Genomic DNA, 113,092 nt, shown 5'->3' with positions numbered 1-113,092 from the left:
AAAAAAAACCAGCTTGTGGGAAAGAAAGATTTAGTAATACAGTTTCTGACCTGCCCAGGGATAAGACTGACCCTGCCAGGGATCACTTCACGTACCCCGCACCTGTGGGGGGGGTTCGCGCGTGTCTGCCTTGGGGGGACGGCGCTTGGTTATCTTAATGGCTTCAGGGGCAAAAGGCACCGCAGCGCTGGCACCGGCACGCAGCCGGGACGGGCACCCGGGCCCCTCTGGGTGCGTGTGCATGAGAAGAGGGGGCTTCTCCGGCTCGGCGAGGCGGGCAGGGCCGGGCAAATGCCGCCCACGACCCGGCAGGAGCCCGGGATGGCGGGGGAGCACCTGCGGGTCGCCGGGGTGGGCGGTGGGCGTCCCGGCTGAGGGGAACGACTCGCACCTCCCGCGGCGGGGAGAGGGAGGAGGAGAAAAGGACGCCGAGGCGAGGGGCTGAGGAGCAGCGGGAGGGAAGGGAGCCGGGGTCTAGAGGAGGAGCTGAGCGCAGAGTGGCGGCGGCGGGCAGGCACTCAGTCCGGCCGGGAGCTGACGGCGGCCGGAGCGGCGGGCGGGGGGCGGCCGGGGGCAGGTGCGGGAGCCGCCTACAGCCGCAGGGCGGCGGCCGCCCGCGGGGCGGGAGGCTCGGCTGGGCGCCCCGGCAGCGCGGCGGCGGCGGCCCCCGGGCCCTATGGTGCCGCGGCGGGACCCGGCTCCTGCTCGCCGCCTTCGAAAGGGGCCCGCGGAGCGGCGCGGGGCAGCGCAGCCCGCCGGCCCCAGCGCTTGGCTGGCATGAGGAACCTGCCGATCCTCCTCCTCTCCCTCTGCTGGAGCCTGGGGCGGGTAAGTCACCCCGCGCTCACCCCCGGCCCCGGGGGTGACTCGCCCCTCCACACCGCGGACGGGGTGACCCCTCCGGCTCTTCCCGCCGCCCTCGTCCCTGAAGTGTCTGCGCGGACACCCCCCTCCCCGCTCCCGGGCTGGTGGTTCCCTCAAAGCTTCCCCCGTTCCCCAGAGCGGGGGCTCAGCTGTAGCCGTAGCAGGTGCGGAGACTCCGGCACCCCCGCGCTCACCTCGGGAGACAAGTGACTCCCGCCGCTCGCCCTTACCGGGTGTCCCCGGGCGGGCATCTGGCAGGGGAAGGGGGCTCCTGCTCCCGCCGGGACCCCAGCCCGTCTCCGCTCCGCCGCTCCTGGGGGCAGGCTCCCCGGCTGCACAGGCGGCGGCGAGCCGGGCTGGCGGTGGGGGGCGCCGCCCCGCACCCCCGGACGCTTCTCGGGGTCCGGGGCGGCTCCGCCCCGGCGGGGCAGCGCGGGACGGGCACGGTCCCCGTTCCCGTCGGAGCGGAGCTGAGAGCGGTCGGCGCCGGGCGGGTCACTCGCTCCCCGCGGTTTCGGCTTTCCCCGGCAGCCGGTGGCCACCGCGAGTGCGCGGAGAGGTGTCGCGGAGCGGTGCCCTGGAACGATCTGGAGGGTGGTCAGCGATCGTAACGTGGGGGGAAAACCTGCGTGACTGGTTTCTTTTTGATACGCATAACCGGATAACAAGGCACAAGGCGTTCAGAATATTAAAGTCTTCGAATTTACAGCGCCTGCTTTTAACATCTTTATATTTTTAAGCGGTTCTTCAGTTGTTTGTAAAATTATAATGCCGCTGAAAGTGTGACTTGTGAAAAATAAAAAACCCTGCCCTCTAAATCTTTCCATTTTTTTTTGTTACTGTAAATTTAAAATAACAGGTAAGTTCACCAAAAGTCGGGCACCCAGGCCGAAGGTAAATGTAAGCTGCTTGTCAGAAGTTTCCAGTCCAACTGCTGTTCTGGATGCCTTAAAAATTCTTGAGCCACCAAAACTGCGGAGAGACTCCTCAGCTGGGTTTCCAGCTAACTGTGTGCCTTTGCAATGTGCAACACAGGGCACAGGGTTGTGTATTCAGTGGTTACAAAGGGTGACCTACCCTTGGTAAAGCAGAGGGAAAGATGGATGAGCACCGGCCCCAAAAGGTTTTTTGGGGTTCTTGGTGTGTTTTTGGATGTTGTCACTGCCACACAGTCTTGAACCCGAAGTCTCTTTAGCTTGGTGAAGTACATCTAGATTAAGCTGGGGTATGTATTAGAACAAAGTATATTACAGTTTGGCATGTATCCGGGGTTTGAAAAGTAATGTTGTGTTACCTTTGGGTACTAACAAATTCACGTTCTCAAAGTAACCTCCGCTATTAGATCACCAATACTGAGAAATTTGCAGTTCTTTCATAAGTATGAGAGGGAGAAGTCACTTATTTAGCCCGTTTCTTAATTGTAGTAGCTGCTTTCATTTACCCCTCATTTAGTTAACATTTCCGTTTATTGGAACCTACCTTTCCAAGACCCAGTAATTATAGTACTTTTTGATGAGTAGGAGATCTACTCTCAGTTACTGAATGTTTGCAATTGGAAAAAAGAATAATATTAAAAATCTGTTACATGCAAAGAAAATGCAATTAAAAACATTAGGTATATATGAGACTTTATTTTACATGGGAGCTATCTGGAAAGTAGATAATACGTAACAAAATGCAGATATTTTCAACGTAACACTGAACTGTTTATTATAAGTGCTAGAAATCCTAATTTATGTTAAGGATCTGTACAAACCACTTTAAAAGGAAAAAAAAATGTGCCCTGGAAACATATAATTTCAATAGTCAATATAGAGAAAACATGGGGAAAAGGACTTAAGGTTCTGATGTTGTAGATGGTGAAATGAGACATTTGGAGAAGAGACAGATTTTCATGAGTTTTCATAACAGCTCCTGCTGTTATGCTTATGGCTGTTATGCTGTATTTTTAAAAGCCGAGCAAGTGGCTTGCCCCTAAGGAGGCTGCAGAATAACCAGGTTCTCAGTCCTAACTCTGGGTGCTAGGGTCTGGGTCCATGATCACAGCTTAATTAAGGATAGCCATTTAAAAAGAATAGTGTCTCACAAATCAGATACTATTACCAGATTCTGTTATTAAATGTCTCCTAGAAAAAGTGAGAGAAAAGGAGAAGCTTGGAGAGAGACCACACTTTTCTTGGTAGTAGAAGTGTGAGGATGACTGAAATACAGCATAGTCATATTTTATTTCATTATGATGTTATTTTATTTGAGTTAATCTTACTGTCCCTTCAGCTCCAGTGGCGTTCCTATTTTCCGTTTCTCACCTACTACAGTCGTTTTTCCCATGCAGTCTCTTACGGACTGTGTGTTTCTCTGTTTGGCTCTGTCTGCCTCTGTGAATCCAACTGACCAGTACAACTTCCAGGTTTCTTGTTTCTCTCCCCAATATTGCTACATCCTTGTCTCTTCCCATGGACATAAATAATCCTTTCTGTAAACCAAGAGACTGGGGGCAGGGCTATAAACAGGTAAAGGCAATAGTGCTTTCATTTTTAAAGGAGTGGGGTTTTCTTCCTCTGTAACACTTGCTTGAATAAAATAATCATGCTTTGGGGCATTCAGGAGGTAAAATATACATGGTGGAAAAGGGAAGAAAAGCAAAATTTACCATGTCAAAGAGAATGCAGTTTGATCGGTTTTCATGTTCTGTGATTCATATTAAACTTTCAGCTTCCTAACTTACTACAAAAGCTGAAAAAGCGAATGTGTCTACTTTCCTGATTCAGTTTAACTCTCAGTTTTTCTGCAGGAAAAAGTCTCATGAAACGATGTTGGTGAATGCACTAGAAAGTTAAATATTTTCTTGTAAATGACAATTGGCCTTGAAATGCTACAAGAAGGAGCCGGTGACTGCTCTAGTAGATTATTTTAACTTTTTGTTTTGAAAAGTCAGTGTGTGAGAAGCTAAAATGGGCAATGACTGGTTCTGTAAAATGCTTAGCTCATACTTAGGCAAAACCAGTGCCAGTTAAAATTGTGAATTTCATTAATGGTAGTTGCATCCTTTTTCAAGCATTTTAATTCCTGTTTCAAGCCCCTGGCCTGTTTGTTAATTTGACACAGGTGAATGGTGTCCATCCAGAATGCAGATTTCAGCTGGAGATTCACAAGGAGGAAACAAGGTGCATGGAACTTCTAAAGAATGCAAAACCAGTGGACTACAGAGGTAAGAAAAGATAAGCTGTTGCATAGAGATGAGTATTCGAGATTTTTCTCCCTTTACCTTCTTTGCTGTTGCAGTTGCTGTATTTTTCTGTACTGTGCTTATAATTTTTATGTATTTTAGGATTTATGCATATTTTGCATTAAAGGTACAGCTGCAGCAAGCATGTTAAGAGGTGTGCCAGGCACTAGGCATGCATTGGATGGGACACTAGATGGGAGCAAATGCATTCTTGTGTTTTAAGCTGTTGCTGCTAGTATTTTCTGACTGGCAGAGAAGCTGCAGGCTGGTGATGATATGACCAGCAGAAAGAACAAGTCTGAAGAAAAGCTGAAAGCCTTGGATTCAAGCACCTCTCTTTAGTTATGGCTGAAAGTAAAGTACTAGCAGCAGGAATGATCTCTGGGTTTCCCAGGCAGAAGATGTTTCGGGTGTTCTGCATTCGGTTTCGGAAGACCAAATTCACCCCCAGAGTACCAGGGTAATGCAAAGCAAAAACTGGACAGTATTGTTACATTCAAGAAACAAATTATCACTGTTACCTTATTGTTTTTATTTTCTCTCTACATAGATAAATATAGAGATAGAGATATGGCCAATTGTAATTTAATAGGAGAAAGAGGGAAGAGCAGATGTAGATTATTATTTTTTATTTTAGATTTTACTAGATTTCCTTGCTACATTTTCATGAAAATTATGAATAAGATTAAGAAAAAATGACATTTTTCTTGTAAGTTGGAGCTGCTGATAAAGCCACTTGTTTAGTAAGCAAAATATGAAGGCACCAGATAAATCCACGCAGCCAAATGAAAAGCAAATCTGTAACATTAAAGTAGCTAGGGCAGAACTTGGTTAAAAGGTTTTGGCTTTTTAGGAAAGTTGGAAGTGTGTATTTATTAATTTAATACCTTTGACTTGAAATAAATAAAACTAATGTTTTATGATTAATACTTTTTGTAAACCGTATGCCAGAACTTGTGAGCAGAAAGCAGTCTCTACTCACCTGCTGGTGAAAAGGTAAAAATGCTTCTTAGTGTGCTTTTTTTGCATTTGTTACCTGCCCAGCACTCCTCTGGTAACATATAAAAAGTTGAAGGGAAGGATGGGCTTTCACTGAGACTTAGAAAAAAGGCAAGGAAATTTTAGATGTAAAGGCAACTGAATATTTTTCAGTTCAAAATACAACTTTGATTTTTACAAAGTCACATCTAGAACTAATCATGACATTTCTGTTGTCAAATGATCTTTAAGTGGCTGGAAGTATTTCATTGCGAATTAGTTCTACAAAGCCCTAAGCCTCATTGGTGTCCTGCCTTTTGATGTGGTAGTCCAGGTATGTATCGTATCAGAATAACTGGACTCCTTGGAATACTAGAGCTCTTTCAGTGCAGTTGTTTTTCCTTTGGCTGAACGAGGTGATACACAGTGTATTTGTTTTTTCATATTCAGTCTGTTTTGAATGCAGTCTGAAGATGATTATGGTACCTCAGGGACCTACGTCTGCAGTGCCCTTTGAGCATAAACACGAGTCCTAACTCATGATGCTTTCTCTACCTCTCTTCTTGATTTAAAAGTTTAACTCCCTCAGTGCATACTTTAATATCAATTTGTATACAATAAAATAATTAAAAGGTTCATCAACAGTTTGTGTTTTACTATAATTTCTCCTTTTGATTAATCCAGATCAGTAATTAGAAGAATTATAATAACAGTGAATAATTTACATGGATATCTCCCCAAGCAAAATCGTGCTGAAATAATTAATCTACATTTAGATTTTTTTATTTATATGAGTGGTGAAGAGAAACGGCTGTTACATAAATAATACTAGTGTGAAGCCAGATGGAGAAATAATTACTAGCCTGGCTTAATGAATTAAATCTTGAATTAATTAATTCATTATTAGCTATTATACAGCTTTGAAAGTCAAGCTTTCTTGAAGATCCACTTTTGTGATCCAGATGCTGGGCTGCTCCAAGGGTATCCTTGTGATGCACACCAGTTTTATTTTCGGTTCCCTAGGGGAAGAAAGAAGTTTCTGTCAATATTTTCTTCACAGCCTCTTTTCACTGGAGGAGGGGTGCCTCCTGAAGGCAAACTGCTGTGGAAGAACTTCATGTCTTGGAAAGAGACAGCATGTCTGATGGTGTTGATTCAGCCCTGCAGGCAGTGATAAAACAGCAGTGGAAGGATTTATAAATTTAATTGAATGCCTGGCTGAAACTAAGGGAATATTCCGTTTTGCAGGAGACTAGAATAAAGCCCCTGTGGTAATGAACCTGAAAAACTGTATGTTTAATCTCATAGTAGAATTTATCCTGTGCTTCATGTTATAGATACTTTTACCAAAAACCTGTTCGGAAGAGCCTACATTAAGTATATGCATTTGCGTTTCCAAAAATATCCATTCCCTATGCATCCTTATTTTCCTAATAAACTCTCTGTATTCATGCAAAGATGTAAGGAGTATTTTGAACAGACACTTGCTGATTGTCACAGTGGTACTCTGACTGCTGATGAAGAAGAATTACTAATGAAAATTGGCAAGCTGGAACTAGTTCAAGTCCTAGCTCCGCACCTAAAACTTGTAGTACACTTGAAACATAATTAATTACAATAAATTAACAAAACCTATTTCACTTCTTGAATGGGAAAGATGGTTACACAGCCCTTGTTACGCTTTTCTAACTTTAGTATATGCTACCTGCCTCACAAAAGCTATAATGAAATCTAGCAAAGGTCAAGTCTAGAATTTGGAAATAAGGGTTCACTGAGATTTTCCACTGGAGGATTGGGCCTCTATTATCAAAATCAGTGGGAGTATTTTCATTAACTTCTTGGGCGCCTGAGAAACCTTCACACCTCTGTGTTACATGCTCCAGAATTTGACTGCTACTGGATTTGGAGAAACCAAATTTTATGGGACGAGGAGTTTCTCCTTTGGCCTAGATGACAATTATGTATGGAGTACCTTATCTAATACTTCTCAGCTCCCATTTAGGGAGACATAAAGGAAAGATTTAAAGACAATAGAGGTTTGGGGTTTTTTTACATAATAAAGTGATGTTATAGTCGTCTTACCAGAGCTGCCTCATAACATGGGCTAAAGAATTTCACTGAGCAATTTTTGTACTGCACCTAAAATAATTGACTATGAAGTCTACAAAGGATTGGCTTACTTCATGGTGTAATAAGGCAATAGTGTGTTTTGCAAGGAAACACTATAAATACTGTGTAAATATCCTTTGAATAGTGCTAAGGATATATTAAAACCACAGGACCCAGTTTGTCTAAATTCTACTCATTTGGCAATGTCAAACTGTTAGACAGCAATCTGGACCTCCTGCTTTGCACCCTTTGGGGGATTTTCAGGCATTAGTACATACTCTTCCATTAGTTGAGAGCATTACACTCCATTTAGGGAATAAAGTCACTCTCCAAATATCTGTGGCAGTGTCTTCCTCTCTGTAGTGCTCTTTAGCAAATCTGTTTATTTTATGAAGGCTGCATTAGCTTCCATCCGTGTTTGGTTTTGTCTTTCCTCCTATAATTTGACACCTGAGGTATGCATGCACCTTAGCTGGAAGCTGAGGAGATGTTTTTTTTTTCACTCTCATTTTTGGAGGGCAGATTAATGCCGTTCTAAATAGCTTATAATAAATATAGGTTTTGAGGCCAACATGGGAAAACACTGAAAATGAATCTTTTACCTACTACCCATGACTTGTGTTCTTAAAAAAAAAAAATAGAAAGCTCCCAATAGAAGCGATTGAAAATACAAAAAAAAATGGCGAACTGCAAATTTCTGTGTTTATTCAGTATTTAGAATTTTACCTTATAAAGTAATTGATTCATTTCCTTTAAATGAAAAGTGAGATCTTATGGTAAAAAATGTTAAAACTGTCAGTAGACTTTATAACAGGGTTCTACAATAAAAAGTTCTAAAAATAGGTCATTATGAAAAAATGAAGTCTGGGGTTTGGTTTTTTTCATTTTGGACTGAGTGGCTGCACAGTTAAATGAGTCTTTTTGGTTTTTGCTTTCCGAAATGTGTTTTTGTGAGACCCATATGCCAGAAAACATTTTTAATTTTAGATATGGCATCTTAAGTTTGAGGAAGGGATGTAGATGGAAAGAGAAATGGCTTTGGAAAGAATTTCATAAACCTCTCAAAGAGAGGCTTCATAATGCAGCTAGTAATGGGAAATTAAAACAGACAGGACTACCAAAATTATACTCTCATTCATAAATTGAAAGCAAGAAGGACCAATGTCACTATGTAATCTAATTTCCCAAATTACACTGTCAGTAGAATTTCACTTAGTGACTTCAGCACTGAGCTCATAATGTTATGGATGAAACAGTGCAGATCTTTCTGAAAGCTCTTCAGAACAGTGGGATGAATGTTCAAATGTTGGACCTATAGCAAGTTGTCGAAAAGTTAGTTCACCCAACTAACCTCTGCTGTTAAGGTTATTTCTCCAGTAAGAAAGGTGCCTGTTTTGCATTCCAAACCCACACATACATATCTCGGTATGGTGCAAAAGAAGGACTGACTGTGAGTATAACTAAGCCAACCTGACTATCACTCTCCTCTACATCAGTAAATATGAGACACAAAGCCAGATGACGCCTTTCTTTTGCTATCTGAAAAGGAATCTCCTCAAGGTTTCCCCTTTTTTAATCTTCCCAATCTCATCAAGGTCTTAAATTAGTTTTTGTTTGGTTTTGCAGCTATTTTCTCTCTAAAATGAGCCAGTAGTTCAGACTGCAATTTTGCTTAGAGTTATCTGAGGTAGCATTAAAGGTAGAATTAAATGAAATAGTGGGATGAAGGAACTTCCTTTCATGCAGCACCTGTAGCTTTTGGCAGGACAACTTTAGCTTTCTTGACTCTCTGTGCTGCTGCTTTTCTAGCTGTAGTACAGACATGCTGCTACTTTTTAGTTCACACATTTTTTTTATGAGGGGAGCTGAAGGGGCTGCTTTGAATGTTTGTCTATTTTGGCTTCCATTAATTGAAGTGTCATTGTTAATGACACCACATAAAACTGATCATCCTTATGGTGTTGACAGTGTCTGGGCTTTGTGAAAGCTATACTTAATTAATTCAGAGCAGAAGAGAGTCAAAGCTGACTTGTCTTTTGAGGAGGCTGGGCGATAGGTGAGAAAGAACCTTGAATGAAAGGAGCTGCCTACTGAAAAATAATCAACAGGAAATAAATGGTGAAGACCAAGAAAATGTCCTGATCAGCCTCATTGAAAAATCTCACATAATGAAGGTTACTAAGAGTGACTATAACAAGCTTTTTTTTTGGAAAGAAGAGAAGCAACATGTTGCCACACATTCTATAATTTTGAAGGACTGAAATTTCTACCCCCTCAAAAACATAAATAGAAATTTATCAGTAGGCATTAATAAATGGCATTTGGAGCCCTGAAAAAGGAAAGTGCACAGCCATAAGGGAATGTATTATGTTTTTCAGAAGATTCTGAAAGAAATACTGCCCCGCATAGTTTTGCGCTTGAGTCCTGGTAAAGACAGCTGTGGCCATGGCAGTCTACTCTCCATGAGATCCAAAGTTCAAATACCACAAGGAAGAAATCTTGAATACCAAAGCACTAAAAAAACTCCAACTAATACCACAAATAGCACGTGGGCTAGACATAATCCAAACTAATAGAAATATATGATCTCACTACTTTACAGAGACTTTTAATATTTTGTGGCGGGGTTTATATGAACAGGAGATTGATATTTAATGGTGTTTTATGAATAATGTACAGCACATCTAAATTGGGGCAACACAAAGATGGAGAGCTTAGAGCTTTGAATATACATCCATGAATATCTTTCCAATATAATAGAAAATGGTCTTCTTATGGTAAGATTAGAGTGCTGCCCAGTTATACAAAAATAAAGGTTGTTGTCTCCAAATAACATTTTGAGTAATTAGAAAGCAGGATTTACTTGGCAGAAAACTTGGTTGGAAATGTGTTTTCTTTTTCAGAAGGTGTTTTTTTTCCAAAGTTTTTTGGTTGGCAACTTCCATATTTCCTTAAAGTACTCTCAAATTTGTAAATTACATTAATAAACAAAATTGGCTTGTAGTATATTTGATTCTGTAATGGGAAACTGTTCTTCAGAAAGGAAATAAGTAATTTCTTCTGAAAAGCTAGTAATCTCCTAAAAATGCCATGCCTGGTAATAGGACTGGCTTTTGAAAACCTATACTGCAAACCTTTGAAAACCTAAACTGCAAACATTTAAGGTGAACATGAGATAAACTGTACTGGTTTTGTCATTCTGTTTAACTAGTTAAATCTGATGTATAGTGTAGCCTTCACAAATTCTACTTGCTCTGTATGAGTAGTTTTTGTGAAGTGTAATTTAAAAAGTTTACATTCGCGTTTCTTCAGTATTTCTGAATCATCAGAGCTTGTATACACTCTGTACAATTTGACAACAGTGCTTTAGTGCAGCATAGGCATGCTGGAGCTGCTCCTTCACCGTTCTGCAGCCAGTGTTCTCCTTTCTGCAGGATCACAGGCTGCGGCTCCTTGCGGAGGGGCGCTGGGGGCCCCTGGGCAGGCAGGGCCTGGCAGGGCCTGTCCCACCCCCACCAGGGAAGCTGGGGGGACAGCCCCAGCCCCAGGCACCTCTCTGGGGACGGGGACATTAGCCTGCAGGTGGGGGTTCAGGATCCGCCCTGGCGTGGGGAACCAGGGCCCAATACAGCCCTGGGATGGCGGGCAGGGCCACAGCTGCGGGTCGGGGCCCAGGCAGAGGCAGGCACAGGCACCGCTGGGGTGAAGCTGAACTCAGGTGCAGCCACAGCATCGCTCAAGGCCAAGACCTGAGCTCGGAGGGGACCCTGGGCCAGGGCATGAGGCTGGGCAGGGCCATTAAGGTCCATTAGTGCACTTGGCGCCCTGACAAAAGTATACGGCAAGTAATTTTAGCAAAGTAGCTTGGAGCAATGGCATTTTTGCTACTGTCTTACTCGTCTTGCTGCTTTAAGCGGTTCTGGTGCATGTGATTTGCTTCCAGTTTGCTAGCGTGCTATTCTGTAGCACCTCCTTTTCCTTTCTTTCTTACTACTTGTGTGAAAGTGCAGAAAGAATTTCAGCCCATGTATGTTCATAAATTCTCATGTGGCCTAAATTACATGCTGCAGTGTTCAGACCTACAGTCTAGAAAACATTGCCCATAAGAGGTGAGATTGCTTCTGCTTTGTCAAGTAAAGTACAAAAATCAAAACGTTTCCCTGTTCAAAAAATAAACCCTGGCCTAGCTGACAACTTTCTGGCTGATTTTCAAAGCACTCTCTTTGTTTCACATATCATGCACGCCTAGACAGTTTAAAAAATGCTAAACCTCTCTTTGAATTGGCAATTTTTGAAATCCCAATGCAAAGTGCCACCTAGTGGTTAATATGTGGATAAAATGCATATATAAACAACACTTGCCAGTACAAACTCAGTGTAACACATTTTTATAGATGAAGAAGCACATGTAGGTAAACAAACTTGTTGCTCAAAAACTGGATCTCAGATAGCAGGATAAAGAAAGTGGTGGCAATACTTATGTAAGCTGAAAAAAGTGAGAAACAAACCATAGTTTATAGTATATTGTGTTTCCTTTCACTATGAAGTGTTTGCAAATGCATCACAAGCATTAAAGACCAAACATTCAAATGAAGTAAGTGATCTCATTGAAACTAAGAATAGCATCTGCAATATCCTCTAGGGGAACAAGAGAGAAGAGCAGTAGAGGAGTGACACTGTGGCCACACTTTTGAGCAAGTCATTGAGCAAAGGTTTTCTGGGAAGACTGATTGTTTCTTTGGATATGCTGCGAATGACACAGCAGAGAAATAAGTGATGCAAATGAAGAGGTCTAAAAGAGATTTTTATATGTAGGGTGCAGGGGAGTTCTAGACACCACAGAAATAGAGATGGAGAACCTATTTTTTTTTATTTGCTAGCTTTATTAATAGGTAAAGAAGTAGGTAAAGAGTATAGTAGTAGAGATGCACAGGAAAATTGGGGAGCTGTGACAGATCAAGAGCTGGACTGGTTTTATATGTGTACATATCAGGGTGAAAAAACATTCAAGGCTTGAGAATTTATTGAAGCTGGATGCAAACAGAAACTAAATCAAGGAATGAACATAAAAGGATATAAATGTACTTTAAAATACTTTTGGGTACTTAGAATATTTTTTTTTTAATAAGACAAAGAAGATTGCAGACATGAAAATAAACATTGGAGCAATTTAAGTTATATTTAAAATGTGAGATATTTTCTGTAGAATTACTGGTAGAATTGTTACTAGAACTAAAAACCTTATTTAAAGCTACAAATATGTTCTGTATCTTAATTGATTAATATCCTTGGAGATAGCAGGAAACGGGCTTAAATATGCAGGAGATGGGTAAAACTTCCAGAGAATAATAGCATACATAATGGTTTTATGAAATGCAGCGGCGATGGATGACAGTCCAGAAATCCTAACACTGAATGAATTAATGGCTGGACAGAGAGTAGTAGAACGTGAGTGAATAGAGAGTAGAATATCAAGCTTGATCAAGCTAGATCAAGCAGAAAGAGACACATTTAAGAAAGCATTTATTGCACCTTCATTTTCCAATGGTGTGTATATTACTGTAGTGCTATAGTACCGTAGGCTGCTCTGTAGTCACTGGGGAGAAACAGGCAATTGTTGACTTGGGTCACAACCCCATGCAGCGCTACAGGCTTGGGGAAGAGCAGCTGGAAAGCTGCCCAGCAGAAAAGGACCTGGGAATGTTGGCTGACAGCTGGCTGAATGTGAGCCAGCAATGTGCCCAGGTGGCCAAGAAGGTCAGGGGCATCCTGGCCCGTAGGAGGAACAGTGTGGCCAGCAAGACTAGGGAAGTGATTGTCCCCCTCTACTCAGCACTGGTGAGGCCCAACCTCGAATACTGTATTCAGTTTTGGGCCCCTCACTACAAGAAGGACACAGGTGCTGGAGCATGTCCAGAGAAGGGCAACGAAGCTGGTGAGGGGTCTGGAGCACAAGTCTTCTGAGGAGTGGCTGAGGGAAGTGGGGTTGTTTAGCCTGGAGCAAAGGAGGCTGAGGGGAGACCTTATTGCTCTCTACATCTACCTGAAAGGAGGGTGTAGAGAGGTGGGGGTCAGTCTCTTCTCCCAAGTAACAAGCGATAGGACAAGAGGAAATGGCCTCAAATTGGACCAGGGAAGCTTTAGGATGAATATTAGGAAAAATTTCTTCCCCGAAAGGGTTATCAAGCATTGGAACAGGCTGCCCAGGGAAGAGGTGGAATGACCATCCCTGGAGGTGTTTAAAAGACAGGTAGATCTGGTGTTTAGGTACATGGTTTAGTGGTGGTTTTGGCAGTGTTAGGTTGATGATTGGACTCCATGATCTTCAAGGTCCCTTCAAACTTAGATGATTCTATGAGTCTATTCTATGATTCTGTAAATGCCTCTAGGATATTTCAGCAGTTTTCTCATATTTCCTGTACCATAATAAATAAGCTTGTATATATCCATAAATTGAAGCTTAATGTTTTTCTTGGAATTCTGATGACAGTCATTGAAGTTTCATTCTCATGATTGTTGATGCACATGAATATAGTGTAGATGTAGGAAATACATCTTTTGTGTTATTTCATCTGTATGATTTAAGAGTCGGAAAAGGTACCATTCTCTCCTGTGCTGTAGACGCCCTAAAGTTCTAAACTACTGAGGAAAAACTGAGGTAAAAAATACATTCCCCAGGAAACATAGTGACCTGTAATGTTTTGAATGTCAAAAACTTGTATATTGATTTTCCTTCTGCAAGCTAGTTTTGAGATCTGATACAAATTGTGTTGACTAATTTTGGTGGGAATAGGAATTGGACCTCTGTCTTTCTGTACAATATTTCATGTAAGTAAAGCTTGAATAACAGTTTTATGGGGGGGGTTTGTGGAAAAGTTACTAATGAAGCTCTGAAGTCCAATTTGTTCAGCTGCCTTTTTAGCAAAACCTTAGCCCAGTCCATATAGCAGTGTAGCAAAAATTTATAAAGGTCTCTGAACTGTTTGCAGATTACTGTAGCGAATGCACCATTCTACAGAGAGTATACTGAACAAAAGGAAAAATTTGTGAAAGTCGTCAGCTTTTATGGGTGTGCACGAACACTTTCATGACTCATCTGAGCTCTCACTTGTTAGTGGAAATGGGGATGAACTAAAAAGGTCTGAAGTCGCACAAGATGCTAATTATTCTTGTGTACTCCAGGGCTTGTTTATGCTGGCTGAGGCAGTACATCCATCAAAGCCAAAAGAGTTGCATTTTGTCACTATAGTTCTGAGTGCTGGCAGATGAAGAAAATAGTTTCTTTGTCTTTCTTGTATGTCACGTTGTTGATGTTGTTTCTGGCTTAAAATCAATTGGGAAGGAAGCATGACCTCAATTGGCTGAAGTAAATATGCTTTTACTTTGCATAAGCCCTGATGTTGCATCATAGAGACGTAGGACTTGATTTTCATCTCGTATATATATATAAATTATATATGCATGGCCAAGTCAACATCACCTCAGAGATATCATTACTAATGATAAAAGAAAAGCCACAAGTGCTGGAGGGAGTAGAAGGTAGTCAGGTAAAACAGAGTGTAGATAAAACTCATTAGTTAATTCTTAAAGAAATGTATGAACCAGTTGTAGGGGCACTAGAAAGGACAACCTCTGCATGATCATCAGGAAAAAATGAATGATTATGGAGTTCAAAGAGTATTACATTCTGAGTCAGTTGCTAAAAACACTCATTCAAGAGGTAAGGACCAGAAACCTGAAAAGAGTGAAATGTCAATGGGAAGAGTTATAGGCTAGATGAGGTGACAGTGAGGTGGATTGAGAGTCGGCTGCGGGACAGAACTCAGAGGGTTGTGATCAGCAGCACAGAATCTAGTTGGAGGCCTGTAACCAGTGGTGTCCCCCAGGGGTCAATACTTAGTCCAATTTTGTTTAATATACTCATTAATGACCTGGATGAGGGGACAGAGTGTATCCTCAGCAAGTTTGCTGATGATACCAAACTGGGTGGGGTGGCTGACACCCCAGAGGGCCGTGCTGCCATCCAGCGTGACCTGGACAGGCTGGAGAGCTGGGCAGAGAAGAACCTAATGAGGTTCAGCAAAAGCAAGTGCAAGGTCCTGCACCTGGGGAGGAAGAACATAAAGCACCGGTATAGGTTAGGGGCGGACCTGCTGGGAAGTAGCTCTGCGGAGAAGGATCTGGGGGTTGTGGTAGACAGTAAATTATCCATGGCCCAGCAATGTGCCCTTGTTGCCAAAAAGGCCAATGGAATCCTGGGCTGCATAGGGAAGAGTGTGGCCAGTAGGTCGAGGGAGGTCATTCTCCCCTTCTACTCTGCACTGGTGAGGCCACAACTGGAATACTGTGTCCAGTTTTGGGCTCCCCAGTTCAAGAGGGACAGGGAACTGTTGGAGCGAGTCCAGCGAAGAGCAACTAAGATGATTAAGGGCTTGGAGCATCTCCCTTATGAGGAAAGGCTGCGAGAGCTGGGACTCTTTAGCCTGGAGAAGAGAAGGCTGAGGGGAGACCTTACTATGGCATACAAGTATCTAAAGGGTGGGTTGAAGGAGGATGGAGCCAGGCTCTTTTCATTGGTTCCCAGTGACAGGACGAGGGGCAATGGGCACAAGTTAGAACACAGGAAGTTCCGTTCAAATACGCGGAAAAACTTCTTTACAGTGAGGGTGACAGAGCACTGGCACAGGCTGCCCGGGGAGGTGGTGGAGTCCCCTTCTCTGGAGATTTTCAAGACCCGCCTGGATGCAGTCCTGAGTAATGTGCTCTAGGCAATCCTGCTTTGGCAGGGGAGTTGGACTAGATGATCTCTAGAGGTCCCTTCCAACTCTGAAACTCCGTGATTCCGTGAAGAGGAACTTCTCAGCTAACTGTGGAATACAGATAAAAAGAATGCCACTCTTACAGTTCCTTGTCCTACATAAATCTCCCTTACCCTAAGGTAGGGCTAAAAGAAGGAATTTGGCATATTAGTCTAGGAGTCAAAGTTACTAAAGGAACCAAAACAGTTAGTCCTCTTCAGGTAACTGGAGAATTCGACTAGCTGAGGTTAGTCACACACTATTAAGCAAATAAGGGTGGGATTGATTAGAGCAAAGACAGCTACCTACAGTCTAAATTCTGCAACTGAATTAACAACTTCAGACTCTCTTGAGAAGAAATAAGTATTTTTTAGGATGAAATTCTTCTGACTCATTTTAGGTGTTTGCTTTAGAAATATATTAATTTTAACATGAGTCAGCAGTTCACCCTTACGGAGATGAGATTTAACCATATACTGTGCTACCTTAGCAAATTGGTAGATCTATTTGGCTCTTTTGAGAATGCACCTCAGCAGAGTACTGTGCCCAGTTTTGGGCTCCTGCATACAGGAAAGCCATTAATTGGCTCATCAGAGGGTATGGAGATGACACTAGAATATGCAGCATATAACAATTGACTGAAAGCTATGTTTGTTCAGCTTGGAGAATAGTGATCTGATCGCTGTCTTCATCTACCTCCATGAGCTTATAAAGATGAAGCCAGACTCTTCTCAGATATGAACAGAAAAACAAAACAAAACAAAACAAACAAAAACCACAACAAGAAGCAATGGAAGCAACCTGCAGCAAGAGAAATCCTAATTAGATGCACGGCAAAATTCTTCATGGAGGAAGTTGTGTGTGTGCAGGTTGCCCAGAGAGGTTGTGATAGATTGGATATTTGGAATCTCCAAATGTCTTTGGAGATTTTTGGTGCATGACTGGAAAAGGCATTGAAGTGAGTATGGGTGAGCGTGTGAGGTAAGGAACAATAATACATTTGTTGCGTACCTCTTTGAAGGTTGATACAGCATACAAGGCAGTGGAGAATAAGGCATTATATTTTATCTGCCCACACAGATAAACTTTGTGAAGTGTTTCCATTAGGAATCCCTTATTTTTGACATCATCTTTCTGAAAATAGGACAGATGCTACATTCAGAGCTGTATAATCCTAGGAGGAGTGAAGAAAGACCTAGTGCCCATGAACAAGTGACTCCTCTGGAGAATAGCATTTCCTTGGGAAACTGTACAAAGATGACTCTGCACAATTGGTGACCAAATGCAGAATTTAGCCCATAATCCTCCTCTCATCTGCTTTTTTCATCTCCAAACCCTATTCTTGGTACAGCACAGAGGCTGCCTCCTGACAATCACACTTAGTTGTCTTCCAAAGGAAAGCAGGACCGTGGGAATGCTATGCCTCTGGCTCTCCTTCAAGCTGCAGCTAGGACATACCCCCAGAGGCGAATCCAGCTGTCGGTTCTCTAACACACTCTTGGGTTCCCTAATTTACGTATACTTTGAAAGTAACTTAAACTTTGAAAGTAGGATGCTAATATAGAACTTATAAATGTTCCTTTTCCAGCTTCATTTAACTCAGATGGCTTGATATTCGGCATGACCCCACAAGCACAGAGTAAACGAGTAGTGAATTTCTAATACTGTAAATATTCTGAATAATAGTATTATACATGGATGCGAGTAGTTCCTGCTTCAAGTTTCATGTTTTCAATTGAAGGGAACAAACCGTCCCTTATACTATCTAATAATACTGATAGGGTGAATTTTTTTTTTTTCTCTCTTTACAATTACAAATTTAAATTGTCAATTGTCAGTTGCCTTATTGGATTTTGTTAGTCCATGCCCTTAGTTCCAAAAATGGGAGCGCACCAAAGTCATGGTGCACTCCTGTTGTATTTGTGATGCTGAGCCCAATAATCTACTTTAATATTTTTTAACATTTTCTTTGCTTTTCTTAGCATGATCCCATCAAAATGACATCGTTTTAATGAGACATTTTGCAAACAATGTATTAACTGACATAAAAATAAGCTGATTACTTAACAGACTCTTACGATTCCCTTAACATTTTCATACAAAATACCATCTTTGCAACTTTCTTGAAAGAGTTTAATCTTTATTGAACTACTTACCCAAAGCTTCCGCCAAGTCTTTATAGGCTAAATACAGAAGGGTGATTTGGACCAGACTGAGCTTTCAAGTCTGTTACTGCTGGTTTTGTTTCAGGATGTGTTGGAGTTTGGGATAACATCACCTGTTGGCGCCCTGCAAAGATTGGAGAGACTGTCACTGTCCCTTGTCCAAAAGTATTTAGCCTTTTTTCTGGCAAACCAGGTATTTAATTTTAAGGTGTCTTTTGCTATATTTTATAACATAATATGTTAAAAATGGGAGGGGGGAGGTGCAGTTTAAAGTTTTTATTTTCTTTTTAAAGAGTTAACATAATAGATTCTTAACAGAGCTGTTCATGATACATCGTGAAAAGACCAAATAATTGTCTTTGTTGTCCATATGGTGGTCTTTGAGTCAAATACTAAATATGTATTCTGATATAGTGACACTCATCAAGGCTGAAGACACTGCTTGCTCTTTTTGACCTATTTATGTTCATTTTTAAGGCAGCTGGGCCTGACTGACATATTTAATAGTTGCCAGCAGGTTCACATGCAGGTTGTTCCTTCTGTGCTTAGGAGGAGATCTCTACCTTGCCTTCATGAGAATAATGAGCCAACATTAATACATAATGCGTAAAAATTATCACTATTGCAATTTAAGGTAGTTATTATGAAACCTTTTATTCTGCTTTTTAATGGAACTTGAAAAGAGCTCATCAGTGTCTCAGACTGCTGAAACATTTAACTGTTTCAAGTCTACTGTCTTCTGCACCATCTTGTCAATATATCATAGTGTGGTTCAATTTTGCAATTTGGTTTGATAGTGGGGTTTTAAAAACAGAGGATGCACACACAATATTTCACATATGTATCTCAAAATGAAGCAGGAAAACTCTTAACCCCATTGCTCAGGTGAGAAACCTTTGTCGTGAAGAGCTGGTGAAATATGTGAAACATCACAATGATTTAATTCTGCTTTTGGGGTCTCTGTGGGGAGCTTTTTAACAGTATTACTTTTAACACAGACTAACTTGGGGTATGACTAAAATACCTTTATTCTCAAAACTGATGTTCCAATCTTGTTCCAGTAAAAAACAGATAACTAAAACAATCTACGGATGAGCAAAGGTTTTCATTCCTGGAGCTGATGGATCTTGGATCATGGATAGTCTAAACAGTTTATAAAGAGGAAAGTGTGTAATCTTCACTAAATCTTGTGAAATCTATAAAAGTATTCAAATGACTCAAACGAAGATATTAAGGTGTTGTCATGAGACAAGGCAAACTAATAAATATCAAAAATTCAAAATCTGAATTAAATCACACTGCTTCTGTTTATTTGTCAAAAGCTAGAGCATGCACGCTCTCTCTGGAGTTTGAATGTTTGATATTTAACAACCGTTATATTACAATAACATTTTAATTTTCCTATAAAACAACTGCAATAAATACTTAAGTCTGAAAACTTCACAATGCATTACAAGTCAATCTCACTTGGGCATGGGATCACCAAGACTGAAAAAATCACTTCCTTTTTATAGTTTGCTATAATTTCCCTGTATACAGCTTTTTTCATAGCTACCTGTTTACTTCTTGCTCGTGGAACTTACAGGGTGGATTTTTAGAGGTACCTGTTCAATTAAGAAGATGTTTTAAACCTTGTCTTTCTATAATTTCTTCCTTCAGATGTAAGACAGCAAATATCTTGCATGGTTGATTCTATTAAGATCTAACTAAGTATTTCAGCACCTTTAAAATTTGAATATGTCATTTATTTAATTCATACACAGCACATTTCAAATTCACTTGATTCTTAAGGCAGGAATTTATAAAAATATTTTTAAACAAGAAATCAAATGCTCTTTATTTAGCCAGATTTGTGACACGTATGTTTTAGTTTTTTCAGGGTTTAAGTGGAATTAAAATTCTACTTCAAAGTGATTTAGACTACCTTATTTTTTATGGAAGTATTCCAAATAATAAGTAGGCTTTTAAATACAATAATTCTTTAAAGGATTTCTTAATTTAAATTGTGAATTAAGAAAAAGTCGTTGTCTTCTCATCTTTCCAACTTTTGGAGAACTGGCTCTTAATTTCTTCTGTGATGGTCAGCGTTATAGTTTAAGCATACCACATAATTATTTCTCTATTGAATATTAGTAACTTTATATTAAATGTCTTTTTACTGTAAAAGCAATCATATTTATCCTGTAATTTTTTTTCTGTATCGTACATGATGATTTAAGTATATGACTACCAGAAAGTTATTCTGTGAATTTTTTGTTCAAATGTATGTGTCAAATTACAGGTTTTAAATGAGGTTGCAGTCTGAAATATTTAATTGCATGGAACAACGGTGTAGAAATAAACAATGTCTTCTGTAGAACATTGCCTGTCTTTAAGTTAGAAGGTCTTACAGTGCTCATAGTAGAGACTACTTCAGCATCTTGAGTACATGGAGTCTTTTTCTTGCAAAACTGGCTTTGACGTAATTTGTGGTTCTGTTAACACATTCCTCTGTTCTGCCTAGAAGACTCTTCAGAGTGTATAAATAGGTTACGTTTGCTTTAAAAAATGTCATGTCTATGCCAAATGGCAGAAGTGGTCCTGTTGTTTGAGGAGACACTGTGGTTTGAGGTCAAGTCCTTGTTATAAGCTAGAAAGATTTGGTTGTTGGTTGGTCAACCATTTGTAGGATATTTACAACTTTCTGCTGAAGACTTTATACATAGCAGAAATTCCAGTAACCAATCAGCAAGGTAAAAATCACAAAAGCTTTAGTTTGTAGTGTATATAAACACATTTGGTTATTCTTGGCCAAAGTTGGTCTGTGACACATAAATTTGTTCTTGTGTGGTGAAAACCAGGCATTTTTAAATCAGTTAAAGACCAGTGCTAAACTCCAAACCAAAGCAATATTGTATTATAGATTTCAAGTACCACATATATAAAAGTTGCTGTAAAAAAGGTGAGAGGAAGTTGCTTATGATTTAACATTTTCAGAGTAATAATAAATTTCATGACTATTCTTTATTCTGACATCAGACTCTTCAGTTTTCTCCTATTGAAGCAGTTCCATATTGCATGAACATTAGTTCATATTGATTAGAATAAGGAGTAGAATCATGGGTTGCCTCCATCTCCATGACACCTGATTGAATATTAGGAAACACTTTTTCACTGAAAGGGTTATTAAACATTGGAACAGGCTTCGAAAGGAGGTGGTGGATTCACCACCCCTGGAGGTGTTTAAAAAAAGGGTAGATGTGGTACTTAGGAACACGGTTTAGAAGTGGTTTTTGTCAGGGTAGGTTAATGGTTGGACTTGATGATCTTAAAGGTCCCTTCCAACCTCAGCAATTCCATGATTCTATGATTTCGTCTGGGAAAAATGTCAACTTCTTTGCTCACTTCCAACCAAAAAATCCTCTCTGAAATTAATAGATGTTCAAAATTCCTTTCCAACTACACTTACGCATGTTCTGTACATTCCTCGGACTACCTTGTTTCAGTGATTGGTTCAAAGAATGAGATTCAGTATGCATATTTATTTCCTTGTTCTTCAACCGATCACATAATTTGGCCTTTAAAGTGCATTACCAGCTCTACCAACATTTGGTGTAGCAGTAATTCATCACCATAATATCTAAGAGCTTTTATAACTCTTCAGTAGATCATTTGCTATTAAGTTCTCAGAAAAGCTTAAATAGGAGGTTAGAACCGTTTTCACTTAAATTACTTTTCTGTCATATTGCATTACCTACAAATTATCCCCTTTATGGAATGAGCTGATAGACTCCCTCCAGAATACTTTAGATAAAACAGCAAAATATTTCAGGCTTTTGCAGATATAACAGAAATAGCTGTTATACCAAAGCAGAAGCCTGCCATCGCAGCTTGGAATTGCTACATTCTTTAGTGCAAAGGCAACTCAGAGCAAGAGCAAAAGCCAAAGTAGTATGAATGAAGAGGACATGAAAAGAAATGGCTGGGTTGATTTAATAGGAGTACTAAGAAATACAGCATGTTAACAGAGAATGACAAAGTTAGGTTGTGTAAAGATTCATTGGTGAGGAGACTTGGATCTTTCTGATTTAAACTCTCAAATTTTGCTTTACAGGAAATATTAGCAAAAATTGTACGAGTAACGGATGGTCAGATATTTTTCCTGACATCTTAAGTACTTGTGGATATAATGAGTATGAGGATGATTATAAGGTAAGAAAAATACTTTTTCTATTCATTTACGTGCTGGTGTTCAGTACAGCTATCAGACACGTTCTGCTTCTAAATAATTCCCATTTTACTCTATCAGAATTAATGGAAATCTGTAGTAATTTTTGGTAGCATTGATTGCCATATGCTTGGATTGCAAATGTCATATAAAATCACAAATGTAGAATTCAGTGACTTTGGAACACAAGGCTATAAACAGTTGGTAATTGCAGTAATACATCTGTATTTCTAATATTGCAGTGTTACTGGGCTTACGCACAGTATGTTTCTCATTGTGTTATTTCTAGAAGTTTCTATTATAACAAATCCTAATACTGTAATAATCTGTTAATAATACATGCACCACTTGATTGCTGATATGTGTTTAAGTGAATAGAATGAATTTAGGTCATTGGAATTATTGCAAGTTTATATCAGACTTTAAGTTGTGTTAGCAATTAGAAGTGGTTGAAAAAGCTATCGAGATATCTTACAGTATAAATGAAAAAAACAAATTTGTTCACTTTGCAGATCCTGTTTCTTGTTCTTTTTGTTAAGGGAAGTACTTTTTCCATCACATTTTATCTGTTTTCCATCTATTTTTCTGCTGAGGCTAACAGAGCAAGATTTTGTTTACAGGGATGAGCTCATAGTGTCAGTAAAACTCTTGTTATCATGAACAGATGAAGTCCTCTCATGAATAAAGATACTTGGCTGGTTGGTTTTTTCTGGATTTTAGCATGTGTGGAATAGCTCTGTAAGAGCAGAGCTGTGCTGGCATTCTAGCTGAGACATGCATGTCTTGCCATCTTTCTGTATTTAAAAGCCCAGCCATTACTGTTGTTGAAAATAGTCATAGAATCATTATGGTTGGAAGAGACCTTTAGTCTCTTTAGATCATCAAGTCCAACTGTTAACCTAACACTGCCAAGTTACTACTAAACCATGTCTCTGAGCACTACATCTATGCATCTTTTAAATATCTCCAAAGAAAATGGATGGAGCATGTTTTTTCCTAACTTTTCTGAAGACACATTATAAAACGTTGGTATCATCTGACAGCTTGGGACCGCACGTGCATTACTGCTAAAACAGCCATTTTAAAACACTGTGATTCAACCCAGACATTGTCATGTGGAGTGAAAATGGGTCAAGACTTAAAAATTCAATTTAACAAAAGGTAACATTTCAAGTAGTGAGAAGTACTTAATTAGCAGATGAACAAGTATAATAGAAAAACTGTTCTTGTTTGACATATTCATTAGTAATTTGAAGGAGAAGAATGAAATGCAATTTGACTATTCTTGCAGGAATGAACCTAGAGAAGATGTAAATAGGAAGTAATAGCAACATTTACAAAAGCCTGCAAAAAAGAAAATAATAAACCAGTGAGGATAAAAATCAGAAGAGAGATGTGGAAAGTAGGTACTGAAAAAATGATTAACAAAAGTACAATAGATAGAATATCATAGGTATCTAATATAGATGGTATACAGAATAAATGCATAGCATCTTACGGGGAGGGGAATGCAAGCACCGATTGCATTTCAAGCACCATGGCTTGAGGGCCCTCTCTGTTTTTCTTAAGTACCAGTGTCAGTGCTCAGGCAATATTATTTGCCTGATTATTTCAGTGGGTGAAGACAATAATTCTTTTCTAAACTTAAAGTTGACAAGTCAAAAAGTGGATACAATAGTGCTGGCTTGTCAGAAAATAAGCTGTTCCCATGCAAATATTATATATTTTGTAGTTAAAGAAAGGACAAAAATTATCAGAATAAAATCTGAAAAGGAAAACGGGAAAGCATGTGTTTAAATCCATCTCTTCATGGGAGACAGTATAAAAAATGTAAGTATCATTCTGTTGTGAGATATCAGGAGGCATTTAAGGTTCTGCATCAGCCAACTGTTACACAGAAAGATATTTTCTTGATTAGGATCTTAGTGCTCAGTGCTAGCACCTCAAAACAAAGTCTTTGCTCAACATAAATCAGTGTAGTTCATTTTTATTTGACCTAGAATTTCAAGAAAAAGAACTAAAAATGAAACCCTACGTATTTGGATACAAAATATTTTGGACACAAAAATATCATGCAACAATATGCTTTGTGGGTGATGTGTGAAGTTGCCCTCAAAGTTACAGTAGCTAAGGACATCATGTTTTAGGGAAGGTGACAAAATATTTTTCATATGATAAGTTTTAAATTTTCTTCTGTATGCTTTCTCTGAAGACAATGTTAAAGGATTAGGTAGAAACTGTCTCTGCTGTCAGTTTGGTGCCTGCATCTTCACTGCTGAATGAATTTCCATTACAGATCAAATTAAATATTTATTCCTTTTTTTGCTGTCTTTTAGGATATGGACTTGTATTGTTACTTCAAAGGGGACTTATTTCTATACATTCTATACATTTTTTTTCCTTGTATATATGCATGCACACAGACATATATATATCTCCAGTTTTGCATCTATTTTGGGCAGTTTTGAATAGTCTAGAGAAGGTTTAAATGATAAGAGATTGGTAAGCAAATATTGAACAGGCAATTTGTTAATAGGCACCAAATTTTTATGCTGAAAATACACTGAAATGAGAAAGCTTATGTAAAAATACCATAAACATGTCATTTATTATTTCTCTGCCGAGTTCACTGATATTGTTTGAACTTGTCTCCTTCTACAGTTTGCATTGGTTTTAGTCAGGTAAAAATGTTCAATTTTTATACCATGTCAAATGGTATATTAGCAGGTTCTATAAAAAGAAATTATTTGCTTAACATTTTGAAATTAACTCTAAGTTCCAGATGCCGCACTCTTAAATAGAATGTTTTATTTAATGTTAGATCTTCTGTTAGTATTCTTCAGTGCTCCTGTCCGTATTTACAGGCAACCAATTTGACAAGTATGACTGCCTGAACAAACTATGTGAATGTTGTTATCACATCAAATTGTATATCTAAACCTTTATTATATACTTCCAATCTCTTTCCTGTAAGTAAACTAGTTACTGCTAACCTTCAAATTTTAGATTCATCAAACGTGTCTTTTTTTCCCCTTTTCTATTTCTGTTGAGATCATGACAGCACAATGGGAAAATGAATAGCTTGATTTGACCACACTGGAAACACACATCAAGGTGTGTTAACCCAATCCAAGCCCCACCACAATCTTTCCTTTCACATGGTCATATTTTGACATCTTCTATCTAGGCTGAACAAGCTAGAGATGTGTCCTAGCTGTCCTCAGAGGGTACTAAACTCTGTCAACATTATTAATATATGGCAAGATGCCTGGTGAATGTAAAGGAGTGAAATGTGTCCACTTTACTTAAAATGATGACTGGGTCAGATAATACAGTGTTGTCTGATCTTAGTGTGAATTGGCCTGAGGTTTATTAGATCACACAAAAAACAATGCACAGAAGTTACAGGCTATGTAATTTGAATGCACAGGGTCATACAAAGACAAATTCATTGAAAGATCCTCAGTGCTGTTAAATGTAGTGATACTGTTGCAGCTTGTGCATGAGTAGAAGCATTATCTATGGAAGAGTTATTCCCCTATTTGTCCAGTTCCCTGAAGCGTTCACTCTTAGATTGCTGTCAGAGATAACATCCTGGGTGTACTACCCACTGCCTGATACAGATACACTACCCAAGCCACATGGAGTGAAGGTAGTGAGGTCAGGACTGACACTAACAAAAAACTGTCTTGAACGTCTGTAGCTAGCTTTAGGAAACAGATGTATTACTACTCACTGTGAAGTGGATCATTGCACTGGACTAATGGATTATTTGTATTGACTCTAAATTAAATCCTTCCCTCTCAAAGAAACGTGATGCAGCATCTATCAATGTTTTTTCCGTGTACCTATAAGTCATGTTATATCATTACATTCTGCATTTTCCATTACTTATTGATGCTACTATTATTAGAAGATGCTTAAGGCAATGCTGGTCTCATCTTTTTTGGGTGATATTTAGGCTTAAGGTGAATTGAAGGAGAAACATATCAGAAAAGGGTTGTCATTAATTAATTGCATAAAGATTATTAAATACCATAAGGAATACCAAGTTTATTACATAGCTTTTTAGTAAATTCTGTTTTGCTCTGCACCTTTTAGAGAGGTGTAGAAGTGCCTGATAAGAAAAAAGTAAATTGTCCACAACATGTAATCCAGCTCTTTCTCTCAGTTTATATTTATTCTCTTATAAGTACTACAAGATTTTAGAAATGGCTACTGTGTTGTTGAAGTTCATTTTCCAAAAGGAAAGAACTGGGGTCCTTTATTCGAATTCTATTTGCATTTGCTCGTTTCAGTGTTTTTAAAGCACTGAGCTCATTTGCTAGGCCCAGTTCTGACTCTACAGTGTTTGTACAGTTTAAGGTTTTCTGATACGTTCTTCTAGTATGAATATTTGGATATCACGGAATGTACTCTGACACGTGTATCATGAAAAATGTAAGACCACAAGTTTTAATACACTTGTAAGTAATCATATCTGTGAATACCAGGCTCTCTTACATACAGTATTACAGGAATATACTAGCCCACAGAATAAAAAATGAAGAGTCATCTGGGATGATAATGGTCGTAAATACTTTAGTATTTTGGATTTTTGGCTAAATGAATAAAGGGGTGTGCATTTTTCTTTTACATTAAGGATGACATCTGGTCAATAGTAAAACTCCTTTGGACAAAGAGTTTAAAAGTTGTACTTTCTTCAGAGCGTTTTGTCCTTCAGCACTGAGTTACCCTCTCACCCCTAGAGGTCCTTCCAAACCAAGGCTGAGGTTGAAAGATCCACTGGGCAACTGTCAACTTTGCTTAAGAAGCTTGTGTGCTATGTCTATTCTGTAAATAAACAGAAGACTTCTGTCTCCTGAACTTAGTAAAAATAACATAAAACTAACTTTAAACAAAACATTAGCAGAAAGGTGTCTGTTCTCAGAAAACAAAATACAAGCGGCCTAAGAATAAAATTTACAAAAAAGTGTATTGAAGATAACGCTGATTACACAAACTTGTACTAATCCAATTTATTTTTATATGTGTGCTTTTTCAAACTTTTTTAAAACCTCTTAACATTCAGTAACCACAAAAAAAGAGGAAATATTTTAGGATTAGGTCTTTATAGTCTAGAAAGCAGTTACAGATTCTGTAAACTTTTCATAAAATTTTTCTGAAAATCCTAAGGCACTGATTTTTGCTGTTCCTAACTACCTATTGAGTTTAGTGACTGTAATTTAAATATTTTCCTCAAAACTTTAAAAGTAGATTGTTGGGTTTCAGTTTTGGAATCAGCATTGCTCAGATAATCATGTGACTATTTTGCAGAGGCCAGCTGTTCTTACTACTGTTGCAAAAGTACTATTTTTGTTAGACATGCAGAAAATTTAATGTCATTTCAATTTCTGTTTCATAATGGCATTTCAGTTTGATATGCATGAATCGAATCAGTTTATGCTTTGAATACAGTTCAAAATCTAAATGGGTTTTGATATATATGCTGTGTTAAAATCTTTTAAAATTTTAATTTAGTTTTAAATTCTGGTTTGGTCAATCCATGCCTTCTTTGCACTCATTTTACTGTCAATCTTGCAAATTCTTTTATTAAGTTCAGAGGTTAAAGCTAAAGTTTAATTGAGAACTGGTAATTGTGGTTCACACAGAATAGTAAATAAGAAATGAGATTCGCCCATCTTGCATGAAAGACATTGTTTTTTATGTGCCATCAGATTTGGTATTGCTTTGCCTGTTTCTTTTGCAGCAATACAATATGAAGTTTGTTTCTAAATGGTACTATGTAAAATACAGAGTAGTGAAAAATATTTAATAGCTATAACTAAATCAATATTAATCTAAAGTAATTTCCTGGTGTTCAACTACCACAATACAATGCATAATTTAATTCTTTGTCTTTATGGGGGTCATATGTGTATTTAATAAATATATAATTTCAGAACACCATTTGCCTTTTTTTTGTTGAGTCATTAGGAGTTATAGAGGTCTTACAGGCAAATTAAGACACTTCTACTTACGCTTATGCAGGAAATTTAAGTAGCAATATGATCGCACCTCTGATGCTGAGTCTGATAAAGTGCTTCATGCTAATCATCTAAAATTTGTGCTTGTTTTTGAAAATCATAACACCCGAATTTACATATTTATAATTTTTGATGTAATGGATTCAAAATGCAGTCGTGTTTACTTAGCTTTGCAACAGTTTGAGAAGCAGGGTTAATTTTTGATCATTGAAGATTTCTGACCATTATAATACTAGACCAGTAAAATGGCCTGAAAGAAGGAAACGTACTCATTAGCCACAATTTCAAGTGCAGAATAGAGAATAATTAAAAATGTGTGTCATATGATAAAATAATTTCAATTGTGTAATTATTTCTTATTTGCTTATACTTAGTTTGAACAAAATTACCATGGTCATTATTAAGGTACTGATCAGCTTCAATCCTGAGTTATACCTCCATGTAGCTATTTCGCGTTCATCTGTTTGGCAGATGAATGGCCAGCAGATAGATTCAGTCCTGCTGACACTGACAGCTATTGTGCTGGACTAAAAGTACACAGGATTCTTGTTTTGGTTTTAGTGTTGTAGGGGTCATGTGCGTGTACAGAATGCCAGAAACATTATTTTAAATAATTTGTTTTTTTCTGGAGGAAGACAACCTCTTCTATTCTCCCTAGTGCGTAAAATTGAGGGTAGTCGTTTTACATCCAGGCTGCCTGACAGCTCCTGTGAAGCTGAGTACATAGCTAGAGGCTAAATTAAAGGCTCAGTTACATCAGTGTGGCTGGACAACTGATCTTGTGTTAGAAAGTTTATGCGGGGTTTCACCTTTTTTTCCTTCATTTAAGAACTGAAATCAGATACAAGTAAGATGGGTCCAATTTCAAAAGATTCAGTCAATGGAGTTTTTCTGAAATCAAATAAATCTAGACAGATTTTTCAAGATGGTATGGAATGATAAAAAAATTAAATAAATCCAACTTTTTTGTTGGGCTTGTTTCAATCAACCCAATGCTCTTTGAACCCCACAGCTACTTTCTTTATGCCGAAGTGCAAAACAGTCTCTGTTTTTCAGTGGCTGAAAAACATTTAAAGTCATATTTTCGATTCTGTGATATCAACACCTGCCATGCAAGTTTTTTGATAGTCGGTAATAATTTTGGTAAGCGTATGCAGTTGAATGCAATTTATGTATCTACGTCCACAGTTGGAGCTATCGGACAATAGTCCAGCTCCCAACTTGAATAATGGGGTTTTATGATGCCTTCAAAAATTGACAAGGTGAAGGATCTGTCAACTTTCAATTCTGTGAACTTAGTGAATATATCTAGTATAGTTCCATCTACTTCAAGAGGTGACCCGTGGCTTATATAGAAAGGGCGTGACTCTTGGGAGAATGTAAATATAATGGCTCCTGTATTTCTTGCCAGTGCTATAGAATCGGCCATTAGATGCTTTCTAAGCATTGAGATCATCTCAGTTGCAAGTTGATAATAGCTGAAGCGTGAGAGAAGTGAAGTAAAGGATGTCTCTAGTGGGAATCCTTTATTGCCTTCAGGGAATTTCTGAACCATTCACCATTCCCTTTAGCAGGAGCTTTTACTACTGACTTTGGAAATTTAGTTGTTACACATAAAAATTATCTCAGAAATGCTGTTAGATAAACTTGTGTTGAATTCTGAGACTGCCTGCAAATCCATTTAAGCTACTTTCCTTCTCTCTGTATGTTTATGAACAATTTTAAAAATAACATCATTCTTTTTTCTTTCTTTGCATGTTATTCCTTTTTTCTGTTTATTTGATGCCTTTGAAAACCGATAGCCTCCAAAGTTGGTTAACTTGGCAGCATGGTGGCAGATCATAGTCTAGCCAGGCCAGTCAAGAGCAGACCCGAAAGGAACAATTTGTCCGCTTAACCATGAAGCACCGAGGGGTTATGAATTAGATATAACCTCTCTGGGATGTTGTGGAGGCATTATTACAGACAGGTCACAGAATCACAGAATAGTCAGGGTTGGAAGGGACCTCTGGAGATCATCCAGTCCAACCCCCCTGCCAGAGCAGGGTCACCTACAACAGGTTGCACAGGACAGCATCCAGGTGGGTTTTGAACGTCTCCAGAGTGGGAGACTCCACAACTTCTCTGGGCAGCCTGTTCCAGTGCTCCACTACCCTCAAAGTAAAGAAGTTCCTCCTCATGTTAAGATGGAACTTCCTATGTTCAAGCTTGTGCCCATTACCCCTCGTCCTATCAATGGGCACCACTGAAAAAAGACTCCTCCCATCCCTCTGGCATCCTCCCTTTAAGTATTTGAAAGCATTAATAAGATCCCCTCTCATTCTTCTTTTCTCTAGACTAAAGAGACCCAAGTCCCTCAGCCTTTCCTCATATGAAAGATGTTCTAATCTTCGTAGCCCTTTGCTGGACCCTCTCCAGCAGATCCCTGTCTTTCTTGAACTGGGGAGCCCAGAACTGGACGCGGTACTCCGGATGCGGCCTCACCAGGGCAGAGTAGAGGGGGAGGATGACCTCCCTCGACCTGCTGGCCACACTCTTTTTGATGCACCCCAGTTATGAACTTCATGCAGTATACTTTCTTGGTAAAAATAGCAGACTATTTTATTCATAAGGGAAGGAGTCCATCAGGCAGAGAATAGCTTTCGATGATATTGTTCTCTCTCCTTCTACTTCTGTGAGTTTAGATTCACATCTCAGGAAACAGAGGGTACAAATAAAAAATGCAAGTTATTTGGTGAGTTATGAAGAGGAGACATAGCTCTAAGACATTGATTGTAAGATAAAAAGCGTGTTAGAGAAAGGCTTTTGACTCTTAATGCTTTTATTGAAATTTTTCCTCAAACAAATGCAACATAGGGATGCTATTACAACCAAACAAATGTAAAATCAACATCTCGGTTTTCTTTTACGTACAATAAAATCATTCTGCACCGCTGTCTTCTGCAAGATATCATTTAAGCATAGGATATTTTGGACAAAAATAACATCTTCAGTTTACAGCAGCTAGAATTGGAGCTGTGCTCACTACATACTCTATGCTCACTTTAGATCTGGTAAGAATGACATCTGCTTTTGACCAGTGTCTTGCTTTGAACGAATGTAAATTACAACAGAAGAAGTAAATTAAAAAGGCTAAGGCTCAAACTTCAGCTACCCAAAAACTTTAATCAGTTAAACTATGTGGGTTTGAAATAAGCTGAATTGAACATTGTATTTAATTTTATTTAAATTAGGTTTACTTGAATTACCTTAATTTCTAACTGACTGGCAAAGTATACATCATCTGCGTGCTGTATGTACATATAAAAGCCCCTTATCTATTGTGAGAATGGTGCAACACAAAATTAAAATCCACAATTGTTGTGGATTTCCATGGGGAAACAGTATTTATAGCATAGCTTAATCAGTAGCTTCAGACACCTGACCTTTTATTAAATCACCCTTCAAAGACGCCTCCTCCCTCGTTTCCATGTTATTTCTCTGTACCAAGCACTACTGGTTTCTTTTTCATTAGCCTTTAGCAACTTTGAGATACATGCTCGTTGTGTTACGCGCTAGCATCACTAGGATTATGTGCAGTTACCAAGTAATAGTATGATAGCTGCTAATGTAAGGATACATCACAAAACAGATTTTTGAACAGTAAGCAAAAAATATGTACTTTTGCATGACTAGAATTACAAGTGAGATGAACTTCATCTGACAAGATTGTACAATGTACTCGTCTACAAAAGGAGATCCAGTCTTTGGAGCCTAATTTCTTTGAATTGCCCCAATGAAGCACGTGAATCATAGTGTAGAAGAATCTGTTCTTCTCCGTTGACTCCCCCCATCTTGGGAGACAATGAGTAATTCTGCTGAGTTGCCTACCTTTTAGAAAGATTATATCCCACTGTTAAATGTGTTCAGCTAAATGAGTCTTACCTTATTCATTTCACCTAGTCACTAGTACATATTTGAAAGGTTTTAAAAGAATATGTTATATTTTTTCTTCATGATATTATTACTGAGAAAACGGACTTTTGGTATGAGAAATCCCATAAGAGTTAGACCTCAGCTGGAAAAATTCCAAATAAAAGTAAAAACAAATGCCAGACTTCATATGTTGGCCTTTAAAACAAGATGGAAAAAAAGAACAAAGGAGAAAATCTAAATGGAAATAAAACCGAAAGTTCTGTAATGCTTTTACTGCCTGATGGAAAGCTGACTAAATGAGTGGAGAAACTCCTGGGACAGAGTCACGTTGTCTGACTTTAGACATCTGTCATCTGCGTCTGCAGTAGTCTCTCTAGGTTCCATTCGTATTTAATGAAGAAAAAGTAGGTGTTTTTACTTCACTATCCTTCTAAATTATTTTAGATGCCTGTCTTAGGTTGACATGAATAGCACTCTGCTGCTTCTATTCATTGGTTATAAAGAGAATCTTGATACCTAGGTCAGATGACCTCATCCCTGCAAAAATCAGTGGCTATTAATGCATCTGTTTCTTTACTGTACTGTTCTGCACTTTATTCTAACTTATTTTGAGAAAGTAAACAGGAGCTGTGCATTCCTGGACAAGGAAAATATTCACAGGAAGGAAAAATTGCTTATCCTAAAAGCAACTTTATAGAGATCTCAAAAAAAAAAAATCCACAAAAATGGAAAAAATACTTGAATTACATAAACCAGATAAATTTCAGTGTTGTTACTCAGTGTCATGGATTCCAAGAAAAGGGGAAGTAAAAGATATATTGAGTTCAAATTGTTCTTGACATGAAGCAATGCAGAACATAGAAGCAGAATCGAGGCTTTCCCATGGGGACTTTGGTCTGACTGCAATTTCCCAATGATGACTTCCGGTCCAGAATCATCCCTATAAATATGAATGCCATCTAAAGACTATAGTGACCACGGATCGTTAGAGTCTGTAAATTGGTTGATCCTGTGCTCTTAATTGATGAAAGTATACTGGGTGCTGTGTCTAGGACACAGTGCAATTCATTCTGAAATGAAGACGGGCAAAAATATGGAAAAAGTGAGCAAAGGCAACGCAGACTAAGCATAGATATAACTTTGATATACTTGTCACCAAACAGTTTACGTATTTCCTAAACAAAAACTTCCAAGGCAAGACAAAAGGACAAAAATTAAGGAGAATGTACAAACTCTGTGTGGATCTGGTATACTTGGGCCTTTTAAGCATTATTAACATCATAAAAATACAGTACATAGATGAGAGAATTATATGATAACACAAGCAGTGATTGCTTTATAAGCAGTGAACTTGTTGAGTTGCAAATAATTGCATCAGAAGAAGTGATCAGAACACAAGAGATTTGTTCTTACCCATTCAGAGTAGAAGCCGAATGTGAAACCTTTCACCTCATGTGTCAGGTTTCCTTATCTGGTGGGCACTGACTTAGCTTTGTTCAGAACATCAGAGCAGGTGCTGGAAAAAATTTCTTGGGTCTCTCGTCATGTCTGTGCCAACACAGTCAGCCACATCAAATTCTTCCCAGTTTTTTACATTCACATATTCACCACATGTTTTAAAACCTGGAAGGCTGAAATTGACTTGCAAATCAAATTCCTGGAGTTAGATATTTACTTGAGATGTAGGTGTCTAATCATTAGTGTGTGGAAACAGGGCTTGATGTGATAGCCTAAGTATCTAGTACCATTTGACTCGCCAATGCCATTCCAGCAAAGAGGTCCTTTGTCAGATCTGCCATGTAGGTGTCTTGGATACTAAGGTTATCTTAGGAAGTTGGGTTAGATGAGTGAACAGTGAGGTGGATTGAGAACTGGCTAAATGGCAGAGCTCAGGGGGTTGTGACCAGCAGCAAAGTCTAGTTGGAGGCCTGTAACTAGCGGTGTTCCCCAGGGGTCAGTACTGGGTCCAATCCTGTTCAACATATTCATCAACAACCTGGACAATGGGACAGAGTGTACCCTCAGCAAGTTTGCTGATGACACAAGACTGGGAGGAGTGGCTGACACACCAGAAGGCTGTGCCGCCATACAGTGAGACCTGGACAGGCTGGACAGTTGGGTGGAGAGGAGCCTAATGAAGTTCAACAAGGGCAAGTGTAAGGTCCTGCACCTGGGGAGGAATAACCCCAAGCACCAGGTTAGGGGTTGACCTGCTGGAAAGCAGCTCTGCAGAGAGGGACCTGAGAGTCCTGCTGGTGTCATGGTTTGGGCTGAGCTGGCCACTAAAATGAACAACAGTTGTTCTCTTTTATTTTTCTCCCATTTAGAGAAGGGAGAGCATCTCCCTTCAGGGAGAGAAGAATGAGAGAGAAAAGAGTCTTATGAGATTAAAAAGAAACTAAACTACTTTCATGAAAATATTAATAAAATAATAAAAAATAATGAAATATATAGAATATATACAAAACCGTACCGAGCTCCCAGGGTGACGATCACGTCATCGGCAGGCACAGGGAAAATCCCAGACTGGACTCAGTGGTGGACGGGAACTGGATTCCAGGTCTGAATTCAGGAACACACTGATTGAGGTCAAGGGCTGACAAAAAGACAGTCCTCCTTGGACACCAGCCACTGAAGAAAGAGCACTGATCCTTTGATCCCTCAACTTTTATACTGAGCGTGATGCAGATGGGATGGAATACCCTGTTGGTCAGTTTTGGGTCACCTGTCCTGTCCGCTTTGCCCTGCAGTTGGAACTCCTCTACGCTTTTGCACTTCTGACCCTCCAATGGGGCCAATAACAAAGTCAGCTGCCCTTGGGGGTTACAGCAATAAGTATAAGCAGGAGCCTCTCTGTATACCATTCCTTGGTATAAATTATGAACAACCATGTCAGGGCAGGTTTAGATTGAATATTAGGAAGCATTTTTTCACTGAAAGGGTTATTAAACATTGGAATAAGCTGCCCAGAGAGGTGGTGGATTCACCATCCCTGGAGGTGTTTAAGAAAAGGGTAGATGAGGTGCTTAGGGACATGGTTTAGAAGTGGTGGTGTTTTTATCAGGGTAGGTTAATGGTTGGACTTGATGATCTTAAAGGTCCCTTCCAACCTCACTGATTCTATGATTCTATGTGGTGTGCCTCAGGGCTCAGTGTTGGGACCATTTCTGTTCAACGTCTTTATTGATGATCTCGATAAGGACATAGGGTGTATCATCAGCAAGTTTGCAGATGACACCAAGTTAAGCAGGAGTGTTGATTCCCAGGAGTACAGGGAAGCTCTACAGAGGGACTTGGATAGATTGGATCATTGGGCCAACACCAATGGTATGAGTTTCAACAAGGGCAAGTGCCAGGTTCTGCACTTGGGTCACAATAACCCCATGCTGCACTACAGGCTTGGGGAGGTGTGGCTGGAAAGCTGCCTGGCAGAAAGAGACCTGGGGGTTCTAATTGACAAGTGGCTGAATATGAGCTGGCAGTGTGCCCAGGTGGCCAAGAAAGCCAACAGCATCCTGGCTTGTATTAGAAATAGCGTGGCCAGCAGAAGTAGAGAGGTGATTGTGCCCCTGTACTCAGCTCTGGTGAGGCCACACCTCGAGTATTGTGTCCAGTTTTGGGCACCTCAATACAAGAGAGATATTCAGGTGCTGGAGCAAGTGCAGAGGAGGGCAACAAAGCTGGTGAAGGGCCTAGAAAACAAATCATATGAAGAGCGGTTGAAGGAGCTGGGACTGTTTAGTTTGAGGAGGAGGAGACTGAGAGGAGACATCATCTACAACTATTTGAAAGGACACTGTAGAGAGGTTGGTGCAGGTCTCTTCTCACAGGTAATTAATGACAGAACAAGAATGAATGGCCTCAAGCTCCAACAGGGTAGGTTTAGACTGAACATTAGGAAAGAATTTTCCACAGAAAGGGTGGTCAGGCATTGGAATAGACTGCCCAGGGAGGTGGTTGAGTCACCATCCCTGGATGTGTTTAAGAGACATTTAGATGTGGTATTGGGGGATATGGTGTAGGGGAGAACTTTGTAGAGTAGGGTAGACGGTTGGACTTGATGATCCCAAGGGTCTCTTCCAACCTAGACAATTCTATGATTCTATGATTCTATGTCTTATCACTCTGGAAGCAGATCCTGGCTGCAAAATATGCCATTAATTTCAGAGGGTTCAGTTAGTTAGAAGAGGCTTAACTGAAAAGTAAAATTACAAAACAGAAAATTGGTCAGTTTTACCTCAAACCAGGACAGGTAGATAACAACTTGACCACAAACCAGCAATGTGCACTTGTGGCCAAGAAGGTCAATGGTCTCCTGGGGTGCATTAAAAAGAGCATGGCCAGCAGGTCAAGGGAGCTTGTCCTCCCTCTCTACTCTGACCTGGTGAGGCCACATCTGGGCTCCTCAGTTCAAGACAGACAGGGAACTACTGGAGAGGTGCAGCTACAAAGATGATCAAGGGACTGGAGCATCTCTCTTATGAGGAAAGGCTGATAGACCTGGGTCTGTTTAGCCTGGAGAAGAGAGGACTGAGAGGGGATCTCATCAATGCTCGTAAATATCTGAAGGGCAGGTGTCAAGAGGTTGGGGCCAGACTCTTTTCAGTGGTGCCCAGTGACAGAACAAGAGGCAACAGGCACAAACTGGAACACAGAAAATTCCATCTGAAGACAGAAAAAACTTCTTTACTTTGAGGGTGCCAGAGCACTGGCACAGGCTGCCCAGAGAGGTGGTGGAGTCTCCTTAAAACCTGCCTGGATGTGATCCTGGGCAGCCTGCTGTAGGTGAACCTGCTTTTGCAGGGGGGTTGGACTAGATGATCTCCAGAGGTCCCTTCCAACCCCGACCATTCTGTGATTCTCTGATACCCTAAGTAGTACTGGATGACTACATTTAGGCAAGTAGATATGGTTTGTTCATTATGTCAGTGGAATTTCTGTTGACCAAACGGTGATGTCTGCTTAAGGATGAACTGAATGTCTCTCTTGACTGCATTTTTGAGGTCTTGATTCTGTAATCAATATCTCTGGCTGAGGAAGGAGGGGAGCTAGTATGTTGATATGAAAGTCAGAAAAGTTGGGCAAACCTTTTGGTAATGCAAAACGTTGCAAGTGGGATCTTGGCAGATGAGAACAGATCTCTGTTCTCGCTGACTTGGTAATAAATTATCATCCATGATAGCCAGCAAAGCTGTTCTTATCTTATGTACTGAGCTGAAATCAGCTTGTGCTAAATCTGACATGTTCATTTCAGTGGAGTGAGTTTGTAGCTTCACTTTATTTAGTCTGGCCAGCACAAAAAAGCAATTTGATAATGGGGTTTTATTGTTTAGATATTTTACAGCTAGAATGATGTTATTCTCTATTTGGTTTTCCTTTATGTATTTGAAAGGAGAGAATGAATATCAATGAGTTGAGGTATTCTATACTGATGAGCAGAATGTACACTTTTAACTGTGATTTAAGACATTTAAGACATTAAATGTAAAGGTGCTGATACATCTTAACTGAATCATTATATGTAATAGTAAGACATGTAATATCTTTGCATTTGTGTATATTGTACAGCCTGGATTAGTCACGCAGCACAATAAAGACATATTGCCATAGTACAGTCTTTGAAATCCACTCCCTGTAGTAGAGACGGAAACCTTTTGGATGAATTAATAGTAAAGGATATTATGACTCATTTTTGAGAAATTAATGTTAAATTTAGTGTCAGGTACAAGCCAATGACTTGAGTAATGAGTTCTCAGAAATGTCAAACGTTCAAGAGTAGCTACTTTCTATTGTCTAAATTACTTCTTAGAGTCACTGGACTCTGATCTCTAATGTTAATATGGGATAAGTAGTCACTAGCAACAGAAATATATAATCAAAATCGCTAATATCTTCATTGTAAACTAAATGTATTTTATTAATTGAAATATTTTTAAGGATCCCTGCATCAAAATAACAATGTTTCTAGTACTGTCAGATTCTAATAGTTCCTGTGTTTCGTATGTGTGCAGAGTTCTTTAAATAATCTGCAGAAAAAGGGATTCAAGGCTGTTGTGGGTTAACCCCAACAGGCAGCTCAGCCCCACGCAGCCACTCGCTCACTCCCCCACAGTGGGATGGGGGACAGAATCAGAAGGGTAAAAGTGAGAAAACTCCTGAATTCAGATAAAGACAGTTTAATAAGTAAAGCCAAAGCTGCGTGTGCAGGCAGAGCAAAACAAGTAATTAATTCATGGCTTCCCACCATGGCTTCCCACTTGGGAAGACAAATGCCGTAACTCTGAACATCCTCCCTTCCTCCTCCTTCCCCCAGCTTTTATCGCCGAGCACGGTGTCACATGGTATGGGGTATCCCTTTGGCCAGCTGGGGTCAGCTGTCCCGGCTGTGTCCGCTCCCAACCCCTTGTGCCCCCCGGCCTCCTCGCTGGCGAGGCAGCGTGAGAAGCAGAGAAGACCTTCACACTGTGTAAGCACTGCTCAGCAATAGCTAAAATGTCCCTGTGTTATCAACACTGTTTTCATCACAAATCCTACAAGCTTCTTTGAAGAAAATCAACTCTATCCCAGCCAAAGCCAGTACAAAGGCCTAACCCAAATGTCAGCAGTGAGAAAGTCAGCGCAAGAGTTTTTGAAGGAAGCAAGGAGGTAATGGGAGGAGGTTTAATGCCTAACCAGAGGGAACTAAATAATAAAATGTCAGGACTGTTATCAAAAAGGCTATCGCAGCTTACTTCTCTAATTAAAGAAAGAGATTTCTGTTTCCAGTGACACCTCAGATACCATTTTTAGCTCCTAACAAGCATGACCATTTCTATGAATACTCTTAAGGTCTATGGCAGTAATGTTTCCCTTATTTTCCCCCTTTAACCGTATCTACAATAGCACAGTTTCAGGATTTTTCATTTCATTTGACATTTCATTTAGTCTTTTCCATATCTGTGTATGTGCTAAGTGAATGTCCAACTAATTTCATCATGAATTGGGATTGCTAGTTACCTCTTTATTTGGCCTTTTAAATGCTATAAAAATAAATATTTAAGTGATTTGCTTTTCCTTTTGCTATCTTAGTTTATTTAAAAGTATTGCTTGCTTGCTACTTTTTACAAACATTGTTCAAGAAGGTGAGTGATATAACCACGTGCACTAAATATTGAAATTCTGTCTGTTATACATAGCACATTCTACACTGCTATTAAAACTTTCTGTTTCGTGACATTTTAAAAATCTTACCATTTTAATATTTTATCTAGCTTCAGTGGAAAATAATGTCAGTGTAAAGACTATTACAGGCATAAATGAAGAAGCAGCTTAATTCTGAGAGTATTTAGCATTATTTTTTTTTTGATGTTGTCATTCAGAATAGGGTTTAATGTAATATGTAGCTGGTAAATTTACAGATAACTGCAATTAATCAGGGAACTGTGCACTTCAGTCTGGTTTTCCTCTATTGAAAAATTTCTCTTCCAAGTTTTAGCAAATAACTTTACTAAAGGGAGAAAGGGTTGTTTGGGTCACAATTTAATAAAGTATTTGAGCATTTAGATTAGGAAATCAATGAGACTTAAACATGTCTTTAAAATTAAACTCGTATAAATGCATTACGAAGTACACTGGAGCAGAAGGACTGAGAGATTGTCTCTTTCAGACATAATCCATTCTTTCAAACTGTGGCTCATTTTTCCCAGTTTGATTGTGTTTATGGAAGCTGATGAATCTGATATTTTCTTTGACTTCATTGATGTGGAATAATCAGCTGAAATTATACCAGCTAAGTCTTGTCTAAGTTTTGAGTTCCTGAGGCTGAATTTTCTACTGAGGTCAATTGACTTGAGATGTTGCATTGCAAAAATATGTTGGAATAAATATACAACATTCTCATCATGTACTCTAGAGCAAAGAGTGAAAATAACACTATTTATTTAGCCTTCAGAGCTATTTAATGGAAAATTATATTATTTCACGGTCAATTTTAAATATAAGTAAGTGGTTTCTGCATATATATTTTTCTGTGCAGGTCGACTTCTATGTAAGGGTGAAGGCAATTTATACTCTTGGACACAGTGTATCTCTGATTGCTCTTACAACAGGAAGTATAATTCTTTGCCTTTTCAGGTATGTATTTTTCATGAGTAAATATGAACAATGATAAGACAGTTTTAACTGTTGTCTGATTGCTCAGATATTTATAAAATGCGTCGGTTCTACACTTTTCTCAATTAAACAGCTGCCAATAATGTAACGCTAACTTGATTTTTGCTAGCACCAGTCGTACTAAAAAATTTCAAAGCACTTTACAAATTTACAGACGTTACAGCCCGTGTAAGAAAGAATAGTCATTTAGGAATGGATTATATAAAGCATTTTCTATTTGGTTATTAAAATCAACAGCTTGAATTGCTCTTGAAAATTAGTAGGATGCCGGTCTTAACATTGGACAAGTGGGCAGCCATATTTTGCAGAAGCTTCTGAGTGGTCTTCAGGGGTACTAGTATCAAAGCTAATCATTAATTTGTCCAAGTGGGGCTGTAAAGGTATGGATAATTGTGCTGAAGGATAGCACTGGGTGTGCAATGTTTTTGTTAGGCAATGTTAGGAAAGGCGCTACTGTCGGTTTGGCATAATTTCTGGAAGTTTTCTGATACTGAAAGGATTCTCCAACTGGTAAAAGAAATTACAAAATGGTTTTATCAGCATCATAGCTTTTCTCAGTCTTTCCACCTTCATGCCTTTATGTATCACTTCTACCTGTCTAATAGAATAGCCTTTATATTCTCCATCATAAACTTCACACGACTCTTCCATTCCACTCTACACCAAGAAAAACAAGAAAATGCATCTCTCGGATTTGGTAGAAAAGAAGTACATATAATGTGTAGAGGCCAGCATGGGGTTTGTCAGAGCCTCATTCCTCCAATGAACTATTCCTATGGCCAGTTCTGTAAGCCTTTCAGTCTGCCATCAAATTTTCTCAATATTTAAATATTCAGAGACTATTCAGACCAGATACATAGCCCATAATTATATTTTGGAATATCTTTGAAAAAAATTGAGTCATTCGTGGTTATCTTCTTTCTACCAGCAAATGCTACAGGCAGATCATGCATTTTCAAAATTGTTAAAACCTAATAATGCATTTAAGACAGTGTGTTGTAGACATCTGAATGTTGTCCATCACCAGAAGTCAGTTATAACAAACGTATCAAGAATTTCAGAGGTGTACTCAAAACCTTCAACTTCAGTTTAAATATCCAAGTTGAGAACTCCTCAACCTCTCTGTTGAAGTCAGTGGAAAGACCCAAGCTTTTTTTTTAGAGGGGAACACAGGGTATTCTAGGTCTCCCCCTAAAGAACCCTGTTTCTCTGTTATCTACAGGGAGTGTAGGGGCCTCCTAACGTAGTGAGTTGAATTAGGAACCCAAATAAGCTGTAAAAATGCCCTGTTCAGTCTATAGTTTCCCAAGCACATAGCAAGCAGACAGTTATTATGGAAGGCTGCAGCTGAAGCAATTGTAAACTATCAATACCAGAAGTGAATGCAAATACCTTTGCGTGTAAGTCTGTTTGTCTCAGACATGTTGTAGGGCATCCCGTATGTTATGGTCATTTTTAGGGAAAATAAGAATGTTTCTGTAAGTTTTAACTTTTCACTACTCAGCTGGTAACACCTCCTATCCAAGAAACGTACTTCACCCTGGAAAGTCCCAGGATTCTTTCTAGAGAATGTCAATATACTATTTATAAAGGTCAGTCACTCACCCCTGAAACATATTCACCTTTGAATGTAACTGGCAAACTTTCACCTTGCTGTGTTTAAAAAGGAGGACAAAGAAAAACTATTCTAAGTGAAACTATCTAAAGGAGATTTGGTAGTTAATAGTGAGTTAAAAATTAGAAGTTCCTAATGCAGTAGGGTTGTCAAAATCCTGACTTCATCCAGCAGGATTAGTATTTTAACTCTGGATATTAGTAACACAAAAGATTATTAAAATTGTGCATTGCTGGATTTGTATATTTATGCTTCAAATTATACTGCATTTAATCCTGAACATGTGCAGTATTTTTAATGAAGGAAAACATGGAATAATGTGGAGTTTAATTTAATTGTAGGTAATGTGTTCCTGAGAAGGAAGTGGAAATTCTTTTTTAAATATTACAACTTGACTTCTGCAGTCCGTCATATATTGTTATGTATTGTCTGGCAGAACAGATACAGCCTCAGGGCTTTGCAGTTGTTCATAAGATCAACTATAAGCACATGAAAAGCAGAACTGCTGGGTGGGGAAAGGAGAGCTGTTTCTGAAAGTTTCCATACAGTTGCAATATTCTTTTTGGCATTTCTTCCAAGGAACTGGACTTGATTTTAATCTATACATAAACATTATATGGGTTCCCATTATTAATATTTGTAAAGGACACATTTAGAAGCATTGTAAAAGGAAAGGATTTTATATCTGGCAGATCTTTTAGTCTCAAAACAAAGACATAAAAAGTGAATATCTGTAAATACCTTGCCAGACTAAGCTGACAGCATTTTTAAAGTTACTGTGGTGCAACTCCCCATGTAATACACTATGTACATATTACAATTAAAGCTAATTGGTGGCTTTCCGACACGATATTTTCCTGTTGCGGGTTGCCGATTTGTCAGGCACGTTCTTGCTTCTGCAAACTTAATTTATATTAGCAAAGCTAATAATTTTGATTTAGTCAAAAGAAGTTTCTTTACCCTTCTTAAAATGCAAGTTTCTATTTCTTCATTTTGAATGTCTAACTTTTAATGTATCATAAAGTTTTAGAAAAGTGGAAATCAAATGATTGAAAATACATAGTATTTTTGAAATATTTTTTAAAAGGTCGGTTTGTTCCAACTCAGAGTGAAAATAAATTGTAGAACAGCATATTTCTACGTAACTGCCATTCTAGATCTTACTATAGATCTTAGTATACTTCCTTCAGGGATACCCTTGTATGACAAAACCTTCCAAAAAAATGTCGGTTTCCTTGATATGTGTTTCTTACCAAGGAGAAAAACATAAGTCTCCATCATTTCTGTAAGATGTGCTCTCATGTGCATCAACTGTCTGTAAATGTTCCTCACATGGTATTTTTGTATCGGGAGGTATTTATATCAAAGGAATAAGCATGATAGCTTTTGTTGCATTGTTAAAGAACAGCATTTCCTTGTTGTTCCGAATCATCTTACATATCCCAAATAAAAATACTTTCTTGCCAACTACCTCCAAAATGTCGGTTTGGCAGCCTTGTGTATATCCAACATTAATTATTTCAGCTACTGACTGGGATGAAGAAGTAATAATCTGAATTAGTTACTCAAGAAAAATATTTTCCCCCATTTGCAGCTTGCAGGTATCTCTGAATTCTGTAAGAACATATGATGCAGTCCAAAGTAATAGTGGTATTTCAGTTTTTCTCAGAACCTGTTTCAGCAAAGGACATGCATAGCCACAGAAATCACTGGATTTTTAAGAACTGCTTTGAGTTCAGCCTGATATTCTGTCCTTTGCCAAACTGGGGGATAGCAGGATGGATCTGTTATTTATTTCCCTACACTCGCTGTAACTATCCTTGCTTTAGTAGTTTCAGAATGGTTTATTTTGTGTTGTTTGGTGAAAATCAAAACATGAAGACTACTTCGAAGCTGCCACTGCAGGTGCCACTGCCACCATAACATTCTATTGTATCTTCATTCTTTCATTGCTCTTACTTGCTAAAATGCCCTGGCTTCTGGCTAGTTTCCAGGTGCAATTCAAGGTGCTGGTTTTGACAAAAAAAAAACTCCTCTTAGCAGTTTGGTTTCTGGGGATTTGCTATTAAAAAAAAAGTTCTGTTAAATGGGAAGATCTTGAAGGGAATGTCTTTTCGGTGAAAAACCCTCAATTTATAACTTGGTTCCCCTGGGCACTCATTCACTTACTTGGAATATTTAAATTTTCATTTGTTTGTCGGGCTTTCACATGGCTGCTGGACTAAAGAAGAGTTTTACATCTCACTGGATAGAAAGGATAGGCAATCTAATGTTTCAAATGCATTTTTTAATTGTTCTTGCATACAGTCACATTATAGGATGAAAAGCCATTATTTAGCAAAATGCAGGAGTTAAATAAAAAATGAAACCAGAAAATAATAGGTGAGCATGTCTGAAATATCTCCAGGATAATCACATTTTTATTTGCAAGAAAAACACTGGGCTGAGTGGACACACAGAAGGATAAAATAAACTATCTTTATTGTCAGGTTTTGTTAAAGTGTGGGATCTTTTGGTCTGTGATACTTATTGAAAAGGAAAAGGAGTAAGAGGTACTTTATTTGTATATTTTGGACAGCCTATAATAATGATGAGGATGATGATAAAACAAAACAGCAAGGCAGCACTGACAGTATGACAGAGGAGGAAGGGGTAGGCTCTTACTCAAGGTTCATATTACTAAGAAATGACTGGAGAGTAATAAAAGTCTCTTCAAGAGCTTTCTATCTCAAAATCAAAAATAACTGTTTTTAAATCTCTTTTCAGAAAACTTCATTGTACTCGGAACTACATCCATCTGAACCTGTTCCTCTCCTTCATTCTAAGAGCAATCTCTGTTTTAGTCAAGGATGATATTCTCTATTCCAGCTCCAACACAGCTCACTGTCCAGAGGATCAAACCTCATGGGTAATAAACCTCATTTGCTACATGGTATAATACTATTGTGTCACTAAATTTTCCTCCCTGATCCTTTTAAATATTTAGGAATACCAAACTGTCAGTGTAGACAATTCTATAGGAATATAATGACTAGCAAAATGATCTATTAGAATTAGCCAGAGAAAGAAGATTGTAGCACAAGCAAGAGAAGTCAATGTTGTTTTGCACGTCCATGAAGGGACAACATGTCCTCTGCCAAAACAAATCATGACCAGCTATACCTCTGAATACCTATGGCCACTGCATTAATCATTTGGGATAGTTTAAGACAAACAGCACCATTAGATGGGAACGGTTAAAGGCAGCTGATCTGGAAATGTTTCAGCAGCTTTATCAGGAGTCTCGGAATTGGACAGATAACAATGGAGGGAGAGAAATGAGTCAGGGAATTAAATATTTGCAGGAGTTGTCTTTATTAACTCCTCTGTGCTTTCTGGCTGTGACAGAAGTGTTGTCATCTGCATTGTTGGCAAGCTAATGTGTTTACTGCATTTTCATGCACAGGGGTTAAAAAAATCTCAAGTCTTGCAGTTAAAAGACAGACCTCTATATGATGTTCACCATTCTCTGCCTCCGTTGTTTCAGCAAAAGTGTTGCAAAGGAGCCCTTCAAATATTGCTGAATACCTTCTGAATTGAATTTACTGCAGTTTCAGCTTGTGAGAAAAAAAATGGAAGATATTTTTTTGTTGATGGAGCCATCTTGTCCCAAAGCATAAAGTTCTTAGCAGTGACTACCAATCTGTATGTATGAATTTGCAATCTGGGATATTTCTAATGAAGACAAATTGGCTCTGAGTTAACTAGTCCCAGAGTAGGCAAAGTGGTTAGTAGGCAAACTGCCAGGGATAATCAAAAGTTCTTAGATCCTTGAAAGATTAGTCAATGGACTCTCAAAATACTACTTGATTTCTGCAATTTCTTTATTCTCCAGTTATTCTTGGCTGCATAGCCTCATACTTTTCTATTTGAATATGTCCAATTTTGTGGGCTGTTGAGTAATTTCTGTTGCATTATATGTGGGATGATCTGATGCCAGCTTGGCAAGGCTGTTTTGTCTTGCATTGGCTGGATCTTACCTTTCTCATGTAACAGCACGCAGGGTTTGCCCCTCTGTCACGCGTGTGTGATCTTCCACAGTTCTGCTGCACTCACAGATCTCTAAAGGCACACAATTCAAAATGCAATGTAACTAGGTCCTGGATATGAATGATGCAAAGCCATAATTTTGGCTCTTTACTGACAGATACCTTCGCTGTTTAGCATCTGGAAATAAACCTGATACAAGGATTAGCTGCAGGGGGAAGGAAAAATATTTTGATGCAAGGTTCTGGTTTGTAAATAGATAATATAATACAGGGGAGTGTTGGAATTTAAAAGATTATGAAAACTTTAGACTTTGAATGCTAATCTGGTTTTAAGTAGTCATAAGCATAAAAGAAAATTTCAGCTTGCATTTTGAAATATTTAATTTTCTCCATGTTAAATTTTCTGGCCCATTACTGGTCTGCAATGGATAACCCTTCAGTGCGTACTAAGTCCGGAGGTAGGATTAGTCTTACCAAATGAGATGACTGAACTAAGCTGTTTCTCTGGGTTTCTGTCTTTCTCACTGGACAGTTTATCTCATCTGCTTTAAGACTTTCTCGGGACATGCCTGTCTCTCTTCGTGAGCTGTATAAGGAGCTAGTTGGCTAGCAGGTGGCTAGCTTTCACCAGAAACCTTGCTTGTAGGCAGCTAAAATTAGGTGAAATGGATTCAACCCTTTTGGGCTTTTACTTAGTTGTCCTTATAGGCATGTACACAGGCATAAATATAGGCATGTGTGTTACTTGGGATGCACTGAGATATCTGAGACACCACAACGGGCTGATGGATACAAGAAGTATCTCTAGGAGGTCTGTGCCCTTCTGGCTTAGCAGCTGGTAACTGGGGCCCCTGATGGCATCTCACTTCATAAAAGACACCTACGTTTAGACAGAGGGATCAGTCACTAAATGAGTAAGTTACCTACTCAGGTATTTGGTGTACTTGGAATTTAAGAGAAACAGTGGAGAATACGGAGGGGATTTAAAACGGGGAAAAGAGTAAAGCAGGCAGAAACTGGAAGTTTAGTCCATTTTGTTTAGTCCGTTACATTCACCATATCATCACATTTCTCAGCTCAGTCTCAGCAGAAACATTTTCATGTTCAATTCTCACATCCCAGATTCCTGCTGGGAAGTACCAAAGTAGCAGCGGCCAGCACTGTGGAACATCAGCAGCACAGACATCTGAAAATTAATTCTGAAGAGCAGCACACAGACTATAAATATATTGGGACTTCATTTTATGATACCTGCTTATGTGGTTTGTTAATTAAGAAACACTAAAGCATTTTCTAAAGGGAAAACATAATTTTTAAAAGTCCAGTTAACTCTTTCTTCTGTTTAAATTATTCATCATGTATAGTTACATTTTTCACTCAGTTTCCCATTTAGGCTTGAAAAATACATAAGTAGTTTCTTTGCTAATTTTTACTATATTAGGAAGCCAGCTGGGATTTTAATATATTTATTAGCCACCTAGTAGATGATCATTTCATCTAATAGCCGTTCATTAACTAACTATTGCAAATGTGTGCATTTATTGATAATCACTACCTTTTACAATATTATGCTATGAAGTTTTCAAAATTTCTGGACAAATTGACTATGAGAGCCATCTAAATATTTTTTTTTATAATTCATTTTCGTTTTATATATACAGTAATATTTACAATGTCTCAATTTGCTTGAATGAAGGAAAAAAATTCTACTGGACCTGGCTTACTAGTATAACATGGAGAGTTAAGACCTATAGGATATGTTAATAGAATAACACGGCATCTTTCCTGCAACGACTTTGATCTCTATTCTCATATTTCAGGTGGGCTGCAAGGCTATTTTGGTGTTTTTCCAGTATGGTGTTATGGCAAACTTTTACTGGCTCTTAGTTGAAGGACTTTACCTCCACATCCTCCTTGTGCTAATATTCTCCCCCAACAGACACTTCACAATCTACCTGCTGATTGGATGGGGTAAGAACTTAAACATCTTCCAGTAATATTCTTCTGTCTGTCTGTATTAGGCTCAATATTTCATACCAAGGTAGTCATGCCGTTTCTGCCGGATGACTCCTCAGACTTACTAGTTCCGCAGTTCAGCTCCAGCATAGGGTACAGCCGCTGTACCGCGGGAGAGAGCAGGCACAAAACTGCTGAAGCATAACTAGCTTGCTGCTTGGCATGGCTCTCACCTGTGCCACTCTGCACAATGCCCAGGGGTTCTTCAGGATATAGGCCTGCCACCGCAAAACTTAGGATTCAGGCTGTCCTAATTTGGGAGGAAAAAGAAAGTTTAGCTGCGCAGCTACAGGCTATGCTATGCTGTTTGCCTTTTTGAAAAGCCCAATAATAATTGTCCCTCTGGTTTAAATACATGTATTCCTTTCATTTCCAGAAAGTGCAATGATATTTATACAGAGCACTTTAAAGCTTCCAGTAATAGGTGGTCATAAAACACTTAGGTATTTCTGGGAAATGGGAATAAACCAGTGTGTGGGAATGGTTCCTTATGAAATGATTTACACTTTGGTTTTATATTGAAGTCCTTGGAAGTGAGTTGGGTACGCATAACTTGTATCTATCTCCCTGTAGGTCACTCTGACAGTTTCAAAGAAACCGAAGAAAGGCATGTTCTTTGAGTATTAGTCATTACGGCTGCATTTTTGTAAGAAATAAACCCACTTCCCTGCAGTCTTTGTTTGTAATACATTGCTTAATATCGCATAGCTCAGCAGATGGGCCTCTCCCTCCATTGACTAAACTGTTTGCTATATGCTGTATATTGGGGGAATAATTGGTTACTTGCAGGGTGAACTTGGGGTTTTTTTGGTGGACTTATATTTTTGTGATCATCCTCTAAACCTCTTTGGGATTTTTCAGGAATTCCTACCATATTCATTATTACCTGGACGGTGACACGGATCATTTTAGAGGACACTGGGTAAGCGTGAGGGGGAGAGAAAGCTTAAAGCCTCCAACTATGCCAATAGGATCTTTGCCTTGGATACGGTGGTGTTCACATAAAGGTAGTTTGCTGTTCAGAAGGGGACGAGCGCAGAACTGACATTTCAGATGCAGAAATAACGGGACGGGTGTTTAGGAGGCCTTCAGCATGCTGTTTGTGCTTGCTGTTTGTTTGCTTTCTCCTCCTCTAAAGGCAGGAGAGCAGAGATAGGTTATGACTAACGTTACCCCTTGTGACCCACTGACCCACATATAGAGCTATCTGCTTTGGAAGTCAAAATAATACTTAAAATAGCAGTTGGGTTCAGGGCTGTAATACAGTGCAGTAACTAAGAATGCACTGGGCACAAGATTGAAATCTAGACAACTTTGGGTATATCTAAATTACATTCCCAGAAGTGAAGCAATGTGATGTAAACGTATGGAAGTTGGGTAAAACTATGACTAACAAGAGCTAGGCCTAGCTCCTGGCCTGGGAAGGGGAACCAAGAGAAGAATTTTGTAGGAAGATCAGACTTGCTGCTACCGCCGGTCCCAAGGAATGGCAGAGCATTCCTTGCTAGTGGGATAAACAGTTTTCACACTCCTTTTTTTCAACCTGACTAATATTTTTCAATTGATTCTGTAATTAAACTGAATAATCACGTCCTATATAATTTCTAAGTTTTCTTTGCAAGACCTCTAACATAATCTGAAGGCTAACTGCTTTTTCCTTTGTCTTTATGATCGCAGTTAGAGGAACTCTAAAGGGTATTGCCCTTGCTTCAGATTAATCTTTCAGAGCACTTATTCGCAGAGGATTTGGACTAAAAGTGCTAAGCCTACAGTGAAAATTAAATCTTCATTTTTTCAGACGGAGTTTCAGGTTCAGTCTCACATTTTCTTAAACCAGTTCCAGCCGTTTGTAACCTAAATATCCCACAAGGAAATGATGTCATTTCAATTGTAGCTGTCAGTTGCATTAGATCTTCCTGCTACCCAGAGGCTGGTGTTAAGTGCTTATTGGAAAAGTGTCCTTACACGAAGTGAAACTAAGCTTGGTTTCCCTAAAGGTCAATGTCCTCTGTGATTTCTAATGGTAGTCTCGTGTGCCTGATGTTTTAGCTGATTTGAACATGCATATTAAAACCAGAGAAATAAAATTAAAAGCAGAAAAAGATTGAATGCCAAATTCTAGGCTAGAATAGGCATTATTTTAGTGTGCTTTGACTTGTATATAAGAAATACTTGTCCTCATAGGTCTTGCTTGCCAGATGATATTAATGTCAACATCATTTTCCTCTTTTTTTTTTTATAGTTGCTGGGATACAAATGAGCATGGTGGTCCCTGGTGGGTTATACGAATACCAATTTTAATTTCGATTATAGTAAGTAAACTTTGAAGCATGAATTTTAGATCAGTTCAGCATTGTGAAGTGCATATAGCCATTATTCTTTACTGGTAGTTACAGATAGGCAAGAATTCTGTTTTAATGAAAAGAAATTGCGCTGCAGGAGAAATGTTAAACAGATGCCAAGGCCATTAAAATTTGTTGCCTTCAAAATTTATCTGCCTCCTATTAAATGAGCAGTTGCTTTTATTTGTATGTTGTTCTTTCTTTAACGTCTCTCCTGTTTATGAGCCTGGGGGAAGCAAAAATCTAATTATACTTTTCAATGAATTGCAGATTTGATTTTGCTTGTAAATAGCTAGCCGTGCAATTGAGAATCTGATATTATTGCAGCCATAAAAAAATATGGCTGCGTATATCTTTATTTAATTGGTAGCCTACTGAAATAGATACTGAACATGAAGTATTTGCAAAAGAATACCATTTGAGAATTTCATGGGGCTTTTCCTGTATGGAGCTCATTAGAATTACTGGAGTAGCATAATAAAATTCCTGTTCATTGTGATGTTTGTGTAATTCATTTGGACATAGTATGGTTATATGTCCGTTTCCGAAAGCAGTCACAGTGCAAATTTATACATTTTGGATACACTTGCTTTAATATTTTAGTCAGAAAAATTAGAGCATTATTAGATCACACAATATTTCGAGAGTCCAGTTTAGCCCAGCTCTTACACTTGGGCTTGCCATTCAATCCATGTCTGCTGAAAATAATTTTGAGAGAACTTCCTATCATCTTCATCAGAGTGAATTCTACAGTGTTTAAAGAGAAAGCAGAGTAGGCATATGTGTGAAATGACATAAGGTAAGGACTCACAGAGAAGATGTTTTATGATAGGAAGAAATGAGCATGCAACAGAACTGCAGCATGAAGAGAATACCTGTACCTCAGAGGAGCTGGAGAATGAAGGATGGTCCAGAGTAAAGAAAATAAGCTGAAAGATTAAAGCAAAAAAAACCACCTAGTGTTTACAGAAAGATGAAAATTTATTCTCTGGATATTCAATTTAAACAGCTATCTGGTAGACAGCTGAGACTTCACGTGCCAGAAAGCAGTGCTTCTCCAAAGAAGTCCTAGACTTGGAAACGGAAGTTATCCAAGTGCTCAAGACTTGAATTGCATCTGGATCTTAGCAAAGGCTGGAAAATGAGTTGTAGGTTAAGAAAATGGAGTCATGGTCAGTCAGCAGAAGTCCAGAATATCATAAAACGCAGACCAGAATCACTGTTTGACACAAAGGAACAGTCATTCTCATTTTTTAATGATTCTATTACTGATTTGATACAAAGGGGTTATAAGACATAGGGAAACATTTTGCAAATGACCTTTTTTGGCTTGTTGAGTGCACGTTTAGGATCTGCTGTCTCCTTCCAGATATGTTTCTTTTCTTAAACAGCATGTTTTAGGGATGAGAGCAACTAAAGATGGCCACGTGATTCTGCAGCGTGCACTGTGTGAAGCCACTTACTTCTCCAGTTAGATGATTCTCCAGCTGTTTGATCAACTACATTTTGCATTTGGGAAGTTAAGCTGTGAAAGGAGAATTCAGAAGTACAGGTAGTTATAAAAGCAGTGACATACACCCTTTCCCGCCAGATCAGTAACATAGCTTGTTGGAGCATCGAACTATAACCAGCATAATCTTTGTGGCAGCTAGGATGCTATGCAAAATTGCTGCTGTGCAAAGTAGAGTGTGCATTCATGGAGCAAGAGTTAATGAAGTGTCATGTAAAATTGGCCTTTGATGACTGAACAATACTACATTCACGAGAAAATAATTTTTGATATGCACACGCTGTGATAAGCTCAGTGTTTCCTGTTACCTTCTACAAACTAAAATTTGAAGATTCAAATCTTTGAATACTGAGGTCAGTGCTGCCTGCCATTCAATAACGAAAACGGATAACTGCAAGTTCTTTGGATAGGTGTTGTGAGAGTCGTGATGTTTCTCAAAGAAGTGTGGTGTACTGACATCATACTGACACAGTGCCTTTAGTCTGTTCTCAAGAATGTAGGAAGACTGGAAAACTTACAGAGAATGGTGGCAAGGATGATCAGCAGTAACAAATGGCTTCAGTAGTAGGAGGGAAATCTGTCTAAGCAGTCAATGAGGTGAACACAGGAAATCTCTGAAAGAAGCTGAATTTCAGGAAAATAAAGGAGAGCAGAACACCTGAGCTGAGAACTCTCATCAACTGTCTTATGTACCAGCATGAAAGAAAGCCCAGAGTATGGCTGATGTTGAAAATCTTTAAGAGGAGAGTGTAGAGCGAAGAAAAGAAGAGTAGACTAGAGCCTGATTGTGAGGATGATGCCATGAATATATTTTTGAAAGAAAGAGGAAATCAAGCAAAGGTTTTAAGGAACAATGGTTTAACTGCTTTAGATTTAACAGGAAGTCTGCTCAGTCTTCATGCCATATAAATCATCTTCCATTGATTTCTGTGTTAAACATTTTCACTGCTTAGAAGATTATATTTTCTATAAGTTTATTATCCAACAGTAAATAATATTGTGAGAGAGCAACTTCTGAAGTCACTTCTCAAAGTGGGAATGGCTTCAGTTAATCCAGTGTGTCAGAAGCCTTCCCTGACGTCTACTCCTGACAATTTTGGCTTGAGAAAAGTTATTTGGCAGGCTTCCACACTTGATGCTGTACACATTTCAGAGTTGTTTAATTGGGGGTGACTATTCCAAACCGTTAATTTGGTGTACCACCATATTCTCCATTTGGCAAATGCCTCCACAGCTGTGTTCTCCGTGCTTCCACTTGCATAAACTGCTCTGATTTGGGAAGGAGTGATGTTCAGGTGGAGACAGTACTTTGGTCACATCAAAGTAACTGAGAAATTTTTATCTAGTTGTCTCACATTGCAGGTAGCGTGAGGGACTAAATAGCAAGAAAGAAGCAACATGAAGACATTTTAAATGATACACACTCAGGCAATGTGTTTAGACTCAAAAGCTTACTTTCAGAAGTCATCAACCAGCAGAAAGGGTATCAGCAGTGTCTTCTTGTTACTCCACTGAAGAGGCATCATTTGTCATCATCTCTTGCCATTTCTCTGCATTCACATTATTTTCTCATTTTACTGTTATTAGATATTCATTCAACAATATACATATTCTAGTCTATTTAAAGACATTATGCTCAAATGATTTTATGGGACTGAAAAGCTACAGCACTAAAAGTAAAATTCCAGGGCACTGCTTGTTTCACATTTTATTGAAACATACTCTTCTAAACCAGATATGTACTGTAAAGGATTTTTTAAAATGATCAATTCAATAATAATCTTGCAGAAATTAATTTGCTCCACTGTAGTAAGTCAATGGCAGTTGCCACCTTTAGATTTTAATATCCAGTTTCCACTGGCTGAATTTAAAAGCTCACTAGTGCCAAGAACTGTTACAAACTCCAAAGAATGTATGTTTTTTGTTAATCCAAGAGTGTGTTTACAGAGAGAGAGTTGTGTTTGAAAACAGACTTAAAAGTAATACATGAATATCATTCAAGAACAGGAGTCACCTGACTTTTTTTGCAGCAGTTTTGTAGATGATTTGGTGCCTCAGAAACCAAATGGACAACAGTTTATTCTGTTACAGTAGAAACTAGGGATGCCTATGAAGAACAAAAAGTTATTCTGCCAATCCCTTTGCAAATACAGAATAGAGATTTTTCCTTCTCCTATTTTGTGACTAACAAATATGCAATAAAATGGAATCTCTCTCCTTGTCCATTATTACTAGCTCCAGTGCATATGACACACTAAATGAATATCCCTTGGTCTGTACACTCTGATGTGGTAAGTCTGTAGATACAATCAGCAAGAATACCTGCTTCTGCCTGTTACTTTTATAGGAGACTTGCATCAAAAAAACCTTCAAATTCATCGTCATCTTGAAAAATTTATATTTACTTCAGTGAAGGCCTATCTTTTATAACATTTCTTTTTTTCTTATTTATTCAAAAATATTAGATTTAATTTTCCTGATTTTTTATTTAATCACTGTCAGTTCCTGTCACTTCCCTTCACTTGTCATTTCAAACAAAATATGAAATACAGAGGGATATATAGTTGATAGTTTATTATTAACATCACTGATTGAACTAGGTTATTTCAGAGAAGACACAGAAAGCCGTTGAGCTTGAAAAGCTTACAGCCAAATTGTTAAGACTAGAAAAAGAAGAGTTCCAGCTATACGTCAAGGCAGAGAGAGACTGAAGGTTTGTAGCAGTGAGGCAGGCACTGTCTGATTGGGTACCCAACCTCCCGATTTGGGGCTTTGGGGTGGGGTTAGTTAAAAACAATAAAATGTTCATTTTCACAGTGATAGAAATTTTTCTCTAGGTTGATTTCTTCTAAAATGTGTGCATTTGATGCAGCTCTTTATGTAGCTGTAGATGCAGCTTTTAGCTCCCATTGTTGCTGTGATGGTGTGGATTCAAAGTGTTCCCTCACTTTAGTACAGCCATACCATATTTAAAGTGCAGTTTCCTTGGCCACACCAAACAATCCAGCACCATAACAGCTGGTGAACACAAGATGCCAAAAGCAAGGATGAAGAAATAATGGGTGTGAGATTTAGGATCTACTGAGGTTTATACTTCAATTTTCTAGATTGATCGGGGTCTGAACATAACTTTTTTTACGCAAGTGCCTCCATTCCCTTTCTATGAAACAAGATAATACTACTGTTCTGTCTCACAGGACTTTTTCAAGAATAAAATGTTAGGCTGCAAGGATTCAGTCGCTTTAGTGATTATGTCTGCCTCAATACCCGAGACTGTCAGAGAGATACTTGTGAGAGGCCCTTTCCCTGCTTGATGGGAGTGGACAGACCACCTGTGCAACAATCTTCTCTTTCCCCCAATTCAGACAGAGGTAACAAAGGGTCAAAACTGTGTGTGGGACTCACATTTTCCTTTGGGCTTCCAGTCATGAATCCACACAACGATTTAGGACAATGCTGGATTGCACCAAATCACATCCAGTGTGCCATACTGCTAGGAAACCTGTCTTCAGCTGAGATTTTGGAAGGAGGGCATTGCTGACAACTGGAGCTTTCAAAGACTTCGCCAACCAGACTAGAACTGGTGGCCATGCAGAGGTGCACTGGACATAACAATCCTAGAGAGGCAGAAAACAGACAATAGGTTTGCCAGTGTAGAACCTGATGTGTTCGGGCAGGAGGTACACAGCACCCACTGCTGAGTTGATTTGTCTGGCTTGATAAGCGTTTCTTTGTGCTGCATATTGAGTGGAGAAGTCAGAAATCACCATTAGATTTGTTTTCTTTGCAGGTGAATTTTATACTTTTCATTAGTATTATAAGAATCTTACTGCAGAAGTTAAGATCTCCAGATGTTGGAGGAAATGACCAGTCACAGTACAAGTGAGTCATATTTTTAGATATTATATACAGAAACAAAATAATCTCTGTAAGATTTCCTCTGCTGAAACCTGCTACCAACAATTGCTGTGATACTATAATTACATTTAATTCAGAAGTATTTTCAAATGTGGTTTAATAAAGGTCTTACCACTACGCTGAAATAGAGTTGAACGTAATTTTTTTTGTCAAACTCTAAATTCAATAAAAAAAATGCAGTTTCACAAAGACCAACAACTATTCTTGAATTTGAGTTTAATCCGTGAATGTATATGCTGATACAAAAAATATGGAGAGTAGTATCTTTCTTTTAATGTATAAACATTTCATTTCGACATGAAAGTTTCAAGATCAAAACCTTTTGCTTCAACCTTCTTAAAAACATTTTTTTTTAATTTTTCATTTCTAAAATACTTTTTGTTGTAATATTTACATATATTTTAAGTGCTGGAACGTTATGTTCTTTCTAAAAAGCAAAAAATGAAGCACAATGTTTTATGTTGATTTAAAATAGCATATTTATTTTTTTAGAGGAAAACAAGTATTTCTGATTTAGATCAACTTCATTTCTGTTTAGACTTTCTTCTTCTGTGTTTTGATTTGAACATCAAATCCTAACATCCATTGTTTCCACAGCTTTAGAGTCAAGGAATGTTCGGGGACAATTCAAACACTGCTGAAATTGGATTTGTTCTTTATTATATTGCTGTATCAGTTATTGTTGTTTATTATCATAGCTGCTGGATACTGTAATCCAGAATCAAGAGTCTATTGTAGTAGGTCTTACTTTAAAGCCCAGATACAGACACTGAGTTTGACGCTTCAGGATGTTAATGTGATATTTCAATGACAAAACCCAACATGAACACTGAAAATTCAAAACCATGCAAGTGGCCTTAGAAACGTGCTCCTGGTTAACACCTTTTCTTCATTTAAAAAATACTGAATTCCTGTCCTAAAAGCAGATAAAACATGGTGTGCTAAAGTAAAGCATATCTTTAAAGCCAAGAGAACTAGGACCTTATGTGTTTTTTAAATGACATGGCATGCTTGATGCAAAAAGTGAAGAATTCTGGTGCACCACGGAAAAGGCGACACACCTAGATTGGCATAAGGCTTTGCTTCATAGAACGAAAAGGGTATTTTTTTTGTGTTTGCTGCTTGAATTAACTAAACGTGGGAGAGCCGAATCAACCTAGATGAAATTACGTAGTTGCCACATTATTATTTAGCACAATGACCAACCTATGGGCAGGAAACTCCCTCAAGTTTACTTCTTGTGACAGGAACTTTTCTTTGTGTCCGTGTGGTATTTAAATATTTTATGAAAACAAGACATTCCCTTCCTATAAGTCCCATAATCTTCCACAGTTTACTGTAGCGCTTCATAGTATAAAATGTTCATTAATAGCAACCTTGTCCTTCATTAGTCAGCCTGTGAATTCTTTGCTTTTAGCATTTGATTGCGTGATTAAGTTTGGATTGGATGGTCTTTAGCTGATGCCCATTGGAACAGGAGATTAACCTCCTCAAGAAGTACTGCGTCTACAGAGCAAATTAAAGGTCTGGAAGGCTCATTTTTCAAAATGCAAATGCATTTTCTAAAATGCAGAGAAGAATAAGGCTATTTTGTCTGTCCCTTTCCTTCACTAAGATGTAAGCGCAGTATTAAGAAAGTAACATCAGCTAAACAAAAATTATCAAAATGTGACTGGAGTGAAAGTGAAGTATGAATCGAAAATGAATCCTGCTCATGCAAGTCATCATTTTTCTTCCCTTCCTCTGTCCCACTTGCTTGTACCTGGTTCTGTCCTTTTTGTTGTTCATTTTACTTTTGCAGTGGGTAAGGTTAGGCTGAAATAAAATCAGTTTTCCATTTCACTTGGGAAACCAGGAAATTTGCTGCCATCATCATCTCCTCCAGTTGTAACTGAATTTCTTCTGCCAAGGAAATCCTATTTGTCCCACTTACTGGTATGAACCTTTAGATGTGAATGTTTTACTATTCTTGAGAAGCTTTTCTGCCAGAGCTGATTATTTCCACATAAACAGATGCAGCCTCTGGGACATTGCGAACAAAGGAAGGCCATGAAGACTGACACAGGAAAAATAAAACTGCTTGAAATACCTTGACTTTTCTGTTAAAATAGGTGAATTCACAACAGCATACTTTCATTGTTGAATCAAGTTATATTCATCAAGACAGTGATGAATTATGGGACTCAACATTATAACATCTTGAATTTTATCTGATACCAGACCTCCATAATCATGCATGACCGGTCCCATATAATATATAAAACTTATGTTATTAGAGTGAAATAAGTGAAAGATAAGGGATAATTAGCAATTCATCATTTCAGTGGATTCACAGGACGTTTTTCAGAGCTGCTCTGCTTCATAAAGTTCTCCTTCCTTAACTTCAGTAGTATCTTATGCTAAAATATATTATGTAATTGACAATATTAAAAATTAATTAATGGTATATGCCTAATGCCAGCAGTACAGTTAGGAGATTTTAGTATTTGGGGATAAATCTGAAATCGCTCATGAAAATCTCACAGTTGAGATTATTCTGGATTGCGTTCCCTAGGTACTGTTTGCACACTGCGTACGTGCAATGTACAGCTTAACCATGCAGTTGCACACATAAAGAAAATTAACATCAATTAATTTCAAGAGAGAGATTTTACCTTCCATGCAAGACGATCTGTCTGTATGACTTTGCAGGAAGGCATTATTCTTGTCCACTCTGAACCCTCTCTGCCAGGTAAAAAATGCCTTGAGAGATCTGATGGCAGCTTGGGACGCTTTACGGAATGTGGTCCTGTGGAATAATGCAGTAAACCCCCACCCCCAAAAACCAGGCCGTGAAACCAGGCTGGGAACTGGATTTGTGTCAAAGACACACAGCAGAGGGTAGGTCCTATGCCCTGCTGCTGTACAGAGGGCAACTGAAAAAGGGTCTTAATTTATGATGTTAATTTATGACGTTAATTTATGATGTTGCTGTGTGACTAATCTCATAGCAAGCCTGAAAGGAAAACAGTTTGCAATGAATGACTCTTATTAAGACTGTTTATAAATCTGAAGTCATACAAGGGTTTTGTAAACAACATTACATCAGGTTCTTACCTTAGTAAAAGAAGAGCTTATCATTAAACTCCAGTTTTTTCTCTTTTATTTACACAGGAGACTTGCAAAATCCACATTGTTGCTTATTCCGTTATTTGGAGTTCACTACACAGTGTTTGCTCTATTTCCTGACCGCAGTTCCAATAATTATAAAATAATCTTCGAGTTGTGTTTGGGGTCTTTTCAGGTAAATTTAAAAATTTTTATTCCGAAGAAGTTTTCTTGACATAGGTTGGTGCTGCCTACTAACTAAGGAATATTGTCTCTTTCCAGGGGTTGATTGTTGCAGTCCTGTATTGTTTTTTGAACAGTGAAGTAAGTCTCACCTTTGCTGCTGAGGATGTTAAATATTGTTTTCAGTAAATGTATAAATGCCCCTGTAATTCCACTCTGATACATGAAGCTGTTTTAGAAGTTGTTTGCATTCCTATTTATAGAATATATATGCAGCAGTTTCTATGCAACAGGAGAAATTAGCGTATTTGGGTGAAGAGTTAAGTGCTGTTTGAAATCTAATTCCTTGCGAACTGAGGTGTTAGTTCAGTGTGTCTTTCGTTATTTAACATGATCTAATTCTAGCTCTGTTACAAGCAATGTAGCTTGTGCAAGTGAGGTGCAACGAGTCCAAAAATTTATCCAAAACTTGAAACGCCATTTAGTGAGTATTTAGGGTTAATCTTCTGACAGAATCTAACCCCCAGAACAGCAGCAGATTTTCAGAAGTGCTCAGCATGTAGCAGCTTCCTGATCTCAATTGAGGAAGAGGCAAGGAATTCCTTTTGTTGTCAGCCACTTTTAAAGGTAGAATATACATTAATATACTTAGAATATACCGCATGCAGTGTCTGACAGGAGGAATCTGAAGAAGACACCTGCTTGCACAGGGAATTGACATTCAGGTCTCCTGAGTGCTATTCTGGTCTTTGATATTCATGAGATGCCTGATTTTGGGCTAATCATTTGATTCTATGCTTTAAGTATATGTGATTTAATAGCAAGATACCGAAAGCTAATGTTGCAGCACAAGTGATTGATAGAAAACTGATTTTGAAAGTGGCCTTGGGGCATCTCCTCACAGTCTTGTAATCTTTGTAAAAACTAATTTGATACTCTAGAGGGAAGGGATGCCGTCCAGAGGGACCGTGACAGGCTTGTGGAGTGGGCCCATGCGGACCTCGTGAAGTTCAACAAGGCCAAGTGCGACGTCCTGCATGTGGGTCAAGGCACTCCCCAATGTCAGTACAAACTGGGGGATGAATGGATTGAGAACAGTCCTGCAGAGAAGGGCTTGGGGATACTGGGGGATGAAAAATTGGACATGAGCCAGCAATGTGTGCTTGCAGCTGAGAAAGCCAATCGTATCCTGCATCAAAAGAAGCATGGCCAGCAGGTTGAGAGGGGTGATTGTCCGCAGTACAAGAATGACATACACCTGTTAGAGTGAGTCCAAAGGAAGGCCACAAAAATTATTAGAAGGCTGGAACACCCCTCCTATGAAGAGAAGCTGAGAAAGTTGGGGTTGTTCAGCCTGAAGAAGAGAAGGCTTTAAGGAGACCTTATTGTGGCCTTTCAGTATGAAAAGGGGGAATTATGAGAAAGATGGAGAAAGACTTTTTAGCAGGGCCTGTAGTGACAGGACAATGGGTAACGGTTTTAAAGTGAAAGGGGGTAGATTTAGATTGCATATATGGAAGAAATTCTTTCTCTGAGACACTGGAGCAGGTTGCCCAGGGAAGTTGTGGATGCTCCATCCCTGAAAGTGTTCAAGATCAGATCGGATGAAGCTTTGAGCAACCTGATCTAGTGAAAGATGTCCCTGCCCACCGCCGAGGGGTTGGGCTAGATGATCTTTAAATGTCCCTACCAGCCCAAACCATTCTATGATTCTATTCCTAGAGGTCTCCATTTGACAGCCAATAAAAGCCGAAAAGTTCCTCACGTAAAAGAACGTTTTCAGCTCATCTTGTGCATTCTCTTTTTAACACAGGTGCAAGGGGAGCTGAAAAGAAAATGGCGGAGTTTGTGCTGGAAGCAGACAGCAGGCAGAGATTACAGACTCCACAGCTCTTCGATTTCTCGAAATGGATCGGAAAGCGTTTCTCAGCTCCATCGTAATTCAAGGGCTCAGTCATTTATGCAGACAGAGACCACCATGATATAAATCAGATACGTCCCCCAAAACATGAAAAACTGTGGGATATATAATTCATTATGCAGCTTGATGTAATATTTTATAAAATGTACAGTTTAGTGCTTTGCTTTTCTACATGTTGGTATTTGGGAAATTGGTTTGTGCAGCCAACCAGTTAATAACAGACACCTGCCCCATGGATGCTTTCTGGTTTTGTTAAATGGTATTCATATTAATTCTGATGTTCTTTTGCCATTTACTAGCCGTAACTATTCAAAAACTCATTTACTATAACAGTCCCTTTACCCTCCAACATGTCTACAAGATAGATGTGTGGTATCCTGTTCAATCCAGACTGCTTTGCTACATGTTGAAAAGGTTAACGTGGGAAGCAAGAAAATTTCTCACTTTTTATTTATACTTGAGGAAACATTTCTTTCCGTAAGGATTAGGAAAGTCTTTCCTAATTATGGAAAACAAAATAAAAATAAAGAAATGTGAGACTATAATTAACCACACTGGGAGTTAAGTGTGCTCATCCAGGAAATCATTAACATTATTTATACAGAGCAAAAAAAGGTAGTACTACTCGGCTAATTGTATACATTTCAGAGATTTCTTTCTACAGGGCTTAATTCTAATCCTGTTGTTCTTTTCAAAAGTGCCTGGATTTATGTTTAGGTGCAGAAATTGGGGCTACCTTTGCAGTCCATACAGAAAAAGTTACTGTAATAGTTTTGATGAAAACATCATCATTTTCCAGTAGTACTATTGCAATCACCAGTTGTTTTCTTCTGTTTAAAATCAAAAAGAGATTTGTTTTGATCTTTTATTAAACAACTTTCTGAAGAGGTGCGTTATTGCTAGAGCAGGCTGGCATAGGACAAACAGCCTTGGATAGCATATTACCCATTGAAAATATCATTTTTATATAATACTTCCATTGAAATGTGTCTCTAGAACTACATACTTGGCAGCTAAAACAAGGAATATTGCAATAAAGTTACAACTCCCATTTAAGGAATAATACAAATTCTTTTAGCTTAATTCTATTCTGTATCTATCTACCTGAGCTGATTTAAATTTTAGTCCTGACCTGATTTAGTCCAGAATCCCTAAAAATTACCATAAAAGGCATAAATAGAAGGAATTCTAAACAACACCAAGCCACTTTGTAAAAAAAAAAAAGGCATGGAACTGACAGATTCTTATAAACATACACAGAACATTTGCACTCTTTAAAAGAAATAAACCCAGTGATGTTTACTTCTCATGTCACGTTTAACCATGTCCACTCTAAATAGCAAGTGGGAATAATATATATTTGTATGACTACCTCCGAACCATGAAAATAATTGCCCTGATATTTCAGATCACGGATTTTATGGAGCTAGCAGAATCCAATGTCCATAATATTGCCAGGTAAAGGGAAGAACAGCCACAAGGCGTGTCTTGGCAGGCATATATGTATACTCTTGGCAATGTTACCAGTACTGGGAGTATTGTTGGCAGTTATCAGAGTGTCCATACACCTCTTGATCTGATTTAATTTATCAGTCAAACACAATTTGTTTTAATAGAATTACCCTGGAGTGAGACAAAGTTATGTCAGTTAAAAGACAGAAAAGGCCCCATGGTTCATGTGAGTACTGCAGAACAGGTAACTCTGTGAATCTTACATGACACCAACCTTTACATAGTAGGTATCATTTGAGTTAAACACTAATCACTTGATGATTTTTTACTTTGCCAAATTTGACTTGAAAGAAGCTATTGATCGCCTCCAGTCATTCAGAGTGTTTTCTGCTGTCACTTGGTGAAGTAACTATGATAATCTGGAGTGAAGTAGGCTGCCCAATGACAGTCCCATGGGGTCTAAAGATATGCCCCTACACAAGTATTTCAACTAAATTCCCAAAGACTTCCCAAAGACTTTTGGCTCAGAAACCACTGCTAAACTTCAGTATTTTTCCTGTATCTCTGAACAACCTTATCAACAAACTCTTGAATGCAAATATCTGAAGATACATTGGAGCTTTGGGGGCTGCTCCTATACCTAAATTAAATAGGCCTGTGCACTTTAGGCTTCTTTCTTTGTCTGAAGTGGCATTGGGACTGCTCAGCTCCCTGAGATGTGACATGCAGGATGTACTTTTTTCCCCAAATTTCTAGGGTGGAAAGGCATACTTGACAAGCATTCAAGCCTCCTCATCTTTATGTTCAAAGGAGGTTTGTTGAGTGAGTTGACACATAGACAGAGTGATGGTATAGAAACAGAGATTTCAAGCAATCAGTTCCATCAGGCTGTTCTGCATGATGCATCACCAGTTATACATGTTGATAATTCATTGTATCCTAGAGAAAACTATCTTGTTCTAATTAGGTGGACATGGAGAAAATCTGCATTTTAATTTTCTGGGTTATAAGACAGAAAAGCTTAAATAAGAAAATACATTGTAAGTTGGAATGAAACAGCATAGTTTCCTTTAACAGTGCACAGATGCATTTGGACTTGATTCTGCCTTTCATGTAGTGAGCAATGCCATCTGAGACAATGAAGTTGCACCAGTGGTACAGCATAGATGGTATCACTAAGTTTGTAAAGGACTATGTGGGCATGCAAAGAATGGCAACAAGGGAGAGAGGTGCTGCATGTATTTGTCTTTCAAACCAGTGAAAAGTGCAGTGCTTTGCAGAACTTGACCCCTCTATTAAAAAGCATAGAATCTAAATACAGAAAATGTGTTTTCTGTGAGGCAGTTTAACTTCATAATGCTTTTTGCAAGTATTTTCATGTCATTAAAGGCCCCTCTGAAAAGCTAGTAGCACATCATATAAAGTTACTGAACAATGGTAATACAATTCATTCTCATACTGCGGTTAATTGTTGTACATTACTTTCCGTGGAGCTGCCAGGGAAGCACCTTTCATTCTGAGTGATTTTCATCAGCATTACCTGCTGCTGCTGCCTGAGGGACACAGTGACAGATCACTCGCCAGTTGCTAACCATCACCAAAATCTAAATATACAGTGAGCATTGACTTAAATTTTCCTCTGCAGAGTGGATTTCAGCTAGATGCTCGATAGACTCGGGTGAAATTAATCTGCCCTGGTTTCGGTATCTAAAAGCTGGATGTCTGTCTCTGAGCTAAAGGCTCTTTTTAATAGTCTTAATTTAAGGGCTCTTCCATAGTCCTCATAGAGAAATAGGCACTAGTTGAAGATGATTCATCCCATGTTCAGATGGGCATTTAAGGTAGGTAAGCTGCATCACCTTGTTCTCTATGCTTACTATAAAATGAGCCTGGGGTAGCTGGCTGGCACTTCGCTTTCTCACTCTACATCCAAAATTAGGTAAGATGAATCTCTCCAGAAAGGGCCATTCAGTCATCTGGCTAATACTACCCATATACTCCTTTTTAAGCCAAGTAACTTGGTTTGGTCAAAGTGATCATCCAAATAGCGTGATGGATGTTTCAAAAGTTCCTGTGGATGATCCCTCCGTTCATTTGGTAGGGTGTCCCTGTGGCTGACTGCCTTCTGCAATAAAGCCAATCGCCTCATGTCCCATTTTGATTTCCCTGGCTTTGGCTTTCAACAATTGTTTCTTGGTTTGGGTCAGGTGTTTGGCTTTTTGTCATTTGTAGAGGGGTCATACGCTAAAACAAAGTGCTTTAGACTACCAGAAATTTTCTTTATGTGAATTCTTTTGAAAATCTCTCTAAATCATGTCGTGATTTCCTCTCTGAGAAACTGAACTTGTCAAACATTTCAAATTCTGACAGCAAGGCATTTTCTCAACTATTCTTTCTGATTCTCTTTGTGCCCCGTTCCATTCATGATAGCTTCGGCCAAGAGAAGCAAAGGAAGTGTTTCAGTATCTCCTCTTTCAGGAGCACACACACCACTGACCATATTTCTCACTCCCACTCGCAGCTCACCGGGTCATACTTTTGAAATCTTTGACTTTACGTAGTCATTTTAGCTGATCCGGAACTGGCTAGTGACGTGCCATGAGATTATTGCTGGCATGGCTTTTGCCATATAAACTAGTACCTTTTTTAAATATGTTGGCCTTGGTGTCTGGGTCGGGTGCGCTAATGCGCTTTGCAAAGTAACCTTAGGAATATGGAGCATCCTTTTAGCCGTTGAAAGCAGCGCTGGCTGTCACGACATTTTAAGGATTTGGCATCTATTTAAGTAAGTAGTCCATGCTGGAGGGCACAAGAGCCCAACAGGTTGCACCTGAACGGCATGGTGATGGGTGCTGCAGGCAGCCAGCTGAGGAGCTACCCAGTTTAAGCGTACATTGGAGCTGTGCTGTATGGCAGTAACTAATTGGTGGCAAAAAGCATTACAAAAAACCTTCTGCAGTCAAGTTGGAGGCAGCCTGCTGCACTCTGTAGCATCTACTTCATGTCCTGATGCAGCCCAGACAGGTTTCCCTCTGCCTTTAACGTGGTGAAGGGGAAAGCAACAGGTAGAGACCCTCAGCAAACCAGAGAATCTGTCTGGGACAGCTTTATGAAATAAGGCATTACCAAGTGCACGTCTCAGGCTCCATGTGTAAGGACTAAGATGAGTCATTTGCATTATTTGTCTTCTATTTTTGTGAGTTCTAAAAAACATCTACTGTAGACTGTGAATTTGTCCATTTCAGCAAAGCTATTGTGAATAAAGTCCAAATTTCTCTTTATACAGAATTTTTTCAGACATCTCTAATGAGAAATCAAGCATTAAATATGTCTGACAAAAAGGAAGAACCGGCAAGTAACCTGCAGAGGAAGCTGCTATTTGTATAAAGGTTATTGTCGGAGCAATTACTGTCTGTGCACAGGGATACAGGAAACGCTTTTACTAACAGCAGAAGTACCTTCACATTGCCATGAGTGCCTAAGCAAGCTGTGGGCTGTCGGTACTCCCCTGACATAGCCAAATAGCAGACGTTAGTATGCAGTGCTATTCTGTTGATGAAAAAAACAATATTAAAATAATAATAATTTGTTCTAACATGTATGTTATGGGAGTACATCAGGATAACGTTTAAAAGGAACACTCTGTGGTATGGTTTAACCGCTCTGTGTTGAACCTGGTTCTGCCCAGTGATAAGAGTATGTAGTTAAATCTGTCTGTAACATTTCTGCTGTCAGCTAAACCAGTGGCTGAAAAGCCCCAATCCCATTTATTTCCCAAAGCACTGTAGTAAGTTTATGATAACCTGCAGCTTTTTTTTTTCCTGGCACATTAGTATGAGTATTGTTTTGAAATTCTCTTTTGTCATCTTTATCAGTAACTTTTTATCTGTCAAGTACGGTAAAAATTAAAGATTATGTAAATGAATGTGATTATTTTTTACAAAATGTACAGATTATGATGTTGTATAGATTAATGGGTGTAAATAGATTTCCTTTTCATACTGTAATTCACTATGTGTTTCTTCTGGTTTTGCTCTTTTGTTCTTTTCTGTTTTCAGTTTTTAATGTCACGTACCTATCAGCCTTCTCTGAGATACGTTATATATAAAGCTGTGAACAAATAAGTGTTTACATCTTTATGCTATTAGAGATGACATTAGTTAATAACACCATAATGGACTGAAGAGGAATCAGAGAATAAAAATTTTAAAGGTTTTCCACAGAACGTCTTTTATTTATGTGGTTTATGAGATGCACTCACAAACCGTATTTTCAAAACCGAAAATGGTCCTCCTTCCTTAGCAGCCCAGGGCTCCTCACCAGCCTGATTAAAATGGAATTGCATTGCCTGGAAAAGGAAAGGCCGAGGCTGCTCCTGCCATGGGAATGGGCACAGGGAAGAGACGCACCAGGGCGAGACTGGCAGTGGTGCGCTGCTGGTGGGGCTGGCAAGGGAGGTGAGCACCTGGAGGAGGAGGTGACACCTCATGGGGCAGCGCACTGCCCCTGGCAGCAGCGCCCAGCGGGGAGAAAGGATGGAGTGTGGTTTTGCTGTCCCTCACCGGTGAGGGAATCTGTCCCCTTCTGTGTGTATCTATAGTTATCACAGAAGCTGCGTCACCAGGAGGGGCTTCTGACCCTTGGAGAGACCTGAGCTCTCATCCTCTCCCACCTCATGTGTGTGCCCGTATGAGCTGTACATCAGTCTGAACCCTTTTGCCTTCAATTACCCGACTGCGAAGCGCTCCAGCGTCCATGCCTTCACGCATGTCCTGTCTCCCCCATTGCTAATTGGGTGGCTCCACAACCAGATCCCCTTCACACCTGCAAGTGAGCCTGAAGGTGGCAGAGAGGCAGGGTGCGGGTGGCCGGGGGGACCGGCAGCCGGACCGACTCCCCTCCGTGCTGGCAACAGCACCTGCAGCTTTCCACGGCAAGGCTGAGTCCCGCCAAATGCAAAAAGTGGACCCCTTTAAAAAATTCTGGATCATTTTAATACTGTCAATGCTGACGGACTCCTGCAGCTAGAGAAATGGATGTCTGAGCAAAAGGCAGTGTATTGGGGAGGGGAGAAAGAAAGGGAGCAGCTTAAAGAAGCAAACACACATGTGGATTAGAACCTCTGCGTGGTTGCGGTTGGCAGCATCGGCTGCGGGAGTCTCCTCTTAGCTCTGTACCCGTCACCACCGGCCCCTGGGTGGGCTGGAACAGGGCACAAAGCTCCCCGTTTTCTCCAATGGCACCGAGGAGCTTCTGACTGGGACATTTTAAAAGGTAAAGGAGATCAGTGCCCGGGACAGTGAAGCGGTCAGAAAGGCCGGCTGCCTTCCCCCGCTCCGCTCCCTGAGACCTGAACCAGAGAGCTACAGAAGACCGCAAAAGAAAAGGTACCGCAAACCCCGTGAGTGTTTGGGTGTGGACTGTAGAACGAGGTTGCTTTTATTCGACATCTCCTTTGCCCTCGGCAGCGCGTTAACCCAGTCCCAATCTTGCTCCCAGTTCCAGTTCTGTTTGCTGCGGTCGGCCCTTAGGTGACAGAGTGACGCTCTGAAAGGAGATTCACGCAGACCACGAGGAGGACCCGGGCGCTCGGTGAGAGGCCTGTGAGCCGGCGTTCAGCGACAGCAGCCATCTACACGGCGAGCCGCAGCGCGGGGCGACGGCAGAGCCCGCGCGCAGTGTGCCCCCAGCACGGCGCTGCCACCGGCCGTGGGGTGACTCGTGCTGCGGGGGCGCCCGGGCAGGACGGAGGTCGTTCCAGCCTGCAAAGGGCGTTCCTTGGGCTGCACAGTGCTATTGAGTTAGCACAAAGTTCTAAATAATCAGATCATATGTGTCCAACTGAATAAAATAAAATGCTTTCTATTAATTAAGTTTTATTATTTATAATTGACTGTATTTTAATACCCTCATCCTTCTTTAACAACCTAGGCTGGGTTATATTGTGAGCCGGCTGACACACAATTTAGGTTGAACCATTGTATCAAACCATTTAATAATGAAGTATATCTCGTATCAAACTAGTTATAGATTTTTCACATAGGAAAAATAAATATTTTTCTAGTAATACCCTACAGACCGTAGTCAGTGCCCGAGGATATTCAATTAAATCTGAATATTGGATTTGGGAGACGAAATCGAAATGAAGAGCTGTGCTTTACGTTGAAGCCCTTCTGCATTTCTGAGCCGGTGCCTTTGTAATTGAGACTGCTTCTCGACACAATCCTGTTAAGCTGTGAAATTCTCTGCTCAGAACGGCTTTATTTAGCCGTAGCCCTCAGCCACTGCTTATCCCTGGTTTCCTGCTTACATTCTTCACCTGCTCTTAATTAGTGCCTTGGGCTTCGGCTGCCTGTCTCTGCAGGATGTGAAAAAATACTCTGCAAATAATGAGGGAATCGGTAAGCAAGTTTGTAACAATATAATTAATAATGGATCCTGACTACTAGGGGACATTTTGTTATACAGAGCTGTATTCATGAGAAGCAATTTGAAAATTAAAATATAATCTGAGTAATACAGAAAATTGTGCTGCAGAGGATGACTGTGTCTTAGCCAGGTGATGAATTGGACAATTTAATCATTCCTGCAGATTCTAGCTTCTGTTATTCACATAAGTACCCAAACCATATGGCCTGTTTTAAAAGACACTTAACTTGACCTTATTACTCAAGAATAAAAACATGAAGAAAAACACTCTTTCCCTCAAATATACAACATCTTTAAAGAATCATTTTCATTTTGCCTATAAAGACCATAACATCCTGTTTCTTGAATTAGGACAATAATTTATCAATTTAGACACTCGAAAGTACCATTTTGTCGTGTAACATATGGAACTGATATTGTTTATTAGTTTTCAAAAAAACCTTTACGAGCCCAGCGTATACCTGACTCAGCGCACAGCTCTGGTTACTCGTCCCGGTGCCCCAAATATGAGCTGTCTCCGGCTTGGAAGGCACAGGCAATACTGGGCTTTTGTCATTTAGTCCCGGTTCTAACTTTAACATCTAACTTCAAACATCTCAGTTGAGTGTTCCATTTATAAATCCCCTTTGTGGCTGAATGCAAAGCCAAAAGTCCATCCCGAGCGCTGATGCTGCCTCTGGGCTGTCTCCGGTCCTGCCCCAAGGGAGGGCTGCGCTGAGGACCCGCGTCCCCGCCGTGGGGTCAGCGAGCCCTGACAGCGCTGCTGCCCCTCACGCACACATTTCCCCCTCACTGGCTGTCCGACAGCGTTGTGCTATAGGTAGGTGGAGGTTTTCCCATTCTTCCAGCTGTTTAGGAAATCCGAATCTTAATTTAAACCGGGTGATCAGTAGTTTTGTTGTCCCACTCCCATGACATTCAGTAGGAAGATATTTACTTTACAGCCTTCTTGAGCTTCACTGCAGTGCAATACTGAATTTATAGCAATGTTTTAAACAGCCTAATGAAGAGAGGGAAGGTTTTATTTAAAAAGGTTAATGTTGAGTAACACCTGTTCTTGTATGCACAAGTGTTAGCAGAAGGAGGTGTTTATGGCTCTGTTACCTATGCAAATTTCCATACAAAAGTCAAATATTGACCTGCATGGCATAAACTGAGGAAGTTAGAAAGTTGGTTGTAATCACCAGAGGAGTGAACTTTTGAAAAAACCCTCATGGCATCTAAGGAAAATTCCACTTCTAAATTCCTCTTTGTATGGCTTCGAGAGTAATACGGTATGAGTCTAAACCATCAGGGGTTTAGACCTCATGGCCCACACGCTTATACTTCCTACATTCCCATAAGTCAAAGGGATCTTAACTGTATTATTATATCCAAAGTTTTGGAAAGAAATAGGAAAAATTAGAAAAAAGTTACAGACCTTTCCAGATCTGAGAGTTTAAACACGCAAATGAATCAGGTTTTGATCAGTTGTCAATTGCTATCATAAAACTCTCTATTAATGCTATTTCAGTCACTTGTTTCAGCTGTAGATTCAGTCTGACACGGCTCCATTGTGCCTGGATGAAGAGAAACTGCTGTTGACGTAGATGCTTTGGAAGAAAATATGAGTACTATAAAGAGATTTTTAGTCTAAATTCATCTTCTCCCTCTATTGTGCTCTGCTTTCATCCCCAGCCTAGAAAAGTTCTTCCAATTTCCTATTCACATACTGATCCATGAATAGTACGACTGTACTTCTATATATGTTCTCCAAATGTCTGGGCTGAATAGTTTATTTCCTCTGACTTGTAATTATTCATCTTAGCATTTGGCAATGTTTTTGAGTGGCTTTAACTGTCCTCATGCAATGTGTCGTCAGGTTGAAAAAATAACAGTTTCTTTGGACAATGTGGATACTGAAGTATTTGGTTGGCTCATAGGGTGGAAAGTGGCTTCTGACCTTCACAACTAACTTGTACTCAAGTGCTTTGGTACATTTTAAAAATGCAGATTAACTCAAAATGATAAATTAGAAGAAAAACATACAGAAAAAGGATGTGGAGTTGGGGAATAAAGTGGGGTCAAAGCTAGGAGGAAACAAGATCATACTCGAGGAAGATGGAAGGGCGAAGGGAAGCTTGGTTTGGGGGGCCACATGTAGTACGAGGTGGGTGGAAAAAGGGCTGTGACAGAAAGTCAAGAGCTTTGCTGAAGATCCCATTGGAGTCAATCGCTGCTTCGGGACCATTTTCATGGGGAACTGTGAATGGTCTTCCAAAAAACTTTCCACTGTATATGTATGAAGCTAAACTAGAAGCTAAATTTTCAGAAACGCGCGCTGCATATAAAACCTAAGCACTTTTGCTCCCGTTTGGAGCTCAGTTATACAGGCCGAAAAGTTCAGGTATTCAGGTACAAATCTACCTGTCAACTGATGGTCTACATTTTTGTCCTCCTAAATGGAAATTTTACATGTTTTAGGTGACATGAAGACCATTTTTTTGCCTCTCTACATATGACAAAATGAAAACTTTTCAGGATAAAGAATAGAATTAGGAAACACTGCTTCATCTGCTAAGGTAATAAAGGCAAAACCTCTCACACCACCAGATGAAGAAAGCATTTTTACACCAATAAGAAAAGAGGATAATACATTTGGGAGGCCTTTAATATAAATCATGATTCTTGGTCTCATTACCAAACTTAAACACTGTGGTATTAACTATGTCAGCTGATGGATTATGTTTGCTGTGTTTCCCAAAACCACAATCAGTAATGGAAAAATATGGCTTGAAGTATTTCCACTGTATCAGATTTTTTTCTGGACCCTGCCTGGCTTTATTCGTCCACTCTCCCAAACAAAAACATAATAATTTTGGCTTTCTGTCTTTCACCAGTGTCCAATCTGAACCTGTTTAATTGCAAATGATTCACTAATGGTCTAATCACAGTAGCCAGCAGGCTGCTAACCATCAAAGTGTAGCTCAAAGCCAGCTAAGCGAAATGCCAGTTTTTGATGATGATTCATTAATTTGCCCTTCAGTTTTCTACTTGCGAATAGTTCACATTTTGTTTCTGCATTAATACAGCTTCAAGTTTACCATCTGCCTTTGTAAAGCCATAAATTTCACACGTGCAAAGTCAAACTCCTGCAAGGTAACCGATTGCCTACCCCGACCTCAAGTACCTCTCTGCTACTCTTGACATATTCATTCAATCTGTTCTTCATGTCCCTCAGCAACAGGGACTAAATAATGTTCCCAGGGCAGAAATCCCATTAGGGAAATTTTGGGCACAAGCTGTGGCTGGTGAAAGATCCGGGCTTCGTGTACAGCCCTTCCTCGAGTGGGATCCACAGATGTCCTGGTGTCATAGTAGTTCTTTGCAGGAAAATAATTGCTGCTCCAAAATAAGTCTTGCAATATATTTTAGTTCAGCTCCTGCAATGAACAAAAAAATAAAAGCAACAACAAGCATCTGGCCATCTGTTTACCATAAAGTTTTATTGCTTTAAATATTCAAATTTTCAACTACTGCTCTACTGTATCTGATGGGGGCATACAAGTGACAGTGTGGTACCAGCTAGGAATATGTGCCTGTCTCCCACAAAGGAACGTTCTCTCAGGCCCATTTGAATATCTAGTTGAGTACATTTTGAGTTTTAAACCTATATTTAAGTCCTAAAACATCAGCAGTTCTTAAGGAGCTGTTCTGGGGTTTTGCTGATCATAAACACAGTTCAGAGCAACAGTACTTCTTCCCCTGCTTATGCTTCACGGTTTCAATTATGTAAATTATATACGATCTTAAGAGTCCCTTACCAATACTTACCCATCTTTGAGCATCTGTTTGTAACTTGTCTTCTGCATTTCCCCAGGATGCAGTTTCTTCTTTTGTACTACTTTATGATGTTGTATGTATTTCCCTTTAATTTATCTAGAACTTACTTGTTTGCTGGCATTGGTCTGCACCTTCTCTGGATACATTTTCGGAATCGTTATGGCAAGAGGAAAACAAGATCAAAGCTACAGCTGAGACGAGACAGTCATGAGGCCCCTGGGGGTGGGAAGCTGAGGATGGGACATTAAGCCAAGAGGGCGCGTGCCAAGGCAGAGAGCTGGAAGACCGGAGCATGCCCACGTGCTGCAGGAAAGAGCCTTGAGCACCAGTACTGCCATGGGCAGAGCCAAGGGCATCCAACCAGAGCCTCCCACAGAGCGGGCTGAAACCCTTTCCTGGTGATCTTTGTGGTGATATAAATTGGCACCCCGCTAGAAGAGCACGAGGGGAGGGCTTGGATCAGCTGCACCAGTGCCAAGGGACCAAGCTCTTTTGAAGGCTTTAGTTGACTTACTTGAGTGGGTGATTTTAAGGGACAGCAATCTCATCTGGGGCCGTTGGACAGCAGTTCAGACAGCTCCAAGCTTGCGGGATGGCCTCCCCATTGTGGGTTCCAGCAGGATCTCTGGCTCATACATCAGAAAGTCTTGCTATCGCTGCTCAAGATTTCTGTTTATTATTTCACATATCTTCTTGCAAATGTTTGTTTTAACTCCTGACATGGTGTTTCAAGTACTGAGGTGACTGTTAATTATGGATCTGATGTATGGCTTGAGAATATCATGGGAGTTACTTAAATCAAGTTGGCTTTTATCATAGTTAATTACAAAGAACTTGAGAGATTTGATGTAGCACTACTTGGAATAGATTCTACCAGGCCTATAACTATGTTACAGTGGAAGGAGAGAACATGAGTAAATTAAAAACAGCTTCAGATTTTGAAGATACGGGACGCACTGTGCTGTTCATGAGACATAAGAATGACCAGCCAAGATGCAGAGGGCCATTCGGCCGGATTTTGTTTCTTCTTTTCTTGGTGAATAATAACTTGGAGCTAGCTTCTAACTGAATTTCCACTGACATTAAACAAGTAAACACTTCTGCAAGTCTATCTAGGTCCCAGTATCACTTACCGTTCTTTAAAAATCAGCCGTTGTAATGTAGATGAGGAATTTTAACAAGTGGAGAAATGAGCCCGCAAGATTTTCCTTCTAACCTCCAGTGCAACCTTATTTTTTAAAACAGTTGTATGTTCTGGGTGGGTAATAAGAATAGTAGTCCTGTACAGCTGAGTAATTCTGAATGACATTTACAGTAATCCTGCTTCTTCCTACAGCCTCGTTTCTCATGCATAATTTCTTTCATCTTTTCTCCCCACCCTCCCAGCAATACTGCTTGTGATTTATCACACGCTGGTTTAGTACCAAATTAACAAACCCCAGAGGTGATGACTGGACACTGAAAAAAATAGGATGTAAATCACTGACACAGGACACTGAATTAGTGCAGAAGTTTCTGTGCGATTAATGTTTGTACTTGAGAATGATACAGTGTATTTAAAGTACTTAAGGATCTGCAGTAGGTCTCACACCATCCAAATGAGATAATTGCTGTTAAAGTCATGTCTTTGATGGGGAAAAGTAAGAAGTCTCCAGCTTGTGACTTCTTCCAAGTCAAGAAAAATATCAGTGATTGAAAAACAGAGATTTGCCTACAAATAAAATCAGCGTTCCAGGAACAGACTAATATGTGGCCTTATAAGTGAGGGATGACTTTCTATTTGTCCGCATAGTGACGGCATCTCACAAATTTACTTCAAGTGCCTTTTTACTCCAAGAATCATTCGACTGGATTCTATGAGAAGTCCCTGCAAAGGGCAATAATCAGTGTAAACAAAGATAAAGACTATTAACTATCTGCTATAAACCGAGTATCGTGTATATATATATCTGCTAGTGTTCAAGAAGGACTTTTTGTTTGTTTGTTTACCTATTTAGAAAGATTTCTGAATGCATTGCTATATCATAGACAGTACAGCGTGGCAGACAAGATCAAATCTACGGCCTTACAGTCATCTACACCAAATGCTTCAGGACAAACACATCTAAACATTGTTACTGAACAACCTCTGCTTGGTTTTTTTCTAACCCAAAGCGTTCACGGTTTATACCCGGACACGTGCAACACTCAGCTCCCTGTGTTGCACTTGAACTGTTCCATAACACTCCCCCAGGACCCAGTTTTTTTCCCACTCCCACCCCACTGTAGACTGTCCATTCTAAAGGGTAATGTTTTTCCAGCTGCCGTTGTTGAGCTGACCAGTGCAATGTTTCCATGCTATATAATACAATACTTGCAGTAGTCTAAAGTTTCCAAATTAAGACATTGCATTTCCTTATTGGTTTGACATCCTCATTAGGAAGCTGAGGACATCCTCATTAAGAAGCTGAGGAAGTATGGGCTAGATGAGGTGACAGTGAGGTGAATTGAGAGTTGGCTGCGGGACAGAACTCAGAGGGTTGTGATCAGCGGCACAGAGTCTAGTTGGAGGCCTGTAACCAGTGGTGTCCCACAGGGGTCAATACTTGGTCCAATTTTGTTTAATATATTCATTAATGACCTGGATGAGGGGACAGAGTGTATCCTCAGCAAGTTTGCTGATGATACCAAACTGGGTGGGCCGTGCTGCCATCCAGCGTGACCTGGACAGGCTGGAGAGCTGGGCAGAGAAGAACCTAATGAGGTTCAACAAAAGCAAGTGCAAGGTCCTGCACCTGGGGAGGAAGAATGCAAAGCACCAGTATAGGTTAGGGGCGGACCTGCTGGGAAGTAGCTCTGCGGAGAAGGATCTGGGGGTTGTGGTAGACAGTAAATTATCCATGACCCAGCAATGTGCCCTTGTTGCCAAAAAGGCCAATGGAATCCTGGGCTGCATAGGGAAGAGTGTGGCCAGTAGGTCGAGGGAGGTCATTCTCCCTCTCTACTCTGCACTGGTGAGGCCACAACTGGAATACTGGGCTCCCCAGTTCAAGAGGGACAGGGAACTGCTGGAGCGAGTCCAGCGAAGGGCAACTAAGATGATTAAGGGCTTGGAGCATCTCCCTTACGAGGAAAGGCTGCGAGAGCTGGGACTCTTTAGCCTGGAGAAGAGAAGGCTGAGGGGAGACCTTATTATGGCGTACAAGTATCTAAAGGGTGGGTTGAAGGAGGATGGAGCCAGGCTCTTCTCAATGGTTCCCAGTGACAGGACGAGGGGCAATGGGCACAAGTTAGAACACAGGAAGTTCCGTTCAAATACACGGAAACAGTTCTTTACGGTGAGGGTGACAGAGCACTGGCACAGGCTGCCCAGGGAGGTGGTGGAGTCCCCTTCCCTGGAAATTTTCAAGACGCGCCTGGATGCAGTCCTGAGTGATGTGCTCTGGGCAATCCTGCTTTGGCAGGGGAGTTGGACTAGATGATCTCTAGAGGTCCCTTCCAACTCTGATAATTCTGTGATTCCGTGATTCTGTTTCTAGCCTCTGGGCTCAAGCATTTCTCTGTGTTTCTCCATGCTGCTTTGCTGCGCACCAAACGATTTTCTTGCTGTTGCTGATCTCTAGAAGATGTTTCTTCCCCTTCCCTATCCCTTAAGATAGCAATTTCCAGGCTGCTTACGCAGATGAAAACACTGTGAGGTACCAATGCTTTTTTCAGGATTTCCACTCCCAGAGGAAGTGGAAATCACACTTCATCACACATCAAATTTCTCAGATGGTACTGTTTCATAAACCTTACAGATTTGCAAGAATAGACAAAACTGCAAAATACCAGTGGACTGTATTTAGTAATAAAAACCTTCCTTGGTTGCTTTCATGCCCATTTCAATCAAAGTGGCATTAAACTATGATGTTAAGAGGAAGTTTTAAGATTGTCCAAAGCAGCAACTTCTTCCTGCCTTCCCTTGCTTTTCTCCCTCTTCAAGGACAGGACCCAAAACCCAGAATTTTCTTGTGCTCACTCAAGCCAGGAAACCTATTTTTTCCCATTTGCCTGTTACAGAACTTTGCCTCTATGTTTCTTGTTGTAGCAATGGAACGCCTTATGATACCTCTTTTTCCAATAAGGAAAATTTTCTCCTTGAAATTGTGTAATATTGCCCATTTTATACTTTATTCACATATATCTGCTTTCATCTGTCATGTCCTTTTGAAAATGCTCTGGTAAAACCTTTTGCATCATCATATGAATAATTTTCAAAGCACATAAATGTTTTTGCCAGATTCAAAGCCGTTTTCTCCCTGGGAGGCTGTAAAAAAAAAGCTAAAGATGATATCACAGGTGCTGAAATGGGAACAAAGCTACTTAATTTGACTAATATCCCTTTCCTTAATACATAGTGCTTAGGACCCCACTCCATTCATATCCTACTCCGTTCATGAATAAATCATGGGCATATTGGCAGTATTTGCGGGTTTCAGCTCACCGTATTAATTTCTGAGGGTGACATCCAGAATTTAAGTAATGCAGCATACCCCACGTGTTGCCAGCTCGGAGTGATTTTGTGAAAGGAGCAGCTCACTTCTGCGCGGAGCTGGAAAGGGCAACTGAACCGGTTTTGTTGGAAAGGAGCAAGACTGCCACCAGGCAGTTAATTAAGCAATCAAACTGGTTTGTGTATGATACTGCAGGGGCTGTCAATTCACATTATTTGTTAGATTAGTTTCACTGGGATGGAACCGAGAGCTAAGGGTTGGTTTCTGTCTCTGCTGGCAACCAGCAGCCGGTGCAGGGCAATCTTCTGTCCAGGTTCTTGGTCCAGCGGGCAAGGGAAGGGAAGCGCGGGAGCGTAGCACAGGCGGGAGCTGTGCTGCCGCTCAGTCCAACCTTCTCTCTGGTATCTTGGCAAAGGCACGGATCTCTCTCTCTGCATATCTATCCCGAAAGAGAACCTGTAAAATATGGTTATTTTCAGCTTAGAGCAATTCCCAGCTCTGTTTCACCGTGCCACCTGGCAAGTGGTTAATTTGGCACCCCGAGGGTTGGTGTAGGTAAGGGAATGGGGGTGGGAAAAGGGGGTCGGAGGCTGCTTAAACCAGAAAGAAAGACTTGTCATTCTCTGCTCGTGTGTGGGGACAGTATAAAGTCGTACCCATGGGCCTTCAGAGGAGCTACAAGTTGAGTTTTCTTAGAACAGGATCAATTGGTAAAGTATGAACATAGGGAAATTTTAGTAACTTCAAGAGAAAGGACTGAAGAATGAATGATGAAGAGAGAAATCAAAGAAAATTAATTTTATGAAGTGAAAGATAAGATTATACTAATATTTCATATTAAAAATCTGCAGTGCATGAATAATTTAGACTCCTACCAAGAAACAGAATAAGTTCCAGGTGTAGACAACCTGCTATGCACAATGATGAAATATAATTTATATTAATCTTTTGCATATCAGAGTGTTTGAAAAATATCGGTTAATAAATTCTCCCAGTCTATTATCTTGATAGAACTAATCACATTTTTCCTAGGAGGAAAACTGAATATTTCAGGTATGCTTACATCATACAGGAAGTCTGTGGCAGTCCAGGATATAATCCAGACGTTCCAAATCCCAGCCCTGCTATTTAGCTATGAATTCGGCTTTCCTTAGACTTGACCTGTTTTGAGTAACATCTTGTACTCTGAAATAGCCTCCCTCTTTGCAGCACCCCCCCCCCAAAAAAAAAAAAATTAATTCAAACAAAGATTGTTATTATTTTTTTGCACTTTTGGTGAAAATATGCATGGAGACAAGCCTCAAAATTACCAGCAGAATGGCTGGCTTGACACCAATAAGGAAAAGAGAACACAGAAACTTCAAGAACAGACATTTTTGAAAGCTTTAAATTGGCACGTTGCAGGGTTGCATGTAAACGGTACTAAGACGAAGCACGCTGTCATTAACACTATCTATTCCCTTTCCGGATGACAACAAGGTCAAATCAGCCATTTGTCTGCCAATTTTCTCTTTTTCAAGAAATATGTGCAAGTTTGCTGAAACCTTTGTAGACTGCCCTGAGCTGCTCTTGTGAAATCATTCCGGAGGAGATAGACAGTCTGTGCAGTGTGATTTTCATGGGAGCTGAAAATTCTTACTCTCCATTTCCTCCTTATGTGCTGTCAGAGTATCAGCATGATAGAGTCTCTCAAATCTTACTTTATTCAGAGCTTTGGAAAAAAAAGTAAGACCATAATATATCCTGTAGTCCAGGCTGCAGACACCTCAGAATCCCCTCTATATAAGGTTTCTTGATCTTCTATTCTATCCTACTTATTTTTTCAAATGTTAATTAGTCTAGATTATTTTCCACTAAAACTTGATTTTGTGTTTAAAAACCCCACAAACGTTTTGTGTTTTATGACACACTTCTTAGAATTAAAAAATCAAGGCACATGCATCCCAAATCCTGGCTGACTCGTAGTCCTATCCTGCTCTTTTAGCACCTTTTTAAGTTAAAATTAATCTTTCCTGAGCACAGGTTACTACAGCTGTATAAAGTGTCCCACTTGGAAACCCACATTTTCTCAAATCACTTCTGATTTCTGCAGGAAATACCTTACCAAACACCTTCGGGGACTGCAAGTTCTTCCTCTGAGTAGCAACGGCAGTTCATCATCAGTGATGTGACTAATACATAAATCTTTCATTCTCTCATTCATTCTCATAGAAACATAGAAACGTGGCTAGAAAAGATCTCTGGATCCCGGGTCCAGTCCTCCTCTCAGAGGGAAACTGTTGCCATCCTGGATGATGACAGCTTTAGCTTTGTCTAGCCCAGCCTTGGAACCGCCAAGGATGGCACTTTGGTTCATCGCCAAAGTTTATAGTAACAGCCCTTTGCTCAGTGGGTTTCCGTCTCACGTTATGTTTAATCCCATTTCTAACATTTTGATCCTCAAGTGCCACATAACTGTATGTTCTTTACACAACAAATCCCCTCTGTAAGGATGATTTCTCTTGACTTTGTTTCATCAGCAGGTTTCATTAGTAAATACTCTATGTCTGGACCAAGGCCTTATGAATTTAATTCATAATTACTGTTAAATAAGATTAGTCTCGAGACTGATTCCTGAGGAGTTCTTCTGATGTCTTCCCCCACCCTAAATAGGTGTGCCTGCCATTTCAGCTTTTCTTCTACACTGCTTATACTACTCCCCACCTTCTCTGCCTGACTCACACTCAGGCAGTCACGTGCCAAATGTTTTGCCCTAAGTCAAGTATGTATAGCGCTCTCTTTGCCCAAGAGATCAGCTGTTATCAAACAAGGGTATTGGGTTTTTTAGCGGAGATGGCTGTGGCAAATTCATCTTTGATTTCCTCATGTTTTCTATTTATTCCATTCCTTAAGTTACTTTTTCCTTAAAGAAACAAAAAGGTGTCACGCTACTCTTGTAGCCGCCTGTCTGATGTCCTTCCCTTCCCTATATATGGTTACTACACCTGCTACTCTCTCGACGTGCTTTGGACGATAGACTTTTTGCTAGAGGACTGAGAGTTTTGTGTGCCAGTTAGTGATATGAATTTGCAGTTGGCACTTTCAATGTCTAGTGACACTCTGACCACGGGCTGACTCCTGCATTGATGAATTAATTAAATCAATTTAATGCAGTTATTCAAATCTGTTTCTCAGAAACCTGTACGCCTACAAGTTGGTAAACTTTTAAATGACTAGAAATGCATTTGTGTTTCTTTTCTAGCCAGAAAGGGGCCATTTGGAAGTCTCTAGCTCCAAATTCTTGTTTATAGAAACCAATGGAGTTTACCACTGAGGAGAGAGTTGGTCTACCAGTTCCCATGCAGCTATGGCAATGGGAGCATTTTGCTGGCATACTCGAAGTGTGGCAATGCTTCTGACCCTGTGAGCTGCATACCGGATATTTCACGGGGTCCAGAGCCATGAGTAACATTCCACATATGCCAGGTAACAAAAAAAGAAGGGGATCTCAAAACTTATGTGAATGGGTAATAAAAGCTTCCATGGCTTTCCCTTTTTCCATCCAGTTCGAGGCTTTTCAGGGTCCCATGACAACACCATGACTAGTCCCAGTGGCTGTGGCTGGCTCATTTCCACCCAAAAGCCACTCGGTTGTCTGCCAGCCCTCCTGGCAGTCCCATGGGGCTCTCCTGGCATGCAGCCACGCTCCAATGATTTGCTGGCTGAGCGCAGCTTGAGAAGAGTCATCATCATTTTTGAAAGTTCAGTTTATCTATTTCAAAGTTAATTGAAATAATATTTGAATGTCAACTTGTCCTCCTTTTCTGCTTGCTTCAACTGAAAAATACACGCAGCTCTACCTGTCTCCAAAAGGGGCAAAGTCCAAGGCATGTATAACTGGAAGTACGCGCCCAGCACAATTCTCCATGGCAGAGCATCCTTGCCAGGCAGAGCGGGGAGAAATTGCAGGACATCACGACATCATCTGGTGTCTGAGCCCATCACGGTACCCTTCGTGTGTCTCCCAGAACCTCCTTTGCCTTTCTGGTCTCGGTGCCTTTTCTTTGCTGGTCACAGCTGACCTTCCCAGTTGCGCTGGACTGGAAGCTCAGTGCAGAGGACTTGGCAAGCTGTCTGTGGAAGGGATGCGTTCCGGCCTGAGGAAAGCAGGAGTTCATCATTAAAGGCTTAGTAAATAGTGACCTGCTCATAAAGAACAACAATGGAAGTAGAATAGCTTGGAAACTCGTGAGCATTTTGAAATGGCAGGAGCCATGTTACCCGGCATCTGAAATACATTTAAATTACTGTAAATGTTGTGGATCAATTATCACTAAACTGCATACTGGGAGGAAACTGGTGATATAAAAAGTAATGAGAAAAAGCCAGTTCTGAACATTACTAATTTTCTTCATAAAAAGCAAGTTTCCATGACTCATTTATATACTATCAGTTACATGTGTATAAAGGCTGAATTTTAAGATTAAAATAGTCAACTAAATTTAACTGTGCCATTATCTTTATGTTCTTGCAGAAATGTTTTTCCCTAGCAATTGCAGAGAACAGCAAAGTGATTGTGAGCACAGGTTATGATAACAATCCGCCCAAAACTGCGTTTACTGCTTACATAAATGCGTGGATAACATTGAGGGGTTTTTCCATTCTTCTAAATATTTGCTTGCCGAGGTGACACTGTTTAATTCACATCTCTGAAGACCTTTATTCTTACAAATGCATTTTTAGTCCTTTCAGAAAGATGTTATTTATGTGCAATGTGAACTGAACTTCCTAACGTCCCGGACCACGATGTTTAGAGATTGCTGCAGCCATACCGGCTCACGTTAGGCACGAGGATATTCACTTCTTCAGTCTTGGTTTGTGTTCACCTGGGAGTAACTTTCTTGAGGATAAGAACAGAAATGCTGTGCTATACTGATTCAGAGATAAGCCCGAGTGATTAGACTTTCTCTGGCAGGAATTTGTGGTGGATGCAGGGGAAAAAATGATGGGAAGAAAACTAGGGATACAATTATTCTTTCCTGTGCATGTTCTCCCAGTTTGCAGCTTAGAGTAGTCTGGGAATATCTTGAGTCGAAGTTTCATCCAGCAACTGCGTAATACTTAATACTCACTGTTAGATTTGTCCTCCATGAGTTGGACTAAACACAATTATATCTTTTTGCCTGCCACAGCAACCTCAATATCTGACTACTACAATTTCCCTATGCGTTGTCTGAAAAAGTAATTATTTCTATTTTAACTAACCTAATAGTTGAATTGGGTGTCCCTTAAGTTCTATTTTACGAGGAGGTGTGAGTAATGCTTCCCTTGTTGCCCCATTCGCGAGCTGACTCTAGGGTACCTCTGTGCAGTCATCACTCTTCTAAACTGGGAAGTGCTAGGATATTGTGTAGTTTTGGCTGGAGCAGAGTTAATTTTCTTCATAGCAGCCCATAGGGTGCCGGTTTGGATTTGTGGTCAAAACAGTGTTGATAATACACTGATGTTTTAGCTATTGCTGAACAGTGCTGCCTTCTCTGCTTCTCACGCTGCCCCGCCAGCGAGGAGGCCGGGGGAGCACAAGGGGTTGGGAGGGGACGAAGCGGGGACAGCTGACCCCAGCTGGCCAAAGGGATACCCCATACCATGTGACACCGTGCTCGGCGATAAAAGCTGGGGGAAGGAGGTGGAAGAGGGGGGGGATGTTTGGATTTAGGGCATTTGTGTTCCCAAGTCACCGTTACGTGCTATGGAGCTCTGCTTTCCTGGAGATGGATAAACACTTGCCTGCCCGTGGAAGTAGTGAATGAATTCCTTGTTTTGCTTTGCTTGTGTGCACAGCTTTGACTTTACCTGTTAAACTGTCTTTATCTGAACCCAGGAGTTTTCTCACTTTTATGCTTTTTGTTTCTCTCCCCCATCCCACTGGGGCAGTGAGGGGCTGAGCTGCCTGTCGGGGTTAACCCACAACAGCTGTTTAATCTGTCCCAATGCGGTAGATGCTCTCTCCCTCTGATCATGTTCTTCTTTCCTCTTTGCATCGTGTCTCGCTTTGCTGCATCCCTTTTCCCATAAGAATGAGCTGCACACAGTGATAAAGAAGTGGGTGCACCACTGATTTCTACAATGACTTAGCGATGATTTCTGTTTAATAAGAAATACATATTAAAGAATCTTAATTAAAGATCCTTACTTAATATTATCTTCAAATTTTGAGCACCACTGAGCACCAAGACAGCATTTTTCACAATATTATCTAAAAGCACCTTTCTGAATGGCTATATTTCGTGTACATATGGCTGTAGCCATACCTACATACAGCTAAGGGGTTTTTTCCCCATCTGCATTCTTTTGTCAGGAGTAGCTTCCAGAATAAAACTGACTTAAAGCAAAATGAACCTCAGAAAAGAATGCATCAGAAATTTCTGAACACCATCCATAAGGTATTCAGTTTCTTCTTTTCAGAATGCTCTACCTTGAAAGCCTTACAGCACAGAAGTCCGATGGACTTACTTGAAATACTGGAGCAAAAAAGAATTGTCAAACATGAATCTGAATCCTTCTATTAGCAGAATATTCTTCTCTGTAACGTTTGGTCTCTCTTTTCATTGTATGGCATGGCAGGAGTATTTGAGTTGATTGAAAAGCAATTTATAATCAGTGGGAAACAGAACATAAAAAGCTGAATTTAATATCCATTTCTTTTCATATCCATCTCCTGATGAGCCTCTCGCTTCTTTTCTCACATGATTTTGCCCTATCTTAGGAAATACTGCAATTACAGTCAAGTAAAATCAATGCAGCCCTTAATTAGAGTAATTTCAATCCTAAGGAAATGGGAAAAAAAAGAATCCCAATAACTAAAACCAGTTACTTCAGCTACAGATATTTGGTATTGCTGTATTCGAAGAGCTTGTAATAGAACGCCTATTCCTTCAGTGGAAATGATTCAATCTAAATGAATGAAAAGAAGAAATTCTAAGTCTCAAATATTAGCTGTAAGTCCTTTTTACTAACAGTCATGATCAGAAATGGCTGAGAGATGGTGAGAGGAGTTTCAGTTAAAAGCAAGTCATTCTTATTAGTTTATTATGGATTATCAGAACGGTTTATAAAATGGGAAAATATGAACAGGTGAATAATATGGAATTTATATTAATTAAATCACATGAATAAAAATAATCTGATGAAGGACTTTTCTAGAGAGACAGAGATTAAATGGTTGTCAGGTGTTTTAAACCTAACAGAAATCCCGCTATTTTTCTCTTTACAAATACGTAGTTATTAATAATAGGTAATAAGATAAGGCTATGTCTTATCTTCAGGAACATGTGAGACCTTAAGGCAAGGCGTCCCAAACTCAGTTGGGACAGGATCAGTTTGAAAAAATATTATGGTATGTGAGTGTCTGTGGTTTCTTCCCCTCTCTGCCAAGTCCCTGTGCGTCTTGAGCGACAGTTACCTTTAGAGGCACTGCGCTGCAAGAGCCAGCGCTGGTGTGGGTGAGGAGGCACCTCTTTAATCACTGTTATTTTGATTAGCCGGTATCCGTCTTGCCAAGTCCTCCCAAAGTCTGGTTTAATAATGAAAATAGTGTTTTTTCCGTTCTGTTTCTGTCTTCACCCTTTCTTCCATGTTACAGATTCTTTCCTTGCTCTTTGTTTTTTCCTATAAAGAAATATTGATTTGATGGTCGTTCCAACACACACTTCCTATAGCTAATCTGACTTTGGCTTTTTCATAATTGCAGTGCACGTACAATTATGATACTTCATAATTTCAAAACTTGTGAAAAGTAAACCTGCAGCGATGGAAAGGTCATTTTTCTGCAGGAGCACTGAGGCTCAGGAATACAGCCTTTAATTTCACCTTGTTACCTAGTTGACTTAGCAGTTCGTATAATTTTATTTTGGGACACTTCAGTTATTTGTTGCTTTTATTTAACTAGTTGTTGGGTATTTTGCCGTTGCACCTAGAGCAATTCAACTTTTAACAAGACGGGATTTTAGTACCATACACTGAAGTGACTTTAAATTCACTGACACAAAATATTCTATTTCTTCTTCTGTGCTTTTGCAATAAATATTTCTTTCAACCCCCATGTTTTAAGGAGCTAATGGGTTATTTTTCTCTAGAGTGTTCCCCAGTCCAGGGATAAACAGCATGGCACTCAGATCAGCATTTCTCAGAGGAAGTGTGTCCCTGAAGGGCCTAACTTCATACCACACGACTGCCATGGGAGTGTTTTGTCATCGGGCTCATCTCAGACATAAACGATTTGCTGCTCTCGGTGAAGCAGGGCTGTGATTTTCCCCACACTAGATGCTTTCATACTGCCTTCGCCATTGTGATGGAAATCCGCAAAGCAACTTTAAACTGGCAGTTTTAATTTTTCTTTCAGTCATTTGACTCTCTGAGGTACTTCTTTCATTCTGTGGGGTTTAGCAGCAATTGGGTTATTTGTGAAACAAATCTGAATGCTATACCGACCTCTTAAATAAAATGCGGTTATCTGGAATTCCTCTGGTGCTGTTAGCCTTTTTCATTTCTAATTCTTAAATAAAGTCTTTAAATCGTGAAAAATATCACTGAAAAATGCTGTTTCTTCCCACCTGCCCTGGCTGTGGGCATCGGGCACCTCCCTGGGGACAGGGACAGCCGGGAGCCTCTCCCACAGCCCAGGGACAGGGACACCCGCGGCCCCGGGCAGCAGCAGCAGCAAAACCCCTGACACGGGGCCGCTCTCAGAGCCATGACAGCCTGTTTTTTTCTGGATTTAGTACGGATTATTCTTGAACAATGCCAGATAATAAATTTCCCTCTTAATATAAATTATTTGTAGCATTCTTTATTAAGAAGCACTCACAGAGTTCAAGGCCCATTAATCATGCATTATGCGCATAGCATGAGTTCCCAGGCGTGGGTTTGCTTGATGACGGTTTCCGTCAAAATGCAATGTTTGGGATCATATTCTCAGCAGCCATTTATCTATGAATATTAGCACGTGGTTACTCCAAAAGAAATCTATGAAATGCCTCATTTGCTGAGTACTTCGGCGAACTGAGTCAAGGCATAAATCGTCAAAGTAAATAAATCCATTCAGATAAATCCAAATCTGCCCGCTCTGACCATTTTTAAACAAAGCCTGTATTTGTGCGGTGTCTGGCGGTCTGGAGTTGTGCTTGTCGCGTGCCATTTGTAGAGCAGGTAATTATATTGCTTCATGGATACTGTCAAAATTTGCTGTGAATGAGTTTAAAACAAAGCTTTGTTTTATGACCGTTTCATATCTCGCCATTAATGAGATTATTGTGAGATCAAACTTCCAGGGAAGAAAAAGCTTAATTAATTTTTCTAATCATTTCATTAGCTGTCCAAGGAAAACAAGGGGAATAAATGGATTATTAATCTCACATTCAGTAGCTCATACTTAAACCGATGCAGCCTCAGCAATAGAAGTCCCAGTAAAACACATCGGTCTGTACGGCCACCAGGGATAACCGATGATGAAGATCTATGCAATGCCAGCTGAGTTGCTGCCGGGTTGCTACGAAGCTATTTAAGTTAATTTAATGGCACAATATCCCTGGTTCAGTGTATTCAGTGAATTAGTATTGAATTAGTTCAAGTTACAAGGAAGTGCCTCAGAAGCCAAGCAGCATTAGGTAATTACCATTACGTGCTGACAGGATAATCTCATTTTTTTCATAGAGCTTGACTAAGCAAATCACTCATGTGCCTGCTTCCCTGGCAAAGCATCTATATTCAATTAAAAATCCCACACACCTGAAGAATGTGCCTGAGATACATCACGACCAGTCATCACCTACTTTTCAAGAGATTTAAATAGACTTTGGATCCAGTCCCAGATTGCAGTGGTCTAGTTCCTTACAACACTCACTTAACTGGTAAGAACCTATAAAGGTCCTGAAATTTTATCTTATAAGAGCTACGTAACTCAGCAGAGTGAAGAGAGGGCATACAACACTCCATACAGTTAAGGATTAGTACGCTACTTCCTGGTCCTGCAAAATATCATTACATATTGCTAAAAATATTATCTTCCATTGCTTCTATTGTCCAATTCTTTGTGCTAATGGTTTGGTACTAAAAGCAACACTCAAGAACAGGCTGAAAAGTTCTTTGGGTACAAACGTTCAGTGTACATGTCACTCGAGCTGGGATTTTTTCAAGCGGTCCGGAGAAGTCAGCTCATAGTTATAATACATGCTTTTGTATGGGCTAGTGCACAGTTTGCATATGCAAATAGCCACTTCCACTGTTTATGTGACTGAAGGTTGAAGGTCTTTGAAAATGTCACCTTCCTAGCGCCTAAAATGAAAGGAGAATCAGAGAAGTGCAGAATGACATCAAGAGCTTTTCACTAATAGTTAACTGTGGTATTGTATTGCTGCCACAGTCAAATAACAAATGCAAGAGTTATTTCCTTTGTTATCCTTCATGTGAGATATGTTGCTAACACAACACAGAGTGTACCTGTGAAACAGATCAAGTCAGTTCACAGACACGCATCATGTAAGCGTCCATTTATTTAATCTTGGTAAGAAGTAGAACCCAATGCAATTGCTTTTGTTTGTCTGTTCATCTTGCTGCTTTTACGTTTGAGATTTTTGACATCCACGGAAGTGGATGTCTTTAGGCAAGATGCGCCGTTTAGTGTTCTATAATGAAATAGCACTGACCTACATATATACCAGCAATAGCATAAGGAACGCTATACAACAAGTATCAGAAGTTCATTCCCTCCAAATTTTATTTAATGAGTTATATGAAAATGTTTGCTATATTGTTGGCAAAGGCTTATTGTATGTGAAATGCTTCTTTAGTCTGATCCGGTCTTTTTTATGCACCTTGTGAGGCTATCTGACAGCTTTTAGTAATGTCTGTACTAAAGGTTTTGTATGTCCTAGTTTGAAGCTTTATAATTTACAGGAAAAATGGATTTTTGACATTTGTTTCTGCAGAATGGACTATAACCTAACAAGATGGGCAGTATAGTTTAATGCAATATAGCTATAGCCAGTATCAAATGCCTTTTAGTTAATATGTTAACAAGCACTCCATGCGGTCTTAGAACAGTGACAGAGAGAAGAAACTTGTATCCATAGCAGCAATTCACAGTAACCAGTCTCTATTTCTACTTACTGTCTATTGTAAGGAAACTGCATAAATTGTTCTGCTCAGCAGGGAGGAAAGAAGCTGGTATCCCACTTGCTGCTTTGGTTAATAGGAAAGTGGAGTGATTAATCATTAAGGAACAAAATGTAATCTATTTTGTGGGAACAATGATGCTATCAGTAAAAGCAATGCAAAGGGCACCTACACAAGTAGCAAATCCATGTTAAACAATGTTGGGGATTATGGGATTTCAGATAAAAATCAAGACTGAATTCCTAATGGTTTTCAAATCTGCGAATGTTTCTCATTTTTCTAACTTCTGCGTAAGTGCCTTGAGGTACAAAGACCACCTCTGAAACCAAACTTTAAGCTTTTTTAGTGATACTTATTCCCTCTTTAAAGAGTGGGTTTACCCTGCAAAGTGACAATGTTTAAATGATCTTACCCAGCTCGACACTTTATGCAGCTGTTCAGTCCCAGAAGCCTATTTCCATACCATACTGTTAATGTGTCTTTTGGGGTTGTCTTTTCGTTATTGCTTTCAGTTAGCTGGAGTGTTTTATGATTATTTCTGCAATGGCAGACCAAACGCAGAAAACCCACAGACACTTAGAAAAGAAGCAGAAGGTATGCCAAGACAGTAACTTTTAGTGCAAGAACGCAGGTTGTTAATTTAGTCCTTCGGGTTGGGATCATGAGGAGAGGCCAATGCTCCCTTATTCTTTGACCTAAACCGGAGACAGGGATGTGAATTGCCTTCTGAAAAGCTGCTTTCAAATAACCACCTAGAGAGAGGGAGAGGCATCTTTTCTCATTCTCTGCAAGGAAATTTTCCCATTTCCTTTTGGAAGGCACAACGGCTAATAGAGAAAATAAGATGAATAGTGGTGTTTTAGAAGTTATCAGGGCTGACTTCCACCACGGCTCATTTTTTTTTTGTACTAAAGACCACTGACTAAAATACATAGATTGGGTGTCGCCATACCCCAGGCCCCTTCTCCCAGAAAGACTGTGCATCAACAAGCAGCACTTTGGGTCATATTTTGTGGCACTCCCTTTACGTTTCAGCCTAATGGCTCAGCATCACTAGGAGGGATGGAGGGCTGCCACTTTTTATAATCTGGTGTTAGTCTTCAAGCAAGAGAATGGCAGAACTTATATATGTGACTGAATTCTCTAAATAGTTGTTTAATTAAGATCAAGTCAGTGCCGTACAACGTAGGTTCCCAGTGTTGCACACTTCTGTAGTTGGCCAGGGACAGAAATGACGGCAAGACTGTGACTCTAGGACTGTCTCCTTTCTGTAGCCCTCATGAAAACAGAAATCCCTGGACCCATCTTTTTCTTCATGGGACATTATAGATCTTAAAAGAAATGCTGTGTTTATCAGTATGCGTTGGACTCATTTCCATCCTCCAATTAACTGGGTTCTTTTACACTCAGGACCAACATGTCCTTGAGCAATGACATCTGCACTCGGATAGAACAAGTCACAGGGTTTAGAGCAGGTACTAGCTTGACATGTTTTCTTCCTTTCCTAGAAACCTTTGGCTTTGGAGTCTCCAAAGCGTAGGAAGACATCAGGGTACCCATTCACTATGCTGATCTGCTGCATGCTTAAGAGACTAGTTTAAATTCTAGCAGCCTGGGAACCGGTCATGTTACCTATCTGAGAAGACAGAGTAGTGTCAGTAAGTTTACAATGGCACAGACATATCTTAGTTGCAATATTCTCTGGAAAAGCACTTCAAAGAGCTAATTCCTGGAAGAAGAGCATGAAGTCACAGGCGATAAATCCAGCTAAAGTTTATAAAATATGTAGAGTTTTGAAACTACTGAATAAAACATGCTCACAGAAAATCAGACAGAAAGAAGACAGAAAGAAGACCTTTTGTTCTTGGCCTTATAGTTTGTTTGGTGGTCCAAATGAAATGTGAGGTGAGGGACACTCCCACTGTACCGAGGGCAGGAGGCAAACATTTCACTAGTGTAGGAGTGGGCTGTCCGGAGTCATGTTTAGGGCATATAGCAAGGAGAAGATGAGGGAGTTAGCAAATGTTTTTTTCTGAGGCCCATAACACTTCTCACTCGTCCTGAGTCCTTCATTATGCACCAGGTCCTTTCTGAAGGGTTAGATATTCCTAAATGTTTTCCATTGATGAAAGTTCAGAGCAAACTTTTTCCTGCAAAGGAGCTCGCTCTCTGCCTATGTGCAATTGCAGACTGAGACATGGTGTGTCCAAAAGAGTGAGAGATCACCAAAAGTTGCTGCCCAGTGAGCCGCGTCTTACTGTAGACCAGAGGAGTGGCAAAACAGGTTTTTCTCCATTTTATCTCTGTTGTCCAAAGTAGTCCTCTACTGAATGTATGACACCAAAACACACTGCCTGGCCATGGGAATGCTTTTCATAGAATCACAGAATCACAGAATGGTCAGGGTTGGAAGGGACCTCTGGAGATCATCTAGTCCAACCCCCCTGCCAGAGCAGGGTCACCTACAGCAGCTTGCACAGGACGGCATCCGGGCGGGTTTTGAATGTCTCCAGAGTGGGAGACTCCACAACTTCTCTGGGCAGCCTGTGCCAGTGCTCTGCCACCCTCAAAGTAAAGAAGTTCCTCCTCATGTTAAGATGGAGCTTCCTACATTCAAGTTTGTGTCTGTTACCTCTTGTTCTATCACTGGGCACCACTGAAAATAGACTGTTCCCATCCTCCTGGCACCCTCCCTTTAAGTATTTATAAGTACTGATAAGATCCCCCCTCAGTTTTCTTTTTTCTAGACTGAAAAGACCCAAGTGTCTCAGCCTTTCATTACATCCTCTCATAAGGATCTTGTTTCTGAAGATCTTCTAGCTGTGCTGACTCTGATGCTGTCCAGGAAGTGGACAGCTTTCAAAATCACTGTTTCACCATGTTGTTTGGTAGTTTTTTGTGGTTTTTTTTTTTTTTAAACTGTAATAATCTTTATTCTTCTTAATAACCTGAATTGAGTTTGGTCACTACCAGGCGAATCATGTCTCCTGGTGAGATGCTTCTCATCCTCTCAGCAACTTTGTTGATCAAGCCATTTGGCAAGGAGTCTGACACTGTGACCCTGGAGAGACATAAATACATTATCAGACGCCAGTGGATGACTGGGACCCCAGAGAAAAAAACTCATCCTTCCAGATGCATAGGTACCACTGATGACATGAAGACACTTTAGAGAAGATGGCAGCTGAGGAGATGTATACTAGATCCCAAAAAAGTTCTGACGGAATGTTAAACTTGCAACATATCATCAATGACTACATTGCAGTGGATTCCATCCTGCACCACTCCACACCCTGCCACCTCTTTTCCCCAGAACACCCGACCGACAATTCATGTGCTGTACCCGAATCAGGATACTCCACGCTTAGCAGGGATATTGTAGCACATACCTTATAATGATGGCATAAATTCTCTTATCCACCAAGGCCATGTAAATTTCTGTGCATTGAAGTATCAATATCTCAAATATAACTTCCATAAACAGCTACACAAATACCAGCCTTTAAGCTCCTGATATATATTATATATGGTATATATTACTGTATATTCACAATATACATACATACATCCCCTTCAACAACAGAAAAACACCAAGTATGTGCAACAGATGGTTTCTAAATTCCTTTCTGTTTCATAAAATATCTGTTTAAATAAATAGTAAAGCCTCTTTAGTCATAATTTCTTCAAGATAAAAAAAAAAACAGGTTGCAGCATAGTCTTTACTAATTCCTGGAAATATTAATAAAACAATGCAACATCTTTAATAGCAGAAAAAGAATTGAACCTAATAATCAGTTGTAATTAAATGAAGCGCCACATAGGAGATTTTGTCTTGGAAATAACTTTTACACAGAAAACAGATAGAGTAAGTCAAGAAATCAAAAGAAAGAGAAACTCAGTACCCAGCTCACATTGAAGAGTGTTTTCTGCAGTAATCAGTGATAAATGTCTCTTCAGAGATATCTCTGCAGGAGGGAAAGACATCTAAAGAAATACATGCTGCCGTACAGAAAATTAACGAGTGAGTGAATTCATTGAGTAGAGAACCTGCCATACAGAAAAATAAATCAGCATACTTACACATCAACACCATGATGCCGGGGAAGTTGTTGAGGCCCCATCCCTGGAGGTGTTCAAGGCCAGGCTGGATGGGGCTTTGAGCAACCTGGTCTAGTGGGAGGTGTCCCCGCCTATGGCAGGGGGGTTGGAACTCGATGATCTTTACGGTCCTTTCCAACCTAAACCATTCTATGGTTCTATGATATTGGCATTAGCATAAATATACAAGAAAAGAAAGAGAATTTCTCACTGATATCCACACTGAACTTTAAAAAAAAATCCCAGAAAGATTATTAAGAATTTTTTTTAGTTCTAGAGAGTTATGCCTTGCGATTTTTTTATCTTAACTTGTCCTACTTTATTTGACTGGTTTTATAAATAGATCACAGAATCACGGAACCCTGAACCTTCTGTAAGAAACCTCAAGAAATCAGCTGACTTGCATTCTCTGTCCTCAAGGATCAGCTGTACCTAAACCATTACTGCAGCATTATTGGGGCATTCAAACTGAAGGACCTCTCCTGATAAACCTTGCTAAACAATTTCTGAAGCTTATTGCCTCATCTGTACTAAAAATCTTCCATTAACAGGAATTCATAGAGTCACTGGGCAACATGCTTAGCGGCCTTTTTCTTTTTATTCTGAAACGTTCAATATCTTTCAGGCTATTAGTCCTCTGATAAATTGTTTTCTGCTATAATGGAGATTGGAGTTTACCGTCAGAAATGACCGTTTGCCATTAAATTACATTCAGGGAGTCCAGTGCACAGTTCATTTATTCTAAATATTTATAGAAATACTGTGTAACAACTGCAATAGAGGAGATGAAAACCGTTTCTTGAATCATGCCATACTGTGATCCCATAATATTTCCCAGGACATCGTGGTTCTGCTCTCTTTTTAAAATCTCAATAGAAGAGGGGAAAAGGGAACAAATGATATCATCTTAAATTTCTCACCACTTAATTACCTTCACTGACATTTACATGGCAATACTTTTCATATATTTCAGTTTCCTAAATACAGGACTGTTTGAGAAAATCTCTTAAATAATCATTAGATCATTAATGCCATTCAAAGAGAAAGCATTTAAAATGTCATCGTATCACTTATCCCATAAATAAAGCACTCAAAAACTGAGTACAGTTTTATGAGGGCTGAGCAGTATTTTGCAGTTCGTGTGCTTTTCTGACGGTGAAATATAAAAGGACAGCCCTATTACAGTCAGAAATATTCTCATGTTTTATAGGAATATGTTCTGTATCACTGCCATAGCTTAACTATTCGCTAATTTAAACTAAACTAGCCAGTGCCTTCTTAACGACTGTTCTCTATTTGGTATACTTTACAGCTTGCTCTTGGACGTAACAAACATATCATATATCTCCCAGAGCACTTGAAGAAATACTACACTTCCCCCGCAGTCTTCCAGAGTACAGAGCTCCGTAGCCACGAGCCGAGGACACGTTTTGTCGTTTTGCTTGCTTCACTTAGTTTTGAGGATTTCCCTTCAGATTTAGAGCTCGGCTAGTCCGTGTTACCTTCTCCTCTGCACCAAAGATGCTCCATGCGTTCCCTGTCTCAGGCTCGTGTAGAGATTATGTTTGCATTTCACAGTGATTATCAAGTCAACAGATTATGCTGTGAAAAAATTGCTCCATTGGGTAGCAATTACTATCATTTCAAGCAATATTAAATACTAACATCTGCATTGTGCTCTTCCTCTGTTTTGCTGTCATATACCTATTTAAAGAGATGACACAAGAAATGATGCTCATTTAGGGAGATGACAGTTTCCAACATTTTTCATGGCTGAGGGTAGGAAGCAAAGAGAAATTTGTGTGTTTTGCCAACCAGAAAGAGCACAAAGATGCATCTGCATTACCGGGGAGAAGAGAGTTGATTTCAGCTGTCTGTGTCTCCAGCTGCTGACTGCCCGCGCTGCTGCTCCCTCTGACACAGGGTCTGGGCTGGGGTGGCCACTCTCCGTGCTCAGGCTCACTCTGGTTGGGGTAAACTCATCTGTGAGCATTTTCCCCCGGCTCTGAGTGCAAAAGCCCAAGCCCAACCTGACAAAGAGTGCGTGCAGAAGTATCCTTGCGAGTGCCCTGAGCCTCAGACCAAACCCGAACCCAAGCGCATTCGCATGCTAATGGTGTGAATGGTAAAGGAGGTTGAGCTTGAGACCGGGTCTGGACAGACATTGAACCAATGGTGTAAGTACACGGGAGAGGAAGAGGAGCAGAGAGTCTGGTCGGAGAAAGTTTGAAGATGATGGCAAGAAGATTAGCTCAGTTTGGAATGAGAAAACATTAAAGAAATCTTTTCCAGACATGGTGTTACCCTCATTTCCCTCATAAATTTTAAATTTTGTTTCCCCTTTTCCTACTGAGGTGATAATTCCTTGGGACGGGCTATCAGAAGTTGAACACCGACTTTTTTTAGATAGTGCTCCTTTCTCAGGAACGTAGCTGCATCCATCCTAACAGCACACTCCAGTGTCAAGGACAACCGGCTCTGCGAGAAATGACTGTTCTGCCTAGCAGCAAATCTTCCATTTCCTTTGTTATCCAGACAGCTCCTTTCCACTGTGGCCAAGGACTGTGTGTTCAGCCATGGACACACGGCGCAGGCCTGCAGGAAGGGGAAGATGCATAATTTATGCTGCAAGCCAACACGGCATCTCTCACACTTTAAAACAAGCACTTCCTATTTCATAACTTTGGCCAATTCCACAGCTGGAGAGGGCTTCTGTCCCTCGGCACATCAGCCTCCTTTGCAAAAGTCTTTGTTCTACAGCAGAATTTCTTTACTTAAAGGGAAATGAAAATTTCCTTCATGCTATCAGCAGTCTCAATCTAAATGTCTTTCTTGGCAGGTAGCTGCAGACAATAAGTGCTAGCCCAGAAAGGGAGGGATATACATCTCGTTCCAGGTACAAACTCTAATAATGGGAGAAATTCTGCCCTCGTCTTCAACAGCAATTAATCTTTGGGAGGACATAAGCGTTTGATTTTCCTCCTTGCTTTGTTACACCAGGTGTCCCTTCAGCCCCAGCTGTGGTACGTGTAACCCTGCTTTGCTGCGTGGTGAAGCTAGTACAGATGTGAGCCTGATGACCCAGTGGAACACATTCAGATATTAAGATGCAGACACGTTGCGTTTCAGTCTGTCTTTGCAAGGCTATGATACCTGAAAGATGCTGCCAGTACTTAGGGCAGAAAATAAATCAGGATTAAACGGTAGCCAGCATAAGTGAAAGACTGGTCCTTTTTCCTCAGCAGGAGCCAAATAACACCACCCAAACTGATGCCATGGAAGTGTCTTGCTGGACAGGAACAGTAAGAAAACAGAAAAAAACCAGGATAATTATTTTATGAATTGTCTTTTAACTAACAATATATTAAATGGTGCTGTACCACTGGCAGTGGGTCAGTCAATGACAGATTTGTTTTACTCTGTACTCAGTGAGAATTGTGATAGGAATAGTTAATGTCATCTTGAAATAATTTTAGTTTCAGTGCAAGTCATTCTACATTTTCATTCCCTTTATACAGCTTGATTTGTTTAATGGAGAGTTGTTGCTGTAGTACAGCATTTTGCTCTGGACATTTCACTTAACATTCTAGATAAATGGGAAACTGTTTTGAGGAGAGATAACAAAAACTTTGAAAACCCTCAGCCTCATAGGAAAAGTTGGAAGAGTTATCTTTATTCATTCTAGAATAGAGAAGCATCACAGAAACATGATAATAGTCTTCATATACCTGCAAGGATTATTACAGAGTAAGATGATCCACTTTTTTTTTTATTTTCACTGATGTAAATCAAGATGGAATTAACTCCATTTGCAGAGTTTGGGTTAGGAAAGCATGTATGCTATAGGAACTGCTAAATCCTACAGTAGATCTCCAAGGGAGATGAAAGTATCTCCAACACGTAAATGTACATTAGGATTTATGTCTTGGATTATACACTATGTTTTAAACAGGCATCTGCTAAAGATGGGCTGATCTTACAGATACAGAATGGGCCTTTGCCAGTCCTCCTTTCCATAATTTACTTGAATTTATAACAGGGAATCTCAGGACAGAATCCACCCACCTCAGCAGCTAGCAAGGCACATAAATCATAATAAATCTTCTAGAGAAAATGTCTAGCTTTCATTCTCTAACAGTATCAATACCTAGACAGATACTGAGTGACCAAGAAATCAGCTTGCTGGGTTTTTTGAGCAACATAAAGACATGACAAAGTTGCCTATGCTGCACCTCCTATAACGTTTATTCTAATCTAATTATTCTAACAAGTGGTGAGGGAAAGGTCAAGCAGGGTAGGTTGCTTTTCCTAAGATGAAGGGACTGACTCATCCCTTGGTTTCCCAGCTGCCAACTGGGACAGCAACGGGCATGTTGTAGAGTAGAAAACCACCCCTTGAGTAACACCTTCTCTCTAAATCGTGCCAGGTTATCTCAGAAAGTTTGAATTGAAATCCTACCACCACTGAACTTGATGGGAATTTTTCCACTAGCTTCAGCAGAACCAAGGTTTTCTTCTCACGTCTGGATTGGACACCTTCCAGAATGAAGGATGTTTAGCTGTGAACTGTCTGCACTAACTTCATCACTTTCAGCTGTGGGAACGCAACCTTGCTTTAAACTAAATGAGTTATCTGAATCTCTGGAGTCTGTAAAAGCTCATCTGACCAGACAGGACAGCTGTGAAGTACTTTCACTACTTGAGATAGGGAATACTGGACCCACACACTGTACCATCAGGTTCTTGTTTTGAATGTAGCCAAGCTGTCATCTTTTGTAGGTGGTGGATGCATTTGGAATAACTTCAGAAAGTCAGCAGGAGCTAAAAAGCCCTGGAGATGCTCCTTAGCTCCCTTACCGGCCCCTAACACTCTCATTAAAATTACACAGCAGCTCCATGCAGGTTTATATACTTCTCTCATCTCCTACTACCTGCAGCTCTTCATTGTGGGATCACCCATACCAGATGATCCACCCTTGGTGTCATCCACCCCTATATACATGAAAGATCCATCCACTAAGATATTAATGTGATGTACCACACCTACCACCACCACACACGTGTCTTCCTTGTATATGTGAACTAATGATTCCTGCATGAGGCAAAGGTTGTTTCCTTCATCAGACATAAATGTGTTTGATTGATCCTCAATGCAAAACATACTGCCTGGCACTAAGTACGCCACTGGCCTTTCATTCTTTACTCGGCAGTTTTTTCAAGATTTCACTCATCATTTTCCTTTACTACCAATTCCAGATGTCCCAGAGCTTGGAAACAAGTATGATTTCCAAAATATGTAGCTTAATCAATACCATGGTATTAACCTCACTGACTTTCCAACTTTCTTAAACCTTCCTAAGCATCTGGCACCAGAAGACATGTATTCCCTTCAGTTGCATTCAGCAATCTCTGTCAGATCCAGTAAGAACCTACAATCTTTTCTTCTACAGTCCTCCCCAGCATGGTATAAAAGTGAATATTTAAAAAGATTATTCCTTACTCTAAGACTGCCCAAGATGCTGTGAGGTGCTCAGAAGGCAGACTAACATTGTATTTTGCTTCCAACGTTCTCACGAATGTTTTATGGACTCATTTTCACATTTAAGATTTCCATGGTCTACCTTTAAGCTTTCTATGGTCTATGCCTATCCTAATCATTATCTCTTGTATGCTGTTTGACCTCTTGACTTCTGCCTAAACTGGTATGTCTGCATGCAGTGATGTAAACCTTAATCACTCTAACTTTCCTTTTCCATTACTTACCATCGTGTATTAAGATGTTCATAGCCATTGCATTCCTCTCTTGAATAGCTCTCCTTAAAGTCTACCTCACTATGATTACTACAGACAATTTAACAAGAGTTGTATAGATGGAGTCACCATGTTATTTATAATTTGCTGTTCTAATAATTTGAAGTACAGACATTGTTTATGAGGTATGAGATGCTATTTTTACAATTAAATATAATAAATCTTCAAAGGTCAGCTTGGCAAAATAGTGTCTTGATGATGGAAATCACTAAAAACAAGTACCTGAAATCAAGCGAGGCGAGTTAAGATAAAACTGTAAACAGCAGTTTGATGGATAAAAATAACCATCCAGGGCTCTAGTAAATATGTCAAAGGTAGAACAAAGTATGAGAGGTAGGAACTGAGCCAAGTTAATAGGACAGTATTGCCGCTGCTGTTGGTTAGCACCAATAGATGTAAGAAACCTTGATCAAGGTATTTTGAAAATAGCCAGACACAATAGAATACTATAGAAAGGATTTTTCATTTTAAAAGTAGTTACTGCACTTTTGATTTATAAAAGAATGAAAAAAAGTCCTAAAGAAATATCTTGCAGGACACATATGAGTTATGAGGTCACCTGGTTCTTAATCAAAAACTGAGAAGCCCAAAAACAATGCAAACCCACACACCAAAATTTAAGCCAGCCTTCCCATCCCTTTGCTGTAACAAGAAAAAAAGAATTGAATCACTAAGAGGAAAGGTTATTGAACTTGCACACCCCTGTTACACATTTCTGTGCTTGACCTTACAGCATTTTCCTCTGGGATGTCCCGTAATCATCAGAAACTGAGCTACTACTGCTTGACTCTGCTCCGTCTCCACAGAGCTGCTGATCCAGCACTTGCTTTTTGCTTACCTTAACTGCAAAGTGAAATGAATTAGCTTAAACCACCTGCCTTGTCTCAGCACCTTTGGGACAGTCCAAAAGTCAGCAAACGATCAGTTACAGAAGCTGAAATTTGCTTTGCTGCTTGCAGCTGAGGATGTAATGTGAATAGATCCTCTGGTGAAAGGACTGTCCACATGTTCAGCATTTACGACTTTTCATACCGGCGTGAAACGAGGCGCGTGCTCAGACTGTTTTTCATATGTGAGCTCCGTTGTTTTTAACCCTGAGTACTGCCCACCTATGAGAGTTGAGCAGTATTGTTTCTCCTGGGAACAGTCTCCACAAACTGCCACCGTGGCTACTAACAGTAATATAATGAGAAGAAGTTTATCAGCCGACTTTAGCATGGGCAAAATTATACACAGTAAACTGGTCTGTGCTGTCATGCTGAAACACAACCTATTTGCACCAACACTGTGATCTCCTTACTGCCCATGCTGTGTATATGACAGGCTGAGAGGGTTGGGGTTGTTCAGCCTGGAGAGGAGAAGGCTCCAGGGAGACCTTATAGAAGCTTTCCAGTACCTGAAGGAGGCCTACAAGAAAGCTGGAGAGGGACGAAATTTTTCACTCTGAGGGTGGTGAGACACTGGAACAGGTTGCCCAGAGACACTGTGGAAGCTCCATCCCTGGAGGTGTTCAAGACCAGGTTGGATGGGGGCTTTGAGCAACCTGGTCTAGTGGGAGATGTCCCTGCCCATGGCAAGGGGGTTGGAACAACTCGATGATCTTCAAGGTCCCTTGCAACCTAAAGCATTCTATGATTCTATACTATCACCATCCTCCCAAGGCATCTGATGGGATGATGAACTTTGCTTGTGTATTCGGGCTATTTCTGTTCCACCCCAGGAGCATAGACCATCACATGCCAGTCCTGGGACCCTGTGAGCTGCAGGAAGATGATGGACAGGAGTCCAGACACCAGCAAAAAGCAGGAGCACCATACTGTGCCCTTCATAGAAAGTGTCAAAAGACATTTAAAAGGGTACTTCATTCCAGCTTCTACAGCTGGGTGGTGAAAAGCACTGAGCTGAAAAGGAGTGGGCTGACCTATGCGTTATTTTTTGCAGAGGGAAAAATTTCAGCACTCGGCAGTATATCATGTAGCAGTTCTGCATGATAGGTGAGTGCAGCAGAACCGTGGCCAAGAGGGATGGTGATGACATGAGCAAAATCATTTCATTTATGACTTTAGTCTATCAGCAAGTACTGTTCCCAGAGAGACGAGCAAATGGCACTCCCACAAATCACGTACGTGCAAGCAGAAGTTACTCACGCCACTTAACCCCACTTCCCCAAAGGAAAAAACATCTCTGAGTTTTAATGGATCTGAATTCAGAGCCACAAGTGAGTACCCTTGATGACCAGGCTTTGGATGTGAGAAGTAAGATTAGCTGAGTTTACCCCCACGCTGTAAAAGTGACCTCCTTTGCTGTGCTCAGCTCCAGGGTGGCTCCCTCACGACCAGTCACCGTCAGGTCCTGCCTCTCACCATCCTCTGTCCCTCGGGCAGAAGTTTCAGAGAAATAAATCACAATCTCACTGACGCTGATGGAAATGTCTGGAATTGACTTCAATTTGCACCTATGGATTTTAGAGTGTTTCCAACATTACTTACCATCATCTGGTTTCCCGCATTTGTAGCAAAACTGAAAGTAAAGCCTACTTTTTTTGGCCAGCTCTAAGAAATATTGTGCCTAAATTGAACTGAATTTGGGGCAACTCCCACTTGCCGGGAGCTTTGTGAAATAGAGGGTACATGAAACTCAGTGCAGCAACCAGACATTAGTCCTAATCTTTAGTTTCTCTCCATGGTGGTGTTCACTTTGTGTGACTGTTGTCAGCTCCATTTTCCACCCTGTTCAGAGCTGTTAAGTAGCATTCTGGCAATTTAGGGCCACATCCTCATTCTTCTTTGTGTTATCTTGGCATTTTGGTTTCCATGAAGGTATTGAAAAATGAAATAAATGTAATTTATTATTAAAAGGTTGTCCATACTTATTAGAGCTTCACCAATGCAATCCGACCTCTGGAGGGGGGACTCTGCTTTTACCCATCTGAGACAGAAGGTGAACGAGCTTTTGACAGTCAGTAGGGAGACGTGAGAGGACAGTTTGTCCTGTTTTAAAAGAGGTGTTGAAGATCTCTCCTCCCTTCCTTACTCCGCTTAATAAGATCACTATTTTTCTGCTGTAAAGGTCTTCTTTGCAGTGCTTTGTTCCTCCTGACAGTGGAGTTGCTCCAGGTGGCGCGGTTCCACCTACGAGCAAGGCAGAGAAACCAAGGAAATGGTGTTATGTGACTCTAATATTACCAAAAAAGAGACTATCTGCTGACAGATGAGGTTAGAAGACAGCAGTCGTCTTCTCTGGAGCTGCATTTTTTAAAGGAAGAGATTTATAGAACTAATAACACAACACTTTGGTGTGTATATATGAATTTACTTCACTCTTTTGCAAAAGTGGGAGCTGATTTTGACCTTACAAGTGGCCAAGGTGAAAGAATTGCAGAATAGCAAAGATGAGCTGCAGCCTCAGCACATTGCCATCCCTTGGGGGCCAGGAGCCTTGGGCTGCTCTCCTGATTGCTCTCCCCAAAATGAGCCCTTTGCCTCCCAAATCCAACAGAGACGCCAGACACTTTGCGAGGATCATAAGCTCAAAAGGACTGTTTAAGACAATTCAGGTATAACTGCTACTGCCTTTCACTCTCCAGACCCATCTGGAAATCTGCACGTAGCTGTTAATAATGTCATTGTTGCTGGAAAGAGCCGGTGCTGGAGGAGTCACCGTCACTCAGGCACAGTGTACGGTGCCGGGCAGCAGTCCAGAACCCTCATCCGGGACTCACACCTCACACGGACTGAGAACAAGGCAGTCCTCCAGCTTTCACCTGGCAGCTTTTGCATGGACACATTTATTTTTAGAAACCACCATAAAGAGACTGGCTGGTTATTAAAAATAAAATTAAAAAAAAAAGTAATAAAATAGCTACAGCATTTCGGTTTCAGAAACATTTGAAATAGCATCTTTCAAACAGCTAAAATCCGCCTCCCAAGTCCTGACCCCTTCCTGTTCTATCCGAGATGGCAGACAAATGGTACTTAGTTTGCTCTATTTATTAATTTGGAAGAGCAGGGCATTATGAAGTGCATGCATTATAAAGTGAACAGTAATTTTTCACTTATTAAATACCAGTAACATATTTTAGAATATTACCATTTATTTAAGAATATTACCACTTATGCATGCATTTTTCCCCTTATTTATAGTAATATCTTCAGGCACAGCCCATATAATAGTAATTAATCTCTGGGATTGGGTTCACCTTGGCATACAGTCTCTCCCTTCTGGTTATGATGCTCAGAGGAAAGTCCTGTACGCCTCAGTCTTTGACATATAAGTACAAAAGGCTGGTGCAGGGGTGATCTGGGTAAAGGAGAAAAGATCTCAAAATTCAGCCCTCCTAAGTGATACTATAAATCAAAACCTATTTTTTTTCATATTTTAGCACTGCTTGGGTTTGCAGGAGGGTGAGGGACGTGTGGTGTCCCCCCACCAAGCTTCGGACCAAAGTGACTGCAACCACTGGTGTTGATCTGATGCCAGTGGACACCACGATCACCGCGATACCTTCTCTTAGCAAACCTACAGCCATAAACTCCTTGTTTCAAAGGACAGACATCTTTCACCATGAGATAGGTGCAGACAAGACATGACACAGCAGCATTTTAGATGCAAGAGTAACTTTAATTAAAAGCTTTGAAAGTGGCACTTGAAGAGAAACCAGAGGGAGTGAGTTGCATAGGTCCGGTAGACAGTACAGTTAGGTGACTGTGGGTACCTTGACAGGCCCACACACCTCTCGTGATCTAAGCACCAGTGGCACTTTTAAAATGGCACAAAACTCACTGAAATGCTTCTGAACCTCCTACCTTCTTTCATCTCTTCTGCTTCCCCGCGCTCAAAGAAAATGCTTTCTCTGCCCCTCTCCAATCCTAAATATTGAATTATAGACCTGTTGTGCGGACTCCGTTGGCAGCTGCTGCTCTGGAGTGGCACTCAGCGCTTTTGCTAAAACAGGAATAGATGGCAATAACCCAATCAAAGTCACTGCAAGAGGCACCGCAGGAGCTGACACCCGTCCGCGGCCCGAGCACGGTTCCCCGGCCGGCACGCATCACGGTGGCCCCAGTGCCCTCCTCCCCTTCGAAACACCTCCCTTCTCAAGCATTTGAAAAAGACATAATAAACATTCCCATGTAAGTACCGTCAACCAGCTTCCTTCCGCCCCAAGATCAGCTTGCATCGTATTGAAAATATTTTGAAGTCTTTTCACCATAACAGCACATTTAATTAGTTCAGCCATTTTCATGTGTCGGTTTCAGCACAATTAATTGTTCTCCATTATTCCAGTCATTCATGACGGTGATGATACAATTTTTGGAGATAAAAGGTTCTCAATCACAGCTTATTAGGAAGGCAAGTGCAATCAAAGAGCAGCTGTCATCAGAAAAAACGAAGAACAAAGACTGCCCGACTGGGAATGCAAATGAAGCACATCACATGTATGACATTCAGGCACCGTCATATCAGACCATGAAATAGCCCCTCTCCACCCGCGCGCTGCTTCTCCCACAGTGCGCAACCCGCAGAGGTTGGGAGGAGAGGAGGCAGACATCCCTGTGGGGAGAGTGTTCCTGCACGTGGCTCTCTCCCTCTGCGCTCTCTGATGACGGAACCCTTGCTGGCCCCAGCAGCTAAGGACAGGTTTGCCGCGAGAGCAGATACAGGATCAAAGCATCCTTTGGCAATCTTGAAGTTAAAAGCAGGTCACAAGAGTACCAGGATAAGCCAGACCTGACGCATTGAATAGACGATGTCCATTTCTTTGCCAAAGTCTCCCTCCCGCTGCCCGCGAGTGTGCAGGGAAGCGGTGCTCTTCAGCTTCTTCTGGGCTGCCTCCTTTGGTCCCTTCTTGCCTCCTTGCCCAGAGCTTGCTGGGCACAGCCTCTGCCTCTTACACCTTCGCAACAGCTGAGCCTGAGGAACTGCCCTTCACCCGTAAGGACACGCTTACACACCACGGTATGCAATTTTCCCACAATTACAGCTTTCCCCGCACTGTGTACTTACAATTCATCTTTACAGGAACCTTAATAGCTGGGGCATGCAAGCACAAACTATTGTTATGAGGGGTTGTTAACCAGGCTTTCTTTACTCTTGGTATCACAAGAAATTAATCAGATCCGAGCACACACCCATGGACCGGGTTTGATTTTAATTTCTTCAGTGCCTGCCAGGCCTCAGGTTTTCCTGTGAAGTTTCATGTTCGCCCCCATTGAACTTGTTCCTTCTGGTTTTTTACTGGAATATTTATCTTCCTCAACTCACGACAGCTTTCTTTGACTGCTCCTGTAGGTGTCCATCTCCTTGTAAAGACTGTGCATTTGCTTTGTGAGTGGGGCTTTTCCCCTCTCTCGCGGGTAGAGAGCTGAAGTGATTACCTCAGTTTGGCCGTTCTCTTTGCCCAAATAAACCTGGCCAATGAAAGTGAAATGAAGACGCCTGTGACCGCCTCTTGTCCCTGAAAATCCTGCAGGGATACAGAAGAAAGGATGGCAAGGGAATTGAGGTCTAATTAATACCAAAGGTATTCCTCAGACAGGGCGCTACCCCGCAAAGCCTCGCACCCTTCGGGCAGCGCAGAGGTAAGGGGGAGGCAGCAGGGTCTGTCAGCCAAGGATGCCCACGTGGGTACTGCTGCGCAGATTGAGTGGAAAAAGGTCAGTAAGATCTGCAGTACTGATAAGCCATTGGATTGTGGCACTTCGTTACATTTTTACAGCTATGCCAATGCTTTTGATCATTTATTAGCATTTTAATAAATGGAAATGATGCAAACACAGGCAAATTCACAGGTGTTAGGCAGGATTTTTTTTATCTGCACACTTTTATAGACCTGGCCCTTAATCCTGACGATACCTACGTGATAGCCATAACGTACGGATCTCCTGCGGCTGTAAGGCTGAGCTGGCAACGGCCGGTCTTTTGCAGGAGGTACCTATCGCTTACTTTTTCCATTTGAGCTCGAAGTATCACCGCAGGAGCTTTCCTGTGACGGGGCAGTAGCCCGTGCCAGCCTGCGCTCACTGCTCCTGGGCATTGTGGAGGAGGAAACGAACGGGAGTATATTGTGAACATCAAACAAAAGTTGTGTTCAAGCTCTGTCCAGTGGCCCAGCTGGAAAAGGCTGCCGCCACCTCCAGCCCAGAGCCCGGGTCTCAGGCACGAGGCACAGTGAAATCACAGCAGATCTGAGGTGGGACATAGCGCTCGCTCCAGAGCCGGCTGCTTGTGAGATTGCGTGGGTGCCTAAAAGTTAGATACCTGTAACCTCAGGGCAAAACAAAAAGTTACTTATGGCCCTGAAATGTCAGCAGAGACTATGTGATATCAAACCCCAGGTGGGGTGAAGGTGGGACACAGATTCCGAATCTTTTTTTCTCCTAACGTTTAGTAGGACCGTCTCCGTCTCTGGTTCCTAATTGATTGCAAAGCAGACCGGTGTCACAGCTAAAACTCAGAGAAACGAAGCATCGTGTGTGCTTTGCACAGCAAAAAAGCTCCCAGTTTCTGCTGCCACCTCCCGCTTTCCGCGCCAGCCCGTTACACCCCGTCATCCGCCCTCCTGTCATCACCGCCTATTTCCAGATAAACAAGTGTCACTTTGGTGAACAGCACCATCCTTACCTTCATTACTTTTCCAACCACTGCCAACTGAATGTATGAGTATGACTGTTACAGTGCTATCATTTATGGTACTATTCTTCTCTTAAGTTGTTTTTCAGCACTCTCAGCACAAAATCTTTGTAGCCAACTTTTTTAGACTGAGCTTTCAAACTGCTGGAGATCTCAAGGTTTTGCAAACACTGCCTCTGCCAGAAGTTCTTTTATTTTTAGGAACCGATTCTCTCTAATAATAAAAATGTATTTTACCTCCTAATTTCAGGCAGCTGTGAGCATCCACCACCCTCTTCTTACTGGAATAAAGGGTGTTGTATTAGAGTGTGTCTTGTAGTAATTGCCAATGTCTCCATGGCTGGCATGTATTATTAGTTACATTTAATCAGTACTAAGAAGATTGTGAGATACTGTGTTTGGGGATGAGAAACTGGCAGAAAACCGAAAATCTCAAAGAATTATTTGGCACTAACACTCTAACATTTAGAGAATTCTGGGCTTGCTCTTGATTCATAGTGACATGCGGATGTGTTGTCTTTACAGTTGGGTATTGAAAAATACTGATTGCCTGTTAGGGAATTCAGCAGCAGGCTGACACACCAGCCTTTCACCAGGGTGAAAAAAAACAGAAATTGACCATGTGCCATTTGCAAACCAGAATGGCAAGTTCAGAAAGGGATCGCTTGATTTCTCCCTTTTTATATTGTCAGAAAGTACTTACATCATCCCTATTCTCAGGACCACTTTTCCTCTGTTTGGACAACTTAGTTTATTCATCTATTTATTTTTATTGAGGTCAAAGTAATGGGAATGGAAACAACCAGGATCCAAAATAGTGAGAGGGAGGTTATTGTCGCTGAGGCTGTGTGGAAGAGGACAGAAAGTATCTTAGAGCATTGTTGGCCTCATTTAGACAGACTGATTGTGCGGATGCTGGGAGGATGCTGTAGAAAGATGACTGCCGGGTCTGGGGCCGGCTTGCCACGTGGGACGGTGGTACCCAATGGGCTGGTGCAAGGAGGTGGCCGAGGGAGCGAAAGGTGGGAGGAAGCCAAAAAATGAGGCAAACCTATGAGTGTGAACAAAGAAAACTGCCATCCAGTTGAGAGAATAACAGATACCAGCCCATAATGATATGCTGAGGAATTAGACAGAAGAGGTGAATCCCGCCAAGCCCAGCGCCCAGTCCCTCTGAGAGCCCGTGTCCCTTCAAGGCCACCAACAATCATAGGTCCTGGTCTGCCAGTGCCTTGCACCCTGTCTCGTCCTTTGCGTTCATGCAGAACTAGAACAAGAGAGACTGGTAGAATTTTATCCTTGTTTTCTACTTGTTTGTAGGTATTTTATACTTATTTTCCACAGGTGCAATACTTAAACTTCTGGTGTACGTTGCTGCAGCAGCACAGCAGTATTGTGTGCTTAACTGTTTTCACAGGCTCACAACTGGATGGTCATCGTGCAAAGCTGAATTCGGTCAGCAGAGCAACTGCGCTGTTCTATATGATCCAGCACTACAGTCTGTTTAGTCTGTGTATATGTCAAGACACATTTCACTAAACTCCCAAACTCTCTGCGGGCAACTTTTTTACATTTGGATATATCTGCCTATCCTTTAAGCAACCTGCATAAAATATTTTCCCTCTATTTCCTTCCTTCTGTTGATGATTTTATTCTACGCTAGAAGCATTTTTTAACAAAATGTTAAGTGATGTTATCGCTACTGTTGCAAATTGATATATGCGCTACAATGCAAACAGCCTGTGGGACAATCACTGCGCTTTTGACTACATTTTAAAGGCATCGCAGTGATTATTAAGTAGGCCATTATGGATGTTCAAGTTTTTTAAATGTATTGATTTAAATTATGTATGTTAATGGACCTATCAACATTACAAATATAGTTTGCAGCAAGCTACTTATAATGTATGAATGATAAGCCATAAATAATAACTGTGGCTGTAAATTAAATTACTTGATTATGCTGCAAAGATGCGCTTTAATTTGGAACAGAAGATTACTCTGAAGCGATTTCAGCAGCTGATAATGCTTTTAGAATACCAGAGCTTTATGAGCCATAGTCTTCTTTAAGTCAGGCATCAAACTTTCTGACAGATTGTGCCCACTAACCTGCTTTGGTGGATAGTGCTATGCCCTGAGTGCAATGGATGTGACAGACTGACAAAAAATGAATGAAGACATTTGTTAACCAAAATACGGAAGGGCTTCAAATCAAAGACGTGAATGCTTTTCTGATAGGCAGTGAACAACCTTGGGTTGGGTATCAGCGAGAGTTAAGCTCTTCGAAGGGTCTTAATTTTGAGAGACAACAGAGACCCATTGTCTCTAACGGAGTTACAGATACCTTGGAATTTTACAATATGCACAAAAAAAATAATGGTGTTATAAGAAAACACCCTATAGCGGAATTTAATATGAGGTATTGAAATACAAGTTGAGCAGAAACGCAATGCTTAAGCACCGCTCCAATCATGCCTTACGTTGCTGGTATCATAGATTAGATTCTGGATGAATTTCAATAGGGAGAATACCCCAAAATAACTTGCCAAACATGGACTTCTGTACCCAAAAGCTGCTCTGATAATTTGCATGTACCTAAATAGAAAGGGATGAGGTTGTGGGAAAGCACTGGAGAGCTTGTGTTCAAGGAGCAGTGAGCCTTTTCTGGGTATCCCCACTACAGTACTGCACCTGCCTTAAAATCCGAGGGCAAAGCCCAGGATTGTTAAGGCACACGGTAACCCCTCGAGGCTTTCTGAGAGCTCAGGGCAGTGGTAGCACTGCTGTATATCCATAACAAGACTCCTTCTCAAACCTTCTTGGCCCCAAGGACTCCCTCGATACTTGCTGGGGCGTGTAGCTCCCTTGGGGACTGTTAACCAGGGTGGCGGTGGGTTTTGTATTTTGTGAACTTCTCCGTGAGAGTCACCATTAGCACACACTAGGCAAGGGCGAAACAGCAGTGATTCATCTGGGCTGGATGAGCAATCAGATTTTTCGTTGCGAAGTGACAACAAAGAGACACTAATAAACAAAATATAAAACCGATCCCACTTTAAGTCTAAAAACTGTAAGTACTTCTAGTTGCTTGGTGCATTTATTTTTTTTCTAATCCAGTACCTCGAAATGTCCCAGCTGTTACAGCTGGGGCTTAGGGTCCACCTCTTCCTTCTGAATTCTGCCACTGGATCAGAACTTGTACATTTGTTGCTCTGAAGCCGATTACTAAGCACGTTGGGTTGGGTATTTTTCCCCCTTTAGAAAATGCAAATCCTGGAAGATGGTGTGATCATGCATCAGAAGATGTTGACGTTTTCAACAGTGTTTCAAGTAAATGGGACTTGTTTGTTTGATCTCTCAGCCTGATATTATAAGCCATTCAGCAGCAAGATTTGGTTTTTTAATTATATTTTGATTTCTCCTCTGCAGGATCTGGTTGGGCAACGTCGGTTCTACAAAGGAACAAATCAGAAATTCAGAAAGCTTCATCAGGTAACCATTGGTGGGTTCTAGTTTGGGCAGTTAAGAGCATATGGGCAAGATGTGGGAAAATCTGGTGTGAGAGGAGGGAACGTGAGGCATTGAACATATCCTCTCCGGATAGCACTGGCTTGCCTTCCTGCTCACCCACCAGCATGTGGGTGAGCTCCCCAGCTCCATGCCCTCCCCCCTTCAGCGGCAGCTCCCCAGGGCTCTTCTATGCCATGAGGAGGAGAAAGTCTCTACGATCCTAATCCCCTTCTACAGCGACACAGGGACCTTTCTTCTCGCTACCCCTTGCCGTGCCATATGGAAGCTTTGATCCTCACCGTCACCGTGGGATGAAAGAGATTAAAGAGGCAGAACAGATGCCTTAGGATACAACCTGTAGCTGTATCCCTGTTTCACCTCTGGGATCTTCATCTGCTTTCTCAGCAGCCGCTGCGATTATATCACACACACTGGTGGCCGCAGCAGCCAACCGGTCCCAGCCAGTCCCGAGACTCCCCGCAACAAGGAGCAGTATTTCAGGCAGTGCTTTCAGAGGAACAGAGGTGCTCAGTCTCAGCCCTCCCAAGGTGCAGTCCACAGGTCACTGGTCGAAGTGTTTTCCAGTGCGACTCTAATGCAAACGCTCCAAATCTGTGCCCGTTTTTTATGCTGCTTCTGGGACGCAGTAGCACCACTTCCCTCCCCTGTCGTGCCCCGCAAAATCCGTGGGGTTTAATGCAGTCTGTCAGACTCGTGGTGGGGGTGAGGAAAATAATGATTTCAAATCCACATTCACACAAAGGAAGACATTTATGAAATATTGTGCCCGCTCTTTCATTTCATGTGAGTCATGTCACTTTCACCAGAAACTTTTCACGACCATTCTCGGAGATGAGACATTGAGACCCTCTGGGAGAGCGCGCTCTAAGTCTCACTCAGCTGCTGAGTGATGCAAGTTATAGAAATATTGCAAATGACTCGAATATCAACAGCCAGAGCTGCATAAACCTGACATTGCCGATTTTCCTTATGTCAACTGTCAGCCTCTTAGATGCCCTACGGGCCATTTGCTACCTATAGCTATAGCGCCTGCCTGCCTGTGGGGATGGCATCGGCTTCAGCAGCCCTTTCTGAGGCAACGCCGATAGCTCTACACCGCAATATTACATATTTTATCTCTAACAAATGTGTTGCGGAGAAACTGCCAAAACAATGTTTCAGAAACTTCGGTTTCAGCAGCTTTGCATGATGACATTTTTATTGGTGCCTTGCCTCTCCTGTTTGAGAGCTGGAGGTAAATTATATTGTTATAATGAAACCCCAGTTCTGTCAGGCTGATGATGGGCTGGGGAGAGTAGATTTCAGATCCACGTTGACATAGATGAAGACATTTATGAGATTTACAGCGACTAATATTGCCTCAGTCTCTCTTCATTTCATTTGAATCATGTCAATCGTACTGTGCCACAAAAAGCTCCAAGTAATGCCATGGAGGAACATTTTTCTCCCTCTTTGAAATACATCACACTAAAGCCCATTATCTTGGGACATTCCAGGAACTTAAGAGAACGCTGAATCCGAAATCTGGCTTGTTTCGCCGTTACGGGTGAGTGGCACCTCTTGCCTGGCAGAGACAGCGGTAGCGCCCGTGCCCGGGCCGGGGCTGATGTGCGGGGGGCGAGGGGGGGGCTTGGCTGCGGGGGAGGCAGTGGGCACACAGCACGGCTTTCTGATCTAAACCTAAGCATCTTTGTAATCTAAACCTTTGATCTCTAAACTACCTAAATCTATCTATCAGGTGTCTAAGTTTTAGATACAGAGAAAAAAATATATACACACGTTTATATTATTTAATTAGCTTTTATATTTAAAACTTCCATTGATTGATACTTCCCATATTCCTTTCTCACGTCATTATTGTACCAGTGCATTTGAAAGCGTGTTTTAAAAACAAGATAACTATACTTTGTCTTTGGTTCTTTCTTTGGAATTGAATGATGTCACTGTTCTCTATGACCTTTTGACTTCAAAGACCAATACCGATCAACAAATTGTGTTTTTTTCCTCCACTTTCCTACAAACTGGTAAAGAGTCAGCTTAATCCAATAGCTGTCAGCTGCTCGCGTTTTACACCTTGACTCCTTTTGAGAGTCTAATTTCCACCTGAAAAGATTCAAAATGGCAATATTATGGATGAAAAAAAGAATTGTTTACATTAAAAAGATGCCTCCTGAGGCATGATTAAGAGGCGGAGAATTACTGTCTTCTATAAAGTCAAAGATAATCTGTTCCTTTCTAAATAATCACAGCTTTTCCACTGCATCACGCAGAGGACTCCTTCCCCCCACGGACCGCACCAGGCCCCCTATGACTCGCTCTGTCTTGGATATCCGTTTGGTTTTATTTTTGCACTTTGAAATGGAACATCTCTCTGGAGACATTGAAAACCAAAACACTGAAAGGACACACACACTTATTGTTGTCAAAATTATAACAGATGAGGCTTATTGGATGCACGTACAGCTACGCTGAAGGAGCGTTAGGAGTCACAGGAACCCGGTGTTTGTCTGTCCCCGGGGCGTGTGCAGATTTGGATCCTGTAACTTAAGAGTTCACAAGCCCAAAGTTTCCACTGGGTCACAGGGCATTTGCTCTTTGCCAGATCTTTGTCTAAGGACGGTAACCCCTCCACTCGCTTCAGCGGTCACTTGTCCTGCCCCAGCTGCAACTTCCCTTCCTTTCTGCCGTGCTTTGGAAATCTCCAATCTCTAAATGAAAGCTACCTTTCTCCTCGCTCTGGGGGGATCAAACCAGCTGACCTACCACATCACTAGCCTTGTTCTATGCCAAAATATGGATTCCTTATTATAAAAAGTGATCACTTCAAGGTCAAAGACGTGTTCCATCACTGACCTTTACTGGAGTCAAATAGTCCGCATCTCCATTGTGCAAGGGCTGAAGCTCCCAGGCTCTGCTTGAGGCTAATTTCAACACACATCTACATTCCTTATCTAAACAAGTGTCCTTGAAGCAGGGTCTGACGCAATTTACTGGTATTCCCAGGTGTGACTATTACAGAAAACACCTTTGTAGTTGAAAGTGAGACAACATTTGAGGCTAAATCGTGCTCTAAATACAACATACCTCAACATAGAGAAGAATGATGAATATCTGGAAGAGTTTCACTATGAGGAGTCATTAATACACAGAGACAGCATGGGAAATAATAATTTCCCCATTTATTTCCCAGATGAAGTTTCCCTTTTCAGATAATACAAGATCCAGGACATAGTAAATGAACTGATCAGCCAGTAGGTTTAAAACAGAAGTATTTATTTACACAGTGTAATTATTCGGTGGAATATATTGCCACAACATTTTTGGAGGCCAAAATAAAAATAGTTTTTAAAAGCCATTGGATGAATTAATGGGAAAAAATGCTCTCTTTCTCTTAAACACTGTGATCTGCTACCATCTGAGTCAGAAAATTCCTATGCCACAGATTGCCAGAAGCTTGGAAGACATACCATACTTGGAAGAAAAGTATCATTGCATGCTTCCTGTGTTACTCTGTGTTGCTTTCTTCAGCATTTGCCGTTGGCCCATGTGGATGGGATAAGAACGACCTGTTGTCTGAATATGGCTATTTTCATGTGAGGATAGATTTCTTAGAAAGACCTTAAACTTCAGGG

At 40.4% G+C, this 113,092-nt stretch overlaps 1 protein-coding gene across 1 annotated transcript; it reads left to right on the top strand.

Moving 5' to 3' along the window:
• Positions 1-777: 777 nt before the first annotated feature.
• Positions 778-61,125, top strand: VIPR2 (vasoactive intestinal peptide receptor 2; the record flags this gene model as incomplete). The annotated part of the gene is made up of 13 exons (XM_082499688.1): positions 778-828; positions 3,970-4,072; positions 18,226-18,333; positions 22,234-22,331; positions 40,303-40,400; positions 44,821-44,962; positions 47,903-48,053; positions 48,960-49,020; positions 50,341-50,410; positions 55,741-55,832; positions 59,022-59,151; positions 59,238-59,279; positions 60,952-61,125. The coding sequence occupies 13 exons, from the start codon at positions 778-780 to the stop codon at positions 61,123-61,125; spliced, it is 1,320 nt and encodes a 439-aa protein (XP_082355814.1).
• Between the last annotated feature and the right edge of the window lie 51,967 nt (positions 61,126-113,092).

This window comes from Vanellus vanellus (genome assembly GCF_965231255.1).
Source record: "Vanellus vanellus genome assembly, chromosome: 2".
Classification (NCBI taxonomy): domain Eukaryota; kingdom Metazoa; phylum Chordata; class Aves; order Charadriiformes; family Charadriidae; genus Vanellus; species Vanellus vanellus.
The sequence above is the reverse complement of the archived record's forward strand: the minus strand, read 5'-3'. Positions and strand labels throughout refer to the sequence as shown.